The sequence below is a fragment of the Alnus glutinosa genome, chromosome 14, assembly GCF_958979055.1.
Source record: "Alnus glutinosa chromosome 14, dhAlnGlut1.1, whole genome shotgun sequence".
Lineage (NCBI taxonomy): Eukaryota > Viridiplantae > Streptophyta > Magnoliopsida > Fagales > Betulaceae > Alnus > Alnus glutinosa.
The window spans coordinates 21,132,507-21,261,671 of record NC_084899.1 but is presented as its reverse complement, the minus strand read 5'-3'; the positions used below and the strand labels follow the sequence as shown (position 1 = coordinate 21,261,671).

General features: G+C 35.3%; 8 protein-coding genes across 8 annotated transcripts; 6 read left to right on the top strand and 2 right to left on the bottom strand.

Annotated features, from left to right (window-relative positions):
* The first annotated feature begins 2,707 nt into the window (after positions 1-2,707).
* Positions 2,708-3,910, top strand: LOC133856617 (uncharacterized). The gene is made up of 4 exons (XM_062291674.1): positions 2,708-2,946; positions 3,144-3,232; positions 3,414-3,482; positions 3,598-3,910. The coding sequence occupies exons 1-3, from the start codon at positions 2,788-2,790 to the stop codon at positions 3,463-3,465; spliced, it is 300 nt and encodes a 99-aa protein (XP_062147658.1). The 5' UTR covers positions 2,708-2,787; the 3' UTR covers positions 3,466-3,482; positions 3,598-3,910.
* A 39,055-nt stretch (positions 3,911-42,965) lies between these two features.
* On the top strand, positions 42,966-55,202 carry LOC133857751 (uncharacterized). Its single transcript, XM_062293088.1, has 15 exons — positions 42,966-43,295; positions 43,487-43,575; positions 43,756-43,822; positions 43,934-44,046; positions 45,060-45,126; positions 45,271-45,319; positions 45,557-45,642; positions 45,849-46,114; positions 46,198-46,253; positions 47,837-47,922; positions 51,173-51,265; positions 52,346-52,679; positions 53,021-53,559; positions 54,404-54,638; positions 54,712-55,202. Exons 1-15 carry the CDS (start codon positions 43,104-43,106, stop codon positions 54,993-54,995), a joined length of 2,556 nt encoding a protein of 851 aa, XP_062149072.1. The 5' UTR covers positions 42,966-43,103; the 3' UTR covers positions 54,996-55,202.
* Positions 55,203-55,561: 359 nt separating this feature from the next.
* Positions 55,562-58,276, bottom strand: LOC133857752 (ras-related protein Rab11D). The gene is made up of 2 exons (XM_062293089.1): positions 57,929-58,276; positions 55,562-56,210 (listed from the first exon to the last, which is right to left on the bottom strand). The coding sequence occupies exons 1-2, from the start codon at positions 58,144-58,146 to the stop codon at positions 55,769-55,771; spliced, it is 660 nt and encodes a 219-aa protein (XP_062149073.1). The 5' UTR covers positions 58,147-58,276; the 3' UTR covers positions 55,562-55,768.
* Positions 58,277-75,390: 17,114 nt separating this feature from the next.
* LOC133857245 (ABC transporter G family member 1-like) lies at positions 75,391-85,485 on the top strand. Its single transcript, XM_062292439.1, has 8 exons — positions 75,391-75,905; positions 76,529-76,608; positions 76,736-77,185; positions 83,659-83,745; positions 83,844-83,969; positions 84,078-84,272; positions 84,368-84,454; positions 84,534-85,485. Exons 1-8 carry the CDS (start codon positions 75,461-75,463, stop codon positions 85,203-85,205), a joined length of 2,142 nt encoding a protein of 713 aa, XP_062148423.1. The 5' UTR covers positions 75,391-75,460; the 3' UTR covers positions 85,206-85,485.
* On the bottom strand, positions 81,004-83,348 carry LOC133857246 (uncharacterized). The gene is made up of 2 exons (XM_062292440.1): positions 81,868-83,348; positions 81,004-81,481 (listed from the first exon to the last, which is right to left on the bottom strand). The coding sequence occupies exons 1-2, from the start codon at positions 82,679-82,681 to the stop codon at positions 81,447-81,449; spliced, it is 849 nt and encodes a 282-aa protein (XP_062148424.1). The 5' UTR covers positions 82,682-83,348; the 3' UTR covers positions 81,004-81,446.
* A 10,205-nt stretch (positions 85,486-95,690) lies between the features above and the next one.
* On the top strand, positions 95,691-103,006 carry LOC133858042 (ABC transporter G family member 1-like). Its single transcript, XM_062293458.1, has 8 exons — positions 95,691-96,239; positions 98,666-98,745; positions 98,924-99,373; positions 100,238-100,324; positions 100,446-100,571; positions 101,180-101,374; positions 101,479-101,565; positions 102,264-103,006. The coding sequence occupies exons 1-8, from the start codon at positions 95,732-95,734 to the stop codon at positions 102,918-102,920; spliced, it is 2,190 nt and encodes a 729-aa protein (XP_062149442.1). The 5' UTR covers positions 95,691-95,731; the 3' UTR covers positions 102,921-103,006.
* A 13,062-nt stretch (positions 103,007-116,068) lies between these two features.
* LOC133858044 (ABC transporter G family member 1-like) lies at positions 116,069-118,792 on the top strand. The gene is made up of 4 exons (XM_062293462.1): positions 116,069-116,198; positions 116,869-117,063; positions 117,161-117,247; positions 117,935-118,792. The coding sequence occupies exons 1-4, from the start codon at positions 116,175-116,177 to the stop codon at positions 118,571-118,573; spliced, it is 945 nt and encodes a 314-aa protein (XP_062149446.1). The 5' UTR covers positions 116,069-116,174; the 3' UTR covers positions 118,574-118,792.
* Positions 118,793-122,667: 3,875 nt separating this feature from the next.
* On the top strand, positions 122,668-124,113 carry LOC133856810 (uncharacterized). The gene has a single exon (XM_062291852.1). It carries the CDS (start codon positions 122,668-122,670, stop codon positions 124,111-124,113), a length of 1,446 nt encoding a protein of 481 aa, XP_062147836.1.
* The last annotated feature ends 5,052 nt before the right edge of the window (positions 124,114-129,165 follow it).

Here is a 129,165-nt window from a genome sequence, read left to right as displayed (position 1 = left end):
GAATACTGTATCAACAAAAATAATGAATTTAAAATGTGCGATTTAAAAAAGTGATTTTTAAAAACGCAGTTAAGTGTTTGGTAAAAGCACAATTTAGCCTTTAAAAGCACAAATTAAAATTAAAAATTTTACATTTAAAAAAAAAAAAAAAAACATCATTTTACATGCGATTTGAAAGAAGCATTTTTTTTTTCAAATCATATTTTTAAAAACGCAATTTCAAACGATTTATATTTTACAATTTGATTTAAGATCATATTTATTATCTACAAAATTACGATCCTTAAAGCATCCTTATACCTTTTTCAATCCAATATCTTGGCTCAATGGATTTTTTTCATAAGCTTTGGTTAGACGTACATGAGAGAGAGAGTGAGGAAAAATAATAAACTATTATTTATGGTGTGAACAGTAAATTAATTACTATTTATATTAAAAAATTGTAATTTAACTATTATACTAGAAAAAAAAAAAAAAAAAAAAAAAAAAAAAAAACTAATAATAGTCAATTTTGAGTCTTTGACTATGAATCCACCGACTATTGCGTTGAAGATGCACTTAGGAACCGCGTACAACTCAATTTGTGGGGCCATGCGTGTCATGGGACCAACACCACATGCTGATTCTCTCCCCGCCAAAGCCGGGATCAAAAGTCAAAACGCGTCTGTGCTACACGACGGATGTTTCAAAAAAAAAAAAAGTATCAAATGTGGGGAAATTGCTGCATGTTGCTGCGTAAAAAATGGTAAAACCGGATAAGGATTAATCTCTACAATTATTTGTTTAAATTTGGAAGGATTTAAGCATATAATTATAAGAAACTATTTATGAGACCTAACTGACCGGATAAGTAATTAAACAGTTCAATTTTTATTTTTTATTTGCTCTGGCTTATCTCATAAGTGATCTTTCACAATCACCTGATTCATCTGCTTAAATTCTCTCAAATTCTGTCAAATAATTATAAAAGATTCTAATCTATAAAATGTAAGATATTATCTACATATATGGCATATATGCCACATATACGGTGTTTATTATATTTATTATAAATATAATATACGGTATTGTGGTTATGATAATTTCTATTAATTTAGATTACCGTAATTGAATCGTTTAATTAATTTAAAATTAATTAATAATATTGTTTCCTTGATGGGAGGAACAATACGGTATTTACTATATTTGAGGGTCCTTGACCTAACATATAAATTAATAGTCTGTGTACACTATCAGTACGGCAATATAGTCATAGGCATAGGTTAGAAGATCTTTTAAATAGTATTTTTGTTTTCTTCAAATATTTGTGGAAGCATTTGAGCAAAGATGGCTAAAGGTAAGCCTAGATACTATTTTATTTATTTATTTTCGATGCACATGTTAGTTTGAACATAATATGTTTATATGTTCTAACATGTGGTATTAGAGTCACCTCTATGCTATTTTCCTTAGCATTAAGTTTTTGCTGAATTTATAATTTCTGTGAACATATTCTATTTTTATTGTTCACGTGCAGTTGTTAAACATAGTTTTGTGAACATATTTTGTTCAATTCAATATTTTTTGTGAACATAATTTGTTCACGTACGATTGAATAGCATACGGATATTTTCTATTCATAATATATTATTTGTTTTCTGTGAAACAAACTTCATGATATGTTTTCATTGTTTTAGACGTTTGGCTTTGAACTGCCTTGGTGTATTGGTCTGCTCAATTGTGTGTTTGGAAGATTTGTGAAATAAATGTTCACATTCTTGAAAAGCATGAAAACTATGAAAACTTTGATATGGGTATTTTTTTATTCATATTTACAGTTTTGCTATTGTAAAACCTGTTGGACTAACCCGAAACCCACTGCCTTCCACCGGAATTGGGGGCCCGTTCCTGGGAAAACAGCGACCCCTCTGGGTCATCGTTGCTGCCAAGCAGCAGCCCATTAAAAATCGATTTGTATTCACTATCCACTAGTCCATATGGTTTACGAGCGGGTACCATATTTGTTATCTACACATGCGGGCGAATAGCGAAACATTGATAGATGAAAATAACATTACTTATCTATAATTATTAAGTAATTACTTCCTTTTCATTTTTTTTTAATTTTCTTTTTTATATAGCTTTTCTCTTCCCAATATCATTAAAAAAGGAGGAATTTTATATATATATACTTTTCTTCTAAATTAGGTTGGAGAAAAATTATTCAATTCAGTCTATTAAATTAAAACATGTCTTTAAATTATGTGACTTTCATATACATATTTGTTTGTTTAATATAATGAATTAAAAAAAAATCAACACAATTTAAAGATTGTCCAAATTTTATTATAGCAATCTATAGCATCATAAATCAAAATAATATCTTTAAAGAGTATCATTATTTATTTTTCTTAACAATATCAATGCATTTTATGTGAATAGAGAGTATTTTATATCAATTAAAAAAAAAAAAAAGAGTTATTTTATAAAATGATTTATAGAATCATAAATCAAAATCACATTTATATCACATCTAGAGTTACTCTATTTATGAACACATCACAAGAAAGAAAATAAATAAATAAACTGAGTTCTTCAATTTATTGGCAGAATAAAAAAAAATAACAATTTACAAGAATGAATTCCATTGATTAAAATGGATTGGGTTAGGGTTCTTGATCCAGCCCAAACCAGAACCGTAACCTAAAACCCCAACCGCAAGCTCACGGGCTGACTCCTTCGCCAAAACCCAGTGCCTCGTTTACGACCACAACGCAGTTCTTGGCTTCTTGCACACAGAGTCCAAAAATGGGAGGTAGAGGTAGATCTCGTACTCAGAGAAGGGACAACGTTTGGAAGCGCCCCAAGTCCGACCCTTCCCCTGACAACAAAAACAACAACGAAAATGACAAGCCCAATTGGCAGCCGTTCGCCACCCAAAACCCCGCCTTTGATGAATACTATAAGGTGCTATTACCGCCCATACTTGGATATGCATTTACAAACAGGTTCTGGGCGTTACATCATCTTTTACAATTTTTTTTTTCTTTTTTCTTTTTCCATTAGATGTTTAATTTACTTAATTGGGTTCTGGGTATTATGTATATTTTGGTGGAAATATGAAAGTGTTAATTTTTTTTTCAAAAACATATTTTGGATGGTAGGAGCAAGGGATAGTGTCCCCAGAAGAGTGGGACTCCTTCATGGAAGTTCTTCGAAAACCATTGCCTGCGGCTTTTAGAATCAATTCAAGGTAATGTTAAATTGGTTCCTTTCTTAAAACAGTCTTTTGAAGTGGTTTTTCTCAGATGATAGACAAGTGGGGATTTTCTGTATGCGTTTGGTTATGCTCTTACAAGCATTGTTCCAGTAGAAAGAATTGAAATATTAATTCAGCCTTGGCATATTTTTCTGTGCTTTTATTTATTTTGCAGTAGCCAGTTTTGTGCAGACATCCGATCACAGTTAGAGAGAATGAGTTTATGAAATCTCTTCAAGCTGAGGTGAGTCGCATGATTTAACTTAATCTGTGACTGTATTGCAGCGATGAAGTTGCCTTCTCTGGTGGTCATTATTATAATATTCTGTTCTCTTTCTCTTGCATTTTATTCTGTTAAGGTCACTGATCGATGGCGAAACGGAGGCTATTAGACCATTGCGGCCTTGGTACGTACCCTGAGAATCTTGCTTGGCATTCAAATTTTTCCCGCATGCAGCTGAGGAAGAACCAAACTCTTAAGAGGTAAATTCCGTTTTGTGTGATGATTTTTTTTTTTAGTACAACTGGGTGTATATACATGCGTAGATTGGAGGTGGTTGTCAGTTGATTTACTTAGAACATACTTGAAGGATGGGGTTTGATTCCAAATCTTTGATTTATTTTTCTTATAAATTGTAATTTATTTAAAAGAAAAAATTCAAAGCCCTCGTACACAAATTTCCTACGCTTCGATCAAATAATCGTAAACAATCTTAACCGGGTACTTTAGAACTTTGATCAATGTGAAAAGCATATATAGAATGTAAGACATGCTGACGACTGCTTGTATGCTATGCGTCATGACATATGCACTGACGCATGGTGCTCGCGCGCGCGCACAGATCAAAGCATTATATTGCTGAAATAATAATATACTATGATCAAATCAAGTACTCAACCAATTAAGCCTTAATTAATCTACATTAATTGTAATTGGTTGCATGCATGAATTCATTTATATATGCCACTAGGATTTATTTACGACCATGTGCCCATGTCTCGATCCATCCCTTCTATTTTAACCATGCATGTTGTTCCAAATTAATAATTTTTTACCCATCACGACAAAAACATTACCACACATGCAACAAAGTTTTTCATTATAATCTATGTATATAACCTTCTCTTCAATATATTAAAGTCCACATTTCTTCACCAATGCAGACTAAATATTTCTGGACTTTTTCTACCTCAGGTTGTTTTACAATCAGCAAGTCAGTCCCCTTTTGCCTGAAACTTCTTCTACCTTTTGAAAAAAATTTGGAAGTTGAATCTCAATGATAGATTGAGGCTATTTATATGGAAAATAGCATGGAATATACTTCCCACTAAGGAGAGATTAAATTCTGTTTTTTCATCCATAGACATAGCTGTTTGTCCTCTTTGCAAATCTAGAGAAGATTCTATCAAACATCTATTCTTTAAATGTATCTTTGCCAGAGTATTATAGCGTCATTCTTTCTAGCCATTTGACTTAACGGCTTTCAATTTCACCAATATATTGGATTGGATTAAAGTAATTCTCTCACCTGGATTGACTCTTAAAATCTCGAAAGAAGAACATCATCGTTTCCAAATTTTTGCGTCAGTTGCATGCGATTTTCTATGGTCTTCTCGCAACAAGGCTTATCATGAAGATCTTTCCTTTGATGCCATTTGTCCTGAAAAATTATCAAGGTTTCTAGAACATACGGTGGCTTGGAAAAAAATTTCCAATCCAATTGAAGAGAAGTGGATCCCTTCTCCACCTCAATGGTTCAAAATCAATTATTATACAGTCATTAGAGAAACTTTTTCGGCACAAGCTGCAGTGTGTCAGAATCATTTGGGATACATCATCAAAATAAGCACCTAGATTAGTTCACCGTGTCAACCAAATAAGGGAGAAGCTCTAGCAACAAATCTTGTTGTTTCTTTAGCTATTTCTCTAAATATCTGAAGGTTTATTCTGGAAGGAGATTCACGAATTGTTATTCTAGCTCTTCAACATCCAAATATTTCATAAGATTGGCGAATCTCTTCAACTATTCATAATACCATTGACTCTATCCCAGCTGATACCTTTTGGTCAACAAGAAAGGTTAATAGAAGTACAAACTTTTGTGCTCATTAATTATGTAGCACATTGGGCAGCAACCAGGGTCACAGCTGGCAGCATTTCCACCTATCCTTTCAATCCAAATAGTTAGTGGGAAGGATCCACCTTCCCATTTGTTTGGATACCTTATTTATTATATGTCTTTTTAATTCTGGCTTTGCTTTCTTTAAGCCTTTGGTATGTCAAGGCTTTAGTTTTGTGTAATTCCGTTTTCAAGTATCTAAAAAAAAAGTCATATGCACAAAAAGTTGTTACAAATGCCAAAAAAAAATTAACGTTTACGTAATTTAACAGTCATATTCTAGCGCATGTAACATGCATGTGCAGAGATATGATTTATTTCTTCAAACCAGCAAAGCTGCACCTGAACCTTCTGAGCTTCATTTTGCAATATTACTGACAAAAATGAAGAAAGCAAAACCCAAGAAAACCCTTGCATACGAATTAAGATGAACATCACAAGCTAATTAACGTCAAACAGGGAAACCAAAATAAACCAAAGACCAGCAAGCTAGGGAGACACACACAGTAGAAAGGGAGAGACCTAAAACGAAGTGAAAATAGTAGTATATGTATTGAAAAAAAAAAAAAAAAAAAAATTAAAGTTATGATTGCAAAAGTAATGAAAGATCGGGTACTAATTAAAATTTTTCCTGATTAATTTGTTAGAACCTAAAACAAATTGTTGATCAACACAATTAATTTGTTACGTACGAAACTCTTATTCACGTACAAATTGAAAGAACTAATTGTATTTGTACGTGTATCTGTAAGATTTGTGTTTTCATCCTAAAAAAGAAGGAAGGAATGGGCCGGGGTCCTTGCTTTTGATATGAAAACTGCACAATGGTAGAAGAGAACCCAATAAGTTCTCTCTTTACTTATTTTTATAGAAGTAAAAGCAAATTGGAAATTGGGGGAGATGAAGAAGCTAGGTTCTTAGAAAATCTTTGCCAGACCTGGACCTGGTAGTTGAAGAAGAGGAGGTTGAAGTTTTTTACCCAATTAGATCGAATTTAGGATGTGGGGCAAACAAACAAAAAAAACTTTTTAGAACTAATCTTGAAGGGTTTATATATATATATAAAAGTTAAGAGGCAAATTAAAAAATTTGGGAGGCTGACTGAATTTTTTTATGCCACTTGGATCTGTCTAGGAGTCACTACCATTTGCCCAACTCCATCCCTTTTAATAATGGACAAGGATCATTTTCATGTGAAAAGATAACTACACCCTCACTTTTACACTAAATGAAAATAATTCTCTCATTCAAATGGAGAGGATCCAAATTCTATAATAACCATGTTGATACATGTTACGCGCTTTCCTCATAATTTTATTAAAATCTATTCCGCCCTCCGTCTCACATATATATTTTTATAAAGGAAGGGCCGGAAGGCTCCAACAAAATTTAGGCCTGAAACTAACTTTCTATAATAAACTTGAATGGTAAATTAACAAAAAAAATCTATTTAGAATAATGGAAAATTTAGGCATCTAATTTTTAAAATTAAAAACCAAAAATCACGCATTTATTCAAGGATTTATCATAATTCACCCTTTATAATTCCACCCATGCATGCATAATTTACGCATTTATCAAATATTTTTGGTCTCTCTTCTAGTCTTCCTACACCTGCGGATCCGATCTCATGTTTTGATAGCACTGGTGGATTAGTATTCGGGTCCCAATGTGGCTTTATAATTACTATGAACTGCACAAAAAGTAAGTAAAATAAGAACAATAAACTATCTGTCTCTTTTGGATTGTTCAATGAATGTTGGAAATTAAAAACAATAAATTATACTATTTTCATGAGATGGTAGCCATGTGCTTATGTTTCATCTTTTTGAACTCTTCAGTCTTTTCATAGCAACCTGGCCCTACATTCAACAAAAAGGTACCACTTCTCATTGTCTCAACATGTTTGTCTCAACATGTTTGTCTCATTATCTTCTTGTGAGTAAATGTTAGGTTCGTGATTCCAAGAAACACTTCAGCTATATTCATACCAAATAGGAGAAAGAAAATCAAGATAGGAAGAGAGGTTTCGGGGCATAACAGATGTAGCTAGGGAGATGAAATAAGTCAGAGGGAAGGGATTTACCTCTTCTTGCATGCAGTTTGATGTTGAGAGCACATAGGTTTGAGTTTTGGGGACTTCGAGCACTAGCAATGTCAAAGAAAGTTAGGGTTTGGACGTTTTTTTAATCGGATTGGGATTTTGAGATTTTTAAGGGAATTGTTTAAATTCAAAAGGTTATTTCATCTAGAATGTAACAAAATGACTATTATATCCCCTGCCATTAGGAATCAACGATTTTATTGAACTGATGAGGACATTGACAAGTTTTAGTAGTTGAAAGGGGAATATTGACCAAATTGATAGTTTGGAAACGACATTGACAATTAGATGATAATTTGATGAGAATATGTGTACTTTTCTTTTTTAGTAATAAAGCTCAAATAAAAATATGACATGTTTTTTGCTCTATATCTCACAGATCTCAATCTGGGTGATGCCCTTAAACGAGTTGACCCGCGGGTCTCATTGGTCATCGAGAGGTGATCAAGAGTCTTTACCTAAGTAACTACCGGCCAGTTACTTTTTACTTTATATTCAAATGTGCTCGTGTCCTGCATGGATTTTTTTACTTTTTGGTTGCCGGAATTATTATAATCAAGATTTAAGAAGCTTTAAACTCCAATTATTTTTTACTAATTGAAGTCTGTCAACCTTGATTCCTTGATAACTTGAAGGGAAGGTTGAATTAACAGTTGAACATTCTCTATATATATATACTTTGAAGGATGTGCATTTGAAACAAGCTAGAGAGTAAATGCTTTCATCTTATATCACCCACATGCTTAAGCAATGTAGACTTACTGATATTGTGGTTTATAAACTGTAGCAGAAATTCTCACAGGAAGTCCAAGAAAGTGAAAGCATTATGTTGCTGAAATAATAAACTATCAACTCAACCAAGCCTTAATTAATGTAAATTAATTGTTGGTTGCATGCATGAATCCATTTATGCCACTCGGATCTATCTACGACCATGTGCCCATGTCTCCATCCCTTCTATAATAACCATGTTGTTCCAAATAATTTTTTACCCGCCACGACAAAAACATTAATTACTATATGCACACCTGCAACAAAGTTTTTCGTTCTAATCTATCCATAACCTTCTCTTCAATATAAATAACAGTCATATGCACAAAAAGTTGTTACAAATGCCAAAAAAATTTAACGTTTACGTAATTTAACAGTTTTATTTCTTCAAACCAGCAAACCTGCACCTGAATTAACCTTCTGAGCTTCATTATGCAATATTACTGATAACAATGGAGAAAGCAAAACCCAAGAAAACTCTTGCATACGAATTAAGATGAACATCACAAGCTAATTAACGTCAAACAGGGAAACCAAAATAAACCAAAGACCAGCAAGGGAGACACGCAGAGTAAAGAGAGAGAGACCTAAAAGAAAGCGAAAATAGTATGTAAATATTCGAGTTAGAAGAGAATGGAAACTATAACCGCCACGAAGGAAATGGCATAGACCAGCCAAGTGACAATCTGGAGCCACAGAGGAAATGGAATTGTAATGGATGTACAGAAAGCTGTGACTGCAAAGAAGACACCTACTCGGTGGAGCAATCGGGCTATCACCGGAAACTTGGAATTCATGAACTTGCTGACGAAAAAGGAAGCAAAGCATAATAAGAATTCGAAGGAGACGACGTGGAAGGTTGGAGTGAATTTTGAGTGAACTTGGGCGTATGTGAGAGCTATTGAAGGTGCATATGCCAAGCAAAAGGTCATCATTATCTTAGCCCAATCTATATTATGGTTATCCACTTCCAAACCAAGTTGTTGAGCGGGTGCTTCTAAGTCGGGAGGTGGCGGCAGCCCCTGGGGCTGAAATCTCATAACAAGTTGGAGCCCATGTGTGAAGATAGCATTCATAATTGGCTTGATGGTGACTGCTAAGGTTGCAAGGGCTCAAACTTCGATCGTTATATGTTTATAAAGGATCGGAGTTGGATTTGGACTTTTCTTCTACTCCACTTTCGCTATTTTTTTTTAAGTTCCTTTTCAACTTTCGCAGAAAAGTACTGGATGTTGCAAAATTTTTTTTTTTTTTTTTTTTTTTTTTTTTTTTTTTTTTTAAATAATAATAATAATACAAAGGAGACAAGGAGACTGATGGAGTTGCATCCTTATCTACCATAAGCATTATATTAAACTTTGCGGAATGTGCGGTCCTGTTTCACAACCCTTTCCCTTTCTCATTTTCTTATTTTCAGTTATCTCAAAAAACAAAAACATTAATTTCAATATATTCTTAAGTTTTTTCATTTTTTTATATCACATTAATTTTTTTTTTATTTGAATAAAAAAATCCTACTACAATACAAAATTTTTCTTATTTTTCACTTTTTACAACCACTCCAAAAAAAAAAAAAAAAAAAAAAAATTGAGTTACCAAATGGGACCGTTGTTTTCTTAATTAAGAAATCTATTGGGATGTTTGGAAGCAAATTAAAAATAAATTCTACTTGCTATAGTGTTTGCGTGTTTTACTGGTAGTTGCAATTTTTCAAAAGCAAATCAGATTTTATCCAACTTTTTCTAATTTTATAGTTGAATTTAAAGTTCAAAAAATGGAATACCCAAACGTAAAGTAGTTGTGTTGTGGAATAATTGTTTGAATAGTAGTAAGAAGTGATTGAAGTGATATAAAATTTTAGAATGTTTTATAGAAAAGTGAAATAGTTTTGTTTTGTAGTGAGTTTTTTTGTTTGAATAGTAGTAAAAAATTATTGATGTGATATAAAAAATGAAAAAAAAAAAAGTAAAAAGAAAAAGGAGAATATTTTGGATTTGACTTTTTTGGCAGAAGTGAAAAAAAATCGAGAGAAAGAGTTGGAAATGTTTGCCACACACCCCAATAAGTTCTCTCTTTACTTATTTTTATAGAAGGAAAAGAAAATTGGAAATTGGGGGAGATGAAGAAGGTTCTTATAAATTCTTTGCCAGACCTGGACCCTGGTGGTTGAAGAAGAGGAGGTTGAAGAATACGTTTTTTTTACCCTATTAGAAATCAGGATGTGGGGCAAACAAACAAATAAAAAAAACTTTTTAGAACGAATTTTGAAAGGTTTATATATATAAAAGTTAAGAGGCAAATTTAAAAATTTGGGTGGCTGACTGGATTCTTTTATGCCTCTAAGATTTGTCTAGGAGTCACAACCATTTGCCCAACTCCATCCCCTTTAATAACGGAGAAAGATCATTTCTATGTAAAAAGACAACTACACCTTCGCTTTTACACTAAATAAAGAGAATTCTCTCAATTTCAAAATGGAAAGGATCCAAATTCTTTAATAACCATGTCGATACATGTTACAAGCTTTCCTCATAATTTTATTAGAATCTATTCTGCCCTCCGTCTCACATATTTTTATGAAGGAAGGGCCGGAAGGCTCCCAACAAAACATCGATACCTGGCTCCGTACAGGAGAAAAAAAAAGTATGTTTGTGATGGGTTTTTCTCAGTGGATTAATGTAAGAGTTATTTATATCAGAATCCATCAAAGCCATCAATCTTCGCCTCTGCACAAACGTGAAAAATAAGCAAGGAGCAGGTAAAAAATGCAAGAGGGAATACTTTTCGTCGTTAAAATATTGATTAAATGATTAAATTTATCTTTTTTTGTCGGTTTAAGGTTTTGAATTAAGTAGTGATTTAATATGATATCATAGTAGATGTTCTGAGTTTGAATCATGTTTCCTTCATTTATCTCATATTTCAATTAAATATTTTACATGTTGAATCTCACCAATTAAAAGAAATGGAGTTTGAGCTCATATATAAAAAAGAATGTTAAAGTATTAATTAAAAAATTAATTTTTTTTATCAACTTAAACTTTTAAATTAAGTGGTAATTTAACACTCGTGAGGTTTAATTAGCAAATCAAAAGAAAGCCACCGACTCAGCAGTGCAGAACCATGCAAGCTCAGAACTATTCCTTTGTCCAAAAAAAAATCTCTGGTTCGTATCGGTTTTCAGTAGTTCTTTTAGGACCCAAATGTTCGTAATAATGCCTCGTCGTTCTGTTGGATCTTCTCTGAATTTTGATTTTTGTGCTTAGATTCAGAGAAATTTCTCCTTCTCTTTTTTGGTTTAGTTTTAAGATTTTGAAGGGCTTTGATTCGAAGAACAGTATTAATGGAAGATTTGGTGGGATTGGCTGACTCAATATGAGTTTTGGCATTCTCGATATTGAAAAGATTTTAGTAAGATTTTCCTTTAGTTGAAGATTTTTCATTTCAATTTTTTTTTTTTTTAGATAAAATCTTTAAAAAAATAAAATAAAATAAAATTATTTTGAGGCCTGAAACTAACGGTCTAGTAAACTTGAATGACAAATTAACAAATAATCTATTTAGAATAATTGAAAACTTATGCATCTAATTTTCAAAATTAAAAATTAAAAAAGTGATTTCAAATCACGCGTTTACTTAAGAATTTATCATAATTTACCCTTTATAATTCCACCCATGCATGCAACCAAATACAATTAATTTAGATTTAAGGCTAGCTTGGTTGAGTTGATAGTATATCACTGAAGTGATATGATATATATACTTGCTTGATAATATATATAATTCTTTCACTTGCTTGAATTTCCTGTTAGAATGTCTGCTACAGTTTATAAAACAGAATCCTTTTTTTCGTTCTTCTTTTTTTTTTTTTTTTTTTTTTTTTTTTTTTTTTTTTTTTTTTTTTTTTCTTTTTTCAAATTTCTGGCTCCAAACCGAAAAATTCCATGATTCATATTGGCTCCAGACCCTAAAAAAAAATATCGATCTCTTGATTTGCAGATTGGGAGAATACCCAGATGTAAAAAAGTTGAAGATAGATAGAGGAGAACGCAGTTTGAGAAGTCTGAAACTTAGACCCGTTTCAGATCCAAGATCTTGGCTCCATGAATTTTTTCATGAGATTCGGTTCTTCTTCACTAACCCAAACTTGTTTTAGATTTCACCCAAATGCTTATCACAGATCATTCAAAAGTTTGAGAGTTGGCAAGGAAATGAAACATCAGAGAGAAAATAATAAACTATTATTTGTAGTGTAAACAGTAAATTAATTACTATTTATAAGAAAAAATTGTAATTTAACTATTATGCCAGAAACAAAAAAGAATTAACAATAGTCAAATTTTACTATGGATCATTGGATACTGTGGTGTTGAAGATGCTCTTAGAGCATTCACAGGTGCTTCCTAATAGGGGTTCTGTTATCTGAATTTTAGAAAAAATTTCAAGAAAGTCATAAAAACCATCCAAAAACAGCTTCCTAATAATTTTCTATTCCCTGGGAAATGAACAGTACTTCCTAATGCATAGGGAAGTACTGTTCACTTCCCATCTTATTTTATATTCTTAAAAAAAAACACTCTTGTAATATCCCGTATTTTAAATATGAATATTTATGAAAATAAATATTCATTAGCTTTATAAACGTTGAATTAATAAAATAGGAAATATTATTGGATTCTAATAATATCACTGAATAATTAAATAGACAGACTCGTATATTCAGTAGTTAAATTAAAGTAACATTATTAGTATGATAATATTATTACTAGTTCGATAGGCGTTATTAACAATATTAAGATGATAATATTAATTGATGTGTACTATTTATCATTGTGTATAAATATTATTTGGCATAATATTATTCAGTATAATAATATTATCCGTGTAATACTATTGTTGAGAGAATAATATTAATAATGAAATAAATTAGACTCAAAACAAGTTTAAAATAATAACTTTAGTGAGACAAATTAAATAAAAAAGGGACCCAAAGTAAAAATATTTACAAATAAGAAAAAAATCTATGATATTTTAAAAACTTAAGCAATAAGTTTAGTGGAAAACTTAATCAGTAAGTTTTAAACAAACTTGATGATCGAGTTTGTTCTCACTTCTCTGCTTATAAAACCAAATTTTCCTTCAGTTGAAAATACACCACACGCATTTCTCTTATTTCTTCTTCTTTTCTCCTTGTCTTTCCTCTTCTCTTGCCGAAAAACAGAGAGACTGAGAGAGTGATATTTGAGATGTGAGAGAGAGATCTATTGAGGGAGAGATGCAGACGAGAGGGAGAGAACCCGAGAGAGAGAGAGAGATCGAGTAGAAGAAAGAGACGAAACAGGGAGAGAGGCCCGTGACCCATGTGACCCGTCGACCTAGGTGGTGCGATTTCCGGAGAGACAGAGTGGGGTTTTTCGGCGGGTCAAGACTGGGCTTTTCGGTGGGATGATTTTCTGGCAATTGAGGCGTTTTTTTTCCGGCAGCTTGAGGACGGGATTTCTAGTGAAATTTCAGTAGATTTTCTGAGAAAATCTTCAAGGTAATTTCTATTAATCTTGTGATTTCATTTTGGGGTTATTATTGATTTATAAGAACTGACGATTGTTGATTGGTTGATCCTTTGAGCTGTTCGGTCACTGTTTTTGGTGAAGGTTCTGATTTTGTGTGTGGGTATTTCGATGGTGGGGTTTTGAAGCTCGGTTTCTCTGTGTTGGGTGGTGCGTTTTGGACCCGTTATATGTACTGAGTTGGGCTCCTGTTGAACTGATGGTGTGTGTGGTGTTGAATTTTGTAATTTCTGAATTTGACCGAATGGGTTGTTGATTATAAGTTTAAAGTTTAAATTGATGATGGGTTTCGATTTTCTTGATTTTTGGGGTTTCAATTTATATTGCTTAGATTTCCAGATGATGGGTATTTAAATTATGGATATGTGTTTAATTTCTATCCTTGAGAATTATATTACACCTCCAATTAAATTTCTAGCTTGCATAATTTGCTGTTGGATTAATTCCAATTTGGGTTGGGAGTTTTATTTGATGGAAAGTTTGATTGGGTTGTTGATATTAAAGGAAAAGATAAGTAGGTAATTGTTCCTTAAGTTTCATTTTAAAGTTTTAATTTCCTTTAGATGGAAGTGAATTAGGTTTGGAATTATTTTGTGGAGGATTTTATGAGGAATGCCAAATAGTTGTAAAATTGGGTATTTATGATTCCTTGATGATTTTTCTTGAGTTTGTTGATTTTATCGATTATAGTAAGATTAATTTTATAGAGAAAAATTGTGAAAGATGGGTGTTCTTGATGTAATAACTGAGTAGTGTTTAGTGTGATTTTAGATATTGATCGATTTTATAGTTGGTTTGGATGATTAATTTTGGACAATGATATTAGTAAATGATTATTGGTATGGATTACAGATTTGATGATTTAGAAATTGTTGCAACTGAGATTTTATGGATGTCTTGTTGAATTAAGTGCTAATGTACCCCATGTATTTCCCGTTTTGGTACTTGCTGGATTTTATTGTCCTAAGTTCGATTTATTGTTAATTTGTTTGGGTCATGGAGTGTTGGTTTATGGGTTAGGTGATTCAAGAGAAAGTTGATATTTATAGGGGTTTTTCTATAGATAGGCCAAAGGAATTTTTGTTTCTTTGAAATTTCTAGAGTGTCGACTTTTTAAATAAATACTAAAGTGTATTTATAGGAAGTACGGCTTGAAGATCCATAGTTACATATTATGTAGAATATATATAGAATACCTTAGTTTAAGTTTTAGGCTTCAAAAATCAGAATGTTTCTCTAAACTTCTTCTTACAATTTATTTAGGTAGAAGGTCGACCCTGACACTAATGGCAAGTCCAGGTAAGGGGATACAACACCGAAAAACCTCCGGCGAGAATTTTATTGCAAATCTTTTGAGAAAGTGTTGGAGAATTTTACAAAGCATTTACTTACGTGATTTTTAATTATTTCAATGCTAAGCTTTTATTAACCATATGTCGTTATTATTTAAGAATTTTATGCATAAATTACAGTTGTGAATAAGAGCATTTTAAAGTTATGATTTATGTATAATTACAGTTATGATTAAGGGCATTTTATGCATAATTACAGTTGTGAGAAGAGCATTCCAAAATTTATGATTTATACATGAATACAGTCTTGAATGAAAAGAGGATCTAAAGTTTAAAATCTGCATATGACTATAGTTATGAAAACGGTTCTTACAGTTTTAAAGTAAAGTGTACAGTTATAGCAGAGCCTACAGAATTACAGAAAACGTTCATGTTCAGTAATTGTTTAACCCTGAGGCACTAATACAGTTATGATCGGTATCATATAGGATAGCATGACAAGTATACCAAAAGACGGTATGTGCTACCGGCCGGGGTTGGCCTTCACCTAGGGAAGTTCTCCAACTCGACAACTCTCCCCTGTGACCACAAGCTGAGTCCATAGGTCCTTGGACAAAAGCCAACGTGCTCCGCTCACGGATAATAGCGGTGTAGAGTCTATAAAGGGGGAAACTACAGTTTTTAAGAGAAAATAAATGAAAAGAATTTACTTGATCATTTATAAATTTCTTATGCCATTATTCATGTTCCTTGTTCATTTATTTTTTATTTCTGTTTTAATTATTAATTATATTATAGCATGTTTTATTTTCCTGGTGTTGTGATTTCCTTACTGAGTTGTCGAACTCACCACTTTTTTCCCAAATCTTTTCAGATGACCCAATAAGACGAAGTTATTTTTTTGTAATGATGTAAATCTCGCTAAGAGTAATAGATCGTTGTAAACCAACCAAACCTTTATATTGTATAGTATGTCTCTTTTTGGAATTCATGGCACTATAAAGAATTATTAATAGGCATGAATAATAAAATAGGAAGTTACAATCTATATGTTGTAAATGTATGTTTTCATTTAAATGTTTTTAGCACTCAAGTTCGTGTTCCTCTTATATCCTAAAATAGGGGCGTGGCAACTCTCTCTCCTCTTACAGCTCTTTCACATTGCACGCAACCCCTTTTTCTTTGCCAAAACTCATCGGACGATTTTTCCTCCGTAGCCATGAGCATGAAGGATAGGGCGGTGACCGAGGTGGCCATGCTTCGGAGCCTCAGAACGAGGTGCGCCAAGTCAGCCTTCCGGCGCACCGGTGAGCCCTTCGTTTCAGAGGGCCTCATCGTGCACAGACTCCTCACGAGTGGCCCACTCATCGTGCTGCTCTCCGCCTCAGCAACCTTCGCCTCCTTCGATACCTTTCGGTCACGAAGCTCCCAGACCCACCTGCCCCTCCCTAGCCGATGTAGGTGATGCACAGCCAACTGATTTGGGACCGTGACGAGCACGACCCATCATTTGGGTCTGTGACGAGCACCATCCTCGCTGCCGGAGACCCTAGATGGGTAGCTGCTTAATTGCCGAAGCCCTGGACGAAAAGCCTACCGATGATGGTGGTTTTGGTGTGACAGATTGAGAAAGATCAAGAGTCTGGGTGTGGGTGTGAGGACGGAGCTTTGCTCAAGTTCAAGTTTGTGAACAACCTCTATACATTTATTAATAATATAAATATATAATATGTAACTATATATATATATATACACACGCACATACACTAAATAAGCATATAGATTGAGCCGAGTTTGAACAAACATTTTATAGATCGGCTCAAGTTTGAGATTGACAAACTTAAATACAACTTATGCTTATATATATACACAGACACATACTAAATATATTTTTTAAAAAGGACTCAAATTAGAGCCATTTTAACAAAACGGCTCAAAACCTAGCTAGCATTTAAAACGGCTCCAACTAAAACGGCTCAAAAAACCCTTATTTTTTTTTTATTTTGTTTTTGTTTGTGTAGTGACTTTACTATGTTAAAGATAAAATTATAATATATAAAATATTTTATTAATCTTACGTGGAGAAGATGTGATGCTGAACAATAAACGAAGAAGTGATAAGAAAAGAGAAGAGAAAGAGTGGAAGAAGCGGAAAAGAGAGAAGAAAGTTTGGAGGAAGAACTCAAACAAACGTTCATTCTTTTAATCATCAAAAGCTACCACTAACAATATAAAATTATGCTTAAATAGACTAGGGATTAAACCTAATCATAACCCTAGTGATACTTGGGTTGACAGCCTACCAAAATAATATAATTACGAATCAGTTTGCAAAATAACCAGTTTGCAAACTGATTCGTAATTCGTAATTCGTAATTAAATCCTAAAAGTTAACATAACCAGTTTGCAAAATAAATAACAAAACAAATAAGAATGTGTAATTCCAAAAGTTCCATAATAATATCTCCAACTCTCAATCAACCAGCCCCAAATTAGTCATAGGTTCGGTCGTCCTGTATGTTAAACTATGTGATGCCCCAGCTAGCAATGCAGCAGCCGCTTCAGCAACAATTCATGATGCAGCAGCCACATCATCAGCATATCATGATGCAGCAGCCACACCAACACCAACACATATTGCTGAGGTAGCAGCCACGACAGCACTCCTTGAAGAGGACCAGCTCACATGGAACCACGATTTTGAAGATACTGCAGCAGTAAATGAGTTTGCAGCCACCAAAGGAAAATACCACAAGACTTGGGGAAAGGATCAGCCAGCTTCAACATTACCTAATCAACATACAGCCGCATATCTTGTTGTTATGAATGCTATCAAAGGAAACCAAGATCGGCAATATGGAAATCAGCAGACCAACTCACTGTCAAGGCAATCAACCCTTTATGGAAAGCAGTACACACCCGCAAATCCTGGACTGTCGTGCTCATCAAGGCTGATACAAGCAGAATGGGGACACCACAGAAGGAAAGACTTGGAGGAGACTGTTGGAGCATAATTATGATTTCAATCAATTAGAATTGTATTCTGTATTGCATCATAAGTGTATTATATTTTCCTTTTCTGAATCTATGTAAAAACAGTATATAAGTTGTATTAGTTTACTGAATGAATTAAGCAAAAGTTTCAACCTTTCTCATTTTTTTTTACTCTAGTGTTCGCACCAACTCTCTCAGGGTGGGAAAAACTCAGCACTATTGAGTGCGGCTCGTGGCGGCTCTGGTAGTACTCCAATAAATCAGGATCAACCTGCTGCAATGTGTTCTTGGTGATCCATATGCAATATAAATCTGGTTGTCCTCCCCAAAGAACTAGGAAACGATGAACTTTGCCATCCCAAAATTGATATAATCAACATTTAAGAAGCTTCAAACTCCAATTATTTTTTAGTAATTTAACCTAATTAATTTGTTAGAACATGCATAAAACAAATTGTTGAACATAATTGTCTCTTTGCTAATACGAATTACAAACAACTAAAAAACAAATTCTTAAACATAATGGTTACGTACGTACATCGTTTTGCCTAAACAGCAACTCTTAGTCACAAATTGAAAGAACTAAAGAACACCCATATTAATTAGAGGGAATCCGAGAGGCATTTTTCCTAAAACGAGTCAACTAAATATTCGAGTTAGAAGAGAATGGAAACTATAACCGCCACGAAGGAAATGGCATAGACCAGCCAAATGACAATTTGGAGCCACAGAGGGAATGGAATTGTAATGGATATTATGGATGTACAGAAAGCTGTGACCGCAAAGAAGACACCTACTGATGTAATCATTATGGATTACATCTCTAGCTATGAATTGTATTATCTAAATAAGAGTTTATCTCTTATCTTAAGAGATAGGCGGTTGATTAGTAGTAGAAGTAGTTTTTTAATTTTAAATAAGAATATCTAGATTAGTATGTTATTTGATTTAGTAGCAATCTTATTTGGTAATTATCTAAGTAGAGGAGTATGTTAATGGGTGCACTATTGAAGGTGCAAATGGTAAGCAAAGGTCATCATTATCTTAGACCAATCTATATTATGGTTATCCCCTTCCAAACCAAGTGGTTGAGCGGTTGCTTCTAGCTAGGTCGGGAGGTGGCGGCAGCCCCTGTCGCAGAAATCTCATAACAAGTTGGAGCCAATGTGTGAAAATAGTATTCATAATTGGCTTGGCGGTGACTGCTAAGGTTGCAAGGGCTCAAACTTCGTTATAACTTTATAAGGAGTTGGACTTGGCCTTCTACTCGACTTTTGGTGATTTTTTTTTAAGTTCCCTTGCAACTTTTGCAGAATCTTGTTTTCTTAATTAAGAAACCATACTTTTTTCTCCTGTCCCCTGACACAGATATCGATGTTGGCGGCGTCCGTCTCACATGTGAGACGGAAGGGTCGGCAAAGAAGAAAATTAAGGTATGTGAGACGGAGGGCAACCCCTTTATAAACATAACCATACTATAGCTGGGCACTGTGCAACCCCATTTTAGGAGGGCAGAATATATGGATTTTAATAAAATTATGAAGAACGTAACGTAAGATATCGTCGGCATGGTAATTAAAAGGGATGGAGATATGGCCGGCACATGGTCGTAGAGAGATCCGAGTGGCATAAAAGGATCCAGTCGACCAGCTGGGGCGAAACTACTCTCGATCATTCTCTTGGAGGGTTCATATATAGCCGCCCAAATTTTTTAATTTGCCCCTTATCTTTTATATATATAAATGAGAGCTTGCAGTGACGACACGTAAACGTGACGACACTACCTCCAAGACTTTTCTCGTAAGCGTGACGACACGTAAAAGCAATGGGAACAAATGGGGATGTACACCAAAGAAGAAAAAAGAGAGAGAGAGAGAGAGAGAGACAGAGAGAGTGGGAGTTTCCGCGTAGACAGATGAGACCGAGAAGAGACTGTTAAGAAGAAGAAAAGAAACAAAGGAAAAGGAAAAGCCTTCTTTGGTTTCGATTTCTTAAATCTGAACGAGTAGTATAATAAACGCTTTCTTTTCGACACCTAAGCAACAAGGAAATCTGCTTCTTGCTTTCTTGACGATTCACATGGGCTATTCACACCACCGTCTCATAAATCTCTCTCTCGCTTTCTCTTTCCATCTTTCTCTCTCTTCGATCCATTTCCGCGTGCAGAATTAAAATATTACACTAGCTTTAGATTTTTCTGGGTTATTGTTATGGAGGGTCATAACCATCATCAACAGCAGCATCATATCAGCGTTAACGTTGACACGAGCGACAGATTTCCTCAATGGAATTTCCTGTTGGCATGTCTGCTACAGCTTATAAACTAGAATAAGATGAAAGCATTAACTCTCTAGCTAGCTTGTTTCAAATTGGCATCCTGCAAAGTGCAAAAGCATTTTTTAACATCGAGTATAATTTTAAGTCAAATCGTAAAAAATAAATCGTTTGAGAATTATATTTTTAAAAAATTACGATTTGAAAAAACAGAAATTTGCATTTTCTAATCATAAGCAAATGGGTTTTTTTAAAAAAACACGTAATTTTAAAAGTTAATCTGCAATTTTAAAAATTAAAATGCAATTTTACCGAACAGCTCAAACTGGGCCATGACAAAGGATTCATTTTTATTTTTTTTAACATCGTTGCGTAATAAGGTATTAGAATCACGTGCCTGTGATGGAGGAGGAGGATTTAGAGCCCGGCTTTTGCGGGGAGAGAATCAGCACGCCAGGCCATGACACATTTTGTACGACGTACAGTTTTGTGTGTGACTGTATCCGTATTTGTTATTTGTTATTTTTGTTTTAGGTTAATATGTGAAAAAATTAAGATAATATATGGTTATGCACTTCTAAATCAAGTGGTTGGGAGGTGGCTGCACAAGTTGGAGCGAATGTGTAAAGAAATTGCTGCATATGGAATTCGTAACATTTTCTTAAAGCTGTACATGTATTTTCTAGCTCCTTGAGTTTATTGTATTTTAGCCACACACTTATATTATTATTATTATTATTATTATTATTGTAAGAGGTTTTCTTTCCCTTCCGAGGTGCCCTTTTCAAATCTATAATTATGCATTAAGCTCAGACACAGTAATAGTTGGGAGGGTTAGATTCAAAGTGGAATGTGAGGGGGGAATTTTTCTGTCCATTTTTTTTTTTTTTTAAATGAATAAAAGCTTTCATTGAACATAAAGACCGAAACACAATCTCAAACAGATTATAACTAACAAAGGCTAAATCAAGCCTATACAACCACTAACAACCCCTGTTGCCTCACCACAAACAGCAAGGCAGCAGACCAAAACACCAACAAACTGCTCAAATTCTGCAGAAATTCAGAACGTACAAATCAAACACACAACACACTAACAATTACAGCAACTCTACTACTCAACCCACTACAATAGAGAACTTCATGCAGCAAGGTAGCGAGACTGTCCAAAATCTGCAGAAATGCCAGAAACAGAACAGAGAACTACATCAACACATGCAGGTTCCAACTTTGTACAATGGACATGCTTCTGTTGAGATTCTTGAAATGCCCTTTGGCTAAGATTCTAGCATGGACTTCCCATCTTATACACGCCAAAATAACTTCTTCTGTGCGTGGGGTGTTGTTGTGCAAAAGGTCATTCCTCTGCCTTTATAAGTTGTAGACTGTAGCCCCAAAATACAGCCTTCCCAAGCAAGCCTGAATACCTTTACCAAGCATAACATTTAAACCCCATTATCAATATTCTTCCAATCCAAAGGAACATTCAATATGGAGCATTCAGCCATAATTTTAGTCCAAATCCGAAGACTAAAACTACACTTAAAGAATATTCTTTAGCTATTTCTCTAAATATCCAAAGGTTTATTCTGAAAGGAGATTCACGAATTGTTATTCTAGCTCTTCAACATCCAGATATTTCACAAAATTGACGAATCTCTTCAACTATCCATAATACCATTGACTCTATCCCAGTTGATACCTTTTGGTCAGCAAGAAAGGCCAGTAGAAGTGCAAACTTTTATGTTCATTATGTACCACATTGGGCCGTAGCCAGGCTCACAGCTGACAGTATTCTCACTTGTCTCTTCAATCTGAATAGTTAGTGGGAAGGATCCACCTTCCCATTTGTTTGGATACCTTATTTATTATGTCTTTTTTATTCTGGCTTTGCTTTCTTTAAGCCTTTCGTATGTCAAGGCTTTAGTTTTGTGTAATTCTGTTTTCAAGTATCTATGAAAAGAAATAAAAAAACAGTCATATGCACAAAAAGTTTGTTACAAATGCCAAAAAAAAAAAAAAAAAAATTATCGTTTACGTAATTTAACAGTGATATTCTAGCTCATGTAACATGCATGTGCAGAGATATGATTTATTTCTTCAAACCAGCAAAGCTACACCTGAACCTTCTGAGCTTAATTCATTATGCAATATTACTGATAAAAATGAAGAAAGCAAAACCCAAGAAAACCCTTGCATACGAATTAAGATGAACATCGCAAGCTAATTAACGTCAAACAGGGAAACCAAAATAAACCAAAGACCAGCAAGCTAGGGAGACACGCAGAGTAGAAAGAGAGAGACCTAAAACAAAGCGAAAATAGTAGTATATATATTGCAAAAAATAAAAAAAAAAATTGTTGATCAACACAATTAATTTATTACGTATGTACACCGTTTTGCCTAAACAGCGCGCGCGCAACTCTTATTCACAAATTGAAAGAACTATTGTATTTGTACGTGTATCTGTAAGATTTCTGTTTTCATCCTAAAAAAGAAGGAAGGAAGGAATGGGGGTCCTTGCTTTTGATATGAAAACTACACAATGGTAGAAGAAACCAAAGAACCTACATGCCAATGGAATAGAGACATCAAACAAGGCCACAAAGAAGGGCCTGGCTTATGTTGGTCTTAAGTCGCAAGTAAATGAAGCGAAACTTAGCAAGCTCCAGTTGTTTTTGTTTTGTTTTGTTTTTTTTAATTGTTTTTTTACAATGTAAAAGATTATAACTCAATCTGCACTTTTTTTTTTTTTCCTAACCCCTCTGATTACTTTAATCTCTAATGTCCCAAGCCCCTCATGCGCGCATGTTGTCAACAATTATCAACTTTTCATGATCTTATATTTTTTTAAATGTTTTAAGTGAGAGGGAGAGAGAGAGAGAGAGAGAGAGAGAGAGAGAGAGAGAGAGAGAGCTTTTCCAACTCTCTCTTTGTTTTGACAAATTCCAACTCTCTTTTCCTTCATTCATTTATCTAACCAAGGTTTTGGAGTTCCATTTCAGTTGTCTCGGTTTAGTAATCCAAGTTTCAAAAGCTATTCAATTTCAATTTTATTCTGCCTAATTGTGAGTGCATGAACAACGAATATCAATGTCATAGATATTTTTTTTCTGTATGTCTCCTGATTTAATACATCAGATCACGTGTTAGTGATCGATAAGTACCAAATATTGTATATTTAGACCCTTTAATTTGTATTTGCTAAACCTTTAACTTTATTATTTTCTAATGTTTTTGTAATTAATATCACCAAATAACATATGTTAAGAATATTTGGTGATATTACACTATTGATATATGAAAGTAATCATGTAATCTATATATATAGCATTACTCTTTATTTTACTAAAGACGGGAACATAATCATCTCCATTTCAAAGTAATTGCATGTGTGTACTGTGTACATAATTTTTTCAAGGTTTGGAATAAAACCAATCATAAATGTAAGACTTGTTTGACTAGGGATTATTTTTATCCATAAAATTTAAGGGCGAGATTTAAAAAAGAAAATGCTTAGGGTGAATATCTGCTACGCACACTGAGATAAGAAAGGTCGTAGTAAGTGACAAAAAGAATTTTAAAAGAAAAAAACAATTTATTTTTTATTTTTTATTTTTTCTAAATGTATCAAAAGAAACAATAGAAAAAAGAATTCAACAAAAGCGTATTTGTAAAAAGATAATAAAAAATAAAATAAAATTTGCATTAAAACAGAAAATTAATGGCATTAAAGCTACCACCTTCAGTTACACTTACCCCCGTGGGGTGGTTCGGCCACCCCAAACCGTTTAAGAGAGTGGCTAAACCACTGCTCTTCTTTTTCTTTTCGTTTTTAATTTTTTTTTAAGTTTTTAATATTTTAATTAATTTTTAAAGATTTTTTTTATTTTTTTATTTTTTTTTACTAAAACATGTGTCAACCCCTAAAGGGTTGACACCTGGCGAACCGTTAGTTTTTGGATGGAAAACTTGACTAAGGTACTAATTTGGTCTTTTCCCAAAACGGAAGCACCATCTACGATGCGAATTGAAACTCAGGTATTAAAAAATAAAGTTTCAAAACTCAGAGACCAAAAACGTATTTAACCCACAAATTTAAAGATCGATTTGATTGTAAAAATTTTGAAAGATCAAAGAGAATAAGTGAAATTTTACCTAATTAATTTGTTGGAACACAAAACAAATTGTTGAACATAATTTTGCTCTGTTTGCTAATACGAACGAACAACTTAAAAACAAATTATATATTAAACATAATGGCTACGTACAATATCGTTTTGCCTAAACAGCAACACTTATTCACAAATTGAAAGTACTAAAGAACACCCATATTAGAGGGAATCCGAGAGGCATTTTTCCCATAACCAGTCAACTAAATATTCTACTTAGAAGAGAATGGAAACTATAACCGCCACGAAGGAAATGGCATAGACCAGCCAACTGACAATTTGGAGCCACAGAGGAAATGGAATTGTAATGGACGTACAGAAAGCTGTGACTGCAAAGAAGACACCTACTCGGTGGAGCAATCGGGCTATCACCGGAAACTTGGAATTCATGAACTTGCTGACGAAGAAGGAAGCAAAGCACAATAAGAATTCGAAGGAGACGACGTGGAAAGTTGGAGAGAATTTGGAGTGAACCTGAGCGTATGTGAGAGCTATTGAAGGTGCATATGCTAAGCAAAAGGTCATCATTATCTTAGCCCAATCTATATTATGGTTATCCACTTCCAAACCAAGTTGTTGAGCGGGTGCTTCTAGGTCGGGAGGTGGCGGCAGCCCCTGGGGCTGAAATCTCATAACAAGTTGGAGCCAATGTGTTAAAATAGTATTCATAATTGGCTTGGTGGCCGGTGACTTCTATATTATAAGGTACGGTTGCAAGGGCTTAAACTTTCGTTATAACTTTATATAGGATCGGAGTTGGATTCGGACTTTTCTTCTACTCGACTTTTGATATTTTCTTTAAGTTCCTTTTGCAACCTTCGCAGAAAATTACTGGATGTTGCAATTTTTTTATTAATTTTTTTTTAAATAATAATACAATGGAGACAATTAAAGGAGACTGAAGGAGTTGTATACTTATCTACCACAAGCATTATATATATTACACTTTGCAGAATGTGCGGTCCTGTTTCACCACACTTTCCCTAGCCTTCTAATTTTCTTATTTTCACTAATCTCAAAAAACATTAATTCCAATATATTACTAAGTTTTTTCACTTTTTATATCACATTAATAATTTATTATTATTATTTAAATAATAAAAAAATCCTACTGCAATACAAATTTTTTCTTATTTTTCACATTTTACAACCACTCAAATAAAAAAATAAAATTGAGTTACCAAACGGGACCGTTGTTTTCTTAATTAAGAAATCTATTGGCATGTTTGGATGCAAACTAAAAATAAATTCTACTTGCTACAATGTTCGTGTGTTTTATTGGTATTCACAATTTTTTAAATACAAATAAGATTTTATTTAACTTTTTCTAATTTTATAATTAAATTTAAATTTTAAAAAATCGAACACCTAAATGTAAAAGTAGTTGTATTGTGGAATAATTGTTTGAATAGTAGTACGAAGTGATTGATGTAATATAAAATTTGAGAATGCATGTTTTATAAAAAAGTGAAAAAAAAAATTATTTTGTAGTGAGTTTTTTTTATTTGAATAGTAATAAAAAATTATTGATGTGATATATATATATATAAATATATTAAAAAAGAAAAGAAAAGAATGTTTTGGATTTGACTTTTTTGAAAGAAGTGAAAAAAATAGAGAGGGAGTTGGAAATGTTAGCCAAACACCCTCAATAAGTTCTCTCTTTACTTATTTTTATAGAAGTAAAAGAAAATTAGAAATTGGGGAAGATGAAGAAGGTTTGAAGAAAATATTTGCCAGACCTGGTGGTTGAAGAAGGCTAGGTTGAAGAAAACCTTTTTTTTACCCAATTAGAAATCAGGATGGGGGCAAACAAACAAACAAAAAAAAACTTTTTAGAACTAATTTTGAAGGGTTTATATTAATATATATATATATATATATATATATATATATATATATATATATATATATATATATATATATATATATATATATATATATAGACACACACACACACACACGAGACTATTGAAGTGAAGTTTGGAATCATTTTGGTTTTCATCCTCCTTAGCGGATCGCTCACTATCAAAGACTCTTTTTTGATACACTATCAACCACTTAATCCTTCTCAGACATCTTCCGAAAAAACATGAACTTTTCCGATGACTCCGATTTCATTTTCCTATGGTCAAGCCCCTTCATCCCTTGCTTCTTTGAAATTTCCTTTGAACCCTTTGTTTTTACTCTTTCTCTCTTATAAATATATAAAATTTTGAGTGGTTGACTAGATTCTTTTGTGCCACTCGGATTTGTCTAGAGTCACTACCATTTGCCCAACTCCATCATGTCGATACATGTTACGCGCTTTCCTCATAATTTTATTAAAATCTATTCCGCTCTCTGTCTCACATACTTTTATAAAGGAAGGGCCGGAAGGCTCCCAACAAAACATCGATACATGACTCCGTACAGTAGAAAAAAAGTATGTTTGTAATGGGTTTTTCTCCGAATCCATCAAAGCCATTAATCTTTGCCTCTGCAGAGACGTTGAAAATAAGCAAGGAGCAAGTGAAAAATGACAGGAGGGAATACTCTTCGTCTTCGTCGTTAAAGTATTGATTAAATGTTTATCTTTTTCTAGCTATCGGTTTAAGCTATTAGATTAAGTATTGATTTAACATGATAACATAGCAAAGGTTCTAAGTTTGAATCACATCTTCTTCATTTACCTCATATTTCAATTAAATATTTTACGTCTTGGACCCCACCTACTAAAAGGGAGGGAATTTGAGTCCATATGTGAAGGAGAATGTTAGAGTATTATTGATTAAATGATTAAATTTATCTCTTTCTATCGGCTTAAACTTTTAAATTAAGTAGTAATTTAACACTTGTGAGGTTTAATTAGCAAATCAAAAGAAAGTCACCGACTCAGCAGTGCAGAACCAACCTCAGAACTATACCTTTGTCCAAAACAAATCTCTCGTTCGTATCGGTTTTCAGTAGTTCTTTTAGGACCCAAATGTTCGTAATAATGCCTCGTGGTTCTGTTGGATCTTCTCTGAATTTTGATTTTTGTGCTTAGATTCAGAGAAATTTCTTCTTCTCTTTTTTGGTTTAGTTTTAAGATTTTGAAGAACGGTATATATTAATGGAAGATTTGGTGGATTGGCTGACTCAATATGAGCTTTGGCATTCTGGACATTGAAAAGATTTTAATAAGATTTTCCTTTTGTTGAAGATTTTTCATTTCAATTTTATTTTTATTTTTTAGATTTTAATTTATATAAAAAAAAAAATTAACAAATAATCTATTTAGAATAATTGAAAACTTAAGCATCTAATTTTCAAAATTTAAAATTAGAAAAGTAATTTCAAATCACACATTTACTCAAGAATTTATCATAATTTAGTAATTTACCCTTTATAATTCCACCCATGCATGCAACCAAATACAATTAATTTAGATTTAAGGCTCGGTTGAGTGGATGGTATATCACTTCAGTGATATACTTGCTTGATCGATAATATATATAATGCTTTCACTTGCTTGAATTTCCTGTTAGAATGTCTGCTACAGTTTATAAACCAGAATCCTTTTTTCTTTTTTTCTTTTTAAAATTCCTGGCTCCAAACCGAAAAAATTCCATAATTCATGGCTCCAGACCGAAAAAAAAAAAAAAACTCTCTTGATTCGTAGAATATTGGATGTAAAAATGTTGAAGATACAGGAGAGCGCAGTTTGAGAAATCTGAAACCTAGACCCGTTTCAGATCCAAGCTACACCTTGGCTCCATGAATTTTTTCATGAGCTTCGTTCTTCTTCACTGACCCAAACTTGTTTAGATTTCACCCAGATGCTTATAACAGATCATTCAAAAGTTTGAGAGTTGGCAAGGAAATGAACGAGAGAGAGAGAGAGAGAGAGAGAGATGGGGAAAAAAAAATTGTAATTTAACTATTACGCTAGAAACAAAAAAGAATTAATTATAGTCAAATTTGACTATATATATATATGAATCAATGGATCTTCTTACTGTTGTGTTAAAGATGCTCTTAGCCTTAGGCACCGTGTAAATTAAGGTATAAAAACATAAAGAGAAACGCAACTCAGTTTGTCGGGCCATGACGCTTTTTTTTTAATATATATATATATATATATATATATATATATATATTTTTTTTTAAAAACATCTTTTGGGTACATGTGGTTTAAAGGAGTACGTAATTCTAAATGTACATTAACTGTCCATAAAAAAATGATGTGACTTTTAAAATCACCATTGAGCATGTGATTGATAATGATTTTAAAATACTTGGTTTTCCACTTCCAAACCAAGTGGTTGAGAGGGTTGTCATCAATGTCTAATTAAGGGCATGTTTGAGTAATAATTATTTTTACTATATTTTATTATTTTTTAAAAACATGTTTGAATTGTTTTTTAGAATTCAAATTCTACTGAGACTTTATTTAACTTTTTTTTTTTTTTATTTTGTCTCAAATTTTCTAAATTATTCAAATATAATTTCAAAAAACAAGTTCTTTCGGTATTTGTAATTTTAAATATAATACAAAATAGTAAAATATAATACAAATAAAACGCACATCCAAATGAGAAGGGAATGTTAGGGTGTCACCAAAATTCATACTATATTTTATTATTTTTTCAAAAACATGTTTGTGTTGTTTTTTAGAATTTAAATTCTACTAAGATTTTATCTAATTTTTTTTTAATTTTGTCTCAGGTTTCCTAAATTATTCAAACATCTTTTTCAAACTAGTTTTTCGTCGGTATTCACATAGTAGAATATAGATTTTAAAAAAATTGAACACTCAAACGGAATCGAACCGTTAAGTTTGGTGACTGAGCTGATGGTTGAATAAAAAGGATTTTACTTCAATCTCTCTTTTTGGGTAATTACGTTCATCTTCTATGATGAGGCTATCTCAATTTTGAAAAGATATAGGGAGTACTTGTAGGGCACTAGGGCTCACCTACTCTAAATGTGTGAGTCCCACATCTTAGGTTGTTTAGAACAATTAATTGAATCTCGTGGACATGTAACCGCCCTCTTTTATTTAAGTTGTCAATTTTTTTTTGTGAAATTCAGACAGCATCCTAGCAAAACATTTTAAGTGATTTAACTACTTTACCTTCATTGTCCATCCAACTAGTCGACTAGCTAGTTGGATTCATTTGACACAATTGTTTTTTGTACTGCCTTCAAGAGGTTCACAAACTTGTGGCTTAAGGTAAAGCTATTATTTGATAAGTGATAAATTCTTTCGGCAGGCTTATCTTTGAAAATAAAGAAGTTTTATATAAAGAAGTTGTAGTCCTCAATCAGTTAACTGTTGTATTGTTTTGATAGCAGGGGATGATTATCTTTTGAATGATGATGGACTTCTAAAGTCGAGTTATCCTAACCACCGGAAGCTAGGGAGAGAATGGCTTATACTGCGTTGGACTATCAAGAAGAGGGTTTTATGAAGCTATATATATAGCACCGATGCACAAAATATTGCTAATGATATCTAGTCCCTCATGTAATGTTCCTCATAAAATTCTGAAATATTCTCTTTATTTTTCAATGAGTTGTCTTGGTGGATGATGAGGTTAACATAATACTCATCATGCTCTCAATAAGTGTGTGTGGTATTATAATAAACAGTGTTTGAGTATGATTCTGCCTACCGAATGTGTAGAGCAGTGATTGTATTTATAATTGTATAACCTTATCACCTTTACAAGATTGATGTACACAATTTAAATTATAAATTAAATGACTTAAGATAAGATATCATTCTTGCTATTCATTATCCTTGACTGAGTTGTTGAGATTGCCAGTATCCCCTTCTAATCCAATACACCCCCTCAATCTCGAGGGTGAGGAATAGAGTTGAGGTTTGCTTTGAGGAATGAAAAAGCTGAGACATGAGATGCTTTGTGAGAATGTCAGCAATCTGATCTTTGCTAGGCATAAAACGTACATATAATGCCATAGTTGCAATCATGTCTCTAACAAAGTGGTAATCTATAATTACTATATGCTTCGTACAAGCATGAAAAACGGGATTCAATGTGAGGTAAGTTACACCAATATTATCAGATTGTAAGATTGGTGTTTGATGCAAACAAACACCAAGTTACCCAGTACAAGAAGTTACCAAGTTCACCAAGTAAGGTTTGAATCCAAATGAACTCCATTGAAGCATTAGCTAACTAACACCTTGTATTTTGATTCTGTGCTTGATCGAGACACCTAGTGTAATAACCCCAACCCTCTTTCGAGGGTAGAATAGTCTTTACGACCTATGAAAATGGATAACTAGACGGGAATAATAAACACTTGATTTTTTTTACATATGAAAATTTTATTTCTTGTTATTAAATAACTGCTTCTATGTTTTATTAAAACACCTGCTTTTAAATTTAATAAATTTATATCAATTTAAGTCCCACTTTTATACTATATATTTATAAAAAATATGAGGACCAGATTTTATATTTTTATGCAATTTTATTCTTATTGAAATACCTGTTTTATTATATAAAATCCTAGCAATCAAAGAATAAAACCCTACTCCTATAAATAAATCTCTTAGCCGTCACTCTCCCCTTTCACCACAAAAATCCCTTCCAGCCGCTCCTCTTCCTTTTACAAAATAAATCTTCAGTTTCTCAACTCTCACGGTAGACTGCAGGTATGGTTTTTTTTTTTTTAACTGTTCGTTTCTTCTCTTTGCTGATTAACCGTGAACCTTGTTTGTCCTTGTTCTTCTTTTGTTTCATTCTTCTTATTTGTCCAGCTTCTTCATTGTATCGCACGATAACATGATATGCCTTTTATCTTGTTCTTCTCTTTTTCGGTTTCTTCTTGTCTGACATAGGAATAGTGCCTTCTCTTGTCTTGGTGCATTGTATTGAAGTCTCCAACGTAATAGCTTCTTTTCCTTATTTTTTTTCATTTTTTTTATTCTTTCTCTCTTTTTGTTTTACAAGCCTCCTGACTTGCCTTTCTACTTTTTAGCATTTGTCTTCTCTTTTACGTGACTTCAGTCCAATTGTTAGTATGACCATATAGTTTCCCTCTGCAGTACCCATGCTCGACCTGTCATGATTGATTTAAGAATCATTATTATTTATTCATCTATTTATTTTCTCTTTCTCTACCCTCTCTTACAGCACAGTGACGTCTTAACATTGCTTTGATTTTGTTTCTTTTCCTTCTTGTCTAAACCGTAGCATCAGGGATTAATCCGATTTATTCCTTTTATTTTCTCCTAACCGTGACTAGTCCTCCCATGGCATGTTTGTATTAAATTTATATATATATATATATAGATTTCATGCAAGAGGTTCGAAAGTTTTTATAAATAACTGAGCCTTTAATAAATTATTTTGAATAGACGTATAGTTTTGTAATACCTGAAATTATCAAGATTATATGACTTTAGTAGGAATTCCTTTTATGACAATTGCCTTTATTGAACTGTATTTTAATATCAGAAAAAAAAAATGTATTAATACTCATTTAATGAATTAAGTATGATTCGAGTAATGTCGATAAATGTACCTAGGGAATCCATTCTCAGTAGGTTAGCAAGACGAAGTTTAGTAGTGTCAGTGTGTAGTCTAGTGATTAGCACAAGGTTTTAATTTATTTAAACCTGTACCAGGTGACTAGTTAGCGGTCGAGATAGTCCAACGGCTTATTGAAATCAGAGAGGTAAGGAATCCTCTACCCCTTTTCAAATTGTTTTATGTCATATTACTTTATCTTTTTTTAAGCCTATTTACAATTAATTGTTCTTGTTCTATATTTCAAATTATATTGATGCCGAAAGGACTGTTTTAAAAATAGTTTTGAAATGAAAGTTGACGGTATAAATGTTATTCTCGAAATTACAGTTTTTAAGAGAAGCTTTGTTTATAAAGGATTTTTTAATTATTAGTAAATCGTTTGGTTGGTTCCCGAGACGGGAAGTTACATCTTTTTGAAATTAATGAGAAAGGAGACTAAAAACCCTCCCCCACGTTGCCTCAAGAGTTAACAAAGGAATGAGAATAATTTATGAGAATGAGATTTTTATAAATGAGGCACGTGTGTGGAGGAGACTATTATTTTAGCCCTAGATATATTCACAGAGATTTGCAGAGTTTAAGCTCGGTACCGTTGCTTGGATGAAAGTGCAACCGCTCAAGGACTTAGAGAAAGCGGATTCATCCCTATGTCATGCTAAGTGCACTTCAATTAATTAGCTGACGGGGCAGGGCCTGTGGCCACAGTTTACTTGCCTCAGGTCGCAGTAGACCTCGTAACCCTAGTACACAGGGCGTAATAATGTACATGGGCTCTACATATGAGAAATTTATTTATAAACCAGTAATTTTATATGTTAAGTAAAATGCCGAATTTTTATTTGTATTCTAGAAATTTAGATTTTCAAGTGTATTTTAATAATTGTTTTAAAGAAAATGAAGTTAACTCAACCGTTTTATGATTGAGGGTTACCTTACTGAGCATTTCTCGCTCACCCCTTATTTTGTTTTGTTTTCAGGATATGAACAGAGAGACCTAGACGGCCGGGATGGGATCTAGGCTAGCAGTAGGATACTATTTTTTTTTTCTGTTACCTTAATAAGTGCACTTGCACAATAAATCCAGTTCCTTTGCATTTCAATTATTGTATTAAATATTATTACTCTTTTTAAAATAATCGTTTCCGTATTTATTGAAGCTCTAAGTTTTAAAATTATTTTCTAGTAATTTACTTAATTCAACATATTAGCTAGGTTACCTAGTAGACCTTATGAATCTTTGCGGTTTGGTGTTTGAAAATGGACGAACCTAACCCTTAGCGGTTTGGGGGCGTTACACCTAGGTTGCTTTTTGGAACTCTATGAAAGCAAGTTAGGTCTAAGAAACACATAATAACTTGATGTCGATCTTCTGTCATTAGGATATCCTGCTCAATTAGAATCTAAAAACTATTAATAAAAATAAAAAATAAAAAAAAAACCCTGCTGGAACAAGGGGCGTGTCACCGTTGTTCCTTGAAACAGCCGATGGAGCTTGGAGGATGGAGTCTGAAGGTGGAAGCTTGAAGTTGATCGAGATTGATGAGAGAAGGGTGGAAGTGATAGTTGAGTTCAGAAGACAAAGGGATACGTGGTAGCAAGAGAGTGGGCTTAGAGGATGTGGGTGCCAGCTGGATTCAACCTTCCCCAAGCTAAAACGGTGGCGTTTTGAGGAGTCTGTCCTTCCTGCGTTTTATGCCTCTTGTAGTGTCGTTTTATGCTTTCTATAAGGGTTAGCCGTTTTATTCAATCTCTTATGCGTTTTGTAATACCTAATGGACAGTATATAAGTCTAGCGAATAATAGAGTAAGCAGCTTTTGGGATAATCAGTAGACTGTGTAATTGGAGGCTCTGGCATCCTCGAAATTGCCAATTTATCTAGTAAAAATCAGTATCAATTTCCCTTCTCAGATTCATTATAATCCATCCCCTCTCTTACAATTCGCTCTTCACTCCCTAAAATCCCTTCTCAGCTGTTTCTTGGGCGGACTTCGGGATGACATCCGGCTTCCCGTTCGGATGTTGAATCCTCGTACATTGGTGGATGCTTATTCCCTCGCCCGAATGCAAGAGGAATGCGTACTGACTACTCGATGGTACCCTCGCTCATCTTTCCATTCTTCCCACTCTCCTCAATCCAACCAGGGACTTCATGTCCAGATACCGGCTGGCTTCACTAAAAGCCCTCTGTACCCCCAGTCCTCTCGGAATACTGCCCCAGGTCCTTATTCCCAGCCACTTTCCCATCTTTCAGGGGGGAGTCTCTCGGGTAAAGAAGGGTCTAAACCCAGTCAAGCTTTGGTTCCGGTGCAGAAGATAACCCAGGTCCAAATGGAGGAACGACGGCGTAAGGGACTCTGTTATTCTTGTGATTCTAAATGGACAAGGGGACACGTCTGTGCTGTTCCCAAGCTCTTTCTACTTGAAGTTTCAGATGAACCCTCTCTTGACCCAAATAAGGCTACCGGACCTGTTGAGGAGGATCCGGGCGAATTCTTTTTAGAAGAATTCCTGGAAATTTCACTCAATGCCATTACTGGCACCCCCCATCCGAGGACTATGCGACTTGTGGGGTTTCTCAAATTGCACCCTATTGTGATTCTAATAGACTCGGGTAGTACCCATAATTTTGTTCACACCAAATTAGCGGCTACACTGGGTATTCGGCTGGTCGTGCAGGATCCTATTCGGGTGAAAATTGCAAACGGTGCTGAGATTCCTAGCCCCGGTTGCTGTCAAGAGGTGGAGCTCAAAATCCAGGGGTATAGTTTTTGAACTGACTTCTTTATCCTCCCTCTGGCTGGCTGCGACGCTGTTCTAGGTATTCAGTGGCTCCATACCTTGGGGCCAATCATTTGGGATTTTTTGCAGCTCACGATGGAATTCCAGCTTGATGGGGACACTTGCATTTTGCATGGCCTGAAACAAGGGCCACACTTGAACTTGGAGGGGAGTGACTCTTTCCGGTTGCCCAAGCAGGAACAAAAGGGTCTAGTCTTACAACTCCTGAGTTGCCCTGCTCACTGTCTGTCCTTACAGGGGCATCCGTCCTCACCAAGCCAGCAAGGCCTCCCACCTCCTGTGGCCGCCCTTCTCCGGACCTTTGTGGATGTCTTTACAGAACCCATTGCCCTCCCTCCACGCAGACCTCATGATCATTCCATTACTCTACAACCTGGGGCTCAACCCGTTTATGTCCGCCCCTACCGCTACCCCTTTTATCAAAAGGCAAAAATTGAGAAGATTGTCAAAGAATTGTTGCACACGGGTGTTATCCGACCCAGCCATAGCCCTTTCTCATCCCCTGTTTTGCTCGTACGGAAGGCTGATGGCACGTGGCGCATGTGTATGGACTATCGGGCTTTGAATAAGGTCACTATTAAAGATAAGTTTCCTATCCTAGTGGTTGATGAACTGTTAGACGAGTTATGGGGCTCAAATTTTTTTCCAAACTCGACTTAAGGTCCGGGTACCACCAAATTAGGGTTGTTGATGAGGACATCCCTAAAACAGCCTTCCGAACTCATGAAGGCCATTACGAGTTTTTGGTAATGCCATTTGGGCTGACCAATGCTCCCTCCACTTTTCAAAGCCTCATGAACCATGTCTTTCAACCTTACTTACGAAAATTCATCTTAGTCTTTTTTGATGATATCTTAGTTTATAGTAAGGATTTGGACACCCATCTCACTCATCTCTCCTTAACACTAGAGACCTTGTGGCAGAATTCCTTATTTGCTAAATTGTCTAAGTGTAAATTCGCTTGTTTGGAGGTCGAGTATTTGGGTCACATAGTCTCGGCTCATGGAGTTTGTGCTGACCCGAGCAAGATTAAGGCTATGGTTGAATGGCCTTTCCCTAAAACCCTGAAGGCCTTATGGGGGTTTCTAGGGTTAACATGGTACTATCGTAAATTTATACGGGGCTACGGTTCCATTGCTGCCCTTCTCACTCAGATGCTTCGAAAGAATTCCTTTGCATGGACAGCAACAGCTCAGGCTGCTTTTGAGGCTTTGAAACAGGCTGTGACACAAGCCCCTGTGCTAGCCCTCCCCAATTTCTCCCAGCCCTTCATCATTGAATGTGATGCAAGTGGAGTGGGTGTGGGTGCAGTCCTAATGCAAGAAAACCGCCCTATTGCCTTCCTCAGTCAGGCCCTCAAAGGCAAAGCTATCCACATGTCTACCTACGAGAAAGAGCTCTTTGCTCTAGTGACAGCGGTTCATAAATGGAGACCCTACCTATTGGGACAGTCCTTTGTCATTTGCAATGACCACTAAAGCCTAAAGTTCTTGTTAGAACAGAAAGTTGGTACTCCATTCCAGCAGCGATGGCTCACAAAACTCCTCGGCTATGACTTCTTGGTGGAATACAAGAAAGGGGTGGACAATAAGGTGGCGGATGCTCTATCTCGAAGAGCTCAGAGGCTGCGTATATCTCCTTGTCTCTCTTATCTCTTCCGGTCCTTGGTTGGGTGGATGACTTAAAAGCTCAATATCTACTGGATCCTAAGCTCCAACTCTTACTAACTCGCTGGAATAATCATGAGCTTAACACCCGCAAGTATTCTCTCCGGGATGGAATTCTTCTGTATAAACACAGAATTGTCTTGGGTGATTCCCCACAACTTAAGGCCCAGGTTTTACTCTATGTCCATAGTGATCCTATGGCTGGGCATTCGGGTTATGAGAAAACCCTCCAACGGGCTAAAAGGGACTTCTATTGGCAAGGTATGAGACGGGATATCAAGGCCTTCATCCGGCAATGTGACACATGCCAGAAAACATGATAATCTCTTCCCTGCGGGCTTGCTGCAGCCCCTTCCCATTCCCTCTAAGGTTTGGACCGATATTTCTATGGATTTTGTGGAGGGCCTACCCTTGTCCCAGGGGTATTCGGTAATTTTTGTCGTTGTTGATCGATTGTCTAAGTACGCCCATTTCATATCCTTATCTCACCCCTACTCAGCAGCCAAGGTCGCTCAGGTTTTTATTGCCAACGTCTTTAAGCTACATGGAATGCCCAATTCCATTGTCTCGGACAGAGACACTACCTTCACCAGTACATTCTGGGGTGAACTCTTTCGGCTACAAGGCACTACATTGAAGCTCAGCACCAGTTACCATCCTCAGGCTGATGGTCAAACTGAGATTGTCAACAAAGCCCTAGAAAACTACTTACGCTGTTTTGCACAGGACAGCCCTAAAAACTGGTCTTATTGGTTACCTTGGGCCGAGTATTCCTACAACACTTCTTGGCACTCCTCTACCAAGTTGACCCCTTTCGAAGTGGTCTATGGTGTTCCACCACCTAAACTTCTAAGCTACATTCCGGGTACAACCCGGGTTCAAGCAGTGGATGAGGTTCTCCAAAACAGAGAGCAAATCCTTTCAATTCTTAACCACAATCTCAAGCACGCTCAACAACGCATGAAAAAATATGCAGACACTAGAAGGACAGAGAGAAAATTTGAGCTAAGTCAGATGGTTTACCTTCGTCTCCAACCCTACCGGTAGACAACTGTGGCCCACCGCAGATCGCTCAAACTGGCTCCTCCGTTCTATGGTCCTTTCACCATTTTACGGAAGGTGGGTACTGTGGCCTATGAGCTCGATCTGCCCAAGGAGTCCCGCGTCCACCCCGTTTTCCATGTCTCTCAGTTGAAATTGAAATTAGGGTCCACTGTTGTCCCCGTGCCGAAGCTACCCCCAGTTGATTCCCATGGAGTTTTCTGGGCGGAACCCGTGGAGGTCCTCTATCGTCGTTCGCATCCGCGCAACAATCGGCCGCTCATCGAACTCCTCATCCGTTGGGAGGGCCAAACTGCCGATGATGCGACTTGGGAGGAGTTTTATGCTCTGAAGAACGCCTACCCCCACCTTGTGGGCAAGGTGTTTTAATCGGGGGGGTATTGTCACCGTTGTTCCTTGAAACAGCCGATGGAGCTTGGAGGATGGAGTCTGAAGGTGGAAGCTTGAAGTTGATCGAGATTGATGAGAGAAGGGTGGAAGTGATAGTTGAGTTCAGAAGACAAAGGGATACGTGGTAGCAAGAGAGTGGGCTTAGAGGATGTGCGTGCCAGCTGGATTCAACCTTCCCCAAGCTAAAACAGTGGCGTTTTGAGGAGTTGTCCTTCCTGCGTTTTATGCCTCTTGTAGTGTCGTTTTATGCTTTCTATAAGGGTTAGCCGTTTTATTCAATCTCTTATGCGTTTTGTAATACCTAATGGGCTGTATATAAGTCCAGCGGATAATAGAGTAAGCAGCTTTTGGGATAATCAGTAGACTGTGTAATTGGAGGCTCTGGCATCCTCGAAATTGCCAATTTATCTAGTAAAAATCAGTATCAATTTCCCTTATCAGATTCATTATAATCCATCCCCTCTCTTACAATTCGCTCTTCACTCCCTAAAATCCCTAAAACCCCAAAAAACCTGTTATAGGGCGGATGAACCACTCCCTTTGTCCAAATGGGGGCAAGCGAACCACCCCAAGCACATATGCTCTCGCTCTCCACAATACCTTATGCCAACACGACGCTCGTGAACTCACTGAACTCAATCTCTATCTCACTCTCAGTATCATCGTCAACAACCAACTCCACCAGGTCTCCCTCCTTTTTTTCACTCTAATCATTTACGCTTCTGCTCGAATTTCACCTTCTTTCTCTCTTTCTTTTCAATTATCAAATTTCATTCTCTTACAGTTCATGGTTTGATATTCTAAGTTTGAATCCAATCGAGCCCGCACAAAATGGCTTGTTGAAGAAATTTCAGAGTTAAAATGTCTTCCTTCTCCGCCTCAAAACCACATCGTTGGGCGTTCCTTTGCATTCCTCTCTCGCTCTCTCATATTATGTATGTGTGTGTAGCTTATAATGGAGGTAGATATGATGTGGGCAATTGGGGTGTGGAGGGGCAACGGTGGATTACTTGGCGGCAGTTGCGGCGTATTCGAAGCTTGACGACAAGATCAGAACCACCGTCCATTTGTTTTCTTCTAATTTTTAGTTCGTTTCTTCTTTTTTTAATTTTTTTTTTCCTAATTCAAAGGGTATTTTTGTCTTATCTAAGAACTTTATGGTAATTTTTTTTTTGTCAGCCTTGTGAAGTTGGTAATTTCATCAACTCTTGTCAAATGAAGGGCATTACTGTCATTAATTGTCATCGCCAAGTCAGTGACAGTATGCGTTATGGCCCTTATGGGCTTCACAGTTGATAACCGAGTTGATAACCGATTAGGACGGTTCAATAAATTTTAAGGCTTAAAGCGATAAATTTAAGTGAATGATTTATCACTTCTTATATTTAAATATTAATTAAATTAAATTTATTTTAATATTTATATTATTTTTTTTATTTAATATGTCAATTAGAGTATTTTCTTCTATTTGTAAAATGTATTTTAAAACTTTTTTTTTAATAACTTAATAGATATAGAATAACTTATCACTTGATTCAAAGACATAAAATAATAAAATTTATGCTTCGTTTGTCTCGGTGTAAAATGGTTTTTGTCGTAAAATATTTTTCAAGGAAGTTATTTTTTAGAGAAATATTTTCCGTCGAAATCATTTTTCTATGTTTAGTACGTACGCAAAATTACAAATATTTTTTATATTTTTATTCAATCATATTAATTTATAAAAATCATTCACAACATAAAAAATAGAGAAATGCTTGGTTGTACACTCTCATCCCACTCATATCTCACCCTTGTCTACGTGGACCAATAATGTTGTTAAAAAAATCAGGGTTCTACTACATTCTCTTTACTATCTCTCACATTATTGGTCCACGTAGACAAGGGTGAGATAGGAGTGGGATGAGAGTGTACAACCAAACATTTCTCTAAAAAATATTAATGTAAAATAATATGATTTTTATTTTTTATTTTTATAAATATTTGGCGCATACAGATTCTGACACAAAACGGCTAGATCCTGGCCAGCTGCTCGGGATCCTGCCGTTCTGGGAGGATCCCGGCCATAATGGCCGGATTTGGTAGGATCCTGGCGAACGGATCCGTCCAGGATCCCGACTAAATGCCTGGGGATTTGGCCGTTCTGGCTAGATTCCGGCCAGTCTGGTCGAAATCTAGCACAGTACCACCAGAATCCAGTGACGGTAATTGGACGTCGCCGGATTCCGACACATATCAATGCTGAAATTTGGCTTGTCAGAATTCGGCGATAGTCGATTGCTTGAACGTAAAGGTCGACTACGTCGTTTAAAATAGGGTCGACTGTATCTGCCATCTACGGAAAATGATTTACGCTTTTAAAAAGTATAAATCATTTTTCGAAATTTACTAAGCATTTTTGGTCAAATGGAAATCATTTTCCGGTTGATCATCATTTTCGCCCTTACCAAACACTGGAAAATGCCGAAATCATTTTCCAAAAACTATTTTATGCCCAAAACAAACAGATTAGAGAAAAATAAGAATAAGTTATATAACGATTGTTTTGTAATAGAACATAATGCGAAAAAAATTGTTGAATATTGAAGACTCACCGATGGTTTAATTCTATTTATTATGCACAATACAAACAATGAGAATTTATGTACTTTGAAGACTTTATATATATTTTTCTAAACATTCAATCAAATAAACATTGGAGAAAAAATTATGCATGCTGGACTAATTTCATGAATGTAAAAATTAGACTTTTAAAAAGAATAAATAAGTGGGACTTTCCAAGAATTTATGGATTTTTTTTAGACTTTCAATTTGTAATTACTTTTGCATGATTGAGGACCTAAAGTATAAACTATTTATTAAATTTTTCCCATATTTGAGTCTTCAAATTTGTTTTGAAAATAACCTTTATTGTACAATTATTAAGTAAGGCCTTAATTAAAGAGTATTTTATTAATTTTTTACTATATTAAAGCCTTCAAATATTTTTTTTGAGCCTTAATTTTTTTTCTAAAAAAAAATATATTTTTTGTATAATTATTAGTTGGGGATCCAGCTTAGGTGCTGTAGTTTAAAACAACAGCACCGTGCTGTAAAACAAATGGATGGTTGAGATTTAATCGAGCATTTTTTTTTGTTTTTTTGTGAAGCAACTTAACTCTCCGTTTCTTTTCTGGATTAAAAAAAGAGAAGAAAAAAAGAATGCAGAACATAAAAAGTTAGAAACTTTCGTTTCTCTCCATTTCCTTTCAATTCTCAGATACCAAACAGAGAGAAAGATGACTCTTATTTCATTACTTTAGACCCCAAGAAACAAAAAAAACAACACACTCACTCAATTTAGCTTAAACCTTCCATCAAGCTTTTAATTTGTCCAAACCAAAACAACATAAAATGTAAGACTCAAAACTGAGTGTATCTGCCATTTTTTTTTTTTTTTTGAGAGGGAGACGAGAGAGAGAGAGAGAGTTGGTGAAAAAAATTCCAATGAGTGTATCTGTCTAAATTACTTTCATTTTCCTCCATTTTCCTAGCAACCAATCAGGGAACTGAACCAAGAAATTGAGTTGTATCTGTTTCTTTGTTTTTTTGAGAGGAAGACGAGAGAGAGAGAGAGAGAGAGTTGTAAAAAAAAAATCCAATGAGTATATCTGTCTTAATTACTTTTACTTTCCTCCATTTTTGTTGTCAAAAGCTAAGAGAGAGTTAGACTACAACGTCTGCTTTTAAAGAAGGACTTGATTAAATCTCAGCCACCCATTTGTTTTACAGCACAGTGCTGTAGTTTAAAACTACAGCACTGAAGCCAGACCCATTAGTTGGGGGCCTTAGACGTTGCATAAATTGCTTAAGGCTCAAGCCGCCCATGTGACTGATGAGGACTGAGAGTCACAATCTCACGCTCAACGGTTTCACATTGCGGTCTCCTACCTTACTTTGAGTCCCCCTTTACCCATTTCTACGTATCCATTATTAGAAAAAATGTTATAACTATCAATTTTATAAATGCTTTCGTCTTATGGCTCTATGAATACCTAAAAAAGAAGCATGTGCATGCATTGAATTATCACAAACCAATGGAAAAGGGTAGAATTTTGTGATTGTAATACAATTCTTCTTACCATCTCAACGGTTCCAATTAGTTGGAGAGTTGGAGTACTTTCTTTAGGCGGTTTGTCCACAGCATAATACAATTCAAATTTTTAAATTTACTTAAAACTTGAGTAAAGAAAATAAGGGTGATCAAGTGGGCGAATAAAAATCGTCTTGTATTCACTATTCGCTAGTCCGCATGGCTCGTGATATCATATTTGCTATCCACACATATGCAGCCGAATAACGAAACATTTGAGATAAAAAAAAAAATATTGTATATAACATTACTTATCTAGAATCATTAGGTAATTACTTCATTTCTTTTCTCTTCGATATCATTAAACAAGGATGAATTTTATAAATTTTCCTCTAAATTAGGTTGGAAAAAATTTATTCAACCCAATCTATTAAATTGAAATTTATCTTTAGAACACGTGACTCTCACATACATATTTGTATATATTATATTAATTTCAATAAAAATAAAAGGTAAAAATCACATGCTCTAACGACAAAGACTGGTTTAACATAATGAATTAAAAAAAATCAACACAATTTAAAGAAAAAATTTGTCCAAATTTTATTATAGTAATCTATATCATAAATCAAAATAATATCTTTAAAGACTATCATCATTTATTTTTCTTACAATATCAATGCATTTTATTTATGCGAATAGAGAGTATTTTATATCAATTTAAAAAAGAAAAAGAAAAAGAGATATTTTATAAAATGATTTATAGAATCATAAATCGAAATCACATTTATGAACCCATCACAAGAAAGGAAAAAAAAAATAATAATAAAGAAGAAGTAAAGTGAGCTCTTCAATTTATTGGCAGAATAAAAAAATAACAATTTACAAGAATGAATTCCATTGATTAAAATGGATTGGGTTAGGGTTCTTGATCCAAGCCCAAACCAGAACCGTAACCTAAAACCCCAACCGCAGCTCACGGTCTGACTCCTTCGCCAAAACCCAGTGCCTCGTTTGCGACAACAACGCAGTTCTTGCACAGAGTCCAAAAATGGGAGGTAGAGGAAGATCTCGCACTCAGAGAAGGCACTTCAAGCAGAGCAGGGACAACGTTTGGAAGCGCCCCAAGTCCGACCCTTCCTCTGACAACAACAACAACAACAACAACAACAACAACGAAAATGACAAGCCCAATTGGCAGCCGTTCGCCACCCAAAACCCCACCTTTGATGAATACTATAAGGTGCTATTACCGTCCATACTTGGATATGCATTTACAAACAGGTTCTGGGCGTTACATCATCTTTTACAATTTTTTTTTTCTTTTTCCATTAGATGTTTGATTTACTTAATTGGGTTCTGGGTATTATGTATATTTTGGTGGAAATATGAAAGTGTTATTTTTTTTTTTTCAAAAAAAAATTTGGATGGTAGGAGCAAGGGATAGTGTCCCCAGAAGAGTGGGACTCCTTCATGGAAGTTCTTCGAAAACCATTGCCTGCGGCTTTTAGAATCAATTCAAGGTAATGCTAAATTGGTTCCTTTTTTAAAACGGTCTTTTGAAGTGTTTTTTCTCAGATAATAGACAAGTGGGGATGTTCTGTATACGTTTGGTTATGCTCTTACAAGCATTGTTCCAGTAGAAAGAATTGAATATTAATTCAGCCTTGGCATATTTTTCTGTGCTTTTATTTATTTTGCAGTAGCCAGTTTTGTGCAGACATCCGATCACAGTTAGAGAATGACTTTATGAAATCTCTTCAAGCTGAGGTGAGTCGCATGATTTAACTTTGCGACTGTATTGCAGCGATGAAGTTGCCGTCTCTGGTGTTCTTTATTATAATATTCTGTTGTCTTTCTCTTGCATTTTATTCTGTTAAGGTCACTGATGGCGAAACGGAGGCTATTAGACCATTGCCTTGGTACCCTGAGAATCTTGCTTGGCAGTCAAATTTTTCCCGCATGCAGCTGAGGAAGAACCAAACTCTTGAGAGGTAAATCACGTTTTGTGTGACGATTTTTTTTTTAGTACAACTGGATGTACATAAATGCGTAGATTGGAGGTGGTTGTCAGTTGATTTACTTAGAACATACTAGAAGGATGGAGTTTGATTCCAAATCTTTGATTTTTATTTTTTAATTTTTATTTTTATGAATTATAATTTATTTGAAAGAAAAAAATTCAAAGCCCTTGTACACGAAGAGTATAGAAGAGAGATAACCACACTAAAGATGTCTAAAATCTAGAAAGTTAATAAGATCTAAAGTTTTGAAGAGGAGAAAGAAGGAACATGGACAACAACCAGTCTAAGAGAGATCTCAAAAAAGAGGATTTTAAACTAAGTACAGGGGTCTTGTATGTGCGTATTTGTATTATCTGCATCGATGAGTATATGAAGGAATGTATGTGTATATCTATTTATCTAAAAAGGATAAAGGAAAAGTAAATAATGTAATTGTGGAAATTACATGTTTGCTTGTTAATTTTTTTAAATCTGTGGAAATTATTCAGTATGATGTATCACATGTGGAAATTTGAATAGTATTAACTGCTATTATTTTTGAATGATAGATCATCAGCTTCTAGAGTAAGTTCCTTTTGTTGGGTAACAGTTCAGGTGATATCTATAATTTGAGTAAGCTTGTTGTCTGTTTTATGTCTTGGCTATCAGTAAAAGGTTAAATCTTTAACAGGAAGTTGTTTCTTCCAAACTTATTCTCTGTAATCAATTTAGAAGTAATTGATTTGATTTTATTCTTCTTTTTGAAGAGAAGTTAGATTGTCAAAAGATAGAGACTCTCTTTCCGACCTTGAGGAATATGTACTGCTCTCACCTCTTAGAAATTTATTGGTTTTCAGAATTATCCTGCTGGAGTGCTAGTGTAGTATATTTACAATGTGAACAAGCTGTCCGTAAAAATATGAACTGATTCGAACCACTTAACTAATTATCAATTATTTCTCATATTTTATGTCAGTTCTCATTCTGATATATGAATTTCCCAGGTTCCATGAATTCTTAAAGCTAGAAAATGAAATTGGAAACATCACAAGACAGGAGGCTGTCAGCATGGTAGGCCAACATTCCATACTATCTGTCACTTCTGTGGTTTATGTATATTGCTATCTGATAGATTTGAATTTTTTTGGGCGTTTTAGTGCATGTACTTAATGTTAGTGGTTAAGTACTTGCAGCTAATGATTGTTTGTGGTGCAGGTACCTCCTCTCTTCTTGGATGTACGTCCATATCATTTTGTGCTTGACAGTAAGCAACTTATGGTGCATTAAAATTTCTTTTCTTTTTTAACCTTCCTTTTTCTGATACAACTGCATTTTCAAAAATCCTTTTAATCAATGATGTTATTGCTTCTCCTTCGTCTTTGTCTTCATCAAATGGTTGATTGAGTTTCGGTGAAAAAATAATTGACAACCCATTTGACTTATAAGAGAATTTGTATATGTTACTAAAATATTTTCTTAATTTTTCTTTGCTTTTGCTCAGTGTGTGCTGCACCAGGGTCAAAAACATTCCAACTTCTTGAGATTATACACCGATCAACCAAAGCAGGATCACTGCCTGATGGAATGGTTTGTTTCCTTCTAATCATATCCTGTTTTACACTCTTTACTTCTGATTTTATTTTTGTCTGTTCTGTCCTCTTTTCATTTTCTGTAATGGTATAGGAATTGGCGGTGCTCATAATTTGGTTGGGTAACTTGTTGTCTAGATATAATTTGAACTTCCTCTCCGTCTGCTAATCCTGTTTGTGAAATTGATTTCTTGGTTATCTTAGGTTGTGGCAAATGACCTTGATGTCCAAAGATGTAATCTTCTCATCCACCAAACTAAAAGAATGTGTACTGCCAACCTGATAGTCACAAATCATGAAGCTCAACATTTCCCTGGCTGCCGTTCAAACAGAAATTGCTCTAGGTCTTCTGAAAGAGGAATGGGATCTCAGCCGAGCATTAGTCAACTTATCTTTGATCGTGTCTTATGTGATGTTCCTTGCAGTGGGGACGGTACCCTTCGCAAGGCTCCTGATATCTGGAGGAAATGGTAATGCCTTTTCCTTTTCCATCTACTTCCTCTTTTTATTTCCTTGCTTTCAGGATGGATAATATTTTCTTTTCTTAATACAGGAATGCAGGATTGGGCAATGGCGTCCATGGCCTTCAAGTTCAGATAGCTATGCGAGGTACCTTTGATGGAAATCTTTGATTGGGAATTCTCTGAGATTGTATATCCCTCTGCTTTTAAGGAATGTTTAAATTTTCTTTTTTGGCTAATCCAAATTTTAGTCTTTTTGTATATTTCTTATGTACTTGGGTGCGCCCGTTGGTTTTTAATGAATTTCGTTTCTTATATAAAGAAAAATTTAGTCTTTTTGAGATTAAGATTCGTGTTCACACAAGCTGTTACGCTTCTTAGGTATCAAGAGATTTAGAGAGTTTTTTTTTTTCTTCTTATTAAGTACAAATTTTACTCATGTTTGCTGCTAAGAACCAGGGCTTGAAAAGTTTCAAATTAAGAATGATTGAGCCAGCACAGCTCGACTACTGAGTCGACTTGGTGGACCTAGCCATGTTAGATGGGTTGAAAGCTTGAACTCTTTTTATTTATTTATTTTATATATACATCTATTTTTTTTTTTAAATAATTCAGTTTGGGCCTGAAGTTTAAGTTTTTATTTCAAATCGTTCTAAATATCCAATTGGACCCATTATCATAATGCTTATTATATTAATCCATGGTGGTTGCAAAAGTTGTTGATGGTTGCACTTCTTGAGGGGGGAGAAGAGGTTACAAGAGAGAAATTCTTTAAGCGAAAAATAAAAAATTAAATGTTTCTTTTTAGTTGTTGATATAGCATATGCCATGTGGCCATTTCACATGCCACGTATACTATTAGTGTGCCACCTCATTTTTCCTTTTGCCACTTTAGCAATTTTCTCCAATCTAACGGATGAGAGAAGTAAATTGCTACCATATAAATTTTTTAAACACCAAGTTAGATTGAATTTTTATTTTTTTTTAATTTCAAGGACGAAATTTGAACTATGTTAAATTGCAGGGATCAAAAGCGTATTAAGCATAACTTATTTTATACGAATATACTTATATACTTATATTTAATTATAATAAATGAATATATGACCGAACCAGTTGGATCGGTCAACCTATGAATCAACTATCTTTCTGATTCACTATTGATTTGGTTTTTAGATGTTGGTCCTACCTTTGTCTGAAATTTTAACTAAAATACAATTAACAAAACCTAGATCCCCATGCGAATATAAGTTTATTCTTGAAAGGTTACCAATGAGCTTTCAAACGCTACTTCCTCCCTTTGTACCAAGGTGGAGGGTGAGGTCGTGAGTTCGAGTCCCACCGGGTTTGCGTGTAACTTACCTATATAAAAATAAAAGTTTGTTCTTGAAATGTTGGTATGGGTTTGTATCTGAGGGGCATATGGAAAGAAACAATTCTCTTATGTGTTTTATTATAGATAAGATCACAGCTTTCTATAAAAGAAAAAGCTCTTCAAGAGCTTGCCACTATTTAGTACATTACATTACAATGCATGTTTTTGTTTAGACTTAAGATGATTTTTGATGGCTAATTTAGTCTTTAACTGAATCTGTTTGTTGTGTTTGGTGGAATGTGCAAATGATGTCTTTCAGGCTTTGGTTTTAAGTTTATATGCTTAATGATCTACGTGTGTGTGCGTGCAGTCCAGTGAGGTATACAAAATTTTCAACAATTCTGTTGACTATGCAGGTGTATCTTTGCTTAAGGTTGGTGGGAGAATGGTTTACTCAACTTGCTCAATGAATCCAGTAGAGAATGAAGCTGTGGTTGCTGAGGTAATGTGTCAATTGTTTTCTACACCTATGAATCCGGTAAAGGATGAGACTTTGGTTTACTCAACTTGCTCAATGATTTCTGTGGACAAAGACTACCCTACATATCGAGTAACATATGCACTCTTTTACCAGCCTACAGGAAATTATTCTGAGTTTTTGGTTTTAACCACGTCTTCTCAATCAAAGAGGGCATTAGGTGAAGGGAGAGGAAGTAGGCTAGCAAACTTAAAGGAATAAATTTCCCCCTTTGGGCTAGTAAAAATGTTCAGTCTTAGCATCTTAGCTGCTACTTAAACCGTCGCTAGGCTCCTTATGAAATCCAACATGGTGCTTCACCAGCTTATTAGTCTCTTTGGGCCATGGGATTTTTTGCTATGACAACATCTAGAAGTCTATTCGTCATTGTATCTTCTTTTTATAAAGCAAATCAATTTATGGGGCTCTGGAAATTCATTAGGAGGGGTTGTGAGGAGTTTTCTAGTTTTACTAGATTTGAGGTGGGAGAAGTCTCCAAGTTTAGTTTTTGGCATGACGTATGGTGAGGTGCTGCCCCTTTAGGGAGCGTATCCGAAGTTATTTACCATTGTTTGCCTTAGGGATGCTTCCGTGGCATATTATCTTCAGTTCTCCAATGGCTCTCTTTAGTGGAACGTTAATTTTGTTAGAGCAGCGCATGATTGGGAATTGGAATTCTTTACTTCACTCTTCGATTAGCTGGACTCCATCATATTGAGACAGGCTGGTGTACACAAGCTTTGCAGGATTCCCTCCAAGAGAGGGCAATTTGAGGTTAGCTCATTCAATAATGTTGTAATCTCCCATGATAGCACCCCTTTCCCTTGGAGGTGTATTTGGTTTGAGAGTGGCTTTCTTCGCTTGGATGGCCGCTTTAAGTAAGATCCTTACTTTGGATAACTTAAAGGAAGCGACATATTATTGTGGTTGATTGGTATTGTTTGTGTTAAAGAGTGGAGAAACCGTTGACAATTTTTTACTTCATTGTGAGTTAGTTAATGCGTTTTTTTGTATTGTTGACGACATTCTTGTTTTTTTTTAGTTCTTGTGGCTTCAGACAAGGAGACCCTTTGTCTCCTTTGCTGTTTTTCATTGTGATGGAGGCTTTGGGCATGCTGATCTCTGCCACAGTGAGTGGTGGTTGTTGTCTGGCTTCTTGTGGGGACTGGGAATGTTGTTCTTATGTTTTGTAGCTGTCTCAGGCTTGAAGATTAATTTGGCTAAATCATAATTGGTTCCTGTAGGTATTGTTAATAATATAGAAGGTTTGGCTAGGATCTTGGGTTGTAGGATCTCTTCTTTGCCTATGAAGTACCTAGGTCTTCCTTTGAGTGCTTCTTTTAAAGCCAAATCTATTTGGGATGACATTATTAAGAAGGGTGAGAGTCGTTTGGCTGGTTGGAAGCGGTTGTACTTGTCTAAAAGGGGTATGATTATCTTAATCAAGAGCACTTTGTCTAATTTGCCAACCTACTTCATGTCTTTGTTTCCCCTTGTGGCTACTATAGCCAATCGAATTGAGAAGTTATGACATGATTTATTGTGGGGAGGTATAGGTCAAAAGGTCAAATTCCACTTTGTAAATGGGTCCAAGGTGTGTTCCCCGATCTTTGAGGGGGATTTGGGGGTTTGAAATTTGCTCATGTTCAACCGAGCCCTTTTGGGAAAGTGGTTATGATGTTATGCTTATGAGAGAGGTTGTTTGGAGATTGGTAGTGGATGTTAAATGTGGTAGTCAGTGGGGTGGGTGATGCTCTAATGAAGTCATTGGGTCATATGGGGTGGGTCTTTGGAAATTCATTAGGAGGGGTTGGGAGTTTTCTAGATATACTAGATTTAAAATGGGTGATAGCTCCAAGATTAGTTTTTGGCACGACGTGTAGGGTAGGGAACAACCCCTTAAGGTAGTGTTTTGAGAGAGGGATGCTTCTATGGTTGATCATCTTCAGTTCTCTAATGGCTCTTTTAAGTGGAACATTAATTTTGTTGGAGTGGCGCATGACTGGGAGTTGAAATTAGTTTTCTCGTTTTTCGATAAGTTGTATTCCATCAATTTGAAACAGGACGATGTATACAAGCTTTGTTGGAACCCCTCCAAGAGAGGGGGGTTTGATATAAAATAGTTCTATAATGTCTTAATTTCCCATGACGACACTCCCTTCCCTTGGAGGTGTATTTGGCGGATCAAGGCCCTTTTGAGAGTGGCTTTCTTCGCTTGATTGGCCACTTTAGGTAAGATCCTCACTTTGGACAACTTAAAAAAGCGGAAAATCATTGTCGTAAATTGGTTCTGCATGTGTAAGAAGAGTGAGGAAACGATTGACCACCTCTTACTCCATTGTGAGACAACTACTGCCTTAAGGTCCTCTATTTTTGGGTAATTCGGTTTGGCGTGGGTCATGCCCCATTGTGTGAAAGACCTTTTCGCTCGTTGGAGAGGGAAGTTTGGTAATCCTCAAAGTGAAGCTATCTGGAAGATGATTCCGCTCTGTATGATGTGGTGCATTTGGAGATAAAGAAATGGTCAGAGCTTTGAAGACACTGAGAGGACAGTGGCGGAGCTAAAGACCTTCATTTTCTGTACCTTTCTCCAGTAGATGGCTACCTTGATTTTTTTCATACTTCTAGTTTTCATGACTTTTTTGACCTCTTTTTCTTTTTCTGGTTTAAGTGTTTTTGTTGTATACTTTATGTGTACTTGGGTGTGCCATTTACTTATATAAAAAAAAAAAGTTTACTATCTTTTGGTAATCTCTTGTGAGCTTGTCTTCTTGTTTCCTCCCTTTATCATAAAGATGTTGGTTTTGCATGTCACACAATTACTTGGCAGAAAGTTATATAAATGGCGGTGGTACCCGAGGAGACCTTCCCCTCTTATTAATTGGGAGTTCTAATTTGTTTTCCTAAACTCATGTTGCTGTTAGCTAATGAAATTTTTTGCATGTGAATCCTAGGCTTCTAACTTCTTGTTTATAGGTTCTATGCTTTTTCCTTGATATAAGTTGCGAAATTGTGACAATTTCAGCTTAATGTATTGGTATTTGATATTATGAAATTGATGTCTTTTTCAGTTTGTTTTTTAGATGATGTCCATATTTTTAAAAAGAGTGGATGCCATGCCATTTCTTCTCGTAATTATGGACCCTGGACTCACAGTCGCGGCAGATTTTGTTTCACCAACCTGAAGGTTTATTCCCATCTAATCACTTTTAGTCACCGTGGCTCATTTCTGCAGATTTTGCGGAAGTGTGGAGGTTCTCTTGAACTTGTTGATGTCTCTTGTGAGCTCCCCCAACTTGTTCGCCGGCCGGGTCTTAAAAGTTGGAAGGTTAGTTCTTGGCGTATAGATTCTGGTTTTGCAATTTTATTTTATTTTATTTTTATTATTATTATTTAATTAAGTCAGTTACTCTGGGGTATGTGTCATCCATCTAAGGCAAGACAAATCCCTATGTCTGCACGCAATCACCTGGAAACCATGTGCATTATGTTAAACCAGACAAAAAAAATCTTGGGTTCCTGAGCCATAACCATAGCCACTGTTCTTCACAAGCTGAAGTGGTACTGGTTTTGTGTTCTTTTTGGCTTAACTGCAAGTTACTTGCATATGTTCTTTATAAACTGAAAGTTATCTTTGTCGCCTACGCAGAAAACATTTAGGGCTCCTCCCTAATGAGAGAATTGGAACAATGATGGGTATTCCATCATGATTTCTTTGCATATAAGAATGTCAATCTCACACATAAATTTGAGAGAAAGTGATGTTTGTTACTTATAGGATACTGCTTTAAAATTAATAGATCATCTGAACATATGAAGAAATCAAATTATGACCCAGTAGATGAAAGTGATTGTGCAGTTGACTATGGTACACGATGGAAGCTTTCCCTTCCAATTATCTCATATTACTGCTTTTTCCTCGTCTATGTTTTGGTCAAAGTCCATTTTCTCTTATTAATTAATGGTAGATGGTACCTTCTTATTGGACTTTACTTGGTTTTGTCCATACTTTTAAATTGCATATTTGAATTGGTGCAATGCTAGCAGTCTGTCCTACTTGGACCTTTATTTTCTTGACTAGGAAATGTTTATGTTGGTTGTATCAGCAGGTTAATACTGAAGCTATTACTTTAGGCATATTGGTTGTTTATTGCAAAATAAACCTTATTTTTTAAAAATCAATTAACCTGAAGAAATGTACATGACAATTTCTGGGTTAAAACTGGATCTTTACATTGAATATAGCTTACTCTATCCAAATCAAACACAACAAATTGCTAACCTTGCCTAATAGCAAGCAATAGATAAAGATTGTGGTCTATTTTGTGGACTTCTTGCACAACAGCTTTAGCTTCCTGCTGGCAGCTTTAGATTATATGTTTGTTCATTCATTTGCTTGGACATGCAGGTACGTGACAAGGGCACCTGGTTAGTGTCCTACAAAAATGTCCCTAAGTACCGCAGGAGTGTGATTGTTCCCGGCATGTTTCCCTCTGGCAGAAGCTATGTGGAGCCGACTGAGAATAACCATGACATGGAATTGGGAGAAAAGCATGAGAATGGTGGTAATGGAAACTCTGAAGATGGGTTCAAGCCATCAGAGGATCCTGTTGCTCTAGCTGATGAATTGGATGAGGAAGTTTGTAATTTTCCTCTAGAACGTTGCATGAGGATAGTGCCTCATGATCAAAACAGTGGAGCGTTTTTTATTGCTGTATTCCACAAACTTTCCCCCCTTCCAGGTAACTTCAGATATCATATAAGTCATTGTATTTTTCATGAGAATCCAAGACAGTGAAGGTATCGGTTTTGGTAAAACTAAAGCGATAGATTGTCTGTGCTAAATGTCCACAGAATAAATCTCTTTTTGGGTGTGTTTGTGTCTTTTGTGTTTTGTTTTGTTTTTGTGGGAATAAACAGATGACCGTTGATACCCTCACCTCTTGCAAATGCAACTTGTTCATTTGCAATGAAGTTTTAAATTTATGATTCATATGAATTTTGGAGTAATTCTTGTTTCTTAATGTGCTGTTTTTGCTTTCCTCATCAGATGGGTACAATGTAATATTTGTTTTGCCTGCAGCCATGCAGGAGAAACCCCATATTCTGCAAGGAGATGATGAGCCATGTGTTAAATCACCGAATCAGGTTACTGAAGATACGATAGAATTGGAGGTTATATCAGGAGATGGTACAGATGAGAAATTTTCAGAAGCAGCTTCAGAAGCTGATTTAATTGATAATGAACCAGATGGGGCTGCAGTGGAACCTCATATCTGCATTACAGGTGAAGAGCATAATTCAGAGGAAACACAAGCACCTGATCATAGGGAAACTGATCCCAAGAAAGCTGGAGGTAAAAGAAAGTTGCAGATTCAAGGCAAGTGGAAAGGGGTTGACCCTGTTGTTTTCTTCAAAGATGAAGCCATCATCAATAGCATAAAGACATTCTACGGTATTGATGAATCCTTTCCGTTAAATGGGCACCTTGTCACAAGAAATAATGATACTAACCACGTGAAGAGAATATACTATATTTCAAAGTCAGTTAAGGATGTTCTTGAACTGAGTTTCTCTGTGGGGCAGCAACTTAAGATAACATCCATCGGCCTGAAGATGTTTGTAAGTATTTCCATATGTTATTCCCAGATAATTTTCATCATAGGTTTCCCACATCTTCTCCTCTCTATCTTTGGCTTAGCGGCAACTGTTCCGTGTTTGAATAACTTCCTTATAGCTTAATGATGGATAATGCTCTTCTACAGCAAATTGCCATGCATAGCATTAAAGTTATTTACTTACTTTACGAAGTTTATCTGATCTGGTATTCATAAATTAAGGCAGTATTGCTATTGTATGGGCACATAACACATCAGTTGTGGTTAGCCTAAATGCATATATAACCTCACCGCCCCTTCTTCTCCCACATAATAAGATATAACTCCTGTCAAGTAGTTCGGACTTCAGCATAGCCTGAGTCTGGAAGCCTGTAGTCAAATTAAAATTAAATTTGAAAGTAAAAGCTACCATTTTACTGGTCCCATTATTGCATCAAAGTTTGGTTATAATCATTAACATACAAATGGTCAAAGTTTGTTTTTGAAAACGTACAATTTTAGTCTCAAAGAAGAATCGAGGAGGGTGCTTGCTATCGTGCTGGTAAGTTCTCCTAGGGTTGATATCTGCCTTCACCTGGGTTGCAATTCCGTAAATGAGAGTCAGAACAAGAAAAGGAACAATGAATGAGAGTCTAGTTGCGATACACCATAAATGTTGAATGCTAAATATGGAATGGTTTTCTTTTGCAATTCCGTATTTTATCATTTCATCATATTCTTTGTAATGATCCTGGCTCGTCTCCTGGCCAATACTAATTTATTAGGAGAATAAAGTTCCTGATCACCTGCTATTTTTGAGTGGTTGGAGGTAATCTCTTCCATTTTTCTTTTTTCCTTCCTTGAAACAGGAACGACAATCATCCAGAGAAGGTAGCTCTACACCATGTTCGTTTCGGATATCTTCCGAAGGATTACCACTGATTCTCCCCTATGTCACCAAACAGATCCTCTATGCATCCACAGTGGACTTCAAGCATCTTCTGCAATATAAAACTATTAAATTTGCAGATTTCGTTGATGCTGAGTTTGGTCAGATGGCATCAAACCTAATGCTGGGTTGCTGTGTGATTGTTTTGAGCAAAGGTATAGTACCAAGTTGTCAAAAAATGATCAGTGTTCATCTATGTGAGTACCTAACATTTGCCTTTCTCTGCAGGTAACAAAGAATTGGATCATCCTACCCAAGTGAATGAGTCAACAATAGCCATTGGATGCTGGAAGGGTAGGGCCAGTTTAACTGTAATGGTCACTGCAATTGACTGCCAAGAACTGCTAGGAACGCTTTTGATGCGGAAGGAGACTGAGTCCGAGTCCGAGCCCGAAAACAGCTCTTTGGTGCTGGAAGAGAAATCCTATGTTGAGGCTAACAAAGTACAGGACTCAAATGACATAGAAAAGAATGAGCACGTGGAAAGTACTGAACTTCCAACTTCAAGTTGAATTCGCTTCAAAACATGTCTTTCTTTCCATGTACGGGTAATCTAGTCTTGGATCTTATCACGATTAGTATGGCAGAGTCCCTTTGTCTTGCTAATTGCTATATTCCATTTTAGAGGAACTGAGTTCTTGCTTGTCATGTGGACTCTGACTTCCTTACCATGTGTTAATGCATTCTTTAGAACAAGAAATTACAGGTTTTGCTGAAAATTGTCTTCTGTGCATTCTTTCCATTTACGATATTCTTTTATGCATCTCTTAATTTTGCACTACAAAAAATTTTGAATAGCTTGACAGCGGTTGGGTGAATCGCCCCCTGAATGGCTGAAAGGGCTTTTTCCTGGCATTTTGCCGGCAGAAGGCTTACAGAGATGGCATGAAATATGGAAATTTGTTTAAAAAATTGATATTAGACTTATGTAAGAGTGTTACTTAATTTTGCCTTGATAATCAAGAGGTGCGTCCGACCCTAGCAACTTGCAACTTTTTCTGGGGCATTCACAAGATTTATGGGGAGAGAGTGAAATTTATACGAAGAGAATGTAAACTTAAATCTTCAAGACAACAAATTAGTAACAAGCAATCTGCAACTCAGCTTCATCCTTAGTTCAGTTCTTTCTCCCATATTTCCTAACATGCAAGTAATCAGCTGCTCGTGCAAAACTAAACTGAAACAATGTAAAATATACAAAGGAAATAAACCACACCCTTTAAAAAATTGCTTAGAGAAACCTAGAACCATGATTCCCATTTTCTAAAACCTCAATTCAATCAAATTATGATCTACAGCACATGCTGCTCTTAGTTGGGATCACTTGTGCAGGACCTGGGACAATGATCTTCTTGCCAGCCAAAGAAGGGTTTCCATTACCTTGATTTTCATCCGCAACTAGGTTCTTCTTGTTGACGATGTTGAAGATCTCTGTCAACACAGTCAAGAAGGCAGTTTCAACATTAGTCGCTTCCAATGCCGAGGTCTCCAAGAAAAACAGTCCTTCCTTTTGAGCAAATTCTTTGGCGTCCTCAATGGGGACTGCCCGCTGATTCTCGAGATCGCTTTTGTTACCAATCAGTATGATGACAATGTTCTTGTCGGCATGGCTACGCAGCTCTTCCAGCCAACGAGGTATGTGATCAAAGGTCTGGCGTTTTGTTATGTCGTAAACCAGCATCGCCCCAACAGCACCCCTGTAATATGCACTTGTAACTGCTCTGTATCTGCTCAATCCAAAAACACATGCAGATGATTATAACTTGTGTCAAGACACATAATTTAGTCATAATAACTTAAAAGATCATTCAATGATGAATAATGCAAAACCTACTTTTTCAAAATCATTAAGCTTTGAGATACTAAAAATGAAACACTTAGATAGGATTAAAAAAAATAGGCAAAGAAGTTTGCAGTCACCGAACTGAGGGTAGAACAGCAGAACATTCTGACTGCTTTGATAATTGTGTTGCTATCACACTCTTGGAGCATACCATAAGACAAATGGGAGTCATGTATCAGAGTGTATTGTAGAAGGAAGAATCCACACACAAGATAAATGAGTTGTCATTCACATTGGACATACAAAAACTTGTCCGCAAATAAAATATCAATCTTCACAAATGTTGAACATGACAGTGGTGTGATGCCGGATCCATTTCCAGCTATCAAAAGTAGCCTTAAATTGAGGGGACTAGTTCCAAAGTGAATAAGATTAATCAGATATGGGTAATCATAGTAAACCCCCAACAATTAAAATGCCCCCTCCCCCTCTAAAAATCAATTTCAACTCCAAACTTCTTATTTTCTTTCTTGGGTTAATTACATCTACCCCTCTAACTATCATCCTTTCTGCAATGTCCCCCAAAGTTTCAATTTTTGTAATGCCCCCCTCCCCCACCAAATCTACTATTGGTTTGCAATGTCTCCGTTCCATGACCCAAAATGACAAAAATACTCTCCAGAAGAAAAGAAAAAAATGACTTGCGCTTTTTTCTTGAATTTATTCTTTTATGGAATATTTTTGTCATTTTGGGTCGCATGAGGGGGGACAATACAATCCCAATGGTAGATTTGGGGGGGGGGGGGGGGGGGGGGGGGGGGGGCAATTGAAGTAGTTTTAGAGGGGGTAAATATAGTTTACCCTTCTTTCTCTCTCTCCCACACAAGGGAGGGTAACAAACTTTGTCCAACTGTATCATCCAATGGTTGCAAATAAGGCATCCAAATATGGATCGACTCAGCAATAAGATCTCAAATAATTCTACATTGTGGTCTGTAACACAATATTCTACTCAATATCTACAATTATAATAAAAGAGAACTACATTCAAAAGTCTTAAGACTCTCCAACGAATTGAATGATTCAGATCTCTTAGATTATCTGAACACAATTTCCTAGCCAGCATCTTTCACATTTTCTAGGGTAATTTTACAACAAAGTCCTTAAATTTTTAAACATTATTTTGAATTAAACGATTCAGATTCTGTGATCTTAACATTTACCACCTTCATTTCATCTTCCCTAAGCTGTATGCTGAGTTGCCAAAATCTAAACCATTATAATAATAATAATAATTAGGGTTGAAACACGGAGTAAACCACGAAAATCCAGAGAACCCTAATTCCAAAATCCAAAATCCAAAATCTAAGTCATCTAGACCACCAAAACAAGACCTTCAACCAGTTATCTCCGTCCAACATTACGAAATCTATCATATTCCGATTACTTATCACACCTAAAACTACACAAATGAAGCTGATTTAACTAATAAATCAGTGTAAAACAAATTTTGACTTCGGTTTGACCTCTCAAAACTGGGAGTGCAATTGCACGCTTAACAACCAGTGAACCAAATCAGAACCCTAGGAATCTGAACAAGAGGAAAGTAAGAGTTTCTAGAAAGAGAATGAGAGAGTTGAGTGTGTATAGTAGGGGGGGTACCGTTCTTGGCCGGCTGTGTCCCAGATCTGGGCCTTGACGCTCTTGTGCTGGATGACCAAGGTGCGGGTCTGGAACTCGACGCCGATGGTGGCTTTGGAGTCCAGGCTGAACTCGTCGCGCGCGAACCTGGCCAGTATCTGAGACTTCCCGACCGCCGAATCCCCTATCAGCACCACCTTGAACACGTAGTCTATTTTCTGGTTCGCGTCGCTCGCCATTTTCTGCAGACTGAATCGGCAGAGTTCAGGGATCGGAATCGGAGGGCTCCGTGTGCATGTGCGTGGGAAAAGCTCAGGCTTCGGCTGTCGATATAAATGGAAGACACGTTTAGATTTTAGGTTATAGTACTCCCGCGTTCAGATATGTTAAAGGTGGTGCTATGGCAGGACAGCAAATCAAGGATTGCCACGTTTTGGGAGGTTTGTTTCGTTCGGTTATGTGGCGCGATAGGATTGGGTCAGGTGGTGGTGGGATTCGGTGCGGTCAACACTGGATGTGGACTGGAAATAATTAAAGGAGGCGGAAGAGAGAGGAAGAGAGCTATCGCAATGATCGCAGTGTTGCGTATGTTTCGGGTGAGCTGTCTCATGTCTGATTCATTTAATTTGTCAGTCGGTTCTTCATTTAACTCCGTTCTTTTTTGGGTTGGGCCACTCGACCCACATGTCCGATTTACATAATGGGCCGATACAATTGAACCCAGTTGGTTTTTTTTTTTTTTTTTTTTTTTTTTTTTTTTTTTTTTTTTTTTTTTTTTTAAATATAACAAGAACCACAATAAGAAAATAACAGAAACCAAAACAAACGGACACACAAAAAAAAAAAAAAAAAAAAAAAAAAAAAAAAAAAACAAAAACCTTAACAACAATTCAAAGCAGGTCTTTTACACGGCCCCAGGGGAATTCTCGTTGACAGAGGAGGATGCGCGTGGCAGCGCCCATGGTGGATGGATGTTATGAGTGCAGCTAAAGGCACCAAAATAAATCTTAATTTCTAACTAGCTTCTGAAGGAGTTATTAGGGAGATTAAAAGAGCAAAACTAGTCAACATGAGTCCCCTTTCATGGACTGCATGTATGCGAAATAGCATAAATGACATTGATTTTTGTGGTATAGATCTGGATATGAAATTTTCTATATTCTAAAAGAACTTCACACGAAGGGAACCAGAGGAGCTTTAGATTTTTCGGAGTGGACCAAAAGTGGCGCTGGCGCATGCAGCCCACACGTGCCATTTGGCAGGCATGCATGCGTGGTGGAGCGGGAATATGCGATGGAGGTGGAGAGACTTGTGGAAGTGTAGGTGGAGGTAGTGTGATAGATCTAATATCCAATGCCCATACAAAAAGAGTAGAAAAACAAAAGGGGAGAACGAAGGAAAAAAAAAAAAAAAATAGAAAGAGGAGGGATATGAGTACAATAAGATTGGAGGTAGAGAGGAGGAAATAGCACTCCCTAACTTAGATCTGGGGCGAGATTTTTGCATGTAGAGTGTGGGAGTTTTTATTTGTTTTGACTCCCTTTTATTTGGGTATGGACTCCCTTTTCTTCGGGCCAATTTTAAGTTCAATAAGCTGATGAATTAGAGCTGAATCTAACTCAAACTTATTCAGGGCCTCTATTGCCAGAAGATTGGAAAAAGCTTTGGAGCTTAAAGATTCAACATATATAGACTAAATTAAGCATATGATTTGGAAGATTGCATGGAATTATACCAGTTAGAGCTACGCTTGCCATAATTATTTGTTCTAATATCATCAATGAGGTTTGGCTTTGTCTAGCTCCTTTGTAACTTAAAGCTGGACAGTGGAGACAATCCAACACTTATTCCTTGGATGCGACTTTGCCAGAATTATATGGAGACACTCCAAATGGCCCCAAAACATTCTCGCCTTTGAAGGCTTTCCTATATCTCATTGCATCAAGATCATCCTTGATCTCTTGAAGTCCTTATCGATTCCCAAGAAAGACGTTCATAGCTTCCAACTCTTTGTTATTATTGCAATGGATATAAGGCAATAATCTTCAATAGCACCAAAAATCATAGGTGATGAGAATGAACAAAATTGTTGTAGCTAATACAGCCAGACTGGATTCCAAGGATGTGAATTTTCGAGAAGCCCAGCAACCCTTCTGGCTTCTAACGGCCTTGCCATCTCTTTTGAGTTGAAACCCTTAATTCTAGAGAGGGACTCCATCATCACTATTATGGCTATCAACCAGCACAATCTCATCTCAGATTGTGTTGGCTAGTTGTTTCCAACAAAACACACTTCAATGGCAGTAGATTATATATACAATGAAAACACAAGATAATAAAGGAAAAAGTTGCTACAGAATTTCTTCAGAAAAGTGAGCAAACCAGATGAGAAAAACAGGGCAAAAAACAAGAGTGAATAAGAGAGATATATATATATATATATAACTTGCTCTCTACTTCTTTTCTCGGTTCTTTCTTCTTCTTCTTCTTCTTTTCTTTACACATACATATTTTCCAGCAGCTTCTCCATAGAAAACAAAAAGAACCTTTTTACAAACAAGTTTCTAAAAGGCTACGTGGATACACAACACATATTTTCACCTACTACAAACCAAGGTTTAACAAAACATAATCACAGTAAAAAAAAAAAGTAGTCAAAGCACATTAATTGGTAACATTCTCCCCCTTAATGTGTTGTTCTTGAACTCCTAATGCTTCTTTAAGTTGTTGGAACTTTTCCTTTAGCAAAGCTTTAGTGAAAATGTCAGTTACTTGCTCCTTTACCTGCAAAATTTCAACTCTATTTCACCCTCTTCAATTGCTTAATTCTATAATGAAGTGATGTTTGATTGCAATGTGTATGGTCTTGTTGTGATAAACTGGATTCTTTGCCATTGTTATAGCTGATTTATTGTCATAATGCAAGTATATAGCATTTTCTTGTTTCTCACCAATATCTTCAAGGATTCATTTCAACCAAATAGCTTGAGATGTTGCTATTGCTGCTGAAACATATTCTGTTTCGGCTGAAGATTGAGCAACTGATTGTTGCTTCTTTGAAGACCAAGAAAACACACATGACTCAAGTGAAAAAGAATAACCTGAGGTGCTTTTCATATTATCAACACAACCACCCCAATCATTATCACAAAAGCCAATCAACTTCACAATGGGTTTTCTGCAATATCTAGTTCCATTATAACTTGTGGTGCCTTAAATGTATATAAACACTCTTTTTGCTGCTGCAAAGTGAAAATGACTTGGAGAATGTATGAACCTTGATAGCAAACTTGCTACAAATATGGTATTAAGTCTTGTTGCTATGAGATATAGCAAGTTTTCCAACCAATTTCTATAGAGAGTAGCATCCACATTCTTTCCTCCATCTTATTTCATTAATTTTTCATTGACAGCAAGGGGTGTAGCCATTGGTTTGCAACCAAACATTCTGAAATTTTTTTTAGCATACATCTTTTGAGAAATAAACACCTTTTATTTGTTTTGATACATGAATGATTGTTATACAACGATTTTAATTGACATATAATCAAGAGGGTTAGATAGGCCATGCCTAGGGAAGACGTATTGTACTACACTCTAGTTTAGTGTAATTTAGGCAGACAGTTTGTACCAACCGAATATGGGTTATACTTTTCCATTGATTGTGTGTATCCTATTAAAGCCATAGCTAATCCATACCTAGGGAAGATGGGTCGTACCGCATCTTAGTGGTTAGGTGGACGGTTTGTACCAACTGAATATAAATTATACTTATTCTTTAGAGGTAATTTCTTAACTACTCGAGTGAGACGAGCCCTATATTATGCATAGTATGAATTTTCCTTGTTAATTTATGATTGACCATTGTTATGAGGGGAGTGGTGAAATCAATCCCCTATTCATTTTCTCATCACAATTCTCTTTATGTTTATGTCTTTTACTTTTATGTATTTATTTTTAGAAAACAAAAACCAAGACAAACATCTTTTTAATTAAGTTATAATTAATCTCGAAAAACTTGATAGCAATATCCTTGCAATTCTTGAGGTTCGACACCTTCAATATAGCCTTATCCTATAAGGATTCGTCCTATTGCGAGTGGTATGCCTTGGTTGTTTTATCTAATGGGAAGTCCAGTGAATTTTAAGTGTTGAACCATTCATGATTGAAATTAGTTTTGAAACCTCATGACTATATGTTAAGTTCACTTTACACTAGTTGAATCTTGTGATATCTTATAATGCCATGTTAATAGCTTAATTTTTAATTCCCTGAAATTGTGAAGATGAAGTTTATTTTGTTAAGTTTGTTAATGAATGAGAATCATTATTTTTATGACGCTGCATTCTTGAGGATAACATGGTAGGAACAATGTTTGTAGGTATCATTCCTGGCAAATCCTCACGAGGCCTCACTCGTCCACGAGGGAGTCCTAGGGGTTTAAAAGGCTTGTTGCATACGCTAAATGCAATTGTACATCCCACGAAACATTCGAATCTTATCTTATTGTTTTTTAGTTTTATTTCTTGTTTTGTATTGCTAAGGGATTAGCAATATGTAAGTTTGGGGGTGTGATAAGATTCGAATGTTGCACATTCAAGCTCCTTAACTTATATATGTTAATTTCTTAGCATTGTTATTTGTTTGATTTTGTGTTGTTTTAATGTTTTCAGGTTTTAAATAAAGATACAATTAATTCAATTGATTTTGGGCTTAGAACACATTTTGAAAAGACCTATAAGATATTGTTAAGCTTAACCAATCATAATAGAAGACTTTATGATGTGGTTAAGTTAAATCAAGTCAAGAGAATGATTAAATCAGAATTTCTCCAATAAAAGTCAAAATCGGATTATATTCAAATTTAGATTCTGCATATGTCTCAGTATTTGAATCATAACTTTTGTGTCAGATATCTAATTGCAATGAAATTGGTAGCGTTGGAAAGCTAATAAAAAATTTAATAAATATGTCAGAAATATAGTTTCCCCAATTCAGATGTTTACTGTGCCAAAATTGCCCCTCAATAAAAGACCGCAATTCTAGACGAATTTGGAATCTTTTTCTTACTTAGATTGAAGTTTCAATCTCTTACTTGGACTAAGAAGACTCAAGAGGCGATTTTTTTTGGAATTCCAAGGGCTTCTAAGACTTGTGTGCTCCATATAAATAGACTCCTAAGCTTCAAGAGAAGGTGTGCTTGTGCTTGTGCTTAGACAGAAAATTCTTCTTGGAAACTTGACAAAGTTGAAGAGGAGAAGAACATGGCAGGATGCCATCCCAGTACCACGATGAGCGGCTACATTTTTACAAGGGTGTTGATGTAGCCTTTTCCAAGTAACGATAGTTTAATTGTATTTTAATTTGAAATTTTTTATATGCATGATGGTTGTATAACTGTGAGAATTAATCTTAATGATTATATTCAATCATTATGAATTTCTTATCTTGTCTTAAAAAGTCTTTTATATTGATTGAACTCAATCCTTCATATTTTCTGTGATTATATGAATGATTGTTATACAGCGATTTTAATTGATATATGATCAAGATGGCTAGATAGGTCATGCTTAGGAAAGGCAGTTTGTACTACACCTTAGTTTAGTGTAAGTTAGGTAGATAGTTTGTACCAACCGAAGATGGGTTATACTATTCCATTGATTGCATGTATCCTATTAAATACGTAGCTAATTCATACCTAGGAAATATGGGTCATACCACATCTTAGTGATTAGGTCGACGATTCGTGCCAATCGAAAATGGATTATACTTATTATTTATAGGTAATTTCTTGACTACTCGAGTGAGACGAGCCCTATATCATGCATAATATGAATTTTCATTGTTAATTTATGATTGACCGTTATTATGAGGTGAGTGGTGAAATCAATTCCCTATTCTTTTTCTCATCTATACTCTATTTAAATTTATGTCTTTTACTTTTATACATTTATTTTTAGAAAACAAAAATAAAACATATTTTAAACTAAATTATATTTAATTTTGAAAAACTTGATAGCAATTCCTACGCAATCCTTGATGTTCGACACCCTCAACATAGCCATCTTCTACAAGGATTCGTACTATTACGAGTGGTAATTTTATTATTGATATTTTTGTACACAAAACGACCACATCAATTTTTGTGTGATAAGCTTCGAATGTTGTACATTCAAACTCTTTAACTTATATATGTTAATTTCTTAGCATTGTTATTTGTTTGATTTTGTGTTGTTTTAATGTTTTTCAGGTTTTAAATAAATATACAATTAATTCAATTGATTTTGGGCTTAAAGCACACTTTGAGAAAACCTAGAAGATATTCTTAAGCTTAACTATTCATAATAAAAGACTTCTATGATGTGGTTAAGTTTAATCAAATCAAGAGAAGGATTAAATCGAAATTTTTCCAATAAAAGTCAAAATCGGATTGGATTTAAATTTGGATTCTGCATATGTCTCAGTATTTAGATCATAATTTTTGCGTCAGAATCGGATTGCAATGAAATTGGTGGCGTTGGAAAGCTGATAAAAAATGAAATAAATATCTCAGACATAGCTTTTTCCCAACTCGGAAGTTTACTATGCCACAATCGCCCCTCAATAAAAGACCACAATTCTAGACGAATTTAGAATCATTTTCCTACTTGGATTGAAGTTTCAATCTTTTACTTGGACTAAGAAGACTCAAGAGATGATTTTTCTGAAATTTAAAGGGCTTCTAGGACTTGTGTGCTCCTTATAAATAGACCCATAAACTTTAAGAGAATGTGTGCTTGTACTTGTGCTTGTACTTAGCTTTAGACATAAAATTCTTCTTGGAGGCTTAACAAAGTTGAAGAGGAGAAGAACATGGCAGGAGGCCATCCCAGCATCACGATGAGCGGCTAAATTCTTACAAGAGTGTTGATGTAGCCCTTTCCAAGTAACAATGATTTAATTGTATTTTAATTTGAAATTTTTTATATGCATGATGGTTGTGTAACTGTGAGAATTGATTTTAATGTTTATATTCAATCATTATGAATTTCTTATCTTGTCTTAGAAAGTCTTTTATATTGATTGAACTCAATCCTTCATATTTTTTGTGATTATGCGAATGATTGTTATACAACAGTTTTAATTGATATATGATCAAAAGGGTTAAATAGGCCATGCCTAAGAAAGATGGAATGTACTACACTATAGTTTAGTGTAATTTAGATAGACAATTCGTACCAACCGAAGATGGATTATACTATTTCATTGATTGTATGTATCTTATTAAAGACGTAGCTAATCTATACTTAGGGAAGACGGGTCGTACCACATCTTAGTGGTTAGGTGAACGGTCCGTGCCAACCGAAGATGGATTATACTTATTCTTTAAAAGTAATTTATTGACTACTCGAGTGAGACGAGCCCTATATCATGCATAGTATAAATTTCCCTTGTTAATTTATGATTGATCATTATTATGTGGTGAGTGGTGAAATCAATCCCCTATTCTTTCTATCATCCCTACTCTATTTAAATTTATGTCTTTTACTTTTATGCATTTAGTTTTAGAAAACAAAAATCAAACATATTTTAAATTAAGTTATATTTAATCTTGAAAAACTTGATGGCAATTGTTACGCAGTCCTTGAGGTTTGACACCCTTAACATAGCCCTATCCTACAAGGATTCGTACTATTGTGAGTAGTAATTTTATTATTGATATGTTTGTACAAAACGACCACATCAATTTTTGGCGCCGTTGCCGAGGACTGCATATGAATTGCTATCAAGTTTTCGTGATTAAATATAACTTAATTTAAAATATGTTTGATTTTTGTTTTCTAAAAATAAATGTATAAAAGTAAAATACATAAATTTAAATAGAGTAAGGATGAGAGAAAGAATAGGGGATTGATTTCATCACTCACCGCATAACAATGGTTAATCATAAATTAACAAGGGAAATTCATAAGCATGATATAGAGCTCGTCTCACTCGAGTAGTCAATAAATTACTTTTAAAGAATAAGTATAATCCATCTTCGGTTGGCACGGACCATCCACCTAACCACTAAGATGCCGTACGACCGTCTTCCCTAGGTATGGATTAGCTACGTCTTTAATAGGATACATACAATCAATAGAATAATATAACCCATCTTTGGTTGGTACGAACTGTCTACCTAAATTACACTAAACTAAAGTGTAGTATAATCTGTATTTCCTAAGCATGGCTTATCTAGCCGTCTTGATCATATATCAATTAAAATCGCTATATAACAATCATTCACATAATCACAGAAAATATGAAAGATTGAGTTCAATCAATATAAAAGACTTTCTAAGACAAGATAATAAATTCATAATGATTGAATATAAACATTAATATCAATTCTCACAGTTATACAACCATCATGCATATAAAAAATTCCAAATTAAAATACAATTAAACTATTGTTACTTAGAAAGGGCTACATCAATACCCTTGTAAGAATTTAGCGGTTCATCGTGGTTCTGGGATGGCCTCCTGCCATGTTCTTCTCCTTTTCAACTTTGTCAAACCTCCAAGAAGAATTTTTTGTCTAAAACTAAGCACAAGCATAAGCACACATTCTCTTAAAGCTTAAGGGTCTATTTATAAGGAGCACACAAGTCCAAGAAGCCCTTGGAATTCCAGAAAAATTGTCTCTTGAGTGTTCTTAGTCCAAGTAAAAGATTGAAACTTTAATCCAAGTAGGAAAATGATTTTAAATTCGTCCAGAATTGCGGTCTTTTATTGATGGGCGATTATGGCATAGTAAACGTCCGAATTGGGAAAAATTTATTTTTGACATATGTATTTCATTTTTTATTAGCTTTCCAACATCACCAATTTTATTACAATCTGATATCTGACGCAAAAGTTATGATCCAAACACTAAGACATGCAGAATCTAAATTTGAATTCAATCCGATTTTGACTTTTATTGAAGAAATTCCGATTTAATGATTCTCTTGATTTGATTAAACTTAAACACATCATAGAAGTATTCTATTATGATTGGTTAGGCTTAACAATATCTTCTAGGTCTTCTCAAAGTGTGCTTTAAGCTCAAAATCAATTGAATTAATTGTATTTTTATTTAAAACCTGAAAACATTAAAACAACACAAAATCAAACAAATAACAATGCTAAAGAATTAACATATATAAGTTAAAGAACTTGAACGTACAACATTCGAAGCTTATTAATACACTTCAATGCCAAGAAAGTAGTATAGCAGTCCCATATCACTCATCTCATACTTTTTCGCCATGTCTTTCATGAATTCTTCAATCATTTTAGTACAATGCAACAATAAGCAAATTAACATTACCTTGATGCTTTACATACAAGGTTGGCTCATTCTTGCTCCTTTTGAAACCACTCTCATTGAAATAGTTGTCAATGTAGCTATACCATGCTCTAGGAGCTTGTATCAGCTTGTATACTTTTTCTTTTTCTCCTTGGATGACAAATCGTTGTGGTTGCTCAATCAACATACACCTCTTCTTTCACCTCTCCATTTAAGAATGCTAATTTGACATCAAGTTGGTACAATAACCAACAATTTTGAGCTTCTAATGAAATTAGAGCTTTCATTGTATCCAGGCGAGCAATAGGAGCAAAAGTTTCATGAAAATCAACTTCGAGCTACTGCGAATACCTTTTTGCAACTAGCCTTGTTTTGTTTCTTTGAATTGAGCAATTTACATTGTATTTTATCTTGTAGATCCACTTCACATTGATAATTTCTTTGTCTTGAGGTCTGTCAACTAGCTTCCATGTTTTGTTTTTCTCAATAACTTCAATCTCATCCTCCATAGCTTTTCTCTAGCTCTCTTCTTTCGCTGCTTCTTCAAAATTTCAGGTTCAACAACACAAAAGTTGCATCTTGCATAAATATCATCCAAATTCCTCAATCTCATTGGACTTGAACTTTGAGATGTTGAACTTGAGCTTGGAGATGATGGTACGGTGAGCTTGGTGATGAAGTTAAACTTGATGATGGGTTAGTGTTGTCATCATTGCTTTCATTTTCTTGAGCTAGTCTTTATCGTAAAACAGTCATGGGAATAAGTTGATCTTCAACTTGACATTGTTCCCAATTCCATTTTGCTTTCTCATCAAATAAGATATCTCAACTGATGATTACTTTGTTGGTCTTCAAGTTGTATAGCCTATAGCCTTTTGACATTGAGTTATAGCTAACAAATATGCACTTCTTACTTGTTTTATCTAGTTTGTATCTTTTCTCCTTTAGAATTTGAGCATAACAAATACAATCAAATACTTTAAGATGCTTGATTGATATATGGCTTTCTTTCACTCCAAGCTTTAAGTGGTGTTTTACCCCACATGGCCTTAGTTGGATATCTATTCATCAAATAAACAGTTATGTATACAGTTTTAGCCCAAAAAGTTTTTGGTAAATCTTTCTCATGCAACATTGATTTGGTCATTTCCATTACTGTTTGATTCTTCCTTTTAGATACCCCATTTTGTTGTGTAGTATAAAAAACTGTCAATTGCCTTTCCATGCCTTCATCTTCATAGAATTTATGAAATTGATTTGAAGTATATTCATTCCCTTTATCACTTCTCAAGACTTTAATAAGACAACTACTTCCTTTCAACAAGACATTTAAATTTTCTAAAGATATTGAAAACTTCAGATTTTTGTTTCATATAATAAACCCAAGTCATGCGACTATATATAATCATCAATAAAGAGAATGAAGTACATGTTTTGAGAATGAGAAGAAGTTTGCATCGGTCCACAAACGTCAATATGCACCAAATCCAACATCTTAACTCTCCATGCTATTCCTTTAGAAAATGGTTGTCGATGATGCTCCCCAAGAGCACAACCTTCACAAACTTCATTTTTTTTCAGTGATAGTAGGAAGCCCTTGCACCATATTTTTCTGATGTAGTAACTTGAGACTTTGAAAATTCAGATGGCCCAATCTTTTATGCCACAACCATGATTCATCAAGTAAACCACATCTTTTGTACATTTGAAAGTGAATGGAAAACTTCTATTTGGAGCCATTTTAACTTCAACCACAATCAATTTTTCTTTCCCTTTATCATACACTATATAGCTATGTCCTTCAAAGTGAAGAGCATAGTCATGCTCCATGATTCATGATTTGTTCCGAAGCATAGTCATGCTCCGGAACAAATAAAACATCATGAATTTGCTTCAACCCTATCTTGTTTTTGTTGGGAAATTTTGTCTTATTTCCTTAGACCGGTGAGACGAAAAAATAAGAAGAATGCGGAATAACAAAGATAAGCAATCACACACGACACCAGATTTAGTGGTTCCCTCAAATTGAGGTACGTCCACTGGCGGAGGCAATCCCGGAGAAAATCAACTATCAAAAGGTGAGTACAAGAAAATAACAGGGTGAGAAAACCACTCAAACCCAAAGCCCCAATACACCCAATTTTCACTTTAACCTAAAAGGAGAATAATAACAAAAAAAGAAAAACCTCTCCTTTTATGGAGTTCTCACCTTTTCCTTTTCTCTCAAATTTTTGCTCACTCCTCTTGAGAGCACAGCAGCCCTCACTTCACCGTGTGGGTTCTTCTCTTTTTGTTCTCTACAATCCTTGTTTGCACACTTCTTCTTTTATAGTGGTTGAGGTCCGCACCTTTTCCTCTTCTTTCTTGTAGAGGAAGCAACCAAGGAAGGAAAGAATCCCCAACTTGGAAAAGTAATCAATAGGCGGTGCAATCTTTTCCTCTCCTACAAGTAATTGGTCAACACATAAATGACCAAATCCAAAAAAAACTTGTACAGGATTTTCCAACACTTAAAAAGGAAAAAGAACAAACAAGTGGGTCCACCGACTTGATTTTCAAGTCACCCAACCTTAACAATCTCCACCTTTACTTGAAACCCATCAAGTCTAGCAATCACCTCTCAGTATGCCTTCGCCCATTGCCCTCAAGGGCAATCATAATCCATAAGTGCCACTCAAGTCCAAGCGTCTATTGAACTTGAGCATGTGACATGGTTTAGATAGACCACCATGCTTTTCCACTAGTCCACTTGGCCACCTAGGTTTCTCTGATGACTCTTTCTTCCTATAGACCCATATGCACCATTTAGCCCTTTTTCTCTTGAGCAATCCTACCGACTCCCAAGCTTTACCTTTCTGTAGCAACTCCACCTCTTTCGGAATATCGTCCTGAACAAATAATGGATCTCTACTACCAGGCTCTTCTTTGTGCTGTGAATCTCCTGAAGATTCTTCGTCATCACCTTCATCTGTGAGTGAACGCTGTTCATCAAGCTCCACCTTCACGACTTGTTTTCCTTTCAGGCTGTCAGTCAGTGCTTCACCTTCTTGAGCTCTATCTGCACTTGACCTGTCCTTGTACACAGCCTGTTCATTAAAAGTAATTTTCCTACTTCTAATAATTTTCCGGTTTTGATCATCCCAAAACCCATGGCCAAAGGTTTCATTAACTCTATCTCTATTTGCAATCATATAGAGAGTATCTGTCTTGTATCCACGAGCCAAAATCCTGGCTCCAGTGCTAACTTTCCACCTACCACCATGAAAGCTAATAGCATGCCCTTCTTCATCTAGCTGTCCCATTGAAATCAAATTCTTCTTCAGTTCTGGAACATGTCTGACATTCTGCAGTTTCCATACCGAGTCACTGTGGACTCTAATGCGAACATCAGTCATGCCCACAATATCCAACGCCGATCTGTTAGCCAAGTAAACCTTTCCGAAATCTCCGGCAACATAGTTTTCGAGAAATTCACGGATTGCAATTGTATGGAAAGAAGCTCCTGAGTCCAAGACCCAAGAATTAAGAGGACTGTTGATAGAGAGAATTAGGACATCATATATTTCTTCTGTCACCACGTTTGCAGAGTCATTCACAATCTTCTTCCTTGGTTCCTTGCAATTCTTCTTAAAATGGCCAGTCTTGCCACAATTCCAACATTCTAGTTGGTCACCATATTCGAACTTGCTTCTATCTTTTCTAGATCTTGATCTACCTAGACCAGAGTTTCTACCGTTTCCTCTACCCCTTGTCTCGAGGTTTAAGACAGCATCAGAACATGAGGCTTCGGCTTCGCTAGAATCCCTTCTGCGCATCTCCTCATTTAGAATCAAATCCTGAATATCCTCATACTTGAGTTTACTCTTCCCTGCAGAACTGCTCATAGCCATTGTCATGGCCTCCCAACTGTTTGGCAAAGATGCTAGGACAATCAATGTGCGGATCTTATCATCAAAATCAATCTCCACGGAAGACAATTGATTTGTGATTGTATTTAATTCATTCAGATGCTGCGCCACCGATGCCCCTTCCGTCATCTTCAAGTTGAACAGTTTCTTCATCAGGTGCACCATGTTTTTAGCCGATGGCTTCTCGTACATGCTTGACAAGGCCGCCATTAGACTTGCTGTGGTCTTCTCCTTTACAAGGTTGTGCGCCACTGATTTTGACAACGATAACCTGATAACTGCTAGGGCCTTGCGATTAAGCAGAGCCCACTCGTCATCATACATGTCGTCAGGCTGTTTTCCTAAAAGCGGTTGATGGAGATCCTTCCCATAGAGTATATCTTCAATCTGCATCTTCCAATACCCAAAATCCGTGCCGTTGAACCTTTTGATTCCAATCTTTGCTTCTTCTACTACCATTGCTCCCACACGAACCAAAATTTGGCTCTAACCAGAACTTGGCTCTGATATCAGTTGTTTGGAAATTTTGTCCTATTTCCCTAGACCGGTGAGATGCAAAAAAATAAGAAGAATGCGGAAAAACAAAGATAAGCAATGACACACGACACCAGATTTAAGTGGTTCCCTCAAATTGAGGTACGTCCACTAGAGGAGGCAATCCCGGAGAAAATCAACTATCAAAAGGTGAGTATAAAAAAATAATAGGGTGAGAAAATCACTCAAACCCAAAGCCCCAATACACCCAATTCTCACTTTAGCCCAAAAGGAGAATAATAACAAAAAAGAAAAACCTCTCCTTTTATGGAGCTCTCACCTTTTCCTTTTCTCTCAAATTTTTGCTCACTCCTCTTGAGAACACAGCAGCCCTCACTTCACCGTGTGGCTCTTCTCTTTTTGTTCTCTACAATCCTTGTTTGCACACTTCTCCTTTTATAGTGGTTGAGGTCTGCACCTTTTCCTCTTCTTTCTTGTAGAGGAAGCAACCAAGGAAGGAAAGAATCCCCAACTTGGAAAAGTAATCAATAGGCGGTGCAATCTTTTCCTCTCCTACAAGTAATTGGTCAACACATAAATGACCAAATCCAAAAAACAACTTGTACAAGATTTTCCAACACTTGAAAAGGAAAAAGAACAAACAGGTGGGTCGACCGACTTGATTTTCCAGTCACCCAACCTTAACAGTTTTCAACTCCAACACTGCATTTTCCTTTAACATCCATCATAACACCATTTTTCATCTTCACTTTGGAGTTGAATGAGGTGTCTATCTCAATAAAAATTTCTTTCTCCGATATCATATGATTGCTATAGCTACTGTCTAAAAACCATGTATCATTCTTCTTCTCAGAAATATGTTGGCATGCATAGAATAAGCTTCTTTCACTTTCTTTCTCCTCAATGAAATTTGTTTGTTGATTGTTCTTCAATAATCTACAATCTTTTTGCAAGTGCCCAAACTTTTTGCAATGAAAACATTGTGGCTTTCTCTTGAACCAATAGTCTTTCTCAACATGACTACTCTTCTTGCAAATATTACTTCTTTGTGAAGAGCCTTTATCACTTGGCTATCTTTCATAACTTCCTCTACCTCTTCCTTCTTGGACTTATTCCTCTTCCTCTTACTCTAAAACTTTTACCTCCTCTAGATAAGTTCCATTTACTTTGTTCATGAGTTAATGCTTTCTTTTCATGATTTTTAGCATTAACACTGAGCTTAGATTGAAATGCACTCTCAATTGACTTTTCGAAGTGTCGATCCAACTTTTGCTCATGAGATTTCCATAAACCCAACAACTCTTGGACAACTAAACTAGAGAGGTCTTTAGTTTCTCCAATAATAGCCGCCATAGGATCAAATTTTTCAGGCAAGCTTATCAAAATTTTCTCAACAATTCTACAATCAATCATATCTTCGATCTCCATAAGCTTTCATTTGATTTACCAACTCTAAAAGTTTAGTGGAATAGTCTTTCACACTTTTATTTTCTTTCATTCTCATATATATTTTCAAAATATCTTTTAAGAGTTTGAAGTTTGATGGCTCTTATCTTTTTATCTCTTTAAAATTCTTCTTGTAGAATATCTCATGCCTCCTTAGCTCTTGTTACTCCCATAATCTTTGGAAAAATAGTTTTTGAGACTCCCCTTAATTTGAATCATTCCTAGAGCTCCAGCATCTTTGCTTATGTTCTTCTTCCAAGTCCTTTTGTTTAGCTTTAGTCAAACTTGATGTAGATTCAGGTATTTGATATCCCAATTCTACCATGTCCCATAAATTCGTAGAGACAAACAACGGATGTCTTCTCTATTTAATTAAAATAATCAATTTTTTTTTAGTAATTCTTATGATTTATTCCCATCTCTCTCTCTCTCTCTCTCTCTCTCTCTCTCTCTCTCTCTCTCTCTCTCTCTCTCTCTCTCTCTCTCTCTCTCTCTCTCTCTCTCTCTCTCTCTCTCTCTCTCTCTCTCTCTCTCTCTCTCTCTCTCTCTCTCTCTCTCTCTCTCATATTGTTTACATATCAAGTTAGTTTTTCCACAATCCTTATCTTAAACTAACACTTTAATATCAAATCCTATGACTTGGACAATCGGACATTAAATTAAGTTTTTCCTCATCCTCCTCCTTTTTTTCTTTTTCTTTTTTTTTTTCTTTTTCTTTCTTTTTTTTTTTTTTTTAAATGTTGATTTTATATGTTGTGTACATGGAATCCAATGACGAAGTACTGAAGTCGGATTAACCCGTGTTAAAAAAGGAAAAACAAATTAATGGCTATTATATTATGTCACGTGGTAAATTACATTTTTATTTTATTTTGTTGATTTGAAATTGCAATTAAATTTTTAATATATATATTTTTAAATCATAACCGATGGTGGTATCACATCAATAAAATGAAATAAAAGGTTAAACTATTAAAAAAAAAAAAGAAAAAAAAAGAAGAAGAAGGATTGTACACGTGCAGGCTTGATCTCTGATTAAAAAAAAAAAAAAAAATGGAAGGAAAAAAAACGCAGAAAATTACTCCAATATTTAAATACAATAAAAGTAGATAGCCTGTGCTCTCCTTTCATTGGTTGCTTGCGGCATTATTGCTTTCCTTGTGTGTGACTCACTGTATGAGTTGGAACGGGTCTCGGCAGCATCATCTGCTGCAGAATTCCCTCGTCAGCTTTCCACGAGTGATGAGGTGGAGATGTCCTTAACTTCCGGGAGTGCTGAGGTGGAGATATGCTTGCCTTTCTTAAGTTTTAGCCAATGTAATATATATCTATCTTTGAGTGACAATTTCAAGTCATAATTGGCTTGTTGAATCCACGTCCGGAAAACGCCATTCTTCTGTGCTGATTTTCTTTGGCTTCCGATACGTGCTTTGACTGGATTGCAGTTACTCAGTTGGTGCGTAATGCGCGGCACAGAAACCGTTAATTTCAGCTGACTCAGACTGAGCGCCACTATCTAAATCACAAATAATTGACTTTCTATCACGATCACATCTTACCATTTTACTTGTAGCCTTGAATTAGCCCCAGCGTTTATCTTAACACTGTTGCTAAATTAAACCACCTAGACTGCGACTTCTCCCAGATCGTGGCGTGCTTCATTTTGAATTGTCAACTTGACTATTATGAGTGAAAGAACATATACCTAAACTTTGGAAAAGCCAAGTACAATTTTACACAGTGGACAAATTCGATACGAACTGGACTTATAGGTCGAATTATGATTAACTTATAAAGTTTTATACTCATGTTCTGACACGACTTAAAAATTCAACACGAACTTCACATATTAGGATCGAGGAGTTTGACCTATTTTATTAAATAGGTTAGACTAAAATTACCCTTATATCATGCTTCAATACAACTCAATTCAATACAACTCAAATCGGACCCACAAACATAAATTATCACTCTAGCTGGCTAACAAATAATGCAAAACGTGAGTGATATATATATATATATATATATATATATATGGTTAACAGGCACAGTGACCCCATGACGCCAGGGGCTGCGCGCAAGATCTAGCTACACGTCGAGAAGATATTGGAACGCGTGGAAGTCATTGATTAGGACAATGCACATTTGTTATGTAGTGGCGTACCGATCGCTTTGGTCCCCCAAATGGGTCACACATTCACCGTATCAACATATGGTAATTTCAATGTTTCACGGCATTGACCTGCACCACTGTTTTCAGTTTGTTTCTTATAAGTAATAATACTAAGGGAAGTACTGTATATACAAATGCAATAGACAAATCCAGCCTTACATTATCAGATATCTCTCGCTCTTTCTCTTTCAACTTCACTCCTACAGGAACAAAGCACCATGGATCCCTCAAATAATGCAAGCCCAATAAGATCACGTCTGAAGGAGCTCGTGACAAGTACAGGAGGAGTTGCTGATTTAGAGATGCAAAGCATGGGTTCTGAAGAAGCAGATGGCAGCAGCTGGTCCTCTACTTCTGGTTCTTCGCGGTTGGAAAGTCATGAAGCATCGTCGTCTCTAAGGTTTGGTTCAGAAGTTTCAGAATCGTTGGGGACAACAGAAGAAGAAAATTACGTTGCATGCAAACATGTTGGTTGTGTGTCAAAGAGGGAGGGCGTTCTCTTGACATGGAGAGAGCTGTGGGTTACTGTGGCAGATGGGAAAAGAGGGCGCGCGCGCTTGCCGATACTTCAGGGGGTTACTGGGTATGCTGAACCCGGAGAGGTACTGGCTATCATGGGGCCTTCTGGCTCCGGCAAGTCAACTCTGTTGGATTCTTTGGCAGGTATATCCTTCATTTGGTGTTAAAATATCGCTTGCTTTATTCATCCCAAACTATTGGGCATCTTTGGACTTTTTTTCAAAAATAATCAACATCAAAACATTCTAACTTCTTTACTTTTTATATCACATCGATAATTTTTTATTATTATTCAAATAAAAAAAATTTAATATAGTACAAAACTTTTTAACTTTTTTATAAAAATTCTTTTTACTTTATATCACATCAATTACTTCTTACAAGTACTCAAAAAAAAAAAAAAATTCAACTCAACAATCTTTACAAAACACCATCATTAATTTTATATACCACATATATATCTCATAAAAATTATGTCTCAAGGTCTAATACTCGTTGGATTTTTTTTAACAAGAGTTATTAAATCCCTTCATATTACCTTTATGAGATATTTGTATGATATGCAACATTACTTTCCCTATGCTACATGGGGGATGGAAAACAATATATGGGATGTAATGCATGATCTCAAATGTTATTAGCTGTCTTGAAAGATTACATTATATTAGTAAGAATTAGTGATTGTAATCATTTAATTAATATCCCGAAACAAACATATATAGTCAAAGAAAAGGGCCCTTTTGCTATTGATAAGCAACTTATTGCAGGGAGGTTAAGTTCAAATACGCAGCAGACTGGGGAGATCTTGGTAAACGGAAACAAAGAAACACTTGCTTTTGGAACTTCGGTAAGAAAAAAGGGTCATCAAAACATTAACAGTGTGATTCTTTGCTGAAATTTGCCTCCTACGTTGCCCATAATTTCTCCACGGCCTTTGTGATAATGGTTTCTTTTATTTAATTTCCATGAAATAGGCGTATGTGACTCAAGATGACACCTTAATGACAACGCTAACAGTAAGGGAAGCTGTATACTACTCGGCACAGCTCCAACTGCCTGACTCAATGACAAGATCCGAGAAGAAGGAAAGGGCGGAGATGACTATAAGGGAGATGGGCTTGCAAGACTCCATGGATACAAGAATAGGAGGCTTGAGCGGTGGGCAAAAGAGGAGGGTGAGCATTTGTATTGAAATCTTGACGCGCCCGAAGCTCCTTTTCCTTGACGAGCCTACAAGTGGGCTGGACAGCGCAGCATCTTTCCATGTCATGAACCGCATCACCAAGCTAGCTCGTCAAGATGGAAGAACTGTTATTGCATCAATCCATCAACCGAGCAGTGAAGTTTTTGAGCTCTTCAGCAATCTCTGCCTCCTTTCCACTGGCATGACAGTCTATTTTGGCCCCGTTTCGATGGCAGAAGAGGTGCGTACTACAATTTCTTTTACCATATATACATGTAAAAATCAGTGTTATCTCATTAATTTATTTTGACATACCGAGTCCATCTTTTTCATTCGAACAAAAAAACATAAAGTATTATATAGTTAGTTGTTAAGATTTGGGTTGAGATTAAAATACGAGAATAAAAACAGAAGCAACAAAGTGAAAATAACACAAAAAATTTATAGGTGTGCATGATTCAGTGTTAAACACTCACATTTACCGGTATGAATTATTCTTTAAAGGTTATATTGTGCTTCATTAATTTATTTCAATATGATTCAAAGGTCTTTATTTATAGGAGTAGAAGTAAATACAAGTAATATTTAATTATAATTAATCCGTAACTGGATAATATTTCAATATCACTCTAACGGTGTTGATTGTATTGAAGACCAACTATCTCGAGAGTCCAAGTCAGCGACAACTCCCGAATGTCACGCTGTAACAGAAGATAGAACTATTTGAAGTTTGTCTTTTAAACTAGATTTTGACACAACTGTAGTGAATGAATTTTTCGACCAACATCTCCATGGCTTCATCCTCTGGTCAATATATAGTCAATCCGGTTCCTCTTCTAGCTACGTCCCATGACTTTTCCATCTCTGTGACTCTTACCTACTTTTACTCCCATGCCCCATCTTGTTTCCGTTAAACTTTGGCATGACAATTTCCTCCCCAGGAAAGCCCAATTGGCTCATTATTTACGAGGGCGGCCGGAAATTAAAGTTTATGGATACCTGGATCGTTCCATTCCAACCCCACCGAATTTATTCCTTCTTCAACCTCTCGAAATGGCGAAACATCTGGCCCATCGATCAATGCTGGATTCAACAGGATCAAGTCTTGCTCAGCACCATCATGTCTTCCTTGATAGAAATTGTACGTGCTTGCCCAGCTGTCTGGCTTTCTCTTGAGAGGATGTAAATATACCTCTCAATCTCGAGCACGAATTCTTCATATTCGCACTCAATTGGCCACATTGCGAAAGGCAAATCCTTCTGTCTCTTAATGCTTTCAGCGTGTCAATTGGTCTTTGTGACACTCTTGTCGCTGCCGGTCGGACAGCTTAGCTTCTTATATCGGATAAAATGAAAGAGTTTACAAGAACTCTGTATTTATACAGAGAAGAACTAAGCTATACTTTGAATAAAACAAACTAACTAATCTGTAACTATTCTATAACAAGAATCCTAACTAATTACAGCTCATGCTTAGCTCATCCTCGCATGTTACACGTGCTGAAACTCAGCTCTCTAATTACAGTTCATGCTCAACCTCGCATGTTACACGTACTGAAAAATGAGAATACAACTCAACTGCCAGCTATGCGCAGTAGATAACTGTAAAACCCCCCTTCAAGATGAAGCATAGATATTCAAAAGGTTCATTTTGGAAATAATGTCAGCAAAAGGTTGAAAACCAAGGGGTTTAGTAAAGATGTCAGCTAGTTGGTGTTGAGATTTAACATGTAAAGTTCGAATAACTCCCTTCTGAATCTGTTCCCGAACCAAATGGCAATCAATGTCGATGTGCTTTGTACGCTCATGAAATACGGGATTAGCTGCAATATGGAGTGCAGCTTGAGAATCACAGAATAAAAGTGCTGATTGAGAATGATCAATGTGAAAATCTTTGAGCAACGAACAAAGCCACATTATTTCACAACAAGCAACAGCCATGGCACGGTACTCTGCTTCTGCTGAAGAATGAGAGATGGTCTGCTGCTTTTTGGACTTCCAGGAAATTAGAGAATCACCAAGGAAAGTACAGAAACCAGTGACTGACCGCCTGGTATCAGGGCAGCCAGCCCAATCAGCATCACAAAAAACTTTGAGCTTGAAATATGAAGAAGCAGGAAAAAATAGTCCTTGACCAGGGGCTGCTTTAATATATCTGAGAACTCTATGTGCTGCATCCAAGTGAGGCTGACGAGGCTTGTCCATAAACTGACTTAGGACTTGAACAGAGAAAACCATATCAGGCTGAGTTATTGTGAGGTAGAGAAGTCGGCCAATCAAATGTCTATAGGATGTAGGATCAGAAATTAAAGGACCTTCATCTCGAGAAAGTCTGAGATTGGATTCCCTAGGAAAATTTACTGGTTTAGCAGCAAGAAGACCCGAATCTTCCAGGATTTCAAGTGCATACTTTCGTTGACAAATAGCTATGCTAGTAGATTTCCGAGCAATTTCTAATCCCAAAAAAAACTTCAAAGAACCAAGATCCTTGAGCTTGAACTGCTGATTAAGTAAATGAGTAAAGCTAGAAATGGCATCTGAATCATTACTAGCTAAAACAATATCATCTACATAGACTAGTAAAGCTATGAAAGATGATCCAACCATTCGGGTAAACAAACTATAATCACATTTAGATTGAGTGAAACCAAGACTTAACAAGGTAGTAGAAAATTTGGAGAACCACTGCCTTGAAGCTTGTTTTAATCCATAGAGTGATTTAGTTAAACAACAAACTTTAGACCCCCCCCCCTTTAGCAGCAAAACCGAGAGGAAGCTCCATAAACACCTCTTCATTCAACTCACCATGAAGAAAGGCATTATTGACATCTACTGATGTAGATGCCATTTTTTTGCTGCAGCAATAGCCAATAAACACCTGACTGTGGTCAACTTAGCCACGGATGAAAAAGTCTCATGGTAATCAAGACCTTCACTTTGAGTATATCCTTTAGCCACCAACCGGGCTTTGTACCTCTCAAGAGAACCATCAGCTTTGAGCTTCACCTTATAGACCCACTTGCATCCAATTGCATGCTTATTAGGTGGTAAATCTGTCAAAACCCAAGTGTTGTTTGCTTCAAGCGCATCAATCTCGGCTCTCATAGCATCTCACCAATGTGGAATTTTTACAGCTTGATGGTAAAAACGGGGCTCAAAATGAGATGAAACTGAAAGACTAAAAGATTTGTGTATAGGTGACAAATTATCATATGAAAGATAAGATGACAAGCTAAAAGGAATACTTGAAGAAGAATCTGCCCGTGATTGAGATGAAGAAGAGAATGGGAGAGAAGCATCAGCAAGTTGACAATGGTAATCCTGCAAGTAACTTGGTTGGAGATGAGGCCTGGTTGAGCGACGAATAACAGGCTGAATTGGAGATGGTGTAGAAGAGATAATAGGTTGAGTTGGAGTAGGACATGGAGAACAAACACCATGTTCAAAAGATGGAATTGTAAGTGGGATAACAGGTTGAGTGAAAGAAGAATCGTAGGGAGTAGTAGGAATACCCGTATGCAGATTAGATGAAGAAAAAAAAATTGAATTTGTGGCAAAAGGAAAAATAGTTTCATGAAAAACAACGTCTCGTTAGACAAAAAAAACTTTAAGAGAAATGTCATATAGTTTGTACCCTTTAACACCTTAAGGATAGCCAAAAAATATGCAAGCTCTAGCACGAGGGTCAAACTTAGATCGATTACGAGAAATGGTAGATGCATAACAAAGACATCCAAACACCCGTAAATGAGAATATTGAGGAGAAGTGGAATGAAGACATTCATAAGGTGTTTTGTTGGAAAGTAAAGGTGTCGGTGTACGATTGATAAGATAGGCAGCAGTTAAAATGCATTCACCCCAAAAAGATAATGGTAAATGGGATTGAAACCGAAGAGCACGAGCAACATTCAACAAATGTTGATGTTTGCGTTCGGCTACAGCATTCTGTTGTGGGGTTTCAACACATGTGTTTTGATGAATAATGCCTTTAGAAGAAAAAAAATCAACCATATTGAATTCGTTGCCATTATCAGATCGAAGACACTTAACTTTGACATTGAATTGTTTGAGATTTACTATGCATCAAATATACCCAAGTAAACCTACTAAGATCATCAACTATAGTAAGGAAATTTTTTGAACCATTTGATGAAAGAGAAGAAAAAGGTCCCCATATATCACAATGAATTAGTTCAAAAATTTGAGTAGAGTGAGTAGTGCTAACAGGAAAAGAAATTTTGTGTTGCTTTGCCAAAGGACAAATTGAGCAATCTTTATTAGAATGAGATGTACAATCACAAATTACATGCTTAAGCAAATTAAACCGTCAGTCAGATAAATGACCCATTCGAAAATGCCAAACATGTGCTGGAACTTTTATTGAAACAGAATTGAAAACAGAAGCAAAAGACACATACTTTATTGAAGATGCTAAAGGGGAAGATGCTGAACCATTGAAACTCTCCAAGTTATGCAGCAAATGATGCAAGCCAGCTTTCACTCTACCCATTCCAATCGTCCTCTAGCCGGACAGTTGCTGAATGAAACAAAATTCAGCAAAGAATATCAAACAACAATGAAAATTCTGAATCAACTTACTAACAGATATTAAGTTGAAAGAAAAAGATGAAACACACAATACAATGGTAAGAATCAAGGTTGCTGAAACACGGACAGTACCAATGTGTGTTACTTCAACATGATTACCATTAGGTAATCTAACTTGTTTTGAAACAATAGAAGTGACAGTAGACAAAAAAGAGATTGAACAAACCATATGATCGGTGGCACCCGTGTCAATAATCCATGGATATCGAACAGCATTTTTAACAGCAGTTTGAAAAAGAGATGTTGAAGAAAAAACAGAATGTTTATCTCCAAGATTTGTAGAGTTAAAACAAGAAAATTGATTTGTAATGTTACCTGCCATTTCAGAAAGCAAATGATCCTGATTATTAGGAATGACAGAGTTGGCAGGGGAGAGATCAGCAGGACATTTGGATCGAAGCATGGTTAATAGCTGCTGGCACTGCTCGGATGTGAGAGGTAATTGAGGCACATCAGAATCAGAAACTTGATTTGCAGATGAAATATTCTTGCCTCTGGTAAACTTATACCCCGGAGGATAACCATGCAGTTTGTAGCACTTCTTAACGGTATGACCAAGGAGGCCACAGTGAGTGCAAATAGGACGTTCTTTGCGATTATAGGATGGTTTAGATCCTTGAGAACGCAGCTGAGGAAAGGACTGAGTGTATTTCGTCACCATTGCTGCTGGATTGTGATTCATAGGAGCAAAAAATGAAGAGATCTCTCTGTGACGTTCCTCTTGCAGAACCATTGAAAAAATCTTATTGATTTGTGGTAGTGGATCAATAAGTAGGATCTGGCCTCTAATTTGTGCAAAAGAGTCGTTCAATCCCATCAGGAATTGAAACACATACTCTCGGTGCTGATATTCAAGAATAGTTCTTGAAGCACCGCAAGAACAAAGAGGAAAAGGTCGGTAATTATTTAGCTCATCCCAAAGTCCCTTGAGAGAGGTAAAATAAGAGCTTACCGATTGATTGTCCTGAGATAGAACAGATATGGATTTTTGCAGCTGAAAAATCCGTCGACCATTTTGTTGAGAAAATCGTTCCTTTATATCGTTCCACATTTCCTCAGCAGAATCGATATAGATGATGCTAGAAGCTATCTCTTGAGACACAGAGTTGAGGATCCATGATAGGACCATGTTGTTGCAGCGATTCCAGGAAAGAAATTATGCATCAGATTCATCTGGTTTTGGCAGGGATCCATCAATGAACCCTAATTTGTTCTTTGCAGATAGCGCCATTGACATTGATCGCTTCCAAGTATGATAATTGTTTCCAGCCAAAGGCTGCGAAACCAGCAAACTTCTTGGACTATCTCCATGATGGAGATAGTACGGATTTGAGAAATCTGTGCCAGATGATGCAAGGCTTGATGGAACATTTTCCATAATTGATTAAGAAGAATTCAAGAAAAGAAATCTCGAAGGATTAAGAACGAAGAAATACTAAGAACAAGGAAGAACAGAGAATAACAGAGTGTTTATCGCTCTGATACCATTTCGCAAGACAGAATGTAAGAGAATTGCGGAAAAACTTTATGTATTGGATAAAATGAAAGAGTTTACAAGAACTCTGTATTAATACTGAGAAGAACTAAGCTATACTTTGAATAAAACAAACTAACAAATATGTAACTATTCTATAACAAGAATCCTAACTAATTACAGCTCATGCTTAGCTCATCCTCGTATGTTACACGTGCTGAAACTCAGCTCTCTAATTACAGCTCATGCTCAACTTCGCATGTTACACGTACTGAAATGAGAATACAACTCAACTGCCAGCTATGCGCAGTAGATAACTGTAAAAGAAGATGCCAGCGTCCAAACGTTCTACCAACAACCGATCTCGTGGGGGTGGACGCACCGCCTCATGTAATCATGAGGGTAGTCAATCGTGTCCCTCCCCGATCGACATCTAATCAACAATAAAGGGGAAAATTCTGAAATAATTTCACAGCTGAAAAGAATAAAATACACATTTGACTCAAATGGTATTAATTTTCCTGGTCAATCGAAAAACTCAAATGTGTCTTAACTAAACTTTTTAGTTAGCATAAAACAAATTGCTCTGAATAAATTTTTGAATTGTAAATACCTGTATGATTTTTATGCAGTTTTTTGCTTCAAAAGGCTTCCCATGCCCAAGTTTGAGAAACCCATCTGATCACTACCTTAGAACTATCAACAAGGACTTTGATGCAGTAAGTATATATACTTTTCTCGTTACCATTCCCTATTCTTGAAATTAAGCAATCATCAGGGAAAACTCACGAGAGCCATTGGTTATGATCAACATTAGGACATCGAAAAAGGGTCTGATGGCACAACAAGCACCGAGGAAATCATTAATATTCTGGTGAAGTCATACAAGTCATCTGGGACATTCCAGCAAGTTCAACAGGTTCTATCTAAGATATCCCAACAGGTATACAAAAAATCTGGCATTCTCTTCTCAAAATCATGACACAAAAGAAAAAAGAAAAAGAAAGATTAAGATTGAAGGAGTAATAATGAGGCTGGTTTCTTTTTGTAGAAAGGAGGAACTTTGGAGAAGAAGGGAAGCCAAGCAAGCTTCCTTACCCAGTGCCTAGTTCTGACAAGGAGATCTTTTGTGAACATGTATCGTGATCTAGGCTATTATTGGCTTCGCCTCTCAATCTATATTGCATTGTGTTTATGTGTAGGGACTATATTCTATAACATTGGCTTCAATTTTGCCTCAATCCAGGTAATTTATATGAACTCTAATTGATCATTTGAAAATGATGATCCTCCATCTGGCCACCACATATTGATCTCTATATATTACTCGTAAATTTGTAGGCTAGAGGTTTAATGCTGATGTTTATTGCGGCCTTTCTCACTTTTATGGCAATTGGTGGATTCCCCTCTTTTGTGGAGGACATGAAGGTCAGTCATTTTGCTACTTATTCCTCACATACAATTTATAGCAATTGGATGTCCTTAATTAATTCTTAAACTATATCAGATATTTGGGCGAGAAAGATTAAATGGGCACTACGGCGTTGGCGCGTATGTGGTCGGAAACACATTATCTTCTATTCCTTACTTGCTTATCATCTCCTTAGTTCCTGGAGCAATAGCTTATTACCTTGTTCAAAAGAATTTCCAACACTTTGCCTTCTTCGCACTGCTACTCTTTGCATGCATGATGTTGGTCGAAAGCCTAATGATGATCGTCGCGAGTATAGTGCCAGATTTTCTCATGGGTATCATCACTGGCGCCGGAATACAAGGCGTGATGATGTTGGGTGGAGGTTTCTTCCGGCTACCGGACGATCTTCCTAAGCCTTTTTGGAGATACCCAATGTACTATATTTCATTCCATAAGTATGCAAACCAAGGATTCTACAAGAATGAGTTTGAAGGATCAACGTTCCATAATAACCAAGTAGGAGGGTCACCTACCATCACTGGTGACGATATCTTGCGAAATACTTGGCACGTAGAGATGGCTTACTCCAAGTGGATTGATCTTGTTATTTTGCTGGGAATGGTGGTATTATATAGGCTCATGTTTTGGGGAATTATAAAGACTGTCGAAAAGGTTAAGACGATTATTAAAGCTCTTGGAGTTGTGCCTCCCAAGCATTCGAAGCAGATCATAGAGAACTCCTCATCATCCGAAGCAAGGACGTAGTGTACGTCTGAAAGTTTTTGATGTTGATGAATTTTTTCTGTAGCTACCTTACCTTTCATTGAATTTATACACATATATACACAATATCGCTTATCTATCTACGTTTGAATTACAATAGTGTTGAAGCTAACAATAAATCTCATTCAAATTCAAATGACACCAAGAATCTCGGATCACATTTGAATTCGAAAGTCTGATTGTATACTCTCTCTTTTAGACATTCTGTAAACAACATTGCAACAGAACATATCTTGTATAACAAACATTCATCTTGTATTTACTATATATGTTAGTGAGAACCCATAGAGATGGGCAGCAAATCAAGTTAATTACATTAAGACTCTTGTATTGTTTACTCTTTTAGGGTATCAGAGTTTGTTCAAGACTAAATGTCTCTTCTACGATCCAAAGCTCATCATGTCAACCTCAAATACTACCTCCCCCATAACTGTCTCAAACTTGTAGAATTTTGTCAAGCTCACTAACAAAAACTAGTCGATATGGAAAATGGCCATTCATCCATACCTTCTTGGTAACAACATTTATTGTTTTGTTGATGATACCACCCCACCTTCCAAAACCATTCCATCAACCAACCATCACTACTGCTGAAGCACCACCAAGAATCACTAATTCAGAATATCAACCATGGTGCCAACAAGACCAAATGGTTCTCAGTCTATTGGTCATACTCTCTCGGAATTAGTTATCTCCAATATCATTGGCTGTAAAACATCTCGGGAGCTCTGGTTATCCCTTGAAAAAATGTACAAGGTAGAGTCTTCCACTCGTGTAATGTAATTAAATGCATTTCTAATTAGCAACTATGAAAAAATGGAGTACTTTCATTGTTGAATACTTTCAGTAACTCAAGAACCTTAGTGATACGTTGGCAGCAGTTGGCCAACCTATCATTGAATTTCAATCAATTTCTTTCTTGCTTACAGGTTTGGGTACCAAATATGACCCTTTTGTAACCTCAATCACCACCAGGGTGGATTCATTATCCATAGATGGTATTTATGGTCATCTTCTCACCTAGGAGATGCATTTGGAACACAATCAACCATCTCCTGATTTATCTCAATCTTCCGCCAATTTATCCGCACGTGGCCCTACCCCTCGAGGCAGAGGTACTCCATCATACAGCAGGGGACGTGGATCTTCATATGGAGGCAGAAACTCTCGTGGCCGTGCAAACTGATCCAATCTCAGAAGCTGTGGCTATTCTAACTCTACTTTTTCAGGAACAAATCGTCCATTCTGCCAAGTATATGACAGGATTGGACACACTACAAAAACCTATTATCTAAGGTTTAATCATGCTTTTTAGAATGAGACTTCCAACTCTCCACAAGCTTACTATTCCTCCCCTGCCATCTCTCAGGACGAGAACTGATACCCTAACACTAGTGTAATGCACCATCTCATAAATGACATGCATAACTTAACTATATCAGCAGAGGGATATGGTGGACAGCATCAGATTCGAGTTGGAAATGGGACAAGTTTGAATATCAGCCACATTGGTTTTGCTTTACTCCCTTCTTCCCGTCGTACATTTCTTTAACAGAAACTTATTCATGTTCCTAACATCTGTAAAAATCTCATATCTGTTAGTAAATTTGCTGAAGATAATTCAGTCTTTTTTGAATTCTATTCTTCTCATTTTGTGATTAACGATTGCAAAACTCGGAGCCCTCATCATCAAGGACCACTTAGCAATGGTTTCTATCGGTTCCATCCACCCACTATAACTATGTCTACTCCTTAAGCAATGGTTCGTGAAAGAACATGTCAAGCTCATTGGCATCGTCACTTGGTTCATTCTGCTTTTCGTACGATTCATCGAATTCTATCTCAGTTTGGTCTTCTAGTTTCATCAAATAAATCGGCAATCTTGTGTTCTACATGTCTGTAGTCCAAGAGCCATCAACTTACATTTCCTTCTTCAAATTATGTTTCGTCTAAATCTTTGGAATTAATTTTCTCGGATGTATGGGGTCCTTCTCCAACAACTTCATTTCATGGGAATAAATATAATGTTTCCTTTTGTTGATTTTTTTAGTCGCTTTACATGGTTATATCGTATCCAATGCAAATCTTATGTATACTCTGTGCTCATAAGATTCCAAGCCATGGTTGAGAGAATGTTTAGTCAAAAAATAAAAACAATTCAAACAAATTGGGGAGGGGAGTACTAACGACTTCATAACTTCTTTAATCAACATGGAATACTTCAAAGACTTTCATGCCCACACACTCACCAAAAAAATGGTTGTGTAGAAAGGAAACACAGGCACATAATAGAAACTTGAAACCTCTTTGGCATTACTTGCAGAAGCTCAATCCCCAAACTTTTTTGGGATGAAGCATGCCAAACTTCTTGTTATTTGATTATTCGCATGCCTACACCCATTTTAGGCAACATTTCACCTTTTGAAAAATTAAATAAAAAACCTCCAGATTATAATTTTTTGTGAATCTTTGGGTGTGCATGTTTTTCCCATCTCAGATCTTATAACCATCATAAATATGAGTTGAGATCCAAAGAGTGTGTGTTCTTGGGCTGTTGGTACGTGTCTCAACGACACGATACTTGGATTTTAAATTTATATGTTTTACCACTCGCAATAGTACGAATCAATTGTACTATAGTAAGGGTGATCAAACCACAGAGATTATTGGTTGTTTTGCGTAATAGGATATTTAAAGGAACGTATCTAACTTAACTTAAGAGTAAAAATAAAAGTAAAGGTTGTAGAATTGAAGCTACAATAATAAGGTGAAGAAATGAAAGTGGAAAATGAAAACAAACTTAAAAGAAAACTTAGGGTATTGATCTTGTCCAATCCTCAACCAATATAATGCTTAAAGTCTATATGGATCTTCCTAACATGCATGATATGAGCGCGTAATGGGCGTCAACCATTAAGACGACCTCGACATGAAAACACTTTAGTTAAGACGTCATCATAAAGAACCTAGTTTTACATTAATCAACTCCACGTAAAGATTAAACTATAATTGAAAAACATTTACTCTACCAAAGGTGTGGAGTGACTAATGCTCCCTAGCTTACTACTCTATAACACATCCTAATAAGCATACACAACACATGAATACCCTTTTTAGGCCACAATGATAAGGTATCTTAGTTTCACACCAGTCTATTCCATGTAAAGATTAAACTACAATGGTATGAAATGACCGGTGCTCCCTAACATACCCTATAAGGTAACTTTAATAAGTAAACAAATATCATGTCAAATAGAACCATTGCAAAAGACATCGTTCTCTTTCAAGAACATTGATTTTACTCATGAATCCAATAAAACTCATAGACAAGCAAATCCCTTTTTTATGAATAAATAGATTGGAATCTTGAAGACAACCTTTTAGCATGGGTTTTGCAGTCCTCTAGCCCTTAACAATCATCAAACACATCTAGAAAATCCTAAGAACATCAAGAACGCTTCATGGTTTTTATAAAAGATTTTGATCAAACCCTAAGAACTAATTTAGCTAGACATAAAGTAAACTAATTTAAGCATGAAATCAAAGGAAAGCAATAAAGAAAACAAGATTTAAATAAACTAAGAACACTGTATTTAAAGTATGGAATTCGAATTACAAAAGGAAATGAAAAACATTAAAATTAACTAAGATACACCTGAGACAATCGAAGCTCCCAAAAGATGCATGATAAACTACTGATGCTTTGGAAAATAAAATCAGGAAAGCATACATCTCTCTCTCATCCATGCCTCATATATATAGAGGAAGATATTCACAAATATCTAAGAAAGAAATATTTTGGAAATATCTGAAAATATCTAGAAATATCTAACAAATATCTAGAAATATCTAATAAATATCTAAAAATATCTATAAAATATCTAACAAATATCTAATAAATGTCTAGAAATATCTAGAAAATATCTAACAAATATCTAGAAATATCTAGAAAATATCTAACAAATATCTAAAATATTTAAAATATCAAGGAAGAGTGACATGTCAACATTGTTCCAGATTGTTCCGAAAATATCCAAATTTGATCGATCAATTATAAAGTCGATCGATCGATTTGCCTTAGCCGATTCTTCACTTGGCAGGAGCAACTTTGAACTCTGAAAATGACCAAATTGCCATTGATGTATTTTCAGGTCTAATTCAGGTGTTTTGAACTAGATTTCAATTAAGACCTGAAAATAAGACAAAACACTAAAACACAACAAAATATTATATTTACAACACAAACTAGGTATAACAAATGTAAATTAAGGGGTCTTGAATCAAATAATTCAAGACTCATCAGCTGTAGTTCTCTTCATAAAGGATATAAGTGTTTCCATCGTCCAACTCAAAAATTCTATATTTCCCGTGATGTGGTATTTGATGGAAATGTTTTTCCTTTTGCTGTCCAGCCCCTACAATCATCAACTTTGCCTTCAACAACTGTCTCATTACCAATTTCTGTACCTCATTCAAATTTTGCCACTTCTACTCCAATACAAAATTCAGCTCACTTATTAGGTGAAAGTCCAATATCTAATCCAGTAGAACCTAATGTGGCTACAACTTCAAATCTCTCTCAATTTACCAAGGGCTCATCACATGACTACAAATAGCACAACATGCTATTACAAAGCCAAGACGATTCACTAACGGAACCGTGAGGTATCCAATATCAAGAGCTTTAATAGCTACATCTTGTGATCCTTCTTTGCAGAAACCTCCATGCTTCTCCACAGCTATGAAAATACCAGAATGGTGAAATGCAATGCAACTGGAATTTAATGCATTACACCAAAATCAAACATGGTCTTTGGCTCTACACTCAGCTACATGCAATATTGTAGGTTGCAAATGGGTGTTTAAATTAAAGCGTAAGGCAGATGGTTCTATAGAAAGGCACCAAGCCCGACTTGTTGCTAAGGGCTTTCATCAACAAGAAGGGGTTGATTTTGGAGAGACATTTAGTCCTGTAGTGAAACCTACAACAATTAGAACAATGCTCTCAATTGCATATTCAGCTGGTTAGTCTATTCGGCAGATCGATATTCAAAATGTCTTTCTATCTGAAGAAGTATTCATGACTCAACCACCTGGTTTTCACATCCAGACAAGTCCTCACACATATGCAAACTTCATAAATCCATTTATGGCCTAAAGCAAGTGCCAATAGCATGGTTTTCTCGGCTCACTAGCAAGCTAATTAATCTTGGGCTTATTGGTTCCCAAGCCGATTCCTCTCTTTTTAGTTTTTACATTGAAATCTGAAAGTGTCACTATGTTTATTCTTATTTATGTAGATGATATTATTATCACTACATCTACATCTTCAGCCATTGATGATCTTCTACAACAGTTGTGCATTGAATTTGCAATCAAAGATCTTGGTCCCATTAATTTCTTCTTGGTCGTGGAAGTCATTCCTCTACAATCGGGGTCTTCTATTATCACAAAAAAGGTACATTATAGATCTCTTAAAGAAGACAAATATGCTGGAAGCCAAACCAAAATCCTCTCCTATGTCTTCCTCACATATGTTATTAGCATTTGAAGGAGATCCAGTTGAAGATCCATCTCTTTTTCGAAGCAAAATTGGTTCATTACAGTATTTATCTCTTACACGTATAGATCTGCCTTTCTTTGTTAATCGTGTTTGTCAATTCATGCATAGACTAACACAGCCTCATTTGCAAGCTGTAAAACAGATCTTACTATATCTCAAACATTCAATCACACATGGATTACTCCTTGAACGCAGTTATTCCTCTCAACTTGCTGCTTAATCAGATGTGGACTAGACAAGTTGGCTTGAAACCGCCGATCAACCAAAGGATATTGTGTTTTCTTGGGGAGAAATTTAATCTCATGGCACTCACACAAACAACCAATGTCTCACGTTCTAGTACGGAAGCTGAATGCAAGTCACTTGCGAACACGACAGCTGAACTTTTGTGAATTCAAAAATTAATGTGTGATCTTGGCGTATTTCTCCACACTCCACCAGAATTATGGTGTGATAATATTGGAGCAACCTATCTTTTAGCTAATCCAGTTTTTCATGCTAGGACTAAACATGTGGAAATTGATTTTAATTTTGTTCGGGAAATGGTTGCTTCACAAGCTCTGAAGGTTTGTTTTATCCCTAGTCACGATCAAATAGAAGATGTCCTTACCAAGCCTATTGTCTCCACAAGATTTAATTCACAATCTCTGCTCCAAGTTAAACGAAAATCATCTCCCATTGAACTTGCAAAAGGATGTTGAAGCTAACAATAAATCTTATTTAAATTCAAATGTGGCACCAAGAATCTTGGAACACATTTGAATTCAAAAGTCTGATTGTATACTCTATCTTTTGTAACCACTTAAATATTCTGCAAACAGCATTGCAACAGAACATATCTTGTATAACAAACACATCATGTATTTACTATATATGTAATAAGAACCCACATAGATGGGAAGTAAACGAAGTTACATTAAGACTCTTGTATTGTTTAATTTTTTAAAGAGAAACGTGATTGAGTAAGCAACTAATTATATGTTTGGGAAATGCTTGGGTACTCACTGGGATCCCACTCTTATCCCACCATTGCATGCGTGGACCAATGATGTGAGAGATAATAAAAAGAGTGTTGTGGGACCCACATTTTTTTAACAGCATCATTGGTCCACATATGCAATGGTGGGATTGGAGTGGGATCGGGGTACCCAAGCATTTCCCAATATGTTTTTGGTTTTTTGTTTGAAAAAATGTTCGAGCATGACCTAAATTGTTAATTTTTTTTTGTTTTTGTGGGTTTTTTTTTTTTTTTTTTTTTTTTTTTTTTTTTTATGCGTTTTGAGTGGTTTCTTAGACTCAGTTTGTTTCGGCATAAAATGTTTTTTGAAAAATGTTTTCAGTATTTTCTGGTATTTGGTATAATCGAAAATAATAGTTAAAGTGAAAATATTTTCAGTTTGACCAAAAAAACTTCTTTAGTTTCGAAAAATTATTTTCATTTTTAAATTTCATAAATCATTTTCTGAGTTTGGTCAGTTTCTTCTTTTCAAACCACCAAACAACCACTAAGCCACCCCAAACCACCACTAGGACATTGTCGGCCACCGCTAGACTATCACCCGACCACCGACGGGCCTTCGCCAGACCAGTACCAAAACTCAAATTATTAGTTTAAATTTTTTTAAAATTTTTTTATATTAATATTTTTATGTTGTGAATAAAAATTGAATTTAATATGTTAATATAATTGAATATTTGTGATTTTTAATACACGCCAAACATCGAAAAATATTTTCAGCAAAAAACATTTTCTTGAAAGCATTTTCGACCGAAAATCATTTTACGATGAAACAAACGGTGCCTTAATGTCTTTATTTTGATAACAAAAAGCAAAAAAATCCAAAAACAGAAAATTTGAACAAACATAGTAAATTTCTTCGTTGGATTGAAAGCCACCATCTAAATCATAAATAGTTGACTTGCAAATTAACACAAGATCGTGATATAGATTATCATTATATACTTGTAGCCATTAATTAGCCCAGCCTTTGTCTAATTAAGATTGTTGCTAAAAGCTAGACAGCTAGCGACTTCTCCGATCCCATGTTTGTAAGTTGTAACACGCTTCTTAATTTTGAATCAAACCATACAATTTTTTATTACCTTATTCAAAATCATCCCATTGGAATATTGTAGTTAATTAATTGGTGCTCTCATATAGATTACTATTATCCTACTAGCCTTTAATTAGCCCAGCCTTAACTGGTCTAAGGCTATCGGGTACTTCTCCCAATTTTGTAGCATGCGTGCTTATTTGAATCAAACCATACAATTTTTTATTAGATTTGTCACTTTGTTTTACCGCCGGTCCGCCACCATCCAAATCACAAATCATTGACTCACGCTAAGACAATTTTGGATCCGCTCCGTTTGAATTTGCGATTTCAACAAGTGTGATTTAAAATAACGATTTTAAGGGTGTGTTTAGGATTGCGATTTCGTAAACAATAAGTGCGATTTTAAACTAAAATCACATAACATAAATCGTTTGGGAACTACGTTTTTAAAAATTGCGATTTGAAAATGCAAAGAATCTGATTCTTCAAATCGCAGCTAAGATGGTGTTTTTTTGAAAAAAAACAGAATTTTAAAAGCTAATTTACGATTTTAAAGACTAAACTGCGATTTTCCCAAATGCTTAATTGCGTTTTTAAAAATTATTTTTCCAAATCGCATATTTTAAAATAATTATTTTAAATCACACTTTTTGAAATTGCAAACCCAAACACACCCTAAAATATACGATTTGAAAAAATAATTTTTAAAAACAGAGAGGGAAATCGTCAAGACCAAACCCGTTCCACACTAAGAGTGAGTGCTTCTTTCGCAAGCCTGTGGGCCACTCCATTGGCAATTCGCCGGATATAATAAACCTTCAACTGACATAATCCATTTAATACTCTCCGACCCTCCTCAAAGTCTATTTACTCCTCCCAATTTTGTAGCTTGCTTATTTGAATCAAATTAAGCATACAATTTTTTATTAGATTTGTCACGTTAATTGATTGACCGCCACCACCCAAATCACAATTAAGTTAATCATTGACTCCCTAACACGGTTTCATATTGATAATTATCATTACACTTAATTTAATTATTCCCCGCCTTTGTCTAAGATGCTATGATTGTGACTTCTCCACGCTTGTAGCAGTCTTCATTTGAATTGTCAACGGCCACAAAATATAACAAAATAAAATTTTGCAGTTAATTAATTTCTCACCATTTATTTAAAATTAAGAGAATCATAAGCTACTAAAGCAAACACATTATATCATTAAATTTCAAGATTTAATAGAGTTTTCATGGAGATTCACAACTACTATTTTAATTAATTTACACCTAATAAATTAAAGGACTGAGTGTTATGAATTCCACCAAACTTCACGAAGACTTTCATAAAAAAAGGCATTAATTATATTTATTAAAAGTTAATGGTGCATCGATTTAATTGGTTTGCACGCAGTTGATTGGTTGGCCACACAAAACGGTGGCACATTAGAAAAATGGGACTACTAGAAAACAATATAGAAAGCATTGCTAGGGTATTATGAGTTTTATTATAAATTTCTTACAAACTAATATAAGAGGGGTACATAAACCCTTATTATGTCAGTTGTTAAATAATTAAATTTATCTATTAAATTTTATTTGTGTTTGAAAAATATTTTCAATAGTTAGTAAATGGACCCGACAATTCAAGTAGGCCCATTGACTATTTACTGTCCTAAGGAAAGCCGGCTATACGGTCCATTAACCAGGCCCATCAATTTACCGAGAAGGTCGGGCTGCCTGATCCATTGCGTGGCAAAGCCAAGCCCACCCGGAAGTAATCCGCAAGAAGCTCATGAAGAGATTGAGATCCCGAGATACCCGAAGGCGTCTCAGGAACATTGAGGCCCACGTTCCAAGTACATAGGAACCCCATGTTCTGGAACGTAGATAAGCATTATCGAAATGGGCAAAGAACGCACAAGCAAGACACGTGGAAGCCAACGTTCCGAGTACATGAAGACCCACGATCTGGACGTGTGGAGACCCCACATTCAAATATCAACTCCCTCCATATATGGGAGAAACCAATTCTCACTCTTACTATAAATACCCATAGATATCCAGGTATAGTTTAGTTGAAATATTGTTATTAAAGCATTGATACACACTCTTTCTAAGAATTGACTTAAGCATCGGAGTGAGACCAACTGGGACTCCTAGCAAGCACCTTCATCGGTCTCTACTGTTTTGCAGGAAAGAAAAAAAGAACTTTTTAGAAGCTTGTGCAGTCATACCGGAAATTGTCTTTAACAGTTTTTTTTTTTTTTTTTTCACCCATGTTGTCTCACATGGCCCTTACGTGAACTGTTACATCAATTTATTAGAGGTTGTAATACGCAGTAAAAACTTGAAATAACTTAAAACATTTAAAAAAAATAAAAAAAAAATAAAAAATACAAGAGAAAATTGGGAACCACGCGGGAGCCTACAAAATTGAGCTAGGTCCGCACGTGCTCAACGGCCCTGCCGGTGGCAGATGCCAACAAGCTATAGCCTCGAGAAAATTGGAAGCTTGAGGAATGAGCAACTCTAAAAGTCTCACATGTATTATTCTTATATCCCTTTAAAAATGAAGTAACTTTTAAAATCACGCTATTTTATTAATCATAAGCCGAATAATAATTTTAAAAATTACTTGTAAAAAAAAACTTCTACCATTACACCTCGAGGAATTAATTAGGACTACGTACGTCACCTGTTAATATAGTCAGTAGATAATGCTTCGCGACACCGGCCGTCGTGGCCGAATGACGATCAAACAAATAATAATAAAAAAAAAATGAAAAAAGAGATTGTATTCTATTTCATAGAATAAAATAAAGTGCCAGCATTACATTACATTACATGAAAGTGTCTCTCTCTGGCTCAACCCTCAAATGCAATCAGCTCCACCATGGATGAGATCGACACAGAAGGCAGCAGCAACAAAACACCTTCAACCGACGTCCCTCGATGGACGCCAAAGGCAAGCCCATCAAGATCACTCCTGAAAGAGGCCGTGACAAGTGCCGGAGTTGCTGATTTAGAGATGCAAAGGTCGACAAGCGTAGCCTCTGAAGATGCCGATGGCGATGGCAGCTTGTCCTCTACTGTGGACAACATTTTCCCATTTACCATTGCCGGCTTCAATCCTGGCCGTCCGCAGTCGGATATTCATGAAGCAGCGCCGTCTCTAAGGTTTGGTTCCGAAGTTGCAGGAAATTACGTTCGTGCTGGTTCTGTGTCAAAGAGGGAGGGCGTCTTCTTGACATGGAAGGAGCTGTGGGTTACGGTGGGCGACGGCAAACGAGGGCGCTTGCCGATACTTCAGGGGCTTACTGGCTACGCTCAGCCCGGAGAGGTACTGGCCATCATGGGTCCTTCTGGCTGTGGCAAATCAACTCTTTTGGATTCTTTGGCAGGTACGTTAGTACGTATATCCTTGTAATTTCTTTGATGCCAAAAATGGCTTCCTCTATATCCCAAAAAGGAAAATATGAAAAGAACTTGAAGGTCAATTTTTTCCTAGATTTGTTGAATTCAATATGAACTTTTTGTGAAATTAGTGAGTCGGTGTCGAAGAATTTGATCCATTTAATTAATTAAATGACTCGTGTTAAGGTCGGCCTATATAACATTATACTTTTATGTCTCAACACGACTTAAACACAATACGTCTTATTAGGATCAATAATTCTAGTTTGATACAACTTGCGAACCCAATATGAATCCAACATGAAATTCACGTACGATGTGTTAGGATTGAGGGATTTGACCAATTTAATTAGAGTCAGATTATAATTGACTTATATCGTCTTATACCCATATTTCGATACGATCTAAACCTGACACACAAACATGAATTGTCACCTCTAACTATGGACAGAAATTTCCTATAAATCGGTTTGTAAAAAATTTCATACAACTCACATATAAGATTGATATGTGTCCCTTCATATGTGAGAAATACATGTTGTTTTAATAGCAGTTGCTTCTCGTATGCTTTTTCAATAGCATTAATAAAATAAAATGTGCTTCTCACATGTTTAAAGAATACATGTCACTCTTATATGTGGGTTGCATGAAATTTCCTACAAACTGGTTTGTATGAAATTTTTATCCCCTAACTATTTGGTTTTTTTTTTATTTTTTATTTATTTTTTATTTTTTATTTTGAAATAATGATGCTGAATTCATTCATAACAACGAAGTCAAAACAACCAAGAGCATAAAAGCTCTATCCAAATAGAGTCGAACACTCTGAAACTACAGTCTCTCGTAGACACTCAGGAAAACTATTTAAACTACACATTAAAATGACTTTTTGGGCCATCCAATATATATATATATATTTAGAATATTTGAAACATAACAATTTTTATTTCAATTTATTTACAAATTGAACTGAAATTCTTAATTAATATTAAAATAAAAAATATATTATTGATAAATTAGTCATTAACTAATTAAATTGACAAATCAATTTTTTTTATTAATTAATTATTTCATCTATCACATCAATTTGTAAAATAAAATTATTGTTAAAATTATTATAATATCTTTAGCAATACTCAAATAAATGATTTAACTTGAGTGGTAAAAAAATTTATAAAATACTTTTAATACTTTTTTCAATAATTCTAATTTTCTCACTTTTTCATAAAAAAAATTTGGAACTAAATCATAACCATAGAATATAATCAATACACAACACAAAATGGGATGCTATTCATATATAGTCAAAATTTAAAATTAATACATGCATCTAATTAATAGTATACATAATTTTACATTATTTTAAATTTTAAAAAACGTGTCAACATTAATTCTATATACTACGTTAACGTTAGATGCTCTCACCTTTTTATTTAAAATAAATAGCACACATTTCACGGAGAGGGTCCTATTCTGAACATGGAGGACCAGGACCATTATTGCATTTATTTTGTTTTTGTCTTTTATCATGTAACGGTCTCATTTGGGATGTGATTTTGTCATCATTAATTACTAAGTGTTGAAAGTCGCTTTTATTTTTCTTAAAAAATACAATTAAAAATTCAAACCACCATGCACACTCAATTTAAAAGATAAATAAAAATGATTCCGTGAGTGCAAATACAAAGACATTAAGAATAAGATATTTTTGAAAATTGTTAAATTATTATTTCTTCGAAAAATTTAAGTTGACACGAAATTTTGAATTTAATTATTAATTAAATTCGAACAGTACTCTCTTTAGTCTTTCCCCTATTGACCAGATCTGTAACAAGTAACCCAAAAAGACTCGATTAAAAGAAGAAAAGAAAAAAAGAAGGGACTAAGGCCAAAGAAGACAATAAATTACAATTAAAGATAGAAAAACCCCAAAGGTAGAAAATTTGGAGATACCCAATTATGAAAAGCAACAAATACCTTGTCAAAGAAAAACAAATACCTCATCCGTTGATTATTCATTAGCGCAACAGCTTTCACGCTAGCTAGTGTTTTGGAGTTAAATTAGACGATCAAAGGGTATATAAAATGACTACTCTTATAATCTTGTAAAATTTATAAAATTATAAAATTACCATTGAATTACAAATTTTTTTATTTTTAAAAAAAGTATTTTGAGGATTTCTAACCCTTTCTTTAGAATTTAACGAAAAATCTTAATTGAGTAGTGAAATTGTAAATTTTTTAAAGTTCGATACACTATATTGAGAATTTTTAAACTTTGGAATGAAATTACAAAAGCGATGAAAGTTGAAGGGATTAAAATGAAGTACTCTTCCAAAAAAAAAAATGCATAAAAACATTATTAAAGCCATTGATTTTAATATTGAAGCTACTAATGAGCAACTTATTGCAGGGAGGCTAAGTTCCAATACACAGCAGACTGGGGAGATCTTGGTAAACGGACGCAAAGAAACACTTGCTTTTGGAACTTCGGTATGAAAAAAAGGATCATATATATATATATATATATATATATATATATATATATATATATATATTAATATATATATATATATATATTGTATGTTCGGATTAATTAAATATATAATATGCTTGATCCATCGAAACATTAACAGATAATTGTTTCTCTTATTTTCCATCCATGAACTAGGCGTATGTGACTCAGGATGAGAGCTTAATGACAACGCTAACAGTAAGGGAAGCTGTATACTACTCAGCACAGCTCCAACTGCCTGACTCAATGTCAAGATCCGAGAAGAAGGAAAGGGCAGAGAAGACGATAAGGGAGATGGGTCTGCAAAACTCCAAGGATACAAGAATAGGAGGCTTGAGCGGTGGGCAAAAGAGGAGGGTGAGCATTTGCATTGAAATCTTGACGCGCCCGAAGCTCCTTTTCCTTGACGAGCCTACAAGTGGGCTGGACAGCGCAGCATCTTTCCATGTCATGAGCCGCATCACCAAGCTAGCTCGTCAGGATGGAAGAACTGTTATCGCATCAATCCATCAACCGAGCAGTGAAGTTTTTGAGCTCTTCAGCAACCTCTGCCTCCTTTCCACTGGCATGACAGTCTATTTCGGCCCCGTTTCAATGGCAGAAGAGGTACGTACTGCAATTTATTTTACCATCCATGCATGTAAAAAAAGGCCTCAGTACTTTTGCAGTGTAATTAATGTGTCAGGTTCTCGTGTTTTAAAATTTTGTAATATCACGTCAACGGAAAAGTTAACAAAATACCACTTTAAAAAAAAAAATAGGGGATTTTTGTATTTTTATTATTTTTACCGGGGTATTAGGGACATTTCATCTGGTTTAACCCTAAGAGTGCTATCAGCAATTGTCTTAAATTTCATTCATTCCTTAAACGTAGGAAAAACACTTATAAAAAAAACAATTGAATCAGATTCTTTTATTGTTATTTAAACTAAAAGTTGTACCTTAAATCTAGGGAAGTAAAAGTGATTCTCTTAAAATTATTTTAATATAAAAAAACTTTTTATTTCCTCTCTTATTCTTTTAGGATTTATTTGAAACAATATTTAAATAATTTTTCTTTTTCTTATAGCATTTAAATTAAATGATATTTAAATAATACAGAAAAATGATCATAAGGGAAGCTATTGTGAAGTGTATTTAAATAAGGAAACAAAAAGTGATTTAATGTCCTAAATTTAGGAAAAGTTTAAGAGAAACGGTTGTTGGTTTTGTAAACCCTAACAATAAGGGTGACATTCTACCTTGCATATTTTTAAACTTTAAGAATATGATTAAAAAAGTACCAAAACATCAAGAGTAAGTAAAGTATCTTCGAGTAAAAATCAGCGTCATCTCCCTTAATTTAACTTATTGAGTCCATCTCTTTTCAAATGGAAAAAAATTAAATAAAATCTAGTTAGCATCAAAGGAATTGTTTTGAATGGATTTATGAATTGTAAATATATACGTACGTACGTTTTTTTTATGCAGCTTTTTGCTTCAAAAGGCTTCCCATGTCCAACTTTGAGAAACCCATCTGATCACTACCTTAGAACTATCAACAAGGACTTCGATGTAGTAAGTACATATATATATATATATATCTTTCTCGCTACCTTAATTACCCTATTGTTGAAAGAAATCACCATGCATGCATGGAAGAACTCACTCGATCAGCCATTGGTTGTCAACACTATAGGATATCGAAATAGGTTCTAATGGCATGACAAGCACCGAGGAAGTCATAAATATTCTCGTCAAGTCATACAAGTCATCTGGAACTTTCCAACAAGTTCAGCAAGTGCTGTCTAAGATATGCCAACAGGTATATATACAAGTTCATAGTGATTAATGATATGTAGTGCTAACAAATCAATCATTCTCTTCACAAAAATAAAAAAATAAAATAAAATAAAACCTTCACTTGTTGTAATTATATTCTTAAACCTTTTTTTTTTTTTTAAATGTCAATTTAGTATATTTATTTTTTATTTTTATTTTTATTTCAATCATTTGTTAGAATTTCCCGTTAAATCCTCAGGGAGATATGTCAAAATTCATAAAATACCACTCATTTCTTTTAAGAAAAAAGAAAGAAAGAAAGAAAAAAATTGCAAGGATTTTGGTGTTAGTCAAGATTTAACGGAATTTGTAAAAACACCCATACCTGAATCTTTGAAGTTTTTTTAATATATATATTTTAAAAACGGGTATTTTGAAAATTTTGACAGGATTTAACAAAAAATGCTAACGGGGTGAAATTGAAAGATGGTCGGATACACTAAATTGATCATTTTTAAAGTTTAAGAGAATAATTGTCAGAGTGATGAAAGATCATGAGTATATAGTAAGTAAAGTTTTCTTAAAAAATAAAAGCAAATTATGAATATAGGAGTATTAACAATGAGGCAAGCTTCTTTGTTGTATATATAGAAACAAGGAAGTTTGGAGAATAAGGGAAGCCAAGCAAGCTTCATTACCCAATGCCAAGTTCTGACAAGGAGATCGTTTGTGAACATGTATCGTGATCTAGGCTATTACTGGCTTCGCCTTGGAATCTATATTGCTCTGTGTTTATGTGTTGGGACAATTTACCATGACATTGGCTTCACTTTTGGCTCGATCCAGGTAATTAACTGATGATATGAAATATATATCCAATATTTCATGAAACAGATCAAAACCTCCAATTAAGTTAATTACTTGATCATTTGTAACTTGTAAATTTGTAGGCTAGAGGGTCAATGCTGACGTTTGTTGCGACCTTTCTCACTTTTATGGCAATTGGTGGATTCCCTTCATTTGTTGAGGACATGAAGGTTAGTCATTTTCTTACTTAAATCTCAAATGATTGTATATTTATGATGGAGGAGAAAATTAGGCATAAAATTTGAAGATTATGTTTTGAATAAGCTAGATCAATACAAGAATGAAAATAAAAATACAAAAAATAACCTTAAACTTAGAGACAACGCAAAATACTTGTACAGAAAGAAAAATATATACTAATCGACGACAGGTAAAACTAATTAAGATTATTCTAACAGCGTATGATAGCAGCAGAAACTAAGAATTGATAATTGAAAAGGGAGTTCACATGAAGTGAGAAAATAACAAATACGAAAGATAAAGACTTTGTCTAGTTGCATGCCTCAAATAAACAAACAAAGAAATAACTCTAAAATACTTGAAATGTAATTGAGACTTCAAAACTTTATCCCAAAATAATACATGCATGCCTTTATACAAGCAAAGTGTGAATACTTTCCAAGCATAATACTTGGAGAAAAAGAAAGAAACAAGAAAAATACAAAAATTGCCCTATATATATAAACTTGGAGACAAACAAAAAGTAAAATATATTATTCTAAAAACAATTTTCAAATATTTTGTATGATTCTTTTCATTCTTGTACTGATCTTATTTAAAAAATAATCTTCAAATTTTATGTATGATATTCTACGCTGTTTATAGCAATTGAAAGTGTTTTTTACCCTTGATTCTTCAACTATATCAGATATTTGGGGGAGAAAGATTAAATGGGCATTATGGTGTTGGCGCGTATGTGATTGGAAACACATTATCTTCTGTTCCTTACTTGCTCATCATCTCTTTAGCTCCTGGAGCATTAGCTTATTACCTTGTTGGCCTTCAAAAGAGCTTCCAACACTTTGCCTGCTTCGCATTGCTACTCTTTGCGTGCATGATGTTGGTCGAAAGCCTAATGATGATTGTCGCGAGTATAGTGCCAGATTTTCTCATGGGTATCATCACCGGTGCCGGAATACAAGGCGTGATGATGTTGAACGGAGGTTTCTTTCGGCTACCGAATGATCTTCCTAAGCCTTTCTGGAGATACCCAATGTACTATATTGCATTCCATAAGTATGCAAACCAAGGATTCTACAAGAATGAGTTTGAAGGATTAACGTTCCCTAATAACCAAGCAGGAGGGCCTCCCACCATCACTGGTGACTATATCTTGAGAAATACTTGGCAGGTGGAGATGGGCTACTCCAAGTGGATTGATCTTGCTGTTTTGTTTGGAATGGTGGTAATATATAGGCTCATGTTTTGGGGAATTATAAAGACGGTCGAAAAGGTTAAGCCGATTTTTAAATCTCTTGGAGCTAGGCCTCCCAAGTATTCACAACAGAGCATCGACAACTCTTGATACAATAATGCTCTAGCTTGAAGTGTGTAAGAAGTGCTCTAGTCGTATTGAGTGAATCTATAATTAATACTTTGTTCTTCTGATCATTCTTCACTAAAGATGTTTGTACTCTGCTTGAATTGTAGTGCAAGTGTAATTACCCGTCCATATATAGTAGTTGTTAAGGCCACTACTAAAAAAAAGCATTTTCTAGACGGTTTAAAACCGTCTAGAAATGCAAAAAAACCGTCTGGAATCAATTCCAGACGGTTTTTTCTAGACGGTTTAATTAAGGTTCGGGACGGTTTGGGTCAAACCGTCCGCAATTCCAGACGGTTTGGCTCAAACCGTCTAGAACTGGTTCTGGACGGTTTTGGGCAAAACCGTCCATAAAATTTTGGACGGTTTTACCCAAAACCGTCCAGAATTTGTCTTCTTCTTTCTTGTTTTTTTTTTTTAATTATAATTATAATTATTGTTCTTATTTTTATTTTTATGTCTGGTGGGCGTAAATCAGCTCTGGTTCTACCGGAAATCCATCGGAGAGACGTTCCACCGGTCCTTCTTCGGTCACTGCCGGTCTCCTTCGGGTTCCACCGGTCCTTTTTCGGCTTCTCCGGTCACTGCCGGAAATCCATCGGTCAAACCCAAAAATCACAAAACAGAGGAAAATCCTTCACAAATCAAACAATCTTTCACAATCCAAACCCAAAACAGAGGAAAAATCCTTCACAAATCAAACAATCCTTCACAATCCAAACCCAAGAATCACAATCCAAACTCAATACAACACAAAATTAATGCAAATCTAACCTAAGAATTTCACTTACTTAAAAAAAAAAAAATCAAACATCCATCCGGTGGTTTGGAGAAAGTGGTGTCGAGGAGGCCGAAGGGGGTGAGAGAAAGAGAGAGGAAGGGAGAACCGGCCAAAAATCCACGTATTCCGGCCGGATCTGTCTCTGATCCGGACAGAGATCCGGTCGGGTGTGGGTATCGGTCGGATCCGGCCGGATATTTGACCTTCCACTTCAGATCCGACCTCAGCAATGTCACCGACTCCGGCCGTGTCCAGATCTTGTCGTCCCGTTCCCATTGCCCGTCTCAGTCGCCAACCGGAGAGACAAGAAGAAGAACGAAGGGAGAGGGAGAGGGAGAGATGAGGTCGGACGAAAAAAAGAAGGATCTGGGTCTTTCTTTTAAAAGAAAGAAAAAGAAAAAAAAAAATAAAGGAAAAAATAAATAAAAAGAAAACAGAAGAAAAAAAAAGAATTTCAGAGACGGTTTTAGGAAAACCGTCGGGAAATTTCCAGACGGTTTTCCTGAAACCGTCTGGAAAAAATGAAAAAAAAAAAATTCAAACGGTTTTGTTTAAACTGTCTATAAATTTAGTGACGGATTTAGGAAAACCGTCTGGAAATTTTCAGACGGTTTTTCTAAAACCGTCTGAAAAAAAAAAACAAAGAAAAAAATTCAGACGGTTTTATTAAAACCATTTGTAAATTTACAGACGGTTTTATTAAAACCGTCTGGAAATTTAAATTTCTAGACGGTTTTTCAAAACCGTCTGAAAATTTACGGACGGTTTAAGTAAAACTGTTGTAATTTTTGATTTTACAGACGATTTTCAAAAAACCGTCAGTAAATTTTATTTTTCTAGACGGTCTTTAAAACCGTCTTCAAAAAAACCGTCACTAAATGCTAGTTTTTTTGTAGTGAGGATAATATTGAGCAATATTCTCAGTGTTTATAGTCATCTGCAGTCTCATTATATATCCTTAATAGTATTATATATGTTACTTATTTTTTTTTGGAGGGGGGGGGGGGGGGTGGAATATATTTTACCTCCAAAGTTTCACAATACTTTTTCAATTTTATCTCTAATGTTTAAAAGTTGGCAATGTACCATAACCAAGTTTTAAAAAATTTCAATGTTGTCCTTCCATTATTTAAGCCCGTCTTCTTTGACGGAAATCAACACCTGGGTTTTTAAGAACAAATCTCTCCAAAATACTTGTAAAAAAAAATTTTAAAAAAAAAGTTAGGGGTCGCCGAAGCCACCTCATTTGGCCAAGGGGGTGCCCCTATCGAGCTTGCCAAGGGATGGCTCGGGCACCTCAATGGCCAAATGAAAATGGTTCAGCCACCACTCCCATTCCAGCCATATGGGGGACCACCCCCTTGGCCAAATGGGAGTGGCTTTCTGCCCCCAAATAGCCCATGGGGTGGTTTTGGCCACCTCCTAGTCTATTTTTTCTTTTTCTTTTTTTTATATTAAAAAAAACCGGTTTATTTTTTTTTACTAGTAATTTGTGGACATTTGTCCCTAAAAACCAAAGCACATGGGTCTATTTTAGTCGGAAAAAAACATATTTGAGTAATGGATGGGCAACATTTAAAATTTTCAAAACTTGATTGGAGTACATTCCTAGTTTTTAAACATTGAAAAAGTAAAAAAACTTTGGGAGATAAAATTAAATTATTTTCCCCTCATAATAGGGAAAGGGAAGGGGAAAACAAGATTACAAGTAAGAGTTTAACCTAGAGTACAATTTTGAATTACAAGAAATACGTATATAACCAAAAACGTTATGAGAGGTAGCACAATTGGCTGCAAGATGAGCCCTTGGATCGATTGACTTTGGAAGCATATAGTATCTTTGATGACAGATTCAATCATCCAATATTCTTTAATAAGATCTAGACATATCAATGTTTGCACCATAATGAGAGAGCTAGTCACCTTCTGAAAATAGAGGCTTAAAGTCTAGTGAGTATACTAGTCTGTAAGCTAGCGATGCATGTAGCAAAGGCTTCTCCTTCATTCACTTCAATAGTATTAAGCTTTGAAGTACAAACTGCTAGAACTTTGCCTTTCTCTTCAACAACTACAGTTGAATTCACAGAAAAATTAGATCTAACTGCCACATCAAAGTTGGCTTTTAGAGAGCCATCAGGAGGAGGAATCCATAAATCAGCTTGAAGAGATTTGCTTTCCCAAGCCTCTATGTGTAGCTCTCAAAACTAATTAACTGATAATTAATTAATTTGGTGCGCCTACCCGAACTAAGTTAGCAAGGAAATAAGTCAAAATGATACTAAGACCCGGCCCTAATCAGAATGCTAACTCAGAAGACAATGTCATTTATATCATAAAGATAACTATCACCAATTCTCAACACAAAGTAGCAATAGTTGAAACTAAAATATGAAAATATAACTTGGTAAAGGAATAACATCGAGTGTCTCAGTCGAGGACCGGTCTGAAAGTCAAATATGAAAATATAACCCAAGTCTAAATTTCATGAAAACATTGATTATTTAAAAAACAAAAAAAAAAATACGAAGTCCTTCGGCTCGAGTGAAATCTGGGTCACAAAATAGTTGATAGTAACCCCATAAAAACCCTAAGAACTTATCATGAAGAGGGTAACAATGATCATGCCACAAATCTGTTAGAAAAAATAAAAGAAAGCAAAAAAACGAAATGCTCCAAAGGCGTATTACAACGTCGCTTTCTTTAAAAAATTATTTGCTCACACCAAAAAAGTATACAAAGGATATAAGAAACCTTCCACTGACATAATTCATTTTATACTCTCCCAGGCTCCTCTAAGGCTATCGACTCTTCTCAATTTTGTAGCATGCTTATTTGAATCAAATTAAGCATACAATTTTTTATTAGCTTTGTCACTTTAATTGATTGACCGCCACCGTCCAAATCACAATTAAATTAATCATTGACTCCCTAACACGGTTTCATATTGATAATTATCATTACACTTAATTTAATTATTCCACACCTTTGTCTAAGATGCTATGATTGTGACTTCTCCAGGCTTGTAGCAGTCTTCATTTGAATTGTCAACAGCTACAAAATATAACAAAATAAAATTTTGACCGTAAATTAATTTCTCACCATTTATTTAAAATTAAGAGAATCATAAGCTACTAAAGCAAACACATAATACACATTATATCATTAAATTTCAAGATTTAATAGAGTTTTCATGGAGATTCACAAGTACTATTTTAATTAATTTACACCTAATAAAGGACTGAGTGTAATGAATTCTACTAAACTTCACGAGGACTTTCATAAAAAAAGGCATTAATTATATATTAAAAGTTAATAGTGCATCGATTTAATTGGGTTGCATGCAGTTGATTGGTTGGCCACACAATCGGGCGTTCATCGGTCGGTGCGGCGTTGACGGCTCAGGCGGGTGACTAGGAGGCGACTTCGACTGAGTCATTGAGGCGGCCTTGGAAGAACCGGATGACCGAACCAGACCGGTCGGTTGATCAGCTTTATGACGTTAACCTTTATTGTATATATCTAACGTGAATCTGGGCCAATGCATGCCTGCAATTTGTGGTTCTAATGAGTTTGAATAATTGTGTTCTAATTTTGTGTGGGATGGCCTAACTTTGAAGTTGGTCGAAAGGGGAGCTAGGCAGAGAGAGAAAGATCGAGCACGAGGAAATGCCTGAAACGGGTGATCGAACATAAATGGGAACAGTTGGCGAGCTTGAGTGTGATTTAGCAGTGAGAGAGATGGCAAGGTGCCAGAATATGGCGTGGATGAGGTTGAGGCACCCTCCTCCAAAATAAAAAACAATAAAAAAAAGGTCCAGGAACGCAACTGAGCTATAAAGAAAGGTATATGAAAGGCATCTTTCACAATTTATTTTTTGCATAATTTTCACACAATCAAAATATATTGGTGAGATCCATGCATATGAATCCCACCAATGTGTTTTAATTATATAAAAGTTGTGTAAAATGGATTATACAAAATTTTGTGACTTGTCATTTTTTGACACGTCAATAACTTCATTGATGTCCCAATGTTTGACACGTCACTAAATCTCAATTTTGACGTAGTAAGTCTTAATGTTGGACACACAAAAAATGACATGTCACTAAAGTTTAGTGACGTGTGACACGTGTCAGACCTCCTGACACGTCAAAAAAAGTCGATTAGGAAAAAATAGTTTTTTTTTTTTAGTGTCAAATCACCATCAAACCACCACTAGGCCATCGTCGGCCACCACTAGACCATGATCACAGGACCACTGACGGGTCTCCGCAAGACCACTACCGAAACTCAAAGTATTATGTTAAATTATTTTATATTGATATTTTTATATTATGAATAAAAATTGAATTTTATAGATTAATAGAATTGAATAAAAATATTAAAAATATTTGTAATTTTTCATACATATCAAACGCCGAAAAAAAAATTTCATCGAAAATATTTTACGCCGAAACAAATTAATGTCTTTATTTTGAGAATAAAAAGCAAAAAACCAAAAACGTACAATTTTAACAAACATAATAAAATTCTTACTTCGTTTTTTTTTTTTTTTTTTTTTTGACATGTCCATACAAGAGGGGGAAAGAGGATTTGAACTAATGACCTCACTTCATGAGACGTAGTCTCCAACCGATTGAGCTATCCATTGTAAACAATAAAACTCTTACTTGGATTGAAAGCCACCATCTAAATCATAAATAGTTGACTTGCTAATTAACACAATATCTTGATATAGGAGGTGTGATTCGCAGGGGAGACGGGACCCTGCCTGAACCTTATCATGAAAAAAATAATTTTTTTTTTATCAAAAAGTAACTTTTAATATCACATCAAAAGTTATTTTTAAAAAAATATATATATTTTTTAATTAAAACTGCTGGTTGGAAGACGGAAAAACGTCCCCTACAAATTATTTCCGCATGATATAGATTATCATTATATATACTTAATTGTAGCCATTAATTAGCCCATCCAGCCGTCTAAGATTGTAGCTAAAAGACAGCTAGCGACTTCTCCGATCCCATGTTTGTAAGTTGTAACATGCTTCTTTTGAATCAAATTAAACCATACATTTTTTTATTGCCTTATATATTCAAAATCATCCATCCCATTGGATTGTAGTTAATTAATTGGTTCGCTAATATAGATTACTATTATCCTTAATTCTAGCCTTTAATTAGCCCAGCCTTCTTGGTCTAAGGCTATCGACTTCTCCCAATTTTGTAGTGTGCTTATTTGAATCAATTAAAGCATTCAATTTTTAATTAGATTTGTCACTTTGCATTGACTGCCACTATCCAAATCACAAATCATTGACTCGCTAATTATCATTATACTTATCCTTAGTTTAATTATTTCCCGCGCCACCTTTGTCAATGGGACAAAATATAACAAAATAAAATTCTGATTGTAAATTAATTTCTCACCATTTTATTTAAAATTAAGAGAATCATATTTCAGATCTTATGAAGTTTTTGATTTTCTAGCAATCATAAGCTACTAAAGCAAACACATTATATCATTTCAAGATTTAATTGAGTTTTCATGCATGGAGATTCACAAGTACTATTTTAATTAATTTACACCTAATAAAGGGCTGAGCGTTATGAATTCTACCAAACTTCACGAGGACTTTCATAAAAAATAAAAAAAAAAAAAATAAAATAAAAAAAGGCATTAATTATATATTAAAAGTTAATGGTGCATCGATTTAATTGGTTTGCATGCAGTGATGCAGTTGATTGGTACGTTGGCCACACAAAACGGTGGCACATTAGAAAAATGGGACTATTAGAAAACATTATAGAAAGCATTGTTAGGGTATTATGAGATAAGTTTTTACAAACTAACATAATAGTGTAACGTGAACACTTATTATGTCGGTTATTAAATAATTAAATTTATTTATCAAATTTTATTTGTTATTTTCTTCACCCATGTTGTATGTCTCACACTGCACTTATGTAAACTATTCCATCAATTTATTAGAGATTGTAGTAGTAAAAACTTATAATAACCCAAACATTTTTTTAACAAAAATTGATTATATAGTTAACATGGCAGTGCCACGTGGATTACCATATCAGATTGCAAAGAATCAAAACATAACCAGCTATATGTACATCTCTCAACATTAGATATGTAAAACTCATATGTGGGCCGGTCTTACAAATCCAAATAATTGATTTGAGAAACAAATAAAATATCGAGATGTACCCAAAATGTAAAAATAGCATTTCTCAAAATTATAATACTCTGGATATTTTTATTTTTTAAAGAGAAATAATACACATATATTCCTACGTGCTGTAAAAATATTAGAGGGCTAAGATTTTATCACATTTTTTTAATTAAGTCAAGCGTCGTCATTTTTAACTCGAAGTCTTCTTCTTCCCTTGCAAAGGGAACACTTTCTCATATCTTTCAAGAGAAAACTTTAGAGTTAAAAATCAACAAGCTAGGGAGTGAGGGACCGAATGGATTTGAGCTTAGCCATTTTTGTGGTTTGTTCGGTCAATAGGTATTGATGTTCAATACCTACTGACCCATGTAGTGCAAGCCACAAGCTCAGATTTACATATAGCCACAAGCTCCTCTGATTTCTTCATTTCCCTACACTTGACATACATATCTATGATCTATTAGACAATTCAACAAATTCCCACTAATCTCCAACTCATCTTCTTCAACATAAAGGTCTAATTTCTATTAGGCTTGTGTAATTAAAAACTTGCAAAAAATTATGTGAAGGATATGATTGGCACCTAGGGGTGTAAGATGAGCTCGGCCACTCGTCAGCTCGGCTCGATTCGGTTCGGTTAAACTCGATTCGGTCTCGGCTTGAATAATAAATGAGCAATTCGTGAACACAATAATATATTCGAATATTAAACGAGACATACTCGTATAAACTCGGCTCGATTCGGATAGACTCGGATAAGCTTGTATAAACTCGTATAACTTCATTTTTACAATTTTTTCTTACTATTATTTTAATTTTGTAATAAGAACATCTTAAGTAAAAATGAATCATTATCCAAATATGATAGATATAGCTTGAATTATTGTTGTGAGTTTAATTTTATAGATTTGTGTGTACATAAGTGTGTTTGTGAGTATGTGTGGTTATATGTGTTTGTGTGCACACATGTAATTTGTGTATGTGCATAATAAATTTATATACATACATATAAACTCGAGATTATATTATTTAAGATTCAAGTTAATTTATTTAATGAACTCAAATGATAAAATTTTAATAAGACTTGATTAATTAATGATTAATATGGATTTATGAAAATATAAACAATCATGATATTTACTTTATATAAGAAATGAATAAGTTAATTGAGCAGCTCGTGATAAGATCGAGCTCGACTCGTATTCGAAATAAAATTAAATGAGCCAAGCTTGAACAGAATATTTCGTTCGATGATAAATTCGAATTCGACTCGTGTTCGAAATAAAATTAAATGAGCCGAGCTTGAACATTCAATACTCGATTCGACTCGGCTCGAATACAGCCCTATTGGCACCAAATTAATTAGTGAAGGACCCGAGTGGAAAATGAAGAAAGAAAAGAAATATCAAAGAAAGAAACGGCAATTGAAGACTTGAAAGTAAAAACTAAAATTGAAGGTTGAAACATGTGAAATTAGTGTCGGGTTGTGTCGGGTTAACGAGTTACACGATTAATAGTCGAGTTTATCGGGTCGTGTTCGGGTCACGTGTCACAAACCGATTAATAATCGAGTCGGGTTCGTGTTAGACCCGTTTATGTCGGGTAGGCCGGATTGACACGAACCCGACCTGTAAACCCGAATTGCCAACCTTAGCGTAACTGGTAACTACATGTACTTCAAATTCCCAAACACCCATCATTGTTATATGAATTACCAACTCAAAATCATCATTAAACAATACCCAAAAAAGGTGATTCTAGAACACATGTGCGGAGCAAAAGTCATTTACGTACCATCAATCTTAGTTAAACTTTTTTATTTACCAAAAAAGGTCGCCATCATCTTATATATGAGCCATTTGGGGTATACAAAGAAAAAGATATTTGTGTATCGACTAATAGGAAAACTTTTGGATTAATTTTTATTATAATTTATTTATAAATTCAAGTGGTAATTCACATGAATGTCATATGATGTCATATGATTGAAAATTTAATTATTTAATAATTGACATAGTAAGAGTCATATGAACTATCACATTAATTTGTAAAAAATTTATAGTAAAAGATATCCTAAGTACCTTTAGCAACACTCCCATTAATTTCTCAGTAAATCAAACTCACGGGTTGGCCAAGATTATTATTAAGTTTGATAACTCTAGCTTCAATTACCAATTAAGTATTCTTTTGTAAGTATTGTTTATTCAGTTACATGAGATATAAGAAGATCATTTCTATCCATGTTATAATATTTTACCAACATCAAACCGATAGGCGTAGGAATTTTTTTTTTTTTTTTTTGGAGGGATATATAAGCCAGACCTATATGGTACCCGATTCGGTTACAAATCCTAAGAAGCCAAAAATTTGCTTGTCTTGTTGCAAAGTAGCATCTAGAATTAGTGTTAAGGGTGTAAAATGAGCTCGGCCACTCGTCAGCTCGCCTCGATTCGGTTCCGTGAAACTCGATTCGGTTTCGGTTTGAATAATAAATGAGCCGTTCGTAAATACAATAATATGTTCAAATATTAAACGAGACATACTCATATAAACTCGGCTCAACTCGAATAAGCTTGTATAAACTAGTATAACTTCATTTTTAGAATTTTTTCTTAGTATTATTTTAATTTTGTAATAAGAACATTTTAAGTAAAAATGAATCATCTTCCTAATATGATAGATATATCTTGAATTATTGTTGTGAGTTTAACTTTATAGATTTGTATGTACATAAGTGTATTTGTGAGTATGTGTGGTTATATGTGTTTGTTTGCACACATGTAATTTGTGTATGTGTATAATAAATTTATATACACACATATAAACTCGAGATTATATTATTTAAGATTTAATTTAATTTATTTAATGAACTCAGATGATAAAATTTTAACAAGACTTGATTAATTAATGATTAATATGGATTTATGAAAATATAAACAATCATGATATTTACCTTATATAAGAGATAAATAAGTTAATTGAGCAGTTCGTGATAAGATCGAATTCGACTCGTTTTCGAAATAAAATTAAACGAGTCAAGCTTGAACAGAATATTTCATTCGATGATAAATTCGAGTTCGACTCGTGTTCGAAATAAAATTAAATGAGCTGAACTTGAAGATTCAATACTCGACTCAGTTAGAAAACAGCCCTAATTAGTGTGACAAAGTGGGAAATTTGTGTTACTTTCAATGAATAGTCAAAGGTGTACAAATTTGTTTAATTTGTGCGTTTGGGTATCGAATATTTCGAATATGAATTATATTCTGAATCTGATCACGGATTTCAAGGCAATGAAAATGTGTTTGGATGTTGAATATAATTCAGATTCTTTTCGAATATGTGTTTGGGTGTTGAATTTGGAAGATTGAAAAAAAGTGTTTTATAATGGTAGAAAGTGGTTGGAAATGATTGGATTGTATGAAAAGTTGTGTATAATGATTGGTGTTATGAAAATAAGTGTTAATTTTTAAAAATTGAAAAAAAAAAGTTTTTTAATAGTAGGAAATGATTGAAGATGATTGGTTTGTATGAAAAATTGTGCATAATGATTGGTATGGTAAAAAATAATAAAACTAATAATAAAAAAAATTACAAAAAAATTAAAAAATTAAAACTAAAAAAAGTAAAATTATATTTTCATTTTCATTTTTATTCTTTTTTTTTTAATAATAATAATAATAATAAAATAAAATAAAAAAATAAAAAATAAAAAAAAAAAAGAAGAAGAAAATATAAGTGGCAGCCATCCTTTGGGAGGGGGGTGGCCTACGAGCCACCTCCATTTTCCTATTTTTCTTTGAAATATATATATATATTTGCTTTTGGATTTTAGTTATTTTTTTCAATTTTTTTTTTAAAAAATTCTATAATGACATGTGGCATGAGTAATATGGACATATCTCGCCCAATGTGGCATTTTTTCAAAGGTTTTGGTAGTTTGAGCCTTTGAGAGACCGAAGTCGGAGTGTTAGCAATTTTTGGGGTTAGACACAATACGGGTGGTAATTTGGGGGACTAAACTGTAATTTTTCTTTAATCTTGATAATGATTGAAATATTCATTGTATACTAATTAAAAATTGAGTATTAAATTTTATGGATTAATGATTTTAATTTATTTTGCTTTATTAAATCTAAGATAAACACGTTTTTTTTGTTTTAATTTTATGATTAATTTTAGTTAATTTTACAATACAGGAGTGGTTGGCTGCACTCGGATATGTACAAAAAATCTGACGGACAAGATTTATTCTAGTGACTTCATGATTTAGTCAATGGTCCTTAGAAGCTCACATTAATGCTGAATGTTAAAGTGAAATACACCCAATTGTCTTCTGTATTATGAGTCTGAAGACGCGGGTCCCACAACATTAAACAAATGCAGCTGGATTGGATTGTAGCAATAAATGCTTTCACACCAAAATATTCACGCCTTTGATCATCTGATACCTCGAAATACAAATCGATTTCAATAAAGCATTTGGGTTTTATTCAACATGGATGCGGGTGTCGAGTTTTTGAATAAAAACCCGGTTCGAATACACCAAAATATTCGAACCAAATTAGTCATTCTCATGTGTACAAATTTGTTTGACCACTTCGTTAAGATAACTCCCTTCGTTTTTTCTTTTGTTGGGACCTCCTTAAATTTATTATATTGTAAGGGATAACGTGTCTTGGTGGAATTTGTGTGATTTGTATTGGTGATGTAACCCTGTGATGTTACAGCCGTTCGGGCATTCAAAAACATAGAAAAAAAATAATAATAATAAAAAAAGAAAGAAAAAACCTCTTCAATTCCATTGGAGATTGTATACGATGTTGAATTTTAAGGGTGCGTTTGGGATTGCGATTTCGTAGACAATAAGTGCGATTTTAAACCAAATCGCAGAATATAGATCGTTTGGGAACTGCGTTTTTAAAAATTGCGATTTGAAAACACAGAAAATCTGCTTTTTCAAATCGCAGATAAGATGATACTTTTTTGAAAACGCAGAAATTTAAAGGTAAATTCGATATTTTAAAGGCTAAACTGCGATTTTGCCAAACGCTTAACTGCGTTTTTAAAAATCATTTTTTTCAAATCGCACATTTTAAAATCGTTATTTTAAATCGCACTTTTTGAAATCGCAAACTCAAACGGACCCTAAGTCAAAAAGAAGCGAGAAAAGTTTTATACGTAGCTTTGGAATCTTCTTTCCTTCTTATTAGGGCTGACAATTTTTGATATGAACAATAAATTTGATATAAATTTAATATAAAATTAATAGATTAGAATTAATATGAACAATTTATGACACGTCAAAAAAAAAAAAAGAATGGTTAGGAAAAAATCAGTTTTTTTGTAGTGCTAAGTCACCATCGAACCACCATTAGGCCATTGTCAGCCACAGCTAAACTATCATTGGACCACCAACAGACCTCCATCAGACCACTACCAAAACTCAAAGTATTATGATAAATTATTTTATATTAATATTTTTATGTTGCGAATAAAAGTTGCATTTTATAGGTTAATATAATTGAATGAAAATATTAAAAATATTTGTAATTGAATAAAAGCTATTGTGGAGTATATTTAAATAGTAAAGTAAAAAGTTATTTAATTTCCTAAATTGAGGAAAATTTTAAAAGAAACTATCGCTATTGTTCTAAACCCTAACAATAAGGGTGACATTCAACCTTACATATTTTTAATCTTTAAGAATATAATTACAAAAGTACCAAAACATCAAGAGTAGTTAAAGTTTCTCCATGTAAAAATCAGCGTCATCTCCCTTAATTTAACTTATCGAGTCCATCTTTTTCATTGGAAAAAAAATTAAATAATTTTGAATGGATTCATCAAAATGAAATCTAGTTAGCATCAAAGGAATTGTTTTGAATGGATTCATGAATTGTAAATATATTCGTACATTTTTTTTTTTTAATTTTTTTTTTATGCAGTTTTTTGCTTCAAAAGGCTTCCCATGCCCAACTCTGAGAAACCCATCTGATCACTACCTTAGAACTATCAACAAGGACTTCGATGCAGTAAGTACATATGTATATATATATACCTTTCTCGTTACCTTAATTAATTCCCCTATTCTTGAAAGAAATCACCATGCATGCATGGAAGAACTCACGTGATCAGCGATTGGTTAATTATCAACACTATAGGATATCGAAATAGGTTCTAATGGCATGACAAGCACTGAGGAAGTCATAAATATTCTCGTCAAGTCATACAAGTCATCTGGAACATTCCAACAAGTTCAGCAGGTGCATGTTGTCTAAGATATGCCAACAGGTACACATATACAAGTTCACAGTGATTAATGATATATAGTACTTCCTAACAAATCAATCATTCTCTTAATTCTCAAAAAAAAAAAAAAATAATAATAATAATAATTAATTTAGTGTTTTTATTTTTATTTTTTTATTTTTAATTTCAACTATATGTTAGAATTTTCAGTTAAATCCTTAAGGAGATGTGTCAAAATTCTTAAAATACCACTCTTTTTTTTTTTTTTTAGGAAAAAAGAAAAGAAAAAAATTTGTAAGAATTTATGCATTGGTCAGGATTCAACGGAATTTGCAAAAATATTCATGCCTGAATCTTTGAAGTTTTTTTAACATATATATATATATATATATATATATATATATATATATATATATATATATATATATATATATATATATATATATATATATATATATATATATATATATTTTAAAATTTTTGACGGGATTTAATGGAAAATGTTAACCGGATGAAATTGAAAAAAATAAAAATAAATTGAAAGATGGTTGGATATACTAAATTGACAATTTTTAAAGTTTAAGGGTATGACTGCAAAAGTAATGAAAGATCGTAGATATATAATAAGTGAAGTTTTCTGAAAAAAAGAAAAGCAGATTACTAAGGAATATATATTAATAATGAGGCAAGTTTCTTTGTTGTACGCATACAGAAACAAGGAAGTTTGGAGAATAAGGGAAGCCAAGCAAGCTTCATTACCCAGTGCCAAGTTCTGACAAGGAGATCGTTTGTGAACATGTATCGTGATCTAGGCTATTATTGGCTTCGCCTTGCAATCTATATTGCTCTGTGTTTATGTGTTGGGACTATTTACTATGACATTGGCTTCACTTTTGGCTCAATCCAGGTAATTAACTGATGATATGAAATTATATATATCCATTTCATGAAACAGAAAACCTCCAAGTTAATTAATTGATCATTTGTAACTTGTAAATTTGTAGGCTAGAGGTTCAATGTTGATGTTTGTTGCGGCCTTTCTCACTTTTATGGCAATCGGTGGATTCCCTTCTTTTGTTGAGGATATGAAGGTTAGTCATTTTGTTACTTAAATCTTGAATGATTGTATATTTCATTTAAGGAGAAAATCAGGCATAAGGTTTGAAGATTATGTTTTGAATAAGATCAACACAAGAATGGAAATAAAAATACAAAAATAACGTACCTTAAAATTGGAGACAACGCAAAATACTTGTACATAAAGTAAAATATACTGACGTCGAGTTGAAGATTGTTTTGACAGCGTATGATAACAGCAGAAACTAAGAATTGAAAATTAAGAATTGAAAATTGAAAAGGGAATTCATGAAGTGAGAAAATAACAAATACGGAAGAGAAAGACCCTAGCTAGTTCAATGCCTCAAATAAACAAACAAATAAATAACTCTGAAATATTTGAAATTTAACTGATACTTCAAAACTTTATCCCAAAAAATACAAACTTACCTTTATATAGGCAAAGTGGAATACTTTCCAAGTATAATACTTAGAGAACAAGAAAGAAATAAAAAACACAAAAATAACCCTATATAAACTTGGAGACAAACAAAATGTAAATTATATTATTCTAAAAATATTTTTCAAATATTTTGTATGATTTTTTTTCATTCTTGTGCTGATCTTATTCAAAAAATAATCTTTAAATCTTATGCCTAATTTTCTATGTTGTTTATAGCAATTGGATGTGTTTTTGACCCTTAATTCTTCAACTATATCAGATATTTGGGGGAGAAAGATTAAATGGGCACTACGGTGTTGGCGCGTATGTGATTGGAAACACATTATCTTCTATTCCTTACTTGCTCATCATCTCTTTAGCTCCTGGAGCATTAGCTTATTACCTTGTTGGCCTTCAAAAGAGCTTCCAACACTTTGCCTGCTTCGCATTGCTACTCTTTGCGTGCATGATGTTGGTCGAAAGCCTAATGATGATCGTCGCGAGTATAGTGCCAGATTTTCTCATGGGTATCATCACCGGTGCCGGAATACAAGGTGTGATGATTTTGAATGGAGGTTTCTTCCGGCTGCCGGACGATCTTCCTAAGCCTTTCTGGAGATACCCAATGTACTATATTGCGTTCCATAAGTATGCAAACCAAGGATTCTACAAGAATGAGTTTGAAGGATTAACGTTCCCTAATAACCAAGTAGGAGGGCCTCCCACCATCACTGGCAACTATATCTTGAGAAATACTTGGCAGGTGGAGATGGGCTACTCCAAGTGGATTGATCTTGCTGTTTTGCTGGGAATGGTGATAATATATAGGCTCATGTTTTGGGGAATTATAAAGACTGTCGAAAAGGTTAAGCCAATTTTTAAAGCTCTTGGAGCTAGGCCTCCAAAGTATTCACAATAGAGCATCGACAACTCTTGATATAATAATGCTCTAGCTTGAAGTGTGTAAGAAGTGCTCTAGTCGTTTTGAGTGAATCAATAATTAATACTTTGTTCTTCTGATCCTTCTTCAATAAAGATGTTTGTACTCTGCTTGAATTGCAGTTCAAGTGTAATTACCCGTACATATATAGTAGTTGTTAAGGATAATATTGAGCAATATTCTCAGTGTTTATAGTCATCTGCAGTCTCATTATATATCCTAAATAGTATTATGTTACTTCTTCTTTTCTTTTTTTCTTTTTTTGAGAAAAAATATGTTTTACCCTCAAAGTTTCACAACTTTTTCAATTTTATCTCTAATGTATAAAAGTTGGCAATGTACCACAACCAAGTTTTAAAAATTTTCAATGTCGCCCTTCCGTTATTTAAGTCCGTCTTCTTTGACTAAAATTAACCCACCTGCGATGCACGTGGGTTTTTAAGAACAAATCTCCCCAAAATATCCCTAAAAAAACAATTAAAAAAAAGAAGTTGGGGGTCACCAAAGCCACCCCATTTGGCCAAGGGAGTGCCCCTATCGAACTGGCCAAGAAATGGCTCAGCCACCCCAATGGCTAAATGGTAATGGTTTGGCCACCACTCCCATTTCAGCCATATGGGGTGGCTCGACCACCCTATTGGCCAACAAATAGCTTATGGGGTGGTTTCAGCCACCTCTAAGTCTTTTTTTTTTCTTTTTTTTAATATCTAAAAAATTGGTTTAATTGGTTTTTTATGGGTAATTTTAGGACTGGTAATTTTGACACAACCCGATAACCCGACATGAACACGACACAAAATTAGCAGGTTTGGGTCATAAACGGGTCGACCCATTTAACTCAGTCCTGGCGGGTCGAGTGGCTGGTCACCCGCTGCCAGACACAATTATCTTTTTTCTTTTTCTTTTTTTTTTTTCTTTTTTTGAATTAAAAAAAAAAAAAGGTGGGGGTGGGTGGGGGGGAATTGGGAATAGCAGCAAATGGGCCATAGCCGAATACTATTTTCTAATATAGCCAAAAATTCGAAAACACAAACTCACAAAGTGACAAAACATTCAAAAATCAAAAGAATCAAAACTAAAAAGTAAAAACCCTAACTTTTTCCTTCAGCAGAATCAGCTCCGCCCGAGACCCCGAGTCCGCCGCCCTTCTCTTCTTCTTCCATTTTCTTCATCTTCAGCTCCGCGCCGCACCACACCGTCGCCACCCCTTCTTCTTCCTCCCTCAGTCCCGCTGGACGCCTGGAGGCTAGACCCGCTCCAGGCCGCTCGAGTCGACGCTCTCTCTCTCTCTCTCTCTCAGCCTCTCTAGTCTCTACTCTCCACTTGGCGCTTGCTGCCAACTGCCATCACTCTCCCCGTCTCTCTGCCGCTCTCTCTCTCTCTTCCACCGATGTTGGTATTGCCAGTATGTTAATAGTTGGATTTCCATTTTTATAGCATTTTGACATGAAATGATTTGATTATTTGATTTTATAGTAATTTTCTTTTCTAATTAAGTGATCTCATTTTTATTATTTTTTTTATGTATAGAACAGAAAAAAGAAAAGAAAAAAAGAAAAAGAAAAAGTGAATGCCATTTTAATCTATGAAATGGTTTGTATAAACTGTAAAGAGAGACTGTGAGAGAGAGAGAGTGATTTTCTCACCATTAAAAAAAGAAAAAGAAAAAAGAAGCACTTTTTGATCTAAACGGGTCGTGTTGACCCGATTCGACCCATTATGTTAAACGGGTTTCACGGGTTGTGTCGAGTGACCCGTGAAATTATCGAGTTCGTGTCGTGTCTGGAGCTCCGACCCGTTAACATAAACGGGTTGTGTTTGCGTCTAGCTTAAACGGGTCATGTCAGGTACCCGTTTTGCTAGCCCTAGGTAATTTGCAAACATTTATCCCTAAAAACTTATGCACATAGGTCTATTTCAGTTAGAAAAAACATACTTGAGTAACAGATTGGCAACATTAAAAATTTTCAAAACTTGATTGGGGATACATTGTTAGTTTTTGAACATTGAATGTAAAATTGAAAAAGTGATAAAACTTTGGGAAATAAAATTAAATCTTTTCCCCTGATAATAGGGAAAGGGAAGGCCAGGGGAAAACAAGATTAAAAGTAAGAGTTTAACCTAGAGTACAACTTCGAAGTACAGGGTATATAACCAAAAACGTTATGAGAGGTAGCTCATTTGGCTGCAAGATAGCCCTTCGATCGATTGACTTTGGAAGCATATAGTATCTTTGATGATAGATTCAATCATCCATTCTTTAATAAGATCTAGACAGATCGATCAATGGTTGCACTATAACGAGAGAGCTAGTCACCTTCTAAAAATAGAGGCTTAAAGTCGAGTAAGTATACTAGTCTGTAAGCTAGCGACGTAGCAAAGGCTTCTTCATTCACTTCAATGGTATTAAGCTTTGAAGTACAAACTGCTAGAACTTTGCCTTTCTCTTCAATAACTACAGTTGAATCCACAGAAAAATTAGATCTAACTGCTACATCAAAGTTAGCTTTTAAAGAGCCATCAGGAGGAGGAATCATAAATCACCTTTAAGAGATTTGCTTTCGCAAGTCTCTATGTGTAACACTCTCAAAACTACTTAACTGATAATTAATTAATTTGGTGCATTTACCTGAACTTATTTACCTAAGAAATAAGTCAAAATGGTACTAAGACCCCCTGATCAGGATGCTAACAGCCACGGGTGGAGCTAGCCTCCCCAACTTGGGGGGAGGGGGGGTAAATTGAAAAAAAAAAAAAAAAAAAGGGTAAAATATAATTTTTTTTTTTTCAATTTTTTTTTTTTTTGGGAGGAGGAGAACATTGGGGCTTGGGGGGCTCCTTAGTAGCTCTGCCACTACTAATAGCGGAAGACAAAGTCACTAACATCATAAAGATAAGGGAAAACTTCAATTTACCCCCATGAAGTTGTCACCAATTTGCAATTCTACCACCGATGTTTCAATTTTGTTAATTGCACCCCATTAAGTATAAAAAATTTTCAATTTAGGGAATCCGTCCAAATCGACCGTCTGAATTAACGAAATTTGTCTCACGTGCCGTTCACGTGCCTGTTAGTGATGTAAACGGACGAGAATGCCCTACTTCTCAACGCACATGTGTCTTTTACACTTGTATGAAAAAAGATGAACAAAAGTCATCATTTTTAAAAGTTGGAGCCGAAAAGCACAGACCCGTTCGTCGTCTTCTTTAGGGTTTATACACACCTTATCCGTGTTCCTTTCAGCCTTCGTGATTTCGCCTTCCTGTGTGGGTTTTCTTCAACTAGCAAAACGACAATCGACACTGTTGGGGAAAGTTTCGTGATTAAATCGAAGTGGTGTTAATTTCCAAGGTATGTTAAATGACTCCTTTTTTCAAATTAGGGTTTTGTGCAATTTGAGATTCCGTCGTATTTTGTTATGGAATATCAAATTCCTTTTGAAGTTAGTTTATTATGCCTTTCTTTTAGTTGCAGATTTTGCTTTCAATGATTGGGTGTCTTTTTCAAGGTCGAAAGTTGGTTTCACTTATTGGGTCCGTGGGTCCGTGTGTTTTGTTTAGGGTTTATACAGCTACGAATTTCTGTGGTGTTGGGTCCATGTGCTTTGCCTTTACTGAGTCTATGTGTTTGGTTTTTGTTAGACATGTGATGCTTTGTGTTTTGCTTTGGTTGGTTACATGTGGGTGTAAAATCCGTAGGTGGTCCCCATAGGATTTTGTATGCATATATATTAGTTGATGTTATCAAGACTCTTGTTTTAGCTGCTTCAAAATTAAAGTGCTTTGTGTTTTGTTGGTTGGTGACATGTGGGTGTAAAAACTGTAAGTGGTCCCCATAGGATTTTGTATGCATATATATTAGTTGATGTTATCAAGACTCTTGTTTTAGCTGCTTCAAAATTAAAGTACTTTGTGTTTTGTTGGTTGGTGACATGTGGGTGTAAAAACTGTAAGTGGTCCCCATAGGATTTGGTATGCATATATATATTGGTTGATGTTATCAAGATTCTTCCCTTTTATTTAATTCCACTATATATGTGACTTATTGTGTTTTATATCATTGATCTCATAGGATGGGAAGTAGTGAACTGGTGGTTGAGGTTCATTATGGGGGTAGGTTCGATCGGAGGTTTGGTTGTGTGTATGTAGGTGGTGAAGTTGAAGTGCATCACGAGAAGGTTGACCTTGATAAATTATCATATTTTGAAATTGAAGGTATATGTAAGAAATATGGGTATAGGCCAGGGGATTTAATGTATTTTAAAGATCCTGGGAAGAGTCTTGTTGATGGCTTGTATTTAATTACTTCAGACCATGATGTACTTTCACTGTCTGCTTGCCATACTGGGCGTGTAATATTGGAATTATACATTGTGTCTTTTGGGAATGAAGGGGGTGGTGAAGAGGATAGTGAAGACGATGATGAATACGGAGGAAGGGTTAATTTTGATGATCCTTGGTGGGCAGATAAGTTAAGTGAAGATGAAGACTTATTTGATGTTGATGTTGGTGCGGGTGCTGGACCATCTAATGTACAACCTGATAATCATAGGGTTGAGAGTAGTGAAGAGAGTAGTAAAGAGGGTAGTGATAATGATAGTGAAGATGGGGACCACACTGAAGCTGACCAAATGACATATGAAGATGTTGATGAAGATGTTGATGATGACTATAACTCTGATATGGGTAGAAGTGACATTCTTGTCTCACCAGTACCTAGTGATGAAGAATGTGAAATAACCTCTTCTCCAAGGCCTGAGTTCCATTCAGTTGACATGGTAGATCCAGTTTTGGAACTAGAGATGAAATTCCCAGATATACGGACATTTAGGGAGGCTATTAGGATGTTCAATCTTAAAAGGGGGAAGGACATCACATTTAAAAGGAATGAGAGACAAAAGTGTATAGTTGTGTGTAAGGAACCAAATTGTAATTATAGAGTATATGCCAGAAAGCTGCCTGATGAAGAGACATTTCAGATAAGGTCTATGCAAAGTGAACATTTGTGTTGCAGGCAATTTAAGAACTCAATTGTCACATCCACTTGGATTGCTGACAAACTCATAGACAAGTTTAGAGTTCAGCCCAACATGCCTTTGGGTGCGATTCAGAATGAAGTGAAAGAAAGGTGGAGGGTGGATGTAAATCCAAGCATGATGTATAGGGCAAGAACAAAGGCTAATAGAAAAAATTTTGGAAAGCATGAGCTTCAATATGTGAAGTTGTGGGACTATTGTGAGACATTGAGATCAACCAACCCGGGAAGTTGTGTTGTGATGAAAGTGGATAGGCCAATGCTTGAGGTCAATCCAAAGTTTCTAAGAATGTATTGTTCCCTGACTGCCATGAAGAAAGGCTTTCTAGAAGGATGTAGACCTGTTATAGGGGTGGATGGGTGCTTCCTTAAAGGTCCATTTAAGGGGCAACTCCTAGCTGCTGTTGGACGAGATGAGAATGATAATATGTATCCAATTGCCTATGCTGTAGTCGAAGCTGAGACCAAGGACAGTTGGATATAGTTTTTGGAAACCTTAGTATCCGATCTTGGAAACCATGAGCAGCATAGGAGGCCAACATTTATTTCAGATCGACAGAAAGTAAGTTATGGTACATGATTACACTTCATTCATTTTTTATTATTAATTTACAATGTTGTACAATCTTAATGTAATATATTGTTATAATTTTTGTAGGGGCTAATGCCAGCATTTGAGGTGATCATCCCAAATGTAGACCATAGGATTTGTGTCAGGAATTTGTATGCCAACTTTAGGGACATCGGGGGGCATCGAGGAGTGGCCTTGAAAGAGAAGTTATGGGCTGCAGCTTCTGCATACACTGAAGGGGATTTTATGAGTGTAATGGATGAGCTGAAGAATATGAACAATGATGCCTTTGAGTACTTGCACAAAATTGACCCAAGTGTATGGTCCAGAGCATGGTTTACTGAGGATACAAAGTCTGACCTTCTGCAGAACAACATTTGTGAGTGTTTTAACTCATACATTTTAAAGGCTCGTGATAAGCCTATCTTGACCATGCTGGAGATGATAAGGAGAAAATTGATGCAGAGATATCAAGCTAAGAGGGAGGGCATTCAAAAGCTGACTGGAAAGATAACTCCTAAAATTGCAAAGAAGTTGGAGGCATTAGTGTATGAATCAATGGATTGTGTTGCCCTATATGCTGGTGATGACATGTTTGAAGTGAGTGGTCCAACTGGCAAACAATTTGTGGTGAACATGAGGAGAAGAACATGTGGCTGTAGGGTTTGGCAAATGACTGGAATCCCATGTGTGCATGCATGTGCTGCTATACGACATAGTTGTAAGGATGCTACAGACTATGTTCATGACTTCTATTCTTTGGAGATGTACAAGAAAGCATACGAGTCAATTATATATCCAATGCCCAGTGAGGAGCAATGGATAAAAACCCAGCATGAAGAGTTGGAACCCCCAGTGGCTAGAGTGACCCCAGGTAGACCAAAGAAGTTAAGAAAAAAGGGAGTTAATGAAAGTAGAGATCCACAAAATAAATTCAGAATTAGGAAGTTTGGAGCAAGGATGACATGTTCTAAGTGCAAGGGAAAAGGGCATAATAAAAGGGCATGTCCAATGAGTATGAGTCAATTAAGTCAAGAGTTGTCTACCCCACCTCCAGCAAGTGTGAGTTTTGCTATTGGTCTTATTATCCTTGTTGTTATTGTGTAGTACATGCAAACTGATTGGCTCACACATTTTGCTATTGACTCTGTGCAGACACAAAGTACTAGCTCCAGCATTCGTACACATCCCAAAACCAGAGGTGGTGCCAATCTAAAGGTACTAGCATCGGGGGGCATCATTGATTTCTGTGGTGTTTTTTTTTTTTTTGTTAGTTTTTTCCTTTGTATAGTATGCTTACATAAATGCTGTTGTGTTTTGTTATTGGTGTAAGGGTTCAAGGACCCGACAGTCCAAAAGGATCAAGAGTATTTTTCGGACCACTGCATCCAAACCCACCATACATATTGATCTAACTGGGAGTGGGTCAGATAGTGGGACAGCAACAATAGGAGGTGCAGCAACCGGAGGTGGACATGCAATCAGAGGTGGGGCAGCAGCAAGAGGAGGTGCAGCAACCCGAGGTGGACATGCATTCAGAGGTGGTGGAACTAGTGGGGCAGCATCAAGAGGTGGGGCAGCAACCCGAGGTGGACATGCATTCAGAGGTGGTGGAACTAGTGGGGCAGCATCAAGAGGTGGGACAGCAACCCAAGGTGGTGGAACTAGTGGGGCAGCATCAAGAGGTGGGACAGCAACCCGAGGTGGACATGCATTCAGAGGTCGTGGAACTAGTGGGGCAGCATCAAGAGGTGGTGCAAATCCAACTGCTGATACGGCAACCAAAGGCAAACGTATAGTTGTAACCGTTGAAAAAGCAATTGAAATTGCTGAAGAGAAAAGGAAGAGAAGGAAGCCAGATTGGAAGATATAATTTCATAGACAATCCTTTGAAAGTTTTTTTATGAACAACACTTTAAATGTTGGTCTAGTGTGCAGTTGGTCTTTTGTTTAATGCACATGTTAGGTAGTTGAATTTGTTTTTGCATTTGTGTCAAGCATTTGCACTTTAAATGTAGTTGGAATGTTGGTCTTTTGACATGCATATGTAGTTGGATTGTTTTTTGCACTTTAAATGTAGTTGGAATGTTGGTCTTTTGACATGCATATGTAGTTGGATTGTTTTTTGCACTTTAAATGTAGTTGGAATGTTTGCGATTTTGACATGCACTTGGAATGTACAGTTTGTGTAACACATATCATTTATGTGCCCAGTTTGTGTGCTTTGAAAGTGACATCCAGTCCATGGCTCTTAAATGGAGAGCGTGGGAATGTTCTCATAGTGGCACCCATTTGGGTGAATAAGCAATTCTGATGACTTTGTGCAGGGTGCATGTATTGTCCCTTTGTTACTTTTCTATAGTTCCAGCCTTAGTGTGTTAAAGTCAGTATTTTTTTTCAGTGAAGTGGAATTGATATTATGCCATTCTGTCTTTCTTTCATTTTTCATTCTGTATCCCATTTTGGGGCTTGAGATCATCGACGTATTTAACTTGTATTGGTGTAGATAGATCTTCAGCACCAACTTTGCACTTTCTAGAAAATGCTTAGGTGTTCCAACTTATATATTTTCAATTCTCAAAAAAAAAAAAAAAAACTTATATATTTTCAGAAGAAATAATATGAAAGGGTGAAATTGTTTTTACATTTTGCACCGTTGACAATCTGTGTTTGTTAATGCTTTTTAGAGGAATTTTCTTTTCTTTCTCTTTAACAAACAAAAAAAAAAAACGTTGAAGGGCTGAAAACGTTGTATTAGTCACATCCAGTCCATGGCTCTTGGCTCCCCATTTTTGGGACCGTGATAAATGAGTGTCCGATATTGTGCGTTGGTTTGTAAATGGGACAGATGGTTTACATCGTATCCCTTTGTGATAAGAATTTGCCGATTTCTTAGGAGATGTCTCTATCAAATTCCTCATATAATAGCGATAGGGTGAGGTTGCTTTTGTGGCGTGATCAATGTTGAGATAGAGAGATTTCACTCCATTAAATTTACAAAAAATATTTGTTTCAAGATCTCGCCGTTTGGAATAAAGAAGTGAATTAGAGAATGTATTTTGCTGTAAATTTATATACTCATTTTTCTCAATAATAGAGGTGAATCAGAGAATGTATTTGAGCAGTTATTCGGCCACTATAACCAATTAGATGGCATACAGCACAATCGGATTTCTTTCAAAATAATTCAGTTGACATACATATTGATCACAAAACAACTTGACACATTACTTCAAAAATTTGTGAGTGTTTGATACCACAACATGTTCCAACTTAATACACCGCAACACAAAACAACTTTCAACAAAAAACATGCACTGTTCCACGCTTGCATCCATCATGGCAACCTCAAACGACCAATTGTACTACCCTGCTGGTTTTGGGCTGCATATCCGAAGAAAAAGCACAGTGCAAACATAATCCATGAACACACAAGCATTGTATGGTAATTCTTCTTCATTGCTCCATGTTTGATATCCAAAATTTCGATTTCTTTACGATATTGAAGATTTTCAGTCTTCACAACCTCAACTTGTTTCTCCATTTCGGCCTTCACCTTCCCAACTTTTACTTCAACCATGCCTTCACATCGTTTAGCTTCTGCCACCAAACCTTCATGCCACTCAAACAATCGATCAACAACTCTCTTACCATGTTCACACATTTTGGGATCAACCCACTCAAAGAAACCACAATCCCTATTAATCTGCCAAAAAACAACACAAATCAAATTTCAAAAGTTGACATACTAGGTTCATCTACATATCAAGGTTCAATATTTCAGCACAAGTGAAACATAATTGAGATGACAAAGCCAATACTATTCCAGTATCAAAAACCCATATCACATTCTTTAATTATTTTTACAAACACTTTAAAAATTTCAACAAAGACGAAACCCTAAAATTTTGAACCCTAAAGTGATTAACTCAGTTTTATAAACCCTAAACAAAATCATACTATAAGCTTGGAAAAAACACACAAAAAACCCTACAATTTTTTGATCACCCAAATGTATAATGAAACCCTAAAATTGAAGAGAATAATTAGCACTTGCCTTCCAATTTTCACAACTCATAAACCTTCTTCCGAAATTTTTTCTGGTGTGTGCCATTTTCACGTTCATAGGCCGCTCGCAGTAGCATATTCGTTGCCGTGAAAACAATGCAACAGTCTGGGTGGACTCCGAGCTTGCATCTATCCTCTCCTTTGAATCCCCATTGGAGTTGGTTATTGGGTCGCCGGACGAGCCCTGCTTCGAGCCATCCATCGTCTCCTTCAACTAGCTGGGGCGAAACCCTACCCTTTTCCCCGATTTTTTCCCTTCTTATTTTCTCTTCTCTCCTCTCCTCTCCTCTCTTAATCTCTCAGTATGAAATAAGGGCACGAGAGGGAAACGGGTTGGGTTCTATAGTTATTTGAGAAAAAAGAACGGCTAAAAAAATGAGGGCATTCTCGTCCGTTTACATCACTAACAGGCACGTGAGACAAATTTCGTTAATTCAGACGGTCGATTTGGACGGATTCCCTAAATTGAAAATTTTTTATACTTAATGGGGTGAAATTAACAAAATTGAAACATCGGTGGTAGAATTGCAAATTGGTGACAACTTCATGGGGGTAAATTGAAGTTTTCCCTAAAGATAACTATCATTAATTCTTAACACAGAGTAGCAATAGTAGAAACTAAAATATGATAATATAACTTAGTAAAGGAAAAACATCAAGTGTGGATCGAAGACCGGTCTGAAAGTCAAATATCAAAATATAACCCAAGTCTAAATTTCATAAAAACATTGAATATAAAAAAATAAAAAATAAATAAAATAAGTCCTTCAGCTCAATTTGGGTTAGAAAATAGTTGATAATAATGCCATAAAAACCCTAGGAACTTATTATGAAGAGGGTAACAATGATCATGCCACAAATCATTGTGATCATGCCATAAATTTTCCGGTCCTTGTA

Coding starts and splice junctions, on each gene's coding strand:
- LOC133856617 (XM_062291674.1), top strand. CDS start 2,788: ATGGGAGGTAGAGGTAGATCTCGTACTCAGAGAAGGGACAACGTTTGG. Junction 2,947..3,143: donor CCTTTGATGAATACTATAAG/GTGCTATTACCG, acceptor TTTGGATGGTAG/GAGCAAGGGATAGTGTCCCC. Junction 3,233..3,413: donor GCTTTTAGAATCAATTCAAG/GTAATGTTAAAT, acceptor TTTATTTTGCAG/TAGCCAGTTTTGTGCAGACA.
- LOC133857751 (XM_062293088.1), top strand. CDS start 43,104: ATGGGAGGTAGAGGAAGATCTCGCACTCAGAGAAGGCACTTCAAGCAG. Junction 43,576..43,755: donor GCTTTTAGAATCAATTCAAG/GTAATGCTAAAT, acceptor TTTATTTTGCAG/TAGCCAGTTTTGTGCAGACA. Junction 47,923..51,172: donor ATGAAGCTGTGGTTGCTGAG/GTAATGTGTCAA, acceptor TCATTTCTGCAG/ATTTTGCGGAAGTGTGGAGG.
- LOC133857752 (XM_062293089.1), bottom strand. CDS start 58,146: ATGGCGAGCGACGCGAACCAGAAAATAGACTACGTGTTCAAGGTGGTG. Junction 56,211..57,928: donor GACACAGCCGGCCAAGAACG/GTACCCCCCCTA, acceptor TGGATTGAGCAG/ATACAGAGCAGTTACAAGTG.
- LOC133857245 (XM_062292439.1), top strand. CDS start 75,461: ATGGATCCCTCAAATAATGCAAGCCCAATAAGATCACGTCTGAAGGAG. Junction 77,186..83,658: donor CCGTTTCGATGGCAGAAGAG/GTGCGTACTACA, acceptor ATTTTTATGCAG/TTTTTTGCTTCAAAAGGCTT. Junction 84,455..84,533: donor CTTTTGTGGAGGACATGAAG/GTCAGTCATTTT, acceptor AAACTATATCAG/ATATTTGGGCGAGAAAGATT.
- LOC133857246 (XM_062292440.1), bottom strand. CDS start 82,681: ATGGTCCTATCATGGATCCTCAACTCTGTGTCTCAAGAGATAGCTTCT. Junction 81,482..81,867: donor TTTGCTTTCTGAAATGGCAG/GTAACATTACAA, acceptor TGTTTCATTCAG/CAACTGTCCGGCTAGAGGAC.
- LOC133858042 (XM_062293458.1), top strand. CDS start 95,732: ATGGATGAGATCGACACAGAAGGCAGCAGCAACAAAACACCTTCAACC. Junction 100,572..101,179: donor TGTCTAAGATATGCCAACAG/GTATATATACAA, acceptor TTGTATATATAG/AAACAAGGAAGTTTGGAGAA. Junction 101,375..101,478: donor TCACTTTTGGCTCGATCCAG/GTAATTAACTGA, acceptor GTAAATTTGTAG/GCTAGAGGGTCAATGCTGAC.
- LOC133858044 (XM_062293462.1), top strand. CDS start 116,175: ATGTTGTCTAAGATATGCCAACAG. Junction 117,064..117,160: donor TCACTTTTGGCTCAATCCAG/GTAATTAACTGA, acceptor GTAAATTTGTAG/GCTAGAGGTTCAATGTTGAT. Junction 117,248..117,934: donor CTTTTGTTGAGGATATGAAG/GTTAGTCATTTT, acceptor CAACTATATCAG/ATATTTGGGGGAGAAAGATT.
- LOC133856810 (XM_062291852.1), top strand. CDS start 122,668: ATGGGAAGTAGTGAACTGGTGGTTGAGGTTCATTATGGGGGTAGGTTC.